This window comes from Semicossyphus pulcher, unplaced genomic scaffold, assembly GCF_022749685.1.
Source record: "Semicossyphus pulcher isolate SPU_LCO1_2020_fin unplaced genomic scaffold, fSemPul1.0.p SCAF_2, whole genome shotgun sequence".
Taxonomy (NCBI): domain Eukaryota; kingdom Metazoa; phylum Chordata; class Actinopteri; order Labriformes; family Labridae; genus Semicossyphus; species Semicossyphus pulcher.
This window is the reverse complement of record NW_027211693.1, coordinates 16,701,785-16,845,963: the sequence shown is the minus strand read 5'-3', so window position 1 is coordinate 16,845,963 and position 144,179 is coordinate 16,701,785. Positions and strand designations below refer to the sequence as shown.

General features: G+C 43.5%; 4 protein-coding genes across 4 annotated transcripts; 3 read left to right on the top strand and 1 right to left on the bottom strand.

Moving 5' to 3' along the window:
* The first annotated feature begins 12,314 nt into the window (after positions 1 to 12,314).
* On the top strand, positions 12,315 to 14,161 carry sox3 (SRY-box transcription factor 3). Its single transcript, XM_069669651.1, has one exon. It carries the CDS (start codon positions 12,547 to 12,549, stop codon positions 13,447 to 13,449), a length of 903 nt encoding a protein of 300 aa, XP_069525752.1. The 5' UTR covers positions 12,315 to 12,546; the 3' UTR covers positions 13,450 to 14,161.
* A 52,064-nt stretch (positions 14,162 to 66,225) lies between these two features.
* On the top strand, positions 66,226 to 107,800 carry atp11c (ATPase phospholipid transporting 11C). The gene is made up of 31 exons (XM_069669449.1): positions 66,226 to 66,710; positions 82,246 to 82,365; positions 83,784 to 83,873; positions 89,555 to 89,635; positions 90,698 to 90,805; positions 91,566 to 91,694; positions 92,043 to 92,131; positions 92,746 to 92,796; positions 93,214 to 93,278; positions 93,377 to 93,458; positions 93,537 to 93,687; positions 94,936 to 95,133; positions 96,711 to 96,881; positions 97,333 to 97,547; positions 97,700 to 97,771; positions 97,870 to 97,943; positions 98,071 to 98,174; positions 98,272 to 98,453; positions 99,312 to 99,578; positions 99,811 to 99,988; positions 100,103 to 100,205; positions 100,298 to 100,443; positions 100,683 to 100,742; positions 101,304 to 101,431; positions 102,066 to 102,201; positions 102,298 to 102,363; positions 102,485 to 102,588; positions 102,701 to 102,857; positions 105,290 to 105,398; positions 107,434 to 107,465; positions 107,748 to 107,800. The coding sequence occupies exons 1-29, from the start codon at positions 66,684 to 66,686 to the stop codon at positions 105,392 to 105,394; spliced, it is 3,459 nt and encodes a 1,152-aa protein (XP_069525550.1). The 5' UTR covers positions 66,226 to 66,683; the 3' UTR covers positions 105,395 to 105,398; positions 107,434 to 107,465; positions 107,748 to 107,800.
* A 3,911-nt stretch (positions 107,801 to 111,711) lies between these two features.
* On the top strand, positions 111,712 to 132,769 carry mcf2a (MCF.2 cell line derived transforming sequence a). Its single transcript, XM_069669555.1, has 30 exons — positions 111,712 to 111,826; positions 116,895 to 116,963; positions 117,064 to 117,178; positions 117,551 to 117,641; positions 119,068 to 119,187; positions 119,524 to 119,640; positions 119,877 to 120,026; positions 120,111 to 120,226; positions 120,355 to 120,469; positions 121,186 to 121,305; positions 121,403 to 121,594; positions 121,678 to 121,869; positions 122,111 to 122,282; positions 123,555 to 123,631; positions 123,768 to 123,853; positions 124,038 to 124,104; positions 124,254 to 124,369; positions 124,972 to 125,041; positions 125,149 to 125,241; positions 125,448 to 125,540; positions 126,290 to 126,415; positions 126,507 to 126,728; positions 127,114 to 127,206; positions 127,575 to 127,653; positions 127,909 to 127,972; positions 129,221 to 129,321; positions 129,779 to 129,891; positions 130,450 to 130,562; positions 130,727 to 130,830; positions 130,932 to 132,769. The coding sequence occupies exons 1-30, from the start codon at positions 111,712 to 111,714 to the stop codon at positions 130,970 to 130,972; spliced, it is 3,342 nt and encodes a 1,113-aa protein (XP_069525656.1). The 3' UTR covers positions 130,973 to 132,769.
* Positions 132,770 to 134,382: 1,613 nt separating this feature from the next.
* f9a (coagulation factor IXa) lies at positions 134,383 to 140,882 on the bottom strand. The gene is made up of 9 exons (XM_069670331.1): positions 140,868 to 140,882; positions 139,665 to 139,716; positions 136,629 to 136,816; positions 136,525 to 136,549; positions 136,243 to 136,356; positions 135,727 to 135,861; positions 135,322 to 135,635; positions 135,074 to 135,197; positions 134,383 to 134,972 (listed from the first exon to the last, which is right to left on the bottom strand). The coding sequence occupies exons 1-9, from the start codon at positions 140,880 to 140,882 to the stop codon at positions 134,383 to 134,385; spliced, it is 1,557 nt and encodes a 518-aa protein (XP_069526432.1).
* Positions 140,883 to 144,179: the final 3,297 nt, after the last annotated feature.

The following is a 144,179-nucleotide window of genomic DNA, read 5'->3' as shown; positions in this document are numbered from 1 at the left end:
TCTGTGGGAAGACACACAAGAAAACACCCAGTACAATGTGCAAATCTCTTTTTAAAGAAGAGTTTTTTAAAGTACTTTTATACTTTAGCATTGCTGCGTACAAATAGTATATACATATAATATTTACATACTGAGGTATCTACACCTCTCCCACAATTTCTCACAAATGTTTGCTTAAAAAAAGAGAAAATATCACTTTCTGTAAGTGTCTTAATCTAATATTCTTGTAAATGTAAATATTGTCCTTCATGTTAAAGTTTCATTAGAACTTTTTCTCTGGTTTTGTTCACTTCGTTCATTAAAAATGGCCACCTTTTCCTCTTATTCCTCGCAAATATCTTTGCCTAAAAATAAAGAATATAATTATCTTTAGTGTAAAGATTTTATGATCTTATATATTTCCAAAATTAAAAGAGTCTCCTCCATCTTACCATTTCATTAGCACAGACACTGAACTTTTCCGATGTGCGTTTCCACACAGACACATACCCCGGCCTACTTTCCCAGTTTACGGGGCGGATCCTTTCATTACCTCTGCGGCTCATTGTGCGCGTCCTGAGGGGGGGGGGGGGTCTGTTAAGATTAGGGAACAGGAAGCAGCCCCCCCGGTAAGGCCCTCTCTACTCAGACCCCACTGTGTTTCTCTTATTAACCCAGCCTGGGAGAAGACGTACCTGCCTCCCCTCATTAGAGGCGCGCTGGAGTACGCGCTCAGCCCGCAGAAGAATGGAGCATTAATTAGTATTCTCTGCAGGGGGAACTGCCATTAGCACTTAATTAGCAGTAAGAGTACCATTCAGTGAGGCGGCCAGTTAGTGTCGAACACAATATGTTCTGTGTCTTTTCCCTGTGTGTCATGGTAAAACGCTGATGAAAGACTGTGCTGTTTGTGCGGCTTTTGAATGCAGGTTCTGTATATTTTTGGTGAATTAGGATATTTTTCTATTTTTACGCCCCTTTTCAGACTAAATCTTGCAATCTTTCTGGCTTATTTCTGCAGCTTTTTAGCTGCATGCATTGCACAAATCTAAAACCTCATTTTAAAACAAGTTGATACTTCTTAGAGGGTTCATCTTCTCTGATAAATTAGATTTTATTTTGATAGAAACTGCTCTTACAGTGCAGTGAAACCCTGTGTTCTCAGTCAGCACGCCTCTGTCCCAAGATTTCCCTGTGCTGCCCTCTCGCTACTGTTGACCTCCATGAGGGCAAACTCTGTATCCTCACCCGCCTGCACGCCTCGACCCGGGGTGGTAAAGTGGGCGATTTGGTGGGTGATGAGGTCAACTCTCCCTCGTTGGTCCAGGGGAAGTCCCTTTGATCCGCTGAGTAGGCATTCTTCTCTCTTTTCTCTGTGTTCTCTGTCCAGCACCGTCACCACCGAGCAGGACAAGGGAGGCTGTTAACCCACCTCGGCCCGCTCCTCGGCCCTGCACTCGCACTACTCACCCCTCCTCCTGCCCCATCCAGCAGCTTTTTGGAGGCTCCGGCAGGATGGATGGCGGCGGTGGTACCTTTCACTTCCCGAAATCTGAGAGGCGGAGAGCTGTCATTTGCCAATTTGGCCTGAATGGGGCGGACGGCGGATTGAATGTCGTTTTCCCACCAGGCTGCGCCATCCAGACCAGCAGGGGAGGGAGGGGGACACAGGGAGCGGGGTGTAATGCTAGAGTAAAATTAGAGCTTTGATGGCAGCTAATAGTGTGTGATGGGTGGTGCTGACGTGGGTTTCCAGTAAAGACGCCACAGGTTCCCTCTCTCTCTCTCTCTCTCTCTCTCTCTCTCTCTGTCTTGCAGCCAAACGCTGACACACCTACAAGATTATACGGGCTCGGCCTTCTCTCTCGGAGCTGTTATTTCTCCCTGAATGTAATTATACGGCTCCAACTCCAAACCTGCCTGACTCAAAGGTCTCTCTCTCTCACAGACGTGCACACACAAAAAGACCGGCCTTTGGGCGAGGAAAGACACTGCAGAATATTAGATCATGCCTCTAAAGACACAGGAGGAACTGTGCTGAAACCATTAAACAATTAACTCTTACAGTTTGTTCAGGCCCTGGAAACCCCGAGGCTTCTTTCACACCTCAAAAAAAACAAACTGAACCTCGTTTTATCAACATTTTCTTCACATCTTTTTCTTTTTTTTTTTGAGTACGGCTTATAACCTTGATTTTGAGCTCTTGGCATGTTTCAGAAAATGTGAGCGCAAGTTCTGTCTGTAAGTCTGATGGCAAACAAAATTATTATATACAATAGTGGTGGGGATCAAAGGGGACTCACAATATGATACGATATGTGGCCCATGATAATATCATGACACAGCGATTCTGCGATAATTGATATATCGCAAAACAATCGTATAATGATGCCTCACGATATCTGATTAACTGCATGCAGGATCAATGTATTTATTCCCTGCAGTTTGGTGTCAGTTTCACAGAATCTGACACAAACTGAGATGAAACGATGTACGTGTTTACCGGACTGTAGAACAACTGTAAAAACGATTTAGCACTTTGGTTTTTAAAGTGGCTGGCGCATCTCTTACCTTCTTATCCCCGCTGCCCGACATTATCCCGCCGTCATCTTCTTCTTCTTTTATCCTGCGTTCAACCTCTTCTTCGGCCCATTCATTCCCGTTCACGTTACCCTCATTCATGTCGTTAGCGCCTCCGTGAGGAGTCATGAAGTAGTGACATGGTGAAAAATCGCAGGAAGCATATCGATTAGGGATGCACGATATTGGATTTTTTGACGATATCCGATATGCCGATATTTTACAACTCATTTAGCCGATTACCGATACCGATATTTTTTTCACACCTAATTGCAGAGATCATCAACTCTCTTCTGTATTGGAATTAGCGTACAGTATAATGGTGATACTCTTATCACATTTGTTACAACGGTCGGGGTGACGGGTCTCGAGATGGTTAATCAAGTTCGTAGTGTTGAAAGACTTTGCCTTGGCTCCTCCTCGCATCACCGAAGCTGAGCAGTCATTGCAAATAGCAGTTTTGCTTTCTATTTCGGACACTTAGAAAAACTTCCACACCACGGACATTTTGGCTTCCAACTCTCTCATGCTGCAGGTAGACACACGTGACGTCATCACGCTGCGCCGTGCAGGTCTTCTTCGTGCCGGGGACATTGCGCTGAGTTCGGGCATTTAATCAAGTATGCAACAGCCCATTATTTTATTGGTTAATTATATCGGCGGGTATCGGCGTGTTGGCCGATATCCGATAACGTGCCGATAATATCATTCATCCCTAATATCAATAATCGTTTTGCACGAGTCAGGACGACGATATATTGCCGTATCGATATTTTGTCCCACCCCTACCATACAATATTTATCCCCACATGGCCCGTATGACATGAAACATAAAAAACTCATCTTATCCGGTGTAGGAAAGATGCTTCATGATCACATCAACGTGTATGCTCAGTTTGCAACCGTAAGAGTAAGTAGTAAGAAGCTTTATTCTATTATCATAACTAACTTCAGGCCTAATATGCAGTGTCAGTCAACACACAGGACTTGTGGAGTGTGCAGTGGCAAATTAGTCGCAGTTTATCCACAGGAGGCACGAGGAAGCTAAGTGTTCTTACAGTATTTTGATAAGTCGGTAAACGAGTGGAGGGATTAGTGTTGTGTTGGGTGTGAAGCGTCTCAGGTACTGCAGCTGTTTCCTCCAGGGGGACTTAATCACCCAGGCCCTGCCCGCACCCTGCTTCCCGCTATGAGACACGAGGATGCACGAAACACAACACTGGGACCTGCCTCAGGGCTACTGACACACACACGCACACACACACACATTAGCTGTTTTGATAGCTTGTGAGGCACGAGCGGCACTGTGATGCTCTGGCATATGGAAGCTTAAAGGCTTCTTAAATGTCCATATCAATCTGCACACTTGTCAGCTTGACAATGACGGAAACGGAACACCGTCACCCTCGTCAGGCGGCGTGATCCTCATCTGAGCAACATTAGAGAAATAGATGGCCGTGTGGAGGACATTCCTCTGGACGTAAGCCAAGCCAATGCACGGAGAGGGATTACAGTTTGGATGATTTGATCAGACGTTAAACTGTAAGACCCGAGTGTTTGGTTTGACATACATGTTTTAACACCTTTAACACAGCGTTGTAGCCGAGCAGAAATATAATATCCTGTTTTAAAACGGATCTGATTGCATTGATTTCATTGTCCTGCTCCTTCTTGGTAATGCTTATATGCTTGTGACCATGCAGGGTGATTGTCCTCTTCCTGCTGCACAGAAAGCATTGTACTCGTCTCTCCCGGGATGGGAGATGTTTTGTTTTTGGAGCTCTTTCACACACTCGCTCTTTTTCCTTTTTTTTTTTTTTTTTTTTTAACACAATAGCCCTCTCTCCTCTCACCCAGCGTGGCAACCCTTTCAAACGGGGGGAAGCTCCAGGTCAGTTTCCCTTGCCAAGTTTTGCAGGCTGCCATGTTGTCTATTCTGCTCAGCTATTTAAAAAATGTTGAATATCAACAATGGCTTTCACTGCTGCATTGTCAACTTTTGTATGAAGCAATCTTGGCTGAATGAGATGGGTCCCAGAGCAGGGAGAGCTCAGCTGCAGTGTGCACCGCCACACCACTGACTGCCCAGCTCTTTTTCGCTCTTTTATATTTCTCTGCAGCGCTGGGAGCTGCCATGGTGCCGGTGCTGCTCCCGTCTGAATGGCCGAGCCTTGGGCCGAGGCTCTGGGCTGCGGATGTCACCGCTATCTCCCTGTGCACGGCGCTGCTCCTGGGCCTGCTGACAGCCAGCTGTTGAAGGTGTGTCTCACAGAGGGGGGATTGAGAAGCAGCAGCAGCAGCAGCAGAAGCCGCCTTGGGACCAGTCGGTTGGTGAGTGTCCTCAATTTTGTGGCCAGAGTGGGAGGAGGTTAGGAGTAAAGAGAGGAGAGGAGAGGGAGGGGGCGTTCAGGGAGATGCTGCAGGGAGCTTTGTGTCCTGTGGGTTGTGTTTACTGTCTCTGTTCATGCATATATGTGGGATTACATTGACAGATTTAACCTCAAGAAGAAGTTACTCATCTTTTAATACACACAGCATGTCACCTGTTGGGCACGATGTCATTCTGATCAGACACAGCAGAGTCTGAACTGCGCAGCCATTCCTGACACTTTAACAATGTCCAAACTCCAACACTAAATGCTTATCCCGTCCGATGTGTACGCTGAACGCTTCAGTGACTTTACGCTGAGCTCAGTGTGTTTGCACAAGCAGGTACGTCTATGTTTGTGTAAGCGCAGAGAAAGATGAGAGCCTGCTTCCAGATAATAGTAGCTCAGAGTCTTTGTGCGTCTGTCAGCCAGGAGAGGAGCGGGTCTGGAAATCGCTCCAATGCAGCGGCAACATCTTGTATGTTTCATTGACGTATCAGTCTGTGGGGCAATGAGCCGTCGCCTCTGCACTCCTCTGGGGTCTGTGTGTGTGTGTGTGCGCGTGTGTGTGTACCCTAAGGTATAGTTCTTATTAGCTGTGAAAGTTGATAAAAGCAGAGTGAAAAAAAGCTGTTATTATTTATGCTTTTACACTTTTTTCGTTCCTTTTATTATTTTTTATTTTGTGCTTATTCTTAAAAAAAACAAGATTTAGATTTTATATCACAAACAACAACCTAAGGGGTGTCGATAAAGTTTTATTTCATTCAAAAGGAAACTGATTTGAAACCTAAAGATGTGTTTGCTGTATTTCGCTGCCTAAAAGGCTCCGGCTCATGTTTTCAAATTCAGTTGAACATCATTTTTATTTGGAAATTGGACTTCTCAATAAATACCACATTTTGATATTTGATTCTTTTAGCCATAATGGCTCCAAAATGTTTAAAATGCTCTCATTAGTCACATATGTCTTTTATAATAATTGGTTAATGCATTAAAGTAAATGTACCCAAGTGTCTTATATATTTACTTGCCGAACACCTACCTGAAGTATTCTAATGTCTCCGGTAAACAGCGCTGAGACCCGTGTTGTCCTCCGTCTCACCTCTCCGAGCTCCAACCAGGGCAAGGTGACCAAGCTCATCTCGGAGCAGCTCATCCATTATCTTGTCAACACAGTCAGTCCCCCCACCTTAGTTTGCTCCTCTCCCACAAGACTTCCTCTAATGAAACCCGCCACAATCGCCGCGCTCATCTCGTCATGCGCGAGGTAATTAATATATTTAGAGGGCGATGGCTAACTCTTAATTAAATTATGCCTTTTTTTTTTAATGAGACCTTGACTGGGACTAAATTTATGAGCTCTATCTGCTCTATCGAGAGCTCCGCACGCAACAAAGATTTGTCATTTTCTCCCAAATCGCAGCTCGATTACACTGAATGGCACTCATGATTTATATATCAATTTATGCTTGTTTGTTTCTTTACTTAAGGCTTAATAAATGACCTCTTATAATTACCTCACCTACTTTTGGGTTCTTAAAAGCCCCAATTACCGCTCAGCGCTGTATCGCAGTTACATTTTCATTTTGGTGCAGAATACAGATAACAAACTTGGCGGCATTAATCATATTACAAAATTGGGTGTATTTAATTAATTAAAGTTACACTGCAAATTAATTGTGCATCCTCACAATATTATCTTAAGCTAATGAAGGCCTGACAAAGAGACTGTTTCATTTTTTAAAAAGCGGCTAGATTAGTGGGATCTCAATTATGGCTAAAACAAAAGAGGGCTGCTTGCTCGGGCACGGCGCAAAGCAAAAAGTGACCATTCAGCACTTTCCTGCAAACAAAAAGCGGAGAAAGTTTCCTTTGTTTTGGCAAAAACTGAACATGGCAATGATTCAAAAGATACATGGGAAATAATGAGGGCTGTAATTAGCCAGCCAGGCAATAACACTATTTAAAGTGATCATCATATAGAGGTGCTTGATAATGCCATTCACAGGCAGCAGTTACTATCATAAGTTTAACACTGGTGGTCTCATTTAAAATGTGCTCTCTTTGTTGCATGTGTACAGCGTTTGGGATGATTCGGAGTGCGCCTCTTCCTGCTCTGAAGAGCCGAACAAACCCCCTCGTCACCAGCAAATGAGATGTGACGTCTCTGTAGGATGGATGCAGATCGCTAAAGATTACAGGTTGAAGTGTGAGGAAGTTTTTTTTCGGCTGCAGACTTCGTCCCTGAGCAAAACACACGAGTGATCAGGATGCTTAAATCCGGCCTGCACGTGCACTGGCTCAGAAGCAAAGCCATATTTATTGAAATTTTCTGCCTAATTTCAGCTGAATTGGAATTAGCTTTCAGCGGAAAGCAGCTTATAATTCACCGTAATTTAGTATTTTATTTTTCATTTAACGCGTCATATAGCAAATGTTTTAATACGAGCGTTTGTCCTGATCTGCTAAGTAAACGTAAAGAGTCTTTGTCTCAGAAATGACCTGAAGGAGCTCATAATCATTGTGTTTTCATTTCATAAATGCCTCCAGCGATGTCCTCGCCTGTGATAGAATTTAATTTGCTTTTAGCTTCATTAGCCAATAACCACTGCAAAAAAAACGCTTGTGTCAATTACAGGAGCTCCAAGGGTCAGTGAGTATATGATTTCTAAACCACACATGATTATACCGAGTGGGCCTGCGACATGATTAACCCCCGGGCGCCTGCGTGCTCGTGTGAACAATCTAGCGTGCACTTATGTGTTGAGCATACTTTATGAAACGTTGCATCCTTAAATGATAAGCAGCTCCGTCCCAAAGAGACCTGATGGAGTGAAAACAGTTCCCCCCCTCCCCGGGGCTGAGTGAGATGGAGTGTTGGGTGGTCACGCCTGGTCTGCTCATGACAGTGGCGGGTTAAAGAGATTACACCAGGTCCGTGTCAGCAGCCTTGGCCTTGCTAACATAAGAACATAATGAGGAAGGACATGCTTGGGCTGCCCAGGAGAAAAAAAAGAGGGTGAAGTTTGAAGCATGAGGAGGAAAGCAGATTTTTAAGGATGTTGTTTTACAAGTTGAGGTCATGAGTGTGCGAGAGGAGGTGGCGGACACAAGAACTCTGCTACAGTAGAAGCACGAATGCAGCCTCCTCCATTAGCCTCCTGTCAGACTTGAAACACTTCACTAAAGCTCTCCTGAAATCTTTCCTCTTTGAGTGAGCGTGTTTCTGCTTCTTTTGCAGGTTTGAGTGACAGTCCCTTCACCTAACGACTGAACTCGGGCACGTTCACTTCCTCGGGATGAGTGAGAAATGATCGCCTGCATTGCATCCCAACATGCGGTGAGTTTACTGATCGGCCTGCTTCATCCTTTTCTCTCTCGTGGCGACTGAACGTGCTCCATATACACCCGTCCTGTGATGAGACAGAGAGCACTTAAGACAATCACTAACCCTAACTCTAATCGAGATCAGTACCTGTCCTCTATTTATTCCACATCCTGATGCACCAACAGTTGAGTTTATAAATCTTGCAACAAGTTTGATCAGCATCTTCAACATGTTAAGGCCATCCTTTCCCTGGACCAAACCCCTCACCCTGAACATGTAACTTAGAAAATGACAAAATACAAGCAGACTGTCTTAGATTAAAACATTTGCCTCTTAAAGAAGTTTGTCACGGTCCCTGAGGAGACGTTTAGGGGACTTAAACCTTTATGCAGCAATGCAGTACAGAATAATCCTAATCCTATTTATGCAGTTACTTTGAAAACACTTCAAACTGAAGCACAAGATCTGCAATATAGTCACTCTGAATGATGAAAACCTGTTGCTACTGCAGCTCTCAGTGTCTTTACTGCCTGCGTTTCCCAAAGCAGCATCCACTAATACAAAATAATTCTGCAGAAGCCTTTAGAAGCCGTATTAGTAATTTTCCTGACATAAATAAAGGAGCCATGATTGATATAAAAACATGAGTCTAAGAGGTGATATTAAACATGTCATTAGTTAAAAGAAAATAAGAAAAAAAACATCAGCATCAAACACAGTGAAAATGTCCCCTCAGCCATGACTCTGCATTACACACAGACATTAAACCTCTCAGGCTATTTCTGTGAAGTATTTCTGACAACTCTTCTGGGTCAGACAAGTCAAATTCCCGTGAGGAATCCTCTCCCTGCTTTGTGGAATAAAGAGGTGATAATAGCAGCACTTTCCTTCCTCTAAATGACCCGTGAATATTATTTTACCTGTGTTGAACTGGGAGGACGCGACCATTCACGCTGGCACAATGGGAACAGCAGACCGTGCGTAAATTGCATCTTCATTTGCATTCCTCGTCCAAAAATCATGCAAATCTTAATGAGACGCTCTCCATTGTGGCTGTAATTGAAAAGCCATTCTTTGTTAATTACTGTTTCTCAAAGGCCTTGTCCGCAGTCACTGAGCTGAGACAAAAAAAGTTATTGATTCTGCAGGTCGCGGGGTTTAGAACGGACACGGAGGAATAATGTTGTTTATTGTGGCTTTGAGATGCTTATTTTCGATTGTTGGAAATATCTATGTACGTTTCTTGAACGTCAAAAAAAATAAAATAATAAAACACTCGTGCACGCAGCCTGTAGCCATAAAAAGGCAATAAATACGCAATAAATTACAGGCTATTATCACTTCCTGATTTGCAGCTTTATGCCTGTCTGCTCGTAAAATCTGAACGTTAATGTTGGATTAATGGCGCTTTGTGTCATCTTAAAAGACTCTTATTCCCATGAGCCCTTTGCAAATACAATTAACATGTTTGTTTTTACTTTGTGGGCCCAAAGGCCTTTTTTTTTTACAAAAAAACCCCTCATTTTTTGTAATTCTTGTCTGATTTAGGCACGTGATCTAAAGCTTTATCGGCAGTAAATTCAAATTTAAACAAAAAAAATGCTTTTGAAAACCTGACTCATCTTTACTGCAACGAAAAATACTAAATATATTTCAGGTTCTCCTCCGATGCTGAAGGTTTTAAGGAGAGAGAAGAAATGGTGCTTCCAGGCTTCACGCTCGTGCGTAATTCCTCCGTTTTTTAAACATTAAATGATCAACGATCGAGCTGATTTCTCGCATGTTATATCCTCCCATCAGGACGTCCACATATTTCCCAACATTCATCAGTGGCAGCGTGCAGCCGCGCGCCCTGAGAGCCTCCTATATGTGCTGTGAGGCTTGCAGAGCCTGAATCAGAAGCAGACTGTGCTGGTGGTCCTGCGCTCCTTAATTAGGAAATTAGCTGCACAGAGGCCCTCATTACCCAACTCCGGGTTACTCCTGGTGAGGTTTTTTTCTCTCTCTCTGCTACCGGTCCATTTCCATAAGAAGATTACAAGCGGATCAGTATTGAGATGTGGCCAGATAAACAAATAACTGTTCCCTGAGAATAGATGGCTGCTAATTGGACGGTAGTTTTATTGCTCCTGCTCTGTGTGCAACGCCCCATTGAACGCGGAAATTAAATTCATGAAGTGATGTCTCTTTTCACATGATTTACTGCAACATACGGCTGATGGGCTGTCTATGCCTTTAAGATAACACAGCAGACTTAATAAACATATTATTTATTATAGTCTGTTTTCACTTTCTTAGTTTACTTTATGAGAAATGTCTGCAAAATAAATAAAAGACTCTTATTTTAATGCGCATTTTTATTAAAAAAGCGTTAAATTTTGACATTTTATTTTGAAAACAAACTTTTATTCATGCTTGGCAATAAAAAAATGATGTTTATTTAATAATTAATAGAAGCAGATCAGATTTTTTTTTAAATCAAATTAGCATAAATAGTCTTTTGCATTAAAATATTTCTCTTAAAAAAGTGATAATAAAAATTACAAAATAAAAGTCCCTCAGGTGGACGCGCGGCCCGCAGTGGCTGCACGTCACATTTTGACGCTCCAGGAGGTGAGACACTTTAAAACGCGCGAGCAGAATGACCCCCGCGGAGCTCACGTAAATACTGAGGTGTTAATGGTGCCTTTCGATGGGCGATCCGCTCGCGAATCATTAGCAGGTGTGAGTTTTTGCCCCGCCGAGCTCTGACCGAGTTTCAGCTCGTTTGTAAGGACACACATGCAAACGAAGGCGATCATTTTAATAACCATTAACACCTCCGAGAGAAACGAGTCTGCAGCCCGGGAGAGAAGCGTCTCTGACGTGACCCGAAAGGAGCGGCGAGAGTCCCAAACTCGTCTGTTCCTCCGGGAGTAAAGAGATGTCCTGTCCCTCCACAAGAGGTCGTTGATGCATTAAAGTTTTGCATTGTGGGAACCTGAACCTCTCTGCAGAAAGCAGCAGAAAACTGCCAGTAATTACATTTCACCAGAGTATTGGTGTCTGTTTTTAGGCTGAGCCGTTATTTTATAAGATAATGAAATGAGAAAAGTTTCTTCTAATGCATATTAATTGATTTAAAAAATCAGGATAACAAATGTTCTGTTAGTTTAACATCAGCCTCATTCTGTCTTATTTCATCTCATGTTAATATTCATCCAGAGGAGATAAATTACACGTGAAGTTAACTGAATAATATCAGGCTTTAGATTGGTTGCAGAAGATTAAATACGCCGAGAGAAACTGCCAAACTTGCTGCTCGTTCAGAAATCTTCTAAATGTTGAAGGCCACCTCTCTCTCTCTCTCTCTCTCTCTCTCTCTCTCTCTTTTTTTTTTAATTTATTTGTTTCAGTGTTTGATTTAAAGAAAGTTTTGACAGCTCTAAAATCAATAAAACTAACACGTATTTTATGCAGGCTAGTAGTGATTCAATAAAAGGCCGTTTGACAGCACGTACAGATGAAAGGATCTTCTCTCTGCCAAGGGCACATTTTATTCCAATATTCCACTTTTTTCTTGAACCATTTGCTCTCATTTCACGTCGGGACTCGCCTCTGTAATTAATTTATTGACTTTAATCCTTTAAGACGTTTGTTTCCCTGCAGCAGAAACACGAAACATGCAGTCTAACATGCTTATTTAAAACTTTGTTTGCACGTTTGGCTCCTTCAAGTTTGTGGAGTCTAAAATGTAGGAAAAAGTTGATAAAAGAATTTCTAACATCTTTGTGCGCGTCATTTCTTCCAAGAATAATTTAAATGCGACCTGGCAACATCCACTGAATATCGGTAATAAATCAGCTGTTTGTCCGCCTCATTCTCACATTATAAACACTTTATAAATCTCGAACATTTTGCGCTCAGGTTGCTGTTTTAAAACTTGAGCTCTCCCTCCTCCTCTCACCAAAACACCGCGCTGTGCGCTCCGGTTGGCTCCACGGAGCTGCGCACTGATTGGTCGTCTGCTCCTCATTGTCATGCTGTCAATCCACATCACATGGTCCGGCCACCAGGCCTATTAACAGATGAGCTTGCCGAAAGTTTCAGACTTCTGTTTGGGAGCCTAGAGGACAGAGCTGCTTCAGCGGAGACAAACCAGAAGCACCTGCCCACACTGTTGCCTCTTTGGGCACAACTTTTTTCCCACCTTCGTATGAGACTGGTCAGTATCTCTACCTCTTTGACTTCTGGCGCTGCTTTGTGAACTTTTTTTTTTATATGTGCCTGTGAGTGAACACTGAAAGAATGTATAACATGATGGAAACCGAGATCAAGACCCCGCTCCCGCAGTCCAACTCGGGCTCAGCGCCGGGCTCAAAGAACAACAGTGCCAGCGACCAGGAGCGCGTGAAGCGGCCGATGAACGCCTTCATGGTGTGGTCCAGGGGGCAGCGGAGGAAGATGGCGCAAGAAAACCCCAAAATGCACAACTCTGAGATCAGCAAGCGGCTCGGTGCGGACTGGAAACTTCTGACCGACGCTGAGAAGAGACCGTTCATCGACGAGGCCAAGCGTCTGCGCGCCATGCACATGAAGGAGCATCCGGATTATAAATACCGTCCCCGCAGGAAGACCAAGACCCTGCTCAAGAAAGACAAGTATTCTTTGCCAGGGGGGCTGCTGGCACCTGGAGCCAACGCCGTCAACAACTCGGTGTCTGTGGGGCAGCGGATGGACGGTTACGCGCACATGAACGGCTGGACGAACAGCGCGTACTCCCTCATGCAGGACCAGTTGGCGTACCCGCAGCATCACAGCATGAACAGCCCGCAGATCCAGCAGATGCACCGGTACGAGATGGCGGGGCTGCAGTACCCCATGATGTCCTCGGCGCAGACCTACATGAACGCGGCCTCCACGTACAGCATGTCTCCGGCGTACACGCAGCAGACCCCCAGCGCCATGGGACTCAGCTCCATGGCGTCCGTGTGCAAGACCGAGCCCAGCTCCCCGCCGCCGGCCATCACGTCCCACTCTCAGCGGGCGTGTTTGGGGGACCTGAGGGATATGATAAGCATGTACCTGCCGCCCGGCGGGGACAGCGCGGAGCACTCCTCCCTGCAGAGCAGCCGGTTACACAGCGTCCACCCGCACTACCAGAGCGCAGGGACGGGCGTCAACGGCACGCTACCTCTCACCCACATCTGAGAGGCGCAACAGACTTTTAAAACTTTAAAAAAAAAAGTACTTCGGATACTTGAACTTTTTGGTTGCTATAGAAACAACGTTCAACAGTTTTGTTTTGTTCAGAAACAGTTTAATCCTGAGTTGTCCGTTTTGAAATGAATTAGAAATGGACGAGAGTGAGCGTTGAGCCCATCAGAGTAAAGAGGCGTTTTATCACGAGTATAAAGCAATCAACGTGTGTAGAAGAATTGGACTTCTATATTTTAATGAATGCCATATTTTCTCTCTATGAAAAGGCATGTGGCCTCGTTCAGAGAGGCTGTGTATTTCAGAAAAGCTGGATGGAAAAGTTGCTTCATAAATGTTTACACTTAATTTGTAGAATGTCAGTTGTCTCGACTGTGTCCAAATTTTTGTAGTCTCCTTGTTTTCTCCTCCTCTTCCTCTTCCTCATGACATATAGGTTACAATGAAATGTTAAGACTGTGCGGGTCGCAAACGCAAGTTTTATTTATAGTAAGATTTTTTTTTCTTTTTAGCTTGTGAACCCGATGTTTTTGTCCCGTGAACAATGTTTTTTTGTTTTTTGTAAAATGTTATTTTCTGTGATGGTTCTGACAGTGTCATGTTTACTCATTCTCCTGAACGAAAAGGTTTATTTAAACTGACGTTTCTACATATTTTAAGACCATCCTCTATTCTTAAATGCTGAATAAATTTGTACGAAACATGATTTTTTGACTCTTCTGTCTTTTCTGTGTGATATAACAGGAGGCCTGGAAATATCTGTGTGTTTGTTTAAAAACAAATCTGTGGAGTGCAGTTTGAATCCCAGGGGAGCATGGGCACTGAGAAGTGATGAGTTTAGGTGATGATGTGTCTTCAATCTGGCGTTGTCACAGCGATAATCTGACATGCTTCAAATCATCAGATTAAATTGAACAGAGAAGGTGCTATAATGATGTAGTCTTCCTATGTCTTTACAAGCCTTCAACAGAAATGAAAGAATAATATTTAGCTTTCCTAGTATTAAAAAATACTTTAAATTTAAGAGCGTCATTTAACATCCTTTATCTTCTGGTCTTTAATCTCACAAAAAACATTTCAGGCTTATTATCTTTGGGATTAGAAAATTATTTTTCCACTTTTTGAATATTTTTTTTAAGCGGTGAAAAGAAACTTGTATTTGTCTTTTCCTCAACAAGATTGGAAATCTTTCCTTCCTTAAGTTCACTCTCTTATTTCAGTATTTACAAGATTTAATTCTACAGGTTGTCATCGCTGTTTTCCCTCCTGCAGTTTGACTGTGCTTTCCATATTTAATAAGTTCAGTTAGAAACATTTCTACTTTTTAAAAACACATTTTAGAATTAAATAAGACTAAATCAAAGAAAGAAATGTCACTTCTCATTTTAAAGCGGTGTAAACTCTAAAGTATTTATTATATCTTACAGTAGAAGCTGTCTGAAACTTGCATTAAACATTTGTTGATTGACTTTCTCAGTGCCAAAGTGTATATCATTTGTGACTTAATGTTTGCCAAAGAAAATAATGTAACGACTGACTATAAATAATAAATTTAAATTACATATTTGAGCATGAAGTAAAAGGGAATTTCCTCATTCAGTCTTTCTGCACAGAGAAACTTCTGCTCTCATTTACATCTCGATAATGTTTAAGGTCGCTCAGCGCTGAGGCGAGTGTGTTCGCTTAAAATTCACTGATAACTCGAGCATCTTTTATCTAACTGTGGATTTAATTTTAACAATTGCATCACATCTTAAACTCCCTCAGCACACACACACACACACTGTGGCTGACCCTCTAATGTTGCAGAGGTGTGTGTGTGAATGGAGCGGCAGTGCACATAAGCTGTGGCCACCAAGAGGGCCGAGGCAGTGGCGGTCCCGCTGGCCTTCCCACACTCCCTGCAGGACCTGATCCACGGCTCAGCACAGCGGCCTGGATTAGCCCCACGCACCTTTGTGGAGGGAAAGATTATCCAGACCTCCCTGCATTCACTGACAGGGTCTTAAGTCATTCTAGCGTGCCAGCAGCCACCCGTCACCTAATCACACTTTCCAACTCATTTTTTTCTAATTAAGCAGCTTTTCTCTTCCTGCTCCTCTGTGTCAGAGGGTTTGCTTTGGGCCGGGCCGACTGATGCTTTTCACTCCTTTATCACACTGACGATGATGCAACCTCACCTGTGCAAATACTCTTACTTTCAGGTTGTAGGGGGACTTTAAACCAATCAATTTATCAATCAATTTAAACCGCTTTGTTAAGCCCAAATAGTTTGTACATAAAGCAACATAAAAACAGCCACATGCAGACAAATAAGAGCTGAAGTATAAGTGATACGTTTATACAGATAGTTAAGTTGAGTATAAAGTTTAGCATCTAATGTTAAAGTCAGTCTAATGAGATCAGTCTAACAGTTTAACTGAAGCTCACTCCTCTGTGTGATCGCTGGGCACAGAACTGTCATGCCTCGTTTGTGGAAAGGTGTGTGTCCGAGCCGTGCACGGCCGCTGATTGTGTTTGAATGTTCTGGCAGTGAGGCCATCCGACTCGGCCTCTCCCCCCCCACTCCCATCCCCCCTCGCTCTCCCCCTGCTGAGCACCCCGAGGGCCTCTCTCTCTCTATCTCTCTCTCCCTCTCTCTCTGCTGTCATGTGGAGCTCTGTGCCCACTCAGCAAGTGCAGGCATATCCCACTTCCATCTGCCTATGACCTCACAGCCCCTGTTTGTTTAACCCCCTCTCCAAAAACTAACCTAATTATAGCCCTGTGGAACATGGATTCAGCGGATTCCCAGTGGATTCTGCCTCCGTGTGCACACCTATACATGCATGCATGCTGCGAGGCGCCGGCTTAACGCCCCCTCCTGTTTTTCTACATGTTCCTCTTGTCATATTATGTCAGAACATGCCCTGCCAGTCGCATGTCTTGCGGGAGCTCATGAGAACGAGGTGGTAAAAACCAGGAGTGTTTCTTTTTTTGGAGTCTCCTTTTACGTCAGCGTGATGAATGGAAAACTCATTACACAAATCTGGTTGACAGCTTGACGTTGGTGACATCACTAACTCTCCTGCTCGACTGGCTGGGCGACTTCCTGCCAGAGGACACACCTGATTCTACTCTCAACACTTCATGTAATCTCAGACTCAAATCTGGAGCCTCCTCTGATGTGCAGATCAGACATCAACCCAACTGCATAGTTTGAGTGCAAACGGATGAATGAGTGCATGAGTGCAGGGACTGCACCTATGACGGAGGCAGACTGTATTGATCTGCTGTGGCTGGGATCTCCAGGAGGCCCTCTGAGGCGGGCCTGAAGGGGGGGGGACCTGGAGTGGCCTGTCCGGCTTGGGCAGGCCTGTCCAGAGCAGAGGGACTCGTGTGAGGTAGCGAGATTGACAGCAGAGCGGTGTGCATGTGTGTGTGTAGAGGTGCGGGGGTTGGGGGTGGGGGTTAATCTCCCTGAACTGGGGCAGATGTTGTTAACGAGCTCCTCTCAGGTCGGCTCCCTGCGTGGGAAAATGGCATCAAATCCTCCTGGGGTCAGGGCTTCTGGGCTGACCCACTGAGAGCCATCCCTCTCCACTGCATCGTCCTCTCAATCCCCTCTCCTTTCACTCACCCACTCACCACAGACACTACAACATCACATTTGACCATTTTTTTAATGCCTCTCCGCTTTTAAGTACATCCCCGATTCTCCTCTGCTCTCCTGAACGTATGCGAGCGGCGACAGGCTTGTTGCGTGATGCAAATGTCTCATTAATGATAGCTGTGGTTGGATGGTGATGCCTTACACAACCGCAAAGAATGCTGAGTGGGAAGTGCTTCAAAGGCAGCGCTCCGCCACTCAACAGACTGCATCCGCCCAGTAGCAAGTTCCTCGTGTTTGTGTCGGTGGAAGGTAAATTGGTTGAATTAAGGCCTTAGAGACTCTCAGGCGCCCGAGCTGCTATAGGGTGACAGAGGGTGCCCTTTAAGAAGAACTTTAAGAAGTATGTTGTGTGAACAAATGATGTCTCATAGGAAGAGGTGGCAAAAGTTCACACATTTTTACTGGAGCAGAACAGATACTCTTGTAAAAGTTGACATACTGATTAAACCTCTTTACAGAAGTGAACAAGCACAGACGTAAAACTCTCTACTGGCTGTTTCAGTACAAAGCTGACTGAAACTCATGTCATGTGTAGACTTTATTTTTTTGGCCTTTTATGCCTTTTTTGATAGAGAGAGGACAGTGTTGAAAACGGGGGAAGAGATAGTGGGGATGGGACGCTGCAAAGGCCATGGAAGTGAGTCGAACCGGGGCCCGGTGCATCGAGGAGGTAGCGTCTGTGTATGGGACACGCGATTCACCGTGGTCAGGTTTCCCTCTCTTGTCTCTTTCATTGTTTTTGTCTCTTTACGTCTTTCGCTCATATTAGTCATAAATTAGTCTTGGAAATCTTGATGTTTGGAAAACTTAAGCGACAAGCCTATTTTCCCAATGTGATGAGTAGGAAGTAGGGATGCACGATATTACCGGCACGTTATCGGTATCTGCAGAGTATGGCTTGAAAATGACACATCTGCCGATGTGTCATTCTTTTGCCGATATTTTCTGTCTATAAACAACGTTTTAATTCTGCCTAAATGCTCGATGATTCCCTAAAAAAGTTTGACGTAACGCTACGACATTAACTCGGCGCGAGTGTGCGCATGCACTACCTGCACCGCGCCTCTTCCGTCAAGCGTGAAGAAGGGTGCAAGATATGCAAGCGGTATGACGGTTTTTGGCCACTACCATAAGAGTAGGCATGATATCAATTCCACAACAGGGGAGACTTGATGTTGTCTGCAATTAGGTGGAAAAAAACGTGACTAATATATGGTATCGAAATCGGCAAAAAGAGTTGGAAAATATCGGCAAAAAATCCAATATCGTGCATCCCTAGTAGAAAGTGTAGATATTTATGTTAAGATATGAGGGATGAAGGTTAAAAGTTGATACCTAAAAACTGAACCTGAACTGAATACAGCCATGAAGTATTTGTACTTTGGTCCACTACTTCCCTGCGTTAGCTAAAGATTTAGCTTTGGTCTGCTGCAGGAGATCTCTGTTACAGAAAGAAGTCAGGATCAGAATCGGGGTTTATCGCCAAGCAGATTTACACATGCAAGGAATTTGTTTTGGTGATTTTGGTGCAGAACAGTTATAACAGAACTAGTATAAAAGTAAGTAGGAAGAAAGCAGGGCTGAAGTATGTCCAAGAAACCTTTTTATTAAATCCTAAATCAGGCAAAAATCTGTGAAAACATGAAACCGGTGCAGAGGAGACATTAGCAAGCGCTGAGGCCATGATGTTGTGCGACCTGTGTACAGACTGTATACTCTGTACACACACAGGAGTTAGCTGTGCTGTCTCCTCATCACTCATATCCGGAATGGGCATGTCTCTTTTACATATCATGTCAACATGCCTGCTTCAGGCTTTACCCTGACTTAGCTCTCTAATGCCAGGGTCATCCATTAAGGTGTCTGCCTCTGACACTCTGTTTACTTTGCCCCAGCAGGTGTGTGTGAATATGAGACGTGTCAAATATGAGACAGGATTACCGCCTCTTTTGTCCCAAACAAAACAAACACAAATCACACGAACAGCTGAAATGGGAGGATTCTCCTCTGGGTTTGTGTGTTAACAGAGTTTCTCTGCCCGGGATCCTTTTGGGTGTTTTTGTTCGGCTAAGCGCTACTGAGGTTTACTTGAACTTGTTTTCGCTTGTAATTGTGGTTAGAGGAGGATGAGTAAAACCACACACACACATACACACACACTCACACACAAGATTGAAACTGGATTAAGAGGCCTCTTCCTGAATAACCTGTAAGGGCAATTACATACAAACGGTTGCTTCTAATGTGTGTTAAGGAAAGCTCCGGCGCCGAGCAGTGTGTAAAAGTGAGTGTGCTGCAGATGGTCCCTTTCTGTAGCGCTCATCACTTTGTCTATGGACACTGGAGCATGCAGCGTTGCTTTTAATTCCACAAACCGGAGTTCTGACCCCACTTCTTGACCCGTCTTGGAAGACCCTAAAAAGAAAAAAAAAATGGGGCCAAGTGTATGAGTGCGGATGTATGTACTACGCCTTGGGACAGAGAGTGGAGTGAGTATGGGACTGCTGCAAGACAATGCGGAGTTAGGGGAGGAGGAGGGGGGCGAGGACTTAAGGGGGAAGATTAGGCTTCTCATGTAGGGCACAGATATTGATTAGTGTATGCGGAGGACAGTGAGAGGGAACACAGATTGACAGACACACAATGGTGGAAACCCTCTGATCATATCGCTATTGTCAGGAGCTGTGTTCATCCGGTAACCTGCGCACACGTGAGCCCCCCTCCCTCCCTCCTGCATTAACACAAATAAGCACAAATACGCTATTTAAAAAAAAAGGTGTGTTGCTTCTCAGCAAAGATATCTTTTCCCAGGGGGGCCGCTCATTTTAGAGGCACTTTGATTTTTAGTGTATCCCGTCTGTGTGTGTGTGTGGTTTATGGGAGTGTAACCCTGGGAACATGGGGGGAGGTCGGACACCCTCAGCTCCGGGTCAGTCCTGACTGACTCTGTCACTTATTGATTAGTTGCCATGGAGAGTTAGTCAGGCCATCTCTCTTGGAGGTGTGTCCCCGAGGGCCAGCAGCTCTGCCCAGATGAGCCTGTGGAGGCTTTGTCTGCAGGGGGTGTTAAAGTGTGTGTGTGTGTGTGTGAGAGATTGCGTGTGACCTCGCTAACTCTCACTCGCGCTTCCTTCATCCTCATCCCTCCTCTCAGCGACCCCCTGTGGTACTTTTTCTTGCACTTTCAGGAGCGTCAGCTACTCCTCGCTAATCTGCGATATCTAAACTGCATCAGTGTTTATGCATACGCCTCCTCCCAAGGGGCCGGTAATAATGGGGATTGTAAACAAATTGTGCAAAGTTATTGAGCTGTGAAATCCCCTTCATAGCCCCATGGATTTTCCTCCTCATATGATCCTCTCTGCTCTCGTATCGTCATTGTTCCCGTCAGATGTTTAAGGAGGAGGGGGTGCAGGAGGGAGATGGACGATGCCCGAGGTTCACCTGCAGAAGCTGACGACTGGACTGACAGCCCAGCAGGGGGACAGTGAGGGTGATGGTCTTCACACCTCAGTTGAATAATTACAAGGCTTAGCAGATCAGGTAGGGAGCAGGGCAGCATACCAGTATTTACTCTGAGACGAGATGGAGACTGAAGCTCGAGCATGATGCAGACTTTTGGCCCTTGAGTTTGGCTCTAAGGCTCAAGTAAATCTAGAGCAACCAGTTTTAAAAGAGGATGCTATTGTTTTGCAGCTTATTCCCATAGATGTGGCCATTTTTATCTGTTAGGGAAAAGGTGATTAGTGCTGAAATCAGGAAACATGGAGATTAGATAATCCTTTATTCGTCCCACAACGGGGAAATTTACAGTGTTACCGCAGCAAAGTGGTTAGTGCAACATTACAATAAAGGGCATATAAAAATAGGTAACTAAAGAATAAATCCAAAGAATAAAAAAGAAGATTTAAGTTACAAAAATAAAAGGAAAAGCTCGTCAGTGAGCAGGGAGCTACTGCAACAGGCTGCCACTCGTGCGGCGCTGGAACCGACAAGATATAGAAATAAAACAACAACAAAAAAAAGATAAATCCCGAGAATACTGAAACTTTTTCGGAAAGAACAGATAAATGAAACTGTCCATCAAAGTTTACCGACTGAACTACTGCTTCAACTTTAATGTGCACAGTGCGAGTAGTTGTTTTGATCAATGACAAGTTGTGCTTTCACTTTTGATTCGAAGTTATCCACATAAATCTAGGTAAACTGACAGCTTGTTTACAGCCTGTCTGAATGCCTGAATCCTTCTCTGTCTTCCCCTGCTGCACATAACAATATACCCAATAATGTCACTATGTTTTATGATCTTAGCAACCTCTCTGCAGAGAGGTGAAGGCCTGAAACTGTGGCATAAGACCTCAATTGAAATAAACTGGATTAATCCACTAAAGCTTCTTAAAATCAAGCATCAAAAGCTGATTGTAAAAGTTCCTGAAGTTACAAACAGTCTTTAAAGTGAGTGAAAGTAACATGCTGAACTTTATAAGTTTAAAGTCGGAATAATGCAAACTTCTTCTCCTTTCAGGAATATGCGCACAAACTTCTTAACCCGAAACTTGACGACGGGCCCCCTCTCTCCCCCCCTAATGTCACACCTTGGATGCATAAACATGCCTGTGCTCCTCACATCACCCCACCCCGGGGGGGCTGCATGGCTTTAGTGCCGCACTGTGACACCAATCAGGGGAGATGGCGGGCTCCTTTGTCATGCAAACACCAATCGCTTCTTGTCTTATTCAAATGTCTGCCCTCTCTCTTTCTCCTCTCCCTCACTCTCTCTCAACCCCTACCCCGCTTCCCTCCCCACCCTCACCCCTACACCCCCGACTTCAGCCCTCTCTCTCTCTCTCTGCCTCTCACTGCTTCTCAAGTCCAAGTAAATCCTCGCTGAGAGAAGAAGAGGGAGCCTCGGGGCCCCGGGGGCCGCTGAAGCAGGCCTCTCTCCTGGGGGTCAGCCTGTGTCTCAGCGCATGGGGCTGTTTCCAGGCCCGACCAAGTCCATTTCATATTCAAATGTTACAATCAGGCCTCTGACCCACAGGGGGCTCTTTATGGCTGCGGCCCCAGGTCGCAGGGTCAAGATGGTGATTTAATAGCTCCGGCAGAGGAAAGGAGCGGGGGAGCCAAGTGATTTAGGGGATGAATGAGTAATAAAAAAGCATTTTTCCTAAGTTGTCATGTAAATTTCAATCCGTATTCAATATGAGGCTCCCTCCACACTAGAGGCCTTCCTCAATGGCTTTCTAGTGGACTTTAGTCACTCAGAATTAAGAAAAGTCCATTTTCTGCTTCTGCTCTTGACTTGTGCTTGGTGTAAACAGTAGCTGACGGAGAAGCGGCCGAGGATTAGGGATGGAGATAAGGACGCGTTAAAGAGTCATCATGCTTGTGTGGTGCCACTGTGTCTCAGATGTCCTCATGCGCTGGAGTGGCCTGTTATTCCTGTCCCCGAGGGTGTGTTCCCAGCACGCCAGCTCCAGTAACATAGGCGGGTTTGTGTGTTTATAGACGTATGTGTGACAGAGGGTGAGCCGGAGTATTATGCTACCATATTAGCGTGCGTATAGGCAAGGGAACTCATATGGCGGATTTGTCCACAGGTGGAAGGATGGCGGTGAAAACATGGACTCTGCCTTTTTTAGAGTTTGAAATTATTTCCGTTTCCAGGTATTTGTTCACAACCTGTGACTCACACGGTGTGTCCCGTTCAGGACTTTCCTTCACCTGAGTCATTTAAACCACAAACAAACCCAACCATTCATCAAACTCTGTCCTGATGAGGTTGGTTCATTCATTATAATTCTGATGTTGAGCCCAGTCCTTCTGAATGACATTTTCAGCCCAATAAGCACAAAAAAATGAACCTTACTGAATGATTCTTTTACAAATAGACTCAAATGTAAATGATGTAACTGTAGAATAAGGTATATATTAAATAGAAGGCCAACACATTGTTACACCTGCTAAGTGACAGCAGTAATTACAGAAAGAACAAATAGTGACTTAATGAATGACATCTGTTTTTGTGTCTCGTCAAAAGGATGACACACCCCATGAGGATTTAAACACCCTCTTAATAACAGGTACAAGATTTACACTACAGATACGCACATGGTATGGTTAATACATTTATAAATAAACCAGTAAATGTTCAGTGTGTCACCCCACTGAACTGATTTCAGATTTGAAAGGCTGCTAAACACATACTTTATTTTAATTCTCCTCTTATCGCTCTCATTGCCCCGGGTCAGTTCCAGTTGTTTATTGTCCCTCTCTAGATGTGGTTAAAGAAACAATGTACAAGTAAAACAATATACGTTTCCCTTTTGCCTTCACCGAGGGCACAGTGTATTGACTATAACAACAGTCAACTTCCTCAACCACGGAGCGTTTCAAACAGAGCTGAAATAAATAGTGACTCAATTAATTTGTCTGATTACAGAAAACTAATTGGCAATTGTATTTTGATCAACAATGACTGTTTTCTTCCTTTACAATGGGAAGATTTGCAGAGGTTTTGTGAATTGTGAAAGTTCTCTCTGTATTTTAGGCAAGGCAGCTTTACTTATATCGCACATCTACAGCACAATGCCATTCAAAGTGCTCTATAGACAAAGAAATGTCAATGAGAAGCATTTAAAAACAAAGAGCATTAAAGAAAAGCACAATAAAAGCACTTTTTTGAGCATAAAGGGACTTTTTATCACCATGTGCAACTTTTCAATTCAATTTATTTCGGTTCATTTTCAACAGACAAAATAAAATGTAAAGACAGAAAATAAAAGCACCATCAAAATTCTTAGTAATAAACTGAAAGGGTGTAGGCAGAAGCTACAGCTTTTGAAAAACTTCTGATATTATGTGCCATAACACTTTCAATATCAGGCTATATTATGTTCATTATGTGCACTAATACTTTCAATATCAGGTTATATTATGTTCACCATGTGCAATAACACTTTCAATATCAGGTCATATTATGTTCACCATGTGCAATAATACTTTCAATATCAGGTTATATTATGTTCACCATGTGCAATAATACTTTCAATATCAGGTTATATTATGTTCACCATGTGCAATAATACTTTCAATATCAGGTTATATTATGTTCGCCATGTGCAATAACACTTTCAATATCAGGTCATATTATGTTCACCATGTGCAATAATACTTTCAATATCAGGTTATATTATGTTCGCCATGTGCAATAACACTTTCAATATCAGGTCATATTATGTTCACCATGTGCAATAATACTTTCAATATCAGGTTATATTATGTTCGCCATGTGCAATAATACTTTCAATATCAGGTTATATTATGTTCACCATGTGCAATAATACTTTCAATATCAGGCTACATTATGTTCACCATGTGCAATAACACTTTCAATATCAGGTTATATTATGTTCACCATGTGCAATAATACTTTCAATATCAGGCTACATTATGTTCACCATGTGCAATAACACTTTCAATATCAGTATATATTATGTTCACCATGTGCAATAATACTTTCAATATCAGGTTATATTATGTTCGCCATGTGCAATAATACTTTCAATATCAGGCTACATTATGTTCACCATGTGCAATAATACTTTCAATATCAGGCTACATTATGTTCACCATGTGCAATAACACTTTCAATATCAGTATATATTATGTTCACCATGTGCAATAGTACTTTCAATATCAGGCTACATTATGTTCGCCATGTGCAATAATACTTTCAATATCAGGCTATATTATGTTCACCATGTGCAATAATACTCTTCAGGCCACATTTCTGCTTGTATTCATGTGTATGTATAGAATGCATAATCATGTGCAATACTTGTGCCTATTTATCAGTACCATGTGCAGTATCAGGAGCAATATAATCTTTTTCTTAATAATTAATAATCTTGTGCATTAGAAGCTCTTACTATGTAATAACTGTCAATACTACTGTCAATTGCCACCATTACTTCCTCCCGACTTATTTTAGATGACTGTCTCTTTTGCATTAACCCATACACTTTATATTTTCACTTATATTTGAGTTGTTTCTATTTCTCTAAACTTTGTTCTGTAGTTTGGAGCTGTCAGGCACTATAATTTCCTTCGGGATTAATAAAGTTCTATCTTATCTTAATAAATAATACAATTCATTGTAAACAAGTGAGATAAAATGCAGTTACAGTGCAGATTGAAGTGCAGTAAAACTTTCTAGAAGCTGCAATTCCAACAAGGTATAATATAATACATCCTCTAATATCATGTGCAATATCTCCCTCAATATCAGGGGCTTATAGAGTGCATTATTATGTGCAACACCACCACTTATTTATTAGAACTATGATCATATTACTTAACTTACTATCATGTGCAATATAACTTTTCAGAATTATCATGTACAATTATGTGTTTATCTCATAGTGATGTAACTGCCACCATTACTTTTTCCCAAGCTTTATTTTGTAAACATCTTCTTGAACTATTGTAATTCTATTAGTCACGTCTCTTAGTACACTTTATATTGTATATGTCACTTATATTTGTGTTACTTTGTATTTTTCGTTTATTGTAACTTTGCAGCAACCTGGCACTAGATTTTTTGGGGGGTTTAATAAAGTTCTGTTCTAAAGGTAATAAAAGTGCAGCAGGGGGAAAAAATCAATCAAAGGCAGGAGAATAACAGAGTTTGTAACTTAGATTTGAATGTAAAAAAATCAAAGTAATCCATTAGTTATGGCCCTAATGTCAAAACAAAAAATAGCTTCTCTCATCTTGCACATCAGAGCACATCAGTGTTTTGGAGTGAGACATAGCAGCATTAACTTGTCAGGTTTCTAAACAGATAAAGCTTTCCATAATGTTGACTTCCAAAGTGTTACTATCCCACGAAGCCTTCAAAGAAACCTTGTTGTATCTCTCTTTAGGAATCCCACATTGGTTTCAGTGGAGAAAAACACCCTACAACCCTAAGAGTCCACAGACTGCAGCAGAGTTCTGAATCAGAGGGCAGCACGGAGCGATGAGGCTGAGGGGCCACTGCAGGGCAAGGTAAGGCAAGCCTCAGTGGGCACAGCTGTAGCTCACAATCATTACTGCTCCTCTGCTGGTTCAGAAGAAAAGGGCCTCTCCCGCCACATGGCCGCTCTGCCACGCCTGCCCCCTGTCCCCCTGCCACACACACAGGAAGGCCTGGTAGCGCCAGGCGGCACCACTCGCAGTTTGCACTCCCGTCACGTGTGGCAGGGGCAGCCGAGCAAAACGGAGAGGTGTAGCAGGGAAGGGACACGGCCAGGGTGGAGGCAGTCAGGGGTGAGGGGTAGGATGGGTGGGTGTAGAGGTTAAACCAGGGTGGGTGGGGGGGGCTCTTTTTCCTTCCTCTCTTATCTCCCAACTGACCATTCTCTTTCCCATCCCCTCCTCTGCCCCTCCACCTCCCCCTCCTCTCTCCCTTTTGTGGCCTGTGCACCTGCAGCCCTTGAGTCTGGGCAATAAAGCTGAAGGATTTGTCTACTGGAGGTTGGAGGCAAAGTGGGGGAATCATTAGGCACGGGGAGCACAAAAGCAACAGGTTCAAACTGTGTCTGTTTGATATGGTGCTATGCCATACAGCGGAGTGATGGGCTCGATGTAATGCCGTTTGACACAGAAGGAGTGAGTTTAAGCAGATTTGCTGCCAGAATTACACCCCTGCATGGGTTAGTGTCATGATGAATCAGTTTGATCTGACGCATGATCAGCTGTAACCTTTGGCATGCTTCACTTCCACATAGGGATTACATGTATGGAAAATGGTTCTGTAAGAAAACCATCTCCAAAAGAGCGAGTTTTTATGAGCTGAGAGAAACAGTTGTTTATTACTTTTAAGAAGTCATAAGTTCAGCCACCAAATCTGAGACAATAAGTAACAATAATCCTATTACTTATTAAATCAACACACAAATTCTTTAACATTTTAAGTCACTATCTATCGACAAATGAGGTAACACAATGGCGATTGAGCGTATGGCCCACTGATGAAAGACCAGCCCAGTTAGTGACACGTTTTCCATCAGCCAGCAGTGGTTGGTCTGCCAGAGAGGGTAGGCGGAGCTAAGCGGCGGCTTTTCCGGTCTCTGCAAATGTTGCGAGTAAACAGTAATCTACTACGGCTGAACAAACAAAGGAAAGATCGATGACTACAGATACAACTTCAAAAATAAGTGAAAATCCACAGAAAAAGAAAAAAAGATGAAGACAAACAGTTTAAAAAGGAAAGCGACCGTAATTACCGTTTATCGCCATAGGTGCCGCCAAAGAGAGAGAGCTGAGATTATAACTTTAAATAAAAGATCTAAGTTCTTCTTCAATCCCAGAATGCAAACTGTAGGTGGATACTGTTTTAAATGTGTTCACCCTCAACCCTCAGTTAGAACCTTTGCTTCATGTCCTCAGTCATGTTTGGAGGATGTTTTTCATGTTTTAGTCAGAACTAAGCAAACACTTCATTCAACCTTAAACTCCTCAAATAAAGTTTACAGTCAGACAAACATTACCGACATTGACAAAAGACTTGGGCTTTTTTATGACATTTAATATGTAGCTCATTGGTACATTTCAAACTAAATGGACATGGCGTGTTATTGTGTATTTAACTAATGTTTCTCATGCACATACATGTGGAAGGTTGTGAAACCATGACCCTTTACAGTAACTTGAAAAAACATGTAACTGGCATTGTGACATCATGCAGGGACCATCAACAGTTGTGTTGTGCACGGCCCCTGTCAAATCAACTAAACTAAACTTTGTATGTGTATCTCTGCCTGCTTTAGGTGTCCAGAAAGAAACACGCTGAGATAGAGATATCCAGACACCAGGCAGAGCACTGGCTGTTATTATTACATGAAGGTATGTGAGCTACAAGATTAAAGCTTTACTACCAAACTGAAATGCTGTTATTCAATGTAACTAGAACATATATATGTGTATATATACATAGGTGAGGGAAAATAGTTCTCAGCCATGTTCTGCAGACTCTCTGCTCAATTCCCCACCTGTTGTAATGTTATGTTCAGTCATGTAGAACTTTTCTCTCACCCGCTGCATGCCAGACCCCCCACATTGTAAATCGGCGCAAAGGGAAAAAGATTCAGCTCTTTCAGAGTGCGGGCATGAAGGCAGAGGAAATCACTCTAAACGGTCTTAATTCTGCCATTAGATGAGAAGGAGCGCTGAGGGGATTGGCTGGCCCTGTGCTCCATATTCACAGAAGCAGGATGAGGCTGGGAGGCCTGCTGAGAAAATGGTGTCGTAATCAGGAGCCGGCAGTTCTGCCTGATCAGGTACACCAGCCCCTCTCCTCCTTCCCTCAGACCCCTCCTCCTCCTCCTCTTCCTCCTCCCCCGCCTCATTTATCTTCCCTTCCCCTTGCCCCGTAAGGAGATCCTAATAAGAGTTTGGACGTACTGAGCTCCTCTTATGTGCGGACCTGGCAGGAGGGAGCAGAGATGAGGCCTGAGGTGGGGGGTTGAAGCAGAGGTACGGTAGTTGTGGTGGTGGAGTTCTAGTGGGGGGGCTCGTTTTTTTTTTTTTTGTTCCCACATTTGATTATTCAGGTTGGCTGAACTAAATTCTAAACCCATAAAATTCGTATCCCCTCTGGGGGACCATTTGCATATATTTCAGTGCCCCCTCCCTCACATCCCAATTCCCCTTTTTTCTCAGAAAGTGAAAGAGAGGGCGAAGCAACCAGGCCTGTCTAGGCTTTAAGATGTCACCGTGGTGTGAAATATGGGCGAACAAGCAGGGTCTTTGAAACTCAAACTAACCCCCCACCACCAGCCTCTGAGCCGCTGCCACACACACATATACACACCCAGTCATCCTCTTGCCCTCCGCTGGTTGCTAGCCTTAAATAGGAATTCAATTTCAGGGTGTAGTTACATGTTCTGCAACTTTAGCCTCAACTTTCTGCACCTGTGACACCTGATCGTGGTGTACTGCAGTATCTGTTGAGGTGTGCATTAAGAGTCATATCTGAGCGGATCTGAACTGTTCATGTACGTTTTGTGTATGTGTGTACGGGAGGCTTACTTTTAAAGATGTGGCATCATCTGTTTATTACATGTGTCGCTATTTACAAAATAATAAAAGGCCATGATATGTCAAACTCTGCCATTATAGCAGCGGGGCAAAACTGCTGGAGGCCAGGACGAGTTCCAAATATTTGATAAACATGTCAAAGCAGTAAGACCCGGACTTGTAATTATGCCAATTTCTCTCTTACCGTCGTTGTTGTAGGGGATTAATTTTCAGACAGAAATGCTCTGAGGCCAGGTCTTAAAATTCCGTGTAGGATGTGTGCCCGGCCGCAGAGAGATGAAGGGAACACACATGTAGCCGGGCGCACAGACGCTGGAGGAAGGCAGGGCTCCACATCGCCAGTCAGCCATAAGAGACACCTGTTCGTTTGTTTGGCGAGCAAACTCGACGTTTTGTTTTGCCAAGCCGGCCCGCTGGCACGAGTTTTACTGCCCATCTGTATGGACGGCTGAAGTTAGACGATGGTCTTTGAGAAAATAAAAAGGGGGGAGGGAATTGGGGTGTTGATACTTGATGGCATTTTGGTCACATGGGGCGAGTTGCTGTCATCCTTTAACCCTCCCCCCCTGGACCCCCATTCCCTCCCCCCTCCCCGTGCCCACTCCCTGGTGCACAGGCAGAATGCAGTGTCAGGAGGGTGAGCACTGAGCGCCCATTGTGTGTGCTAACCAAAGCGGAATGCCCGGGTGACAAAAGGGGGAGGAGTGGGCTCAGGGGCACACAAAGCCAGGGGGAGGAGAGGGTTGGAGGAGGATGAGGAGGAGGAGGGAAGGAGAGGAGAGGGGGGGGCAATCTGCTGGGGGCTAAATAGACCCACTCAGCCCCCAAAACTCTGGGCACCCTAAAAATCTTCTCTTACCTCCCCCTCTGCCTTCTCACCCTCACCCCACCCAGCTCTGAGTTGTACAGTACGTTCGATTCCCAGCGGTGTGAAAGAAGAGAACCTAGGACAACTCAACCCTCAAACTATTAGGTTGGTTTTGGTGTGATGAGTCACCGCCCTGAGGTCTGAAACAGGATGTATTTGCCAACAGTCGCCATGGTTTCCAATCCCTGTCATCAGTCAGGGATGTCCTATTAGCCTCATGTATCACTGTCAGATGTTTACAAAGCACTCCGGGCATTTCTCACAACATCAACAGAAAACATTTCTTGGGAAATTTTCCCGGGAAAATCGAATACATATTCAAATACATATAATAGAATATAATCAAATACAGAAACCTTCTGTTAAACCGACTTTTATCACTAAACCACCTGTGACTCTGTTTCCCTGTTTGTGTGTAAGTGTACGCGTCGTGGGGGTGCATGTACTCACCTGCCTATTCTAGAAGCTGAGAGCGGTCTCGCCTGTGTAGTATCGCACGCACAGAGCCAGCCTCTCAACTCCCACACAGGACCTGGGGCAACAGTGCGGCCACTTTGAAACACACGAGACAAACCCTGAATTAACTCCTTCTTAATACCGACATATATCTCCTGCACATGCAAGTAGGAGCAGATCGACACAGGAAACTTAAACAGGAAAGTTATTGCTGTGGGATCTGGGTACTTTTAACGACAATCACATTGTTTGATTGGCATTTAAAAAATCATCTTTAAATCTCCATTTAAAGCAATAAGTGTAGCGCCCATATCTTTGTGTGAGGCTTATGAAATGAAAGACATTTTGTGCTGAGAAACCAACCAACACATTTTATTCCAAAAGAGAGCTGGATCCAAAACTTTAAAAAAGTAAGTCGTTTTGAAAAGTCTTTTAAATTTGTTTATTTTATTATTTCCTCATTTTACCCGACTCAATATATTTTTCAATGGGGTTAATTATCATCTTTTATTCCATGTCAGTAGCATCTGATGGCAGAGTGTGAGGTAATGGATTAGAGAGGTTAATCTAACGGGTGGAATTTGTCAGCTTTGTTGTTACTTTTTGATTATATTGTTAATTAAAATTAGTTTACAAAAATTTTAAATGAAGTGGATATTCTTCACATGTGACCCTCCAGATTCCCTCATTGATAGCATTAAACATATTAGTTTTCACCCATAATGAGCTGACGCACCACCCAGGTGCTGATGCCTCCACAGAGGCCACAGGGTCACTTTGAAGAGACCTTTTCGTCCCTTCCTCTGGTCCTTCCTCTTTCCCAAAATGATGACCGGTCAGATCAAAGGGGATGCTCTAAAGAAACTCTTAATGGTGACCCCCCTTCCACCCCAGCCGTCCTCCTTCTCTCCTCCTCCTCCTCCCTGCTTCTTTCTCCCACTCCCCTCATAAGCACACTTAACATCTGAACTCCCTCCTTCTCTCATTCATGCAAACCTCAGCTTTTCCCGTCGTATTTACATACGCTGCTGCAGGGCAAAGGCAGCTTCCCGTTTTATCTGTGCTGACTTCATAGGAAGTGGCTTGCTGAGTTGTTTTGGTTTGTGTGTTGTTAGTGAAACACCGAGGGTCAAATGCAAGCCTGGGGGGCGAGTTCAGGTCACAGAGTAAACCTGACGAGGTCGATGCCTGAAACTTTGTGACTAACACATCATGTGAGTGTTTAGGTGACTGTGTGTGTGTGTGTGTCTGCGCGTGTGCTCATGCATGTATGCACATCAGTGCAGTAATGTCAGGTGAGCTGTGCTGGTGCAGTCAGAGCCCCTCCATCAGCGCTGACCCGGGCAGCCATCATTGTTCTCAGGCTGTAAATCACCCTGCTGCAATCAGGGCCCTGATCTGGGCTTCTCCACTCCAGATGATTCCCCTCCTGATTGGCCTAACTGGACTCCTGTCTGTGGCGGCAGATTAGCATGGATTGTTTTTTCTCTGGGGCATATAGATTGAGCCATGTTAGCATTCACAACTCCACACAGCTCCACACGGCTCTGTGCAGTTCAACCATAGTTCTGATAACTTTTACAAGACAAAATAACAGGGACAGGTTTTTTGATTTACTTGTTCAGGCCTTAGTCTGTGTTGTTTCTTATTGTTGCATCGGGAGCATCAAGGTATTTTCTTCAGTTTGTCCATTGTACGGATACAGAGAAACACAGAGTAAAATACAAACAGGTTAAAGAAACATGTGGCCGTAGTTGTCAGGATAAAAAGACTGTAAAAATATGTGTTAAGACAGGATCTCAATGCAGAAATTGTCAGCAGATCGAATATGACGGTGAGACTGTTCCATAGCTTAAAGTGATAACCTCAAAGATTTTCATTTGTGTGTTAAGTCACTATCTATCGCTGAATGAGGTAACACAATGGTGATTGAGCCTGTGGCCCACTGATGAAAGCCTTTGCATTTGCAGTATTACAGACTGGATGTCTGTGGGGACTTTCGCAGAAAAAATCACAAGCGGCGCCCAGTTAGTGACACGTTTTCCACCAGCCAGCAGTGGTTGGTCTGCCAGAGAGGGTAGGCAGAGCTAAGCGGCTGCTTTTCCAGTCTCTGCAAGTGTTGCGAGTAAACAGTAATCTAATATGGCTGAACAAACAAAGAAAAGATGGATGGCTACAGATACAACTTTAAAAATAAGTGAAAATCCAAAGAAAAAGAAGCAAATTTGACGCTCAGATGAAGGCAAACAGTCTAAAAAGGAAAGCGACCGTCACCGAGGAAAATGAAGAGTTACAACAGGAGCCAACCGTGGACGTCACACATGCGACACTGTCTGGATATCTGGGAAGTGTGCTCCTGCAGCTACCGTAGGTGATGCCAAAGAGAACGAAAGCGAGATCTTCAAGATTACCACTGTCCCGAATTTCCCCCCTGGGGATCAATAAAAGATTATCTTATCTTGTATTAATGAAAATATTACAGTAATTTCTAAGCATTATTTAAGCAAGGAGTGCAACTTGCTTTACATAGACAGCAAAAAACCCAACAAATATAGATTTAAAAGAATGAAATCTTAAAATAAATTATAAGTTAAAAAAGAAAACCTATTAAATTAACTTAAAATCGTGTGGTTGCCTGATAGAGGTGGATTACAGGAACAAGTGACAGTAGTTGTCAGGATAAAAAGACAGGTCTGTTAAAACTGTATTTTTAGACGAGATTCAAGAGCAGAAACCGTGTCTGCAGATCAAATACTAACTGAGATGTTCCAGTGCTGTAGTCACGTTTTGTCTTCAATCTGGACTCTGGAACAGCCAGCAGGCCTAAACGAGCAGATCTCAGTAAGGAGTTAAAATGTACTTGTGTGCTCGGTAAAGTAAAGCCTTGTAAGTCATGAGTAAGTATTTTGAAAGTAACAGGAAACCAGTGCAGGGAGGCTAAAACTGGTATCAATATAAGTGATAAACAATTCTCCTCTTTAGATATCATGCTACCAGTGACACGATACTGATCCCGACCTGATCAGGTGAGACTAGCTGTACCTGCAGGGGTTCCCACCTACAGTAGCTTATGTGGCTCTGACTCCTGGAGTCATTTGTTCTCCCAGCGGGGGACGAGTGGTCTGAGCACCTTGTCGACAGTAATCAGGGAGTGACCAGTGGCTGGAGAGCCAAGGCCCATCGCCTCCCACTGAGAGAGCTTCTTATCTATCACTATCTATGCAATCATTATGGGAATGACAGCAATCTGTGACACTATGGGCAGGTTGGAAGTCAGAGATGTAGGTTGTGATTATGGAGAATATGTCACAGTTATGTTTAAGTATGAACATTTCTGCTGCTTTATGATTTAAGGTCAGGGTTTTAGTGTCTCTCTCTCTCACACAGGGAAGAGTTTTTTTCCCGTGTCATTCTTTTCTTCCTAAAAAGTGAACTGAAACTGCAGGTTATAAAATGTTTTCAGTATAATTTTTAGTCCCCAACCTGTGTTGGACTTATGATCTAATACGTGGAGTTCATTGTATGCTTTTTTATAGGAGTAACGTCACATGGTCTACGGGGGATATGAATGGGATTTCTACTTCCGGAACCAGTTGGGTTACGTTGTCGTGGAGACGGTTATTGTTTCAGCCTCATGGTATCCTGATGACATCACAGTGATTCCAGGCCTGTGTGTGTTCAGCGATCATAGGGATCACAGGCCTCGAGCCCTATACAGTGGAGGAGGGACTTTAAGAGCGACAGGGACAGAAAAATGTTTAAGCTGTGGTGCATGGAGAGGAGTGAGTGGACTTTAAAGGTTCAAAACTTTAGCAACAACGTTATGGTCAAACTGACTTTATGGTAAATTGTGATGTGCTGTATGATGAGGCGGTACTACTACTCAACGCATTTATTCTATAGAGCACAGATGACAAACTAATACCTTAATCATCTAGTTATTTGTGTTTTTAAATAATATATTTTAACACTTTTTTTTATATATTTAATATACTTTTTAATATATATTGTTTTCATAGGCCTGTACACAGTAGTTTTAGTTTTTAGTGTTTAAGTATTGCTGTTACCTTGTCTAACTTGTCCTTGTTTTAAGTGTAGTATAACAATTAGTGTATCTGTACACTGAGAGTAATGTAAATGGGAAATTTGGCACATAACTGATTCTGATTCTTTAACAAAAGCCTTACGTAAATCTAGTTGTTGAGGACTTTTTACTTTAAAAATTAGTTGAAATCTGTATTTTTACATGTATTTTTTTTGCAGAAAGGAAGGGTTACAAAGGTTACTGCGCTAGAGGCAAGTAAGACTTGATTTTAGAAAATAAATACAATTTTATTGGAAGCTAGTTAAAAGAAACTGTCTCTGGAAAAAAAATATTTTAGGGGCTCAATTACAGACAAAACTAGGGGATGTTTCTGTATTGAGTTGAAACATATAATGCAGTTAAAATATTCCCAAAGGAAAGGTATCTAGTCTGAACTGAACTGAGCTGAACTATGTTTAAAATTTGCTACTGCAATTATTTGCATGTTGGCAGCAGGACAGTAGAAAGGAATTCTAAACTCCCTTTTTGCCACTTCGCTTCCAATCCAAACAATAACAGGATGCTTAAGACAACATCTAACACTGACTAAGTTATGAATCAGACAAGATCCTCTGGGAGAGAGACAGAGAGAGAGAGAAAGGAGGGAGAGGAGGGGGGAGGGAGCAGAGGAAATAGCCTCTGGTGTACATATCCTCATGTCTGATAATCCTGCCGCCTGCGACTGACTGAGGCTCCCTTGACATGGGCGTAATGGTAATTATGGTGATTTACGACTGGTTCCTCCAGTTGCTAACATTAAATGACATAGGCTGTGTGTTTTTTAAGGAAAGGCACTGAGTGGCTCATCGTAATTCTCTAATAAGTAATGCCTCACTTTGATTTGCATTAGTACAGAGGTGCCGGTCTGTGTGTGCTGCTCTCGCGTGTGTTTGAGCTTGCACGATAAACACGTCTCTCTCAGGCTCCATCGAGGACTCCGGTGTTTGCCTAATGCTCACATGTGTCGACGTATTATGCAGTTTGCTTATTGTGTGTGTGTGTGTTTACCTTTGTTGGGTGGGGCGAGGTGGTCCAAGTAGGTGGGTGGGTGGGTATTGGTGGTGCTTGGACCTCATCTCCCAGGAAGCTCTGTGTGCTCCAGAAACCCGAGCTTCAGCCTGTTAAGACAATGAGGGGAACACGTGAGACTCTGGCACATGGTGGCTAGGGTTACCTGCTCGCTCTGCCTCGCTCTGAACTTTTGGCCCTTGGAGCAAAGCCTCCCCACCCTTATGACTCCTGCACCGCTCAACCTGCCTCCCTGCTCTCTGTCCAGCCTTCGCTCGGTGCCTCCCTTTGCCTTGCATGTTCTTATTCGTCTTTATTGAATCGTTTGTGCCTAACTACACAGTTTGGCCCTCTGCTCCTACTCATGTGTTACAGGTCATTATGACTAATGATCTTCTGAGTGAAGCGCTCATCGACAGAATTCCTCTATTTTTTCTCTGTTTGTGTGTTTGCTGTCTGCCTCTCCAGACAAAAGGGCTGGCTGGGCCCCCGCCATCAGATCTCCATCCATCCACAGTCCACAGGTGAACTCCTTCTTCCACCAGCCAGGCAAACCTGACTTTCAAGTCTCCCACCCACATCTATTGGACTGTTGTCCTCTCACCTGTGCAAATATGAAAGAGCGATGTAGAGAGAGAGAGGGAGTGGGTAAAAGAGTGAAATGGAAAGATATCCAGCCTTTGGTTACTGGGTGGGGCGCAGAAAAGAATACCGCACAGCTGAGCAAACCTCCATAGCCATAGGACTTCACCTGTACACTTTTCTCCTCTCTGTTTTCTCTCTTAATCCAGTCTCTCTTTCTGTAAGCGGCCCCACAGCGATCGCAGCCTTTCTTTTATTGCCCCTGAATAGAGATTTTCCTTTGAGGTTATGGAGTTGATACACTCTTCAGCGTCACTTTTGTTGCTGGGTCACAATGCAGAGTGATTTAGTGCCTTAGGGAACACATAGTCTCTTTAGAAGTGTTCTCGTGTAGGTGTAGGTATTATGTGGATATTATTCAGGAAATCCTTTTATCTCACAATATCCGCAGCAGAGGTTTGACTTAATTTGGAAATGTAACATGTAATCTTTATCAAACTGCGCTAAACCCGACTTGGTGAGTGAGGAGGCCAGCCGCTGATATGCAGCTCAACATGTTTGATGTTGTGACACGAAACGGACTCATCGGAAGCTTGAATGAAACTAAAAAGCTGACGTGTGCGCACAATTAGAGGCTGGACTCATTTTTAGAAAAAGAGCACCACAAATACATTTTGTACACATTCCTGAAAGGCCTGACCGCTGAAACACAATGTGTTCATCAACGCCGATGCGCCTGGCTGCAGTGTCGGAGCAAAACAAAGTTACCCCACACGCTTGACGCAGATATGAATCTGGGACTTTATCATGTGAGAACTGTTACCACCCAGCTGGATGGAAAGAAGAAGCAGATGTGTGTAAAGATAAATATGAAGTCACTTCTTAGTGTGGGAACATAAATTGAGTGATGTCCTTGCCTTTTAGTGAAATGATGACTACACCTGCTTTAAACCTTTTGGTTTGATGGGTCCAGGAGTTTTCTAGTGATGGTGAGGGAAAAGTGAAGCATATCTCATGAAGGCAGACTCTCACACCTTTTTATGTTCTGCCCTTCTCTCTCTCTCTCTCTCTCTCTCTCTCTCTTTCTCTCTCTCTCCTCTGCAGGTTTGGGCCTGAAAGACGTGCCAGACCTGCTGCCAAAGCATCGGCCTCCACCTCACCCTGCAGACATGGCTGAACACACACACGCATGCATACACACACAAACACGCACACACTCGCATGGTAGAAAAACACAGCTCTCTCATACATGTTTTCAAGCATGTGAGCATACTTTAACTTCCTCGTATTTCAATACATCCACCGTGCCGTGCATGTGTGACCCTTCCTGTGCACACGCACATTCCTGCCATCTCTACACTATCTCTGCCTGCGATGATGGAGTCCCCACACACTCGTCATTCCTCGCGTCAGACCTAGACACAATCGAGCCACATTCACACGCTCTCTCTCTCGACAAAAACATAAACACACACATGCGTCGGGTTTGACAGTTGTCTTTCAGGCATGCCCTATTTTTAAAACTGTGCGCACACCTACACACATTCTCCCATGCTTGGGCACACCCACTGCGGCCCGTGTCATGCTGTCCCTGTCTCACAGAACACCCTGCACTGCGGCGGCGAGGCGGGGAAAATTAGTCAGGTGAAGTAAATCTCGACACCTGACACTAGTGGTCTCTCTTTAAAGTTGTTTGCACCGCCGCCCCCACACTTAATGGCACAGCACCTACGATTATTGCATGTTCTGAGCTAGTCGGGTAATTGCACAGTACATACCTGTCCAGGGTGTAAGCCCATCCGCTGAACACGGGGCCCCTCTGCTAGAGCTGCTCACGGTATTGTCGTAATGGAGAGAGAGGGAGCCTCCTATCTGTCATTCAGTATCAATCATTGTCAGCAGGTTTCCCCACTCTGTCATGCACATTTCACACAGTTATAAAGGTCAATTTGTACATGTTGTTGTTGTCACTGTGTGCTTCAAATAGCTGCAGCTTGTGAACGCTTCCCTCTCAGATAACTTACCATCATAATCACAGCTTTAAAAGTTAAGTCATGATGGTTTTCAACAGTCATCCGGCATATGAATCAGTTTTCAGTGCTTAATCCTGCGCTTACTTTCATAGCATCTGAGTGAGTCAGACTCTGTGAGCACGGTTGGTTGGTGGTGATGTTTGTGGACTTACAGGATGTAGCGTGTAACCACAAAAACACAGCAAATATCACAAAGGAGGATCATTTAGTCGATATTACGGTCGGCTGGTTTTTACTATTATCTCTGTCTTTTTCTGAACTTGAAATCAGAGACATCGCGTATCACTTTAAGATTACATCAGTGAGCGCTTTTGGCTCCTTTAATCATCATACACTTGCAGATCTTCTCTAAAACACCCACTCAATCTGCTTTCAGTGTATCACAGCACCACGTTTTTCTCTTATGTAACCATTATAAGCTGATTCCCATTGACAAACTCAGATTGTATCGTCATGAGAAAAAGAAGGGGAAGGAGAGTATTTAACTGTATCAAAAAAAAAAGAAAAATCGGTGTGAAAGGACGAGAAGGTCACGAGTAACCTGACACAGAGATCAAACTGTAATATCAGAGTATTTACCAGCTCGTACCTGGCTGGTAGAAGCAAACTGGAATGAGGAGTGGCCACACAAGCTCAGTCAGAGAACACACTTCAACTTCAACCACAGTACATACAGTACATTTAGGGTGAAACAAAGGTTACATACACGTACCTTAATGCTTTAAATGCAGGTTCATTTAAATAGCTTGTTTATCACCATGTTTTCTATTGGACTAAATTGTTGGTTGCTTTGTTATTTACAGTTTTATGAGCAATATTTGTTTTAATTACAGAGCCTGTTGAGCACCCAGCGCACATGGGCCTGAAGGAACATAACGCAGAAACGTATGTATAATCCTCACATTTAACCCCCTTTTAATTCTATTTACCTCAAAGAAACCAACTTAACTCATATTTAGGTAATCAGAATTCACTTTTTATTCTCTTATTAGACATTAAATAATAATAAATAAGACTACAAAGAGGCCTAAATTAACACCCATAATTACGGTTTTAGGAAATTGTGCAATTAGGATTAGCAATAAAGGATTCATGATTTAATTAAATCAGACAAAAACTGGTTTTCCTAATTGGGGATACACCTGTGCTAGGTCACAGGTCACAGGATGATAATAAGGAGTAAAGAATAGCGCAGAAATAACTCACATGAGCTATTAATAGTATGTGTGACAGACTTACAAATTAAGATCCATTCAAAACCACCATCCCTCCCCCCTTTTTTCCTAATCTCCCTGTAGCTGTGAGTTGGATTGCTGCTGGTTAGGAGCGGGATGTTGTTGTTATTGATAGCCACAGGCCAGCAGCTCTTCCTGGGTGACACTAACAGGAGTTAAAACCTGTAAATCTTCAGGAGACCTCCTTCCTCCCCTCTAATACCTCATTACCTCACGGCAGGTTGTCTCAGGAGAGATTTAGAAAGCCTGCAGGGGCTGCTTCGGCGTAGAGGACTGTTTTACTCTGTGTGTGTGTTAACCCATGTGGTGAGTGTGTGCAGGACGGCAGGGAAGGACTGTGGTGCCATGGCTTCAGGACAGGTGTGTGACCACGGACCACAGGCAGGTAGCCTCATGTGGAGTTTCCATGCTTGTTTGTATGTGTAAGAGTGTGTGTGGTTTCCCGCTCCAGGTGGAAAAATGCTGCACTCTGACTAACCTTTACAACAACCACAAGCTAAAATAAGACGACAGAGACGCAGAAATTTCACATTTTCTCTACTTTTGAGTATTTCAGAGCAAGTGTCACATCTTATCCTCTCTGTAAACACTTCCGAAATGTTTACAGACCAATGAAAGGACTCTTGGTTTGCTCATCCTTTCAGCCCACATCAGTGTAACCTAACACCCCTAAAAAAAACCTCATCTATCTGTTTATCTACCTGGCTGTCTCTGTCTTAACCTGTGTCTTTAAACAAACCTCTGAAATCAATGTTGGTTCCTAACACTGTTCAAACAAGAACTTTTTTCTGAGTTGGAGCCTGCAGGGGATCCTGCGAGCCTCGTGTCATCTGTTTACTAGCACCCACTAGTGGTGCAAAGCGGTACTTTCAAAGCAGGCCTGGGGATGTGATCCAGCTCGGTCTGTGTGACGCATTTAATGTCTATTTAAAGATATGTTTAATTGCTCTTATTCAAGTAAGATACCTGCAGAGTAGTTTAGCATGTATATAAACCTGCTGCACTACTTTTAATGCTACAGAGGAATTAATAGGTCACTCCAAAAACTAATTGACTTTATTTTACTTCTCATCTTGCATCACGGAACAAGACAGACTAACATGCAGGTGTAATGACTTTTCCCTCTCTTCACATGGCTGTCCTCGTTGTGACTGCATGCTGTTGTGGTGTTGAAGTGAATCATTCAGCAGCCTGTGTGATCCCCTCTCTGCCATTGTGTCTCCAGCGACAGTGTTTACTGATAATTGAGTAATTACCTGTAAAAGATAGCACTCCCGTGGTTCTGTTCAGCTGTAATCTTCCCAGCCTGCGTTCACTGCGGATCAGGTTTTACCTTGGGAAGAAGCTAAACACAACAGTTTAGCGTTGCTTTCTATGTAAATGTGTGTGAGGGCTTCATAGTGTACATGCATAACCACTCTTAGCTGTAACTAAACTGTCCCCAGAGACTGTGAAATCACAGGAAACAATGCGAGTGTTTAAAACTCATTTACAAACTCCGACACGATGATGGTTGGATATTCCAAATTACACAAAATCATACAAGGGTAATTTGACATTCCTTTGTGAGTTTCACAATCCCGCAGTGAATAGAAAGTTGTAACAGGCACTTTGTGCGTACACTAGTGGCCTCACCCACAATGGCATTTGAAAGACAAACAGCAGTGCGTGCTGCTGGCTGGCCGGAGCGCAGCAGCGGTGAAAGTGGTCGTTTCTTTTAGAGTTACGGCAGACAAAGTTCAGCATAATGTGCGTGTCATTACAGTGTAAAGAAAGCTTTGTGAGGCAGCCCTGTCCCTTTCTTGTTCTTTTCTCTTTCTGCTAGAGATTTGTACTTCCTTCTCTCTGTCTTTCTTTCTTTTTCTGTCAGATAACTTGTCTTTCTCTCTGCATTACAGGATACTGTTGTTCAAGTTAGTCCGAAAACAAAAGTCAGGTGCCAATGTGCATTGAACCAGATTTTTACATGCTGTAATCTGAGAGCACTTCCTATTGTGATTACAATGTAAGCTATGTGGGCAAAATCTCAAGGCCTATATTTATTGATTTATTTATTAAGCATCCCCATTAGTTATCACTTCAGTTACAACTATTTTTCCTTAGGTCCATACAAAACAAAACATTCAAAATTACACAAAAGACGACATTCAACATCAAAATATATTCTTTTATTTATCCAAGAAAAAAACTCACTTTATTTAATTCTTTAATGGCCATTCAACAAGTCCAACAATATAAACTGGGATTTGAAACTTACAAATAACATATTTCAATCCAAATGCAGTTGTGTTCACACTTACTGACATAAAATGGTGATAAAATGTTTTTATAACTTTACATGTAATCGAGTAAAACTTGGTGAGGGTGTGGTCAAGTGAACACTGGGTGTGTTGGAATCTCCATAACGACCAAAATCTACACCAACACTTTCAGCACTTGACTCTCAGGATGTTAATATATTGAGTGTTAAAATAACACTGACAGCTGTCGATTTCAACTTACACTGAAAAATTAACACTGGCAGTTTTGCTGTACAATATTTAATGTGCTTTAATAATGGAGCCATTGAGTACCCAGGCCGACAGGCTATAGATAGAACTGTAAATATATGTAGTCTGCGTTCATCAAATCAAGAGAATATCTTCCAAAGTAACAGTAACAGTATTTTTTTAAAGAAACTTTTCTCCTTGTGTCTCCAGAGACTTTTATTCAGATGCAGTGGAGAAATAGTGAAAGAAAAGGGGCATTTTGTACTCAACAGTGTAACTTTGCAATAAATCTGTTCTATTTAACTCACTTTCATTTCAGCATTTCTTTGGCTGTAACAGGTTTAGTCCCAAACTTCAGACATAGAAGTGCATTTTCAGGTGATACTTCGAACAAATTCCAGCAAGCAAAACTTGTTTCAACGCACATATAGGGACCTGATGTTTGTTTAAAGACATCCTTGAATAAAATGTAAACCTACAGTATATCCTTTAACAAAACAGCTGCTCATCAAACTCCCTCCTCACCTCTGGCACGCTAAACCTTGCACGTTCAGCGGTTTTCATACACTCACTCTCATTCCTCCATTTCTGTTTTTTTCCACAAACTTCCAGCTCCAAACTGGGCCTCCGAACAGAAAACGAGCGGTGCAGGCCGGAATATTTGGTTACGGATGCATTTCCATTCGATTGTCCTAAAAGGGGACGAGAAGAAGTAAACGATATGACTTAAGGGGATCATATTAATGTAACGTGCACACGCACACACACACCATAATCCCACAGGACTTCCTTCCCATTCCCATTAGAAACCACACCCAGGAGGACAGGTAACAGAACACCTTTCACAGGGTCAGATTGGACGAGGTGGGAAAAAGAGGCGAGGTTTCTGTCTCTGATTAGTTTCACCTCTCTCACTTCTTCCCTTGTCATATTCACCCCCCACTTTAAAACGATCTCTTTCTCTTACCAGCTATTTATCTGATCCATTTTAATAGTTATCGGCTGATGATTTGAAGTGCCTCGTGCATCGGCCAATCACTTTTTTCCCCCTGCAGCCTGAGAGTTGGCGCTCTGAGAGCGACAGTAATATGCACTGATGTAATGTGTGAGATAGGGATCTTTTGTGGGGTGTGTTATAAATTGTCACCGTAATGCGAGTGCGCAGGGAGTTTGGGTTGATGGTGGGGGGAGAGGAGGGAGCGAGAGGAGGGGTGGGGAGGATCAAGCAGTGTCACTGGAATCCACAGTGTTGTGAGAGCCCCATACCTTTCAGCTTCATTAAACCAATTTCACGCCGAGGTGAGCTAAGAGAGGAAGCTCTGAATCTCAGCGCCGGCAACAATGGTGCATTGAAGGGATGAGGCGAAAGTAAATTAGGTAGCACTTCACAGACGGCAAATTAAAATCTGAAAGTTGGATAGGAAAAGTTGAGGGTAGATGATTATGTCTTTATTGTGCCCTCCCTCCTCAATCTAGAAAACCCTCCCTTCCTTTTAGCAACCACCTTTGCCCCCCCACATCCCCGCAACCCAATCCTCTAAGAAAAAATAATGATCTATTTCTTGTCTGGTAATTGGTTTCTAAGATGCTCCCACTCAAAGATCTCAAATACCAAGCTGCTTATGGGCCTCCTTTCAGCCACTTAATTTGCTTGAGCTTATCAGTAAGATTTCATATCCAGGAAAATCATATAAATTAAACATTAATGTGGCACTTATTTCTGAGCAAGCATTGACCTCCCGCGGCCATTGAGCTGCTTTATCGGGCTCGGGACTCCGTGTTTGTCACTCAAACGGATGTGACGGTTTCAACAATCCCTCTTAGGTGCAGACTTACACTGGAGGACTACTTAGTAAAAAAATCTTGTAGTATACAGGCCTTTAAAAGCAAAGTATGTTTCATGTTGACCCTTAGATTTGATCATTTTAAACATATATTATGTAGGATAAATAATGTAGTATTCCTATAATGAGAAGTCCCACAGATTTGAGTCGTGATGATCTGACAAAAAAAAAAGGGATAGGGAAGAAGTTTTAAAAATGTGTTATTGTACAGGGTTGCAAAAGAACTCATCCTCCTTTATCATTTGCTTTCTCGAGTAAAAGTGGAAATCATTTAACAGTGTTACATAATAAAATTCCTGTTTTTTTTTTTTTTTTATTGTAGTCTTGTAAAATTAAACAATATTTTTTATCCTCAAAATGCCTCAAAATCAAAGGTATAAGTACTAAATATGGAAAATGGCTTTATTTTGCAGCTGAAGCTATTTCTACCTTTACTGTATATGCTTTGAGGTACTTTATAACATTTTATACAATAGTAAGTTATTGGATAAGAGGCATTCCATGAGTGCTGATATAAAGAACAAAAAGATTTCACTCTGTGTATCACTCCGCCTCAGCCAGGTGTTCTGAATACTGTTAATTAACTTTACAGCAGGCCGTGTATGTCGACATTGATCGAGCTGGTAACTCTGAATCACACAGCCGACTCTTATTTCACCGGTTGATGATAAATGAAAACATACAGATAAAAGTACGTGATGAAAAGCAGCTGATCTGCGGTAACCTGTAGACACAGAGTGCGGGAGAATGTTTGGGTTGCCTGGCAACAACGGTCCAGTTTCAGTTAAGTTGTGGAACTAATAATAATCTGTTGATAGTTAATTTTTTCTACTATTTTCTGCTTGTATAACTGCATAAAAGCAATGTCACACTCAAGGTTGTGATGTACTGAATATCAGCATGGCTGTGATTCGGTCGTAGGAATGAGGCAGTGCCGAAGATAATCACAGCTGTGATGATATACAGTACAACAGTTGCACATTTTATTATTCTTTATGATTGTAATTATAATTTTATTATAATCTTTGTATATAATATTGTTATCTGCCAAGTAAAAAGTGCCTCTGAACTGTAGATTTACTTTATACCAAATGTTATAATCACTATTACATTGTTTATTTTTCATTTCTGGTCTCCAGAAAGTAACTTTCTGACTGCTTCAGTATTTTTGTGTCACTTCCAAAGAGGGGGAGCGATTAAGACAGCAGTAAATAGACAGTTACTGTTTTGAAATACTGGGTGGAGTGATTATTATACTCCTGGGACTCCTCTGTATGTCCCCGTGTATACATATTTACATATGTACATGCATGTTTTTTGTGTATTTTTTCATGTTCATGTTAATGCCCTCATGTATGTACACTATAAGCTTGTTTGTCAGCTAGGGTGGGCGCTAAACCGGTCTCTCTCCCTGGCTGGTGGGGTCACTCTGGGAGCCACGGGGGCCCCACACAATGCCCTGGCAGCAGCGTGGCTTTTTACTAGGCCTCGCGCCGCTGGCTTTACGAGAGCCAGACAGACGGATCCCCTTCACGCCATAAAGCCATCAACAAGGGAACAAAGAGGGCAGGTGCTGAGGGCTGCATTGAGAGCTCACCTGCACCCAGCAGGGGAACAGACTGTGTCCAGCCAAGCCAAGAGGCCCTCCACATTCACATCCCCACTCACAGGCACTAACGGGCGAGCGTGGGTCCCCGTCCTCCCCCCCCACGCACGCACGCATGCACACACACACAGAAAATAATTTCTCCTCACACACAGAAGCAGATCTGAATTTGATAGTGTAGATGATGACATACATGTTGTGTGATAAATGAGTTTGTTGAATGAAAGTTGGCTGCTGTAAGGCCCAAAACAGGCTACAACAGGCTGCCGCTATCCTCTGTAATCATCAGCGTTTGACAGGTAGAGAGAGTTAGGGAGGTTGGGAGCCGGCCAATTAGGACTTCCTTCCAGAATTTAAAAAGGTGATTTTAGGGGAGGATGCGAGGTATCAGGCGTTTGTGTGTCTTGGACCAATCGGAAATTTCTCCAATACGGACTTTAATTCCTTAAATTTAGGTTCACCAGTCTATGCCAATCCAATACCACAATTTATTACCCTTGATAAAAGAATCAACTTGTTCCACCTAAAGTCATATAATCTTCTTTCCACCAAAACAGCCTACACAGCAAAGGTGCCCTGTTCTGCCACCATAGAATAATTATGGCTGCCCAGAGGACCTACTTTTTTAAAGCAGCAAAGATGAACTTATTTCAGGTGGTTTATTATGTGGGCGCAAACAACAACAGCATGTTATGTTCACTAGAGTGAGCAACATTTGGCAATACTTTACACTGGAAAATTTCACCGGTATAAATGCAATGTGTGCAGTATGCAAGGCTTCAGTTTCGAGGGGTGTTTCCATACAGTTTGTAATAAAGGCGAAATATCTGTATGACTTTAATGTGATGTTTTTATTGCACTAGAATCATATTGGTACTTGGAATCAGCCAATACACAACGTCAGGTAATTAAAGTGGTATCGCTTCAGGAAAAATTGCATCACAACATCTGTAGTGTGTCGTATGAGTGTAAGTGGGGGTTTAAATACTAAGAAAATTGAAAAAGGGTGGGTTAAGGAATTGACATGAAGGGACTCAGACCCCAAAGAAGAGGCAGATGGTAAAGCTTAGCAGCGAGCCTCACCAGAGCCACAGGTAGGCATGGCGTCAGGCAGGCAGGCAGGCTGTCAGCGGGGGCAGCCTGAGAGCTGCCGCCCCGGCTGAAGTGACAGATGTGTGGTGAATCTTTAACTCTGCTAGTTCCCCACTGTCACCGCATCTGTCCCTGCGCTCCACAAGGTTGGCTGGGCCCCCTCCTGTGTGAAAGAGGCGACTAAATAAAAAGAGAGCTATCACTGGACTTATTGATTAGTCCAGGCTGTCCTGGCTGGCTCGCTTTAATGACCTCTGGGAGTCATTATTGAAAAGTCATTGTCTTTGTGATTAGTTCACACTTTGCCCTGCCATATGGGAATCCTCCTGTTGCAACCTCAAGGGTGAAATTCGTAACGTGGAACAAAAGCGCACTTGTTGACTGGGAATAAATCTGAAGATGATTTTTGTTTACATATCTAATCCTCTTTCTAAAAATGAGGTCATGCTGGGGAACATGTTCAACAACAATGACATAAATAAGAGGGCAGCGTATGCTCTCAACTGAAACAGCAACCCCGCTCATTGTGTCCCATTTAAATCCCACTGTAGAAAAACATATCACTGACAGTATAAATGATACATCCCACTTTATTCCCTTTTATACATGCGGTCTAATCTCCTCAGACGGCCCAAATGGCAGGGACAGTGTCCCTCTCTCTTTCCCCACTCAGCCATGGCACTGGCAAGAGATGGTTTATTTTAATTGAAAATTAGCAAAACAAAACAAGGGCAAGAGGATCCCTGAATGGGGCCCCTTTCTCCGGGAGCTCCTGTGCCGTTGAATAATGCATATGGGAGAAAGTAAACAGCAGCCGCGGGCCTTGCTGGGGGAACAATGGGCTGCACACAGCCCAACCAGGGCGCCTGATTTTATTACTGGCCTGTCAATCCCCCCAGCCTGGGAACTGTGGGACCTAGGCCAGGCAGCAGCTGCTGACCGCTCCAACACTGACCCAACACACCCAACAACCTGCAGGATGAGACTCTCACACCGCTGCATACCTCCACTGACCGCACCGTGCAGCCCTAATCGGTCCGTTCAGACAGTGGGTGCAGGTGGAAATGAAAGGGGGCTGAAGTTAATCTATTTCCTGTTGGATTGGATCTCTTCAGTCTGGTTCTTCTGAACTAATTTATTTTGAAGGACACAATGTTTGAAAATTGTTGTAAGAGTTAGATTAAAATGTTGCTTTGAATTTAAATTGCATTTTATTTCCCACCTGTCATATTAAAGTTGACTTTCCTGTAGAGATATTTCCCTTAAATTTTCTTGGATTTAGATCAACTCCATCCCATCTCGGAGGCAGCGGTCTCGGGTCACCCTGGCCACTTGTAAACTTTTTCCTTCCTCTGGATCACTCTTTGTGTGTGCGTCTCGCTCCGGGTCATTGAGATTCTGGTCTTGCTTCTGGCTTCAGCCAAGTCCCGGTTGCCATGCCGACTGGCAACTGGTCTCCCAGGATGAGTAATGATGTGATGTGGCTGTGCTCTAAAGTCCCAACAAAGACCTTATTACCGCTGCAGCACCTCATAACACACCATTGTTGTCAAGTGCTCCTGATATTAACCTGCCTGCACCGGGGCTACCTCCCTTCACACAGGAGATGTGTGTGCGTGTGGGTTGCTATCATGTAAGCATTTTGAGGGTTACTGTGGATGAAAGTTTGGCAAAAAGAGACACCCTCAGAAGTTTATTTAATTTCTAAAGCAACTGGAATCCTAAATACACAACAGTCTTCTAACTATGTAATATTAGTTCTTGTTAGTTCAGTTAGCATCTGAAAAGAATAAGAAATTAGTTCTAATCCAATTTTTAATGAAATATTGTCATTTAAGTTTCTTTTAACTTCAGTGACATTAGGTTTGAATTTAGCATAGAAATCGTAGGAAAGGTAACGCGGAAGCTATATTGCTATTTGCACCTTGCGTTAGCATTGTAGGCTACGTCCGAGAGACAAGTAGCCTACTGACTTCTGTGATTAAGAACAGGTGCAGTTGTTGAGTATTGACTGTGGTTGTCTATTTTGGGATGCTAATACTTAATGTATATGTTCATAATGTACATATAATTGCAATTTTTACTGTTATAGTACTTACGCACTATATACTTACTATATATACTATATACTTATACGGCATCTTATATTGTACCATATGGTAAACCTTAGACCTCATGCCATACGGTATTATGTCATCCTGCATACCATGGCACTTTATTTACTCCTACTTGTATAACAGTTGTATATACCTAGTATTTTTTATACTGTATTTACTGACTTGCTATTTTGTCTTTGTGCTGCTGCAACACCCACATTTCCCCCCTGTGGATCAATAAAGGATTATCTTATCTTATCTTAGAGTTTAGTTCAAGCTGTTCCTGATGTATTTTAATTAATTTTAATAATTGTTTTGAAAAGGAACCCTGTGGTGTGATGGTACCATCCGATGGATTGCACCTGAGTTAGCTTAAAGCTACACATCTATTAGCATACTAATGACCTCTGGAGGCTTATATTTCTAGCTCCATCCACCAGTCAGTTTAGAGCTGAAGAAGCCTTTCGGATGAGAGGTGAAACATCTTCAAGAACTTCAACCAAGTCCAGTTGCCTTTTTGGATTAAGCTTAGAATTACCATGACCCGATTGAAGAACCTTCACAGACATAGCTTAAAGCTAATTTTCATCCGCAGTCCCTTGGCAGGTCACAATTAAAACACTACATAGTTACAAGACTACAACACATGATACAGAACGACAGAGCAGTCAATTTTGGGCATAGGGCGTTGAGCAAGGCGTGGGAAAATTAGCTCTGCTATCGTTTAGCCGTGTATCACAGTGTCTTAGCTAGTGCTGCATTTGTAGGCTAATTGCTAACTTTGATACGGATAGCAAAGCAGTTTTTAAGTCACCATTCAGTGACCATTTTCAGATGTCAAGGGCTTCTTCTTGGTCCTCTGATTCAGACTCAGACTAGCATAATGTTTAAGACTGCAAATGAGACGGGCAGGTGTAAATCAAAACTTGATCCACTACGCCACACAGTCTTGTGAAATTACATGAAAAAAAAAACATATGTAAAAAGAAATCAGCTGTTTTTTGATCTCGTATTTCTACTAATCATAAACATTAATTTTCACTTAGATTTTTGTGGATGCTTGATGAGACTCTCTTTTGACTATTTCAAGTCAAATATCTGTGCCTTTAATCTATTATGAGAGATATTTTGAGTTATTTGAATTTGCTTCATTCTAAGGTTTAAAAAAATCTAAATCTAATCAGTTTATTTTATAACTGTATTTCAAGTCAATCCAGGATCTCTCCACCTCAGCAAACAGCATCCTGAGGCCCATGAACCATCCACAGTGACCAGGCCCCAACCAAGTGTGAACTACCATAAAGGAGAAGTGTGTGTGTTTGTGGCGGCGGGGGGGTGTGGAGCTGTGGGGCCATATAGGCAGGGGTGATGCCACAGGATGTTTGAGTGTTTGACTTGGTTTAACAACATCCTCTGACAGAGACACCACAGGCTGCAGATGAGGTGAGAGATAAGAAACAACTGTGATCCAGGCCTTCACCCCGGCCATTGTCCTGCTTATCTGTAATGTAGCGCTAGCTGCTAATAATGGGGAGGAGATAGAGGGAGGGCTTTTCATTGAGAAAGAACAAAAACATCATTTTTTGTTAATTAAGGTGATTTTGGAGACACTTTACTTTATTAGAACTTACCTGAGCATCCCTGTAATGTGTGCTAACAGTGAACTAGCTTTTTATGCTAAACAGTTCATAAATAGATTCTCTGACTTCAGATGTGATTAAAGCAAATTTCCTAGAAAAGTGTGCAGCAGATATCTGCACACAAACACTTGTACAAATATAAACCTCTTCATTACACCGTCATCACATTCAAGCGCTAAGTATGCTATTTTGGTGTGTGCAGATGTCTTTATGGGAGCGTTCAGAACGGAGTCCTCTTTGTTTTAGCCTGATGAGGCGTACACTCAGGTGCGTCACACAGGATATCTTGTCCTCTCCAGTTTCCCTCGCCCCAGCCGAGAAGGGGTGCGCCGAGGAGGTTATCTGCACAAAAATCACCACTCCAGCCCCAGACTCCACCAGTTTGAGGAGGAGGAGGGGGAGCTTCTGGCCCTGCGTACATCACTGTCGCCGTGGGAAACCGCATCCATCAAATAAAGTCAAGCATTTACCTGTGTGGCTCAGGTGACAGGGGAGGAGGGGCAGTGGGATTGTGAGAGGAGGGGGGGGAGATGTAGGTGGCCCAGGGGTGAGAGAGTAACCCTGACCCTGTGGAGGTAGGGGTGAGGAGGTGGGAAGGGGGGGCGACAGAGTGGGAGGGGCTGCTAGGATGGGTCAGGCCGGCAGCGCCCTCTGTCCTGGAGCCAGACAGGGGATTGTGGGAACTTTGCCTCTCTCTAACCGGGCCACCTGTCCCTTGGGAGACGGTCCCCTTTCCGGGAGTATCAGCGGTGCCTCCCCAGCCCCCCCTCCTCCTCCTTCTCATCTTCCAAGCAAAACCACAGCAGGACTGGAGGAACAAGTTCACACACGGACCAATACGACTTCCTCTCTCTGGCTGGATTTTTTCTGAACATTTAATTTCCTGCATTTTTGTTGTTGTTAAAAAGAAAGAGAAATTTACTCCAGAATTCTTACTTTGGTTTGCAGCGTTTTCTGCAGCTGTGTAAGACTTCAGCGACCACATCTGTGTTATGTATGAATATGTGTGTGCTTCACATGGGTGCTTGAGCCCATGTGAAAGCACATATGTCATCTGTAAAATGAGCAGGGTGTGGCGTTCGCTCATGATCACTAGCTATGTCATATTTCATAGAAAAAGTCTTATTTCAAAATTTCACAAGGAAGTAATTAAAAATAAATCACCACCCCCACATTTATTAGAAACTCTGTTATAGATACTGAAGAAGAATTAATTACTCTCCAAAGTCATTAAAAGTAGACTCTGTTTTAATTACAATCATTCTTTAATGCGATCATTTTCAAAATTCATCATATTTCTCAAACTCTAATGAAGCTAACTTCAAATTGCAAATTCGACGTGATTCCCTGTGACATGTGACATATAGTCGGTCTCCCCCTCCTGGATAAATCACTCCTGTGACAAAGCAAAACAGAACCGAAGACACCTCGGTTGATAAGAGGGATATTTGGTTACACCTGGTGATATGCAGATAAGATTAAATTTGAGACAGAGGGATGAGGGTATGGAGGAGGAGGAGGAGGAGGTCACTGGAGCATGAAGAACAACATCTAAGATGGTCGGGGCAGGAGCCATGATGCTGCCTGAAGACCTGGTCTGACGCAGACTCGGGCCTGATGTTTCGGAGCGCGGTGTTAACTCCTGTGGCGGAGCTAATCCGTGGATTTAGACGAGAGACGTCTCCAGGACAGGGACCGGGGCAGCTGAGAGCGGATGGCCGAGGGGTCGAGGGGTCGTGTTTACCTGCAGCAGGTATTTCCTCTGGGAACTGATAAGACCCAGGGAGGGGAAGTGCTCTGTTCCAGGTGAGTGCAGAGGGGCCCGCAAAATGACACCATACACAATCTTCACCTAACCCCCATCCCTCCTTCCTCATTGGCTCCTCCCCAAACACACACACAAACAGGCCACCTTTATGCATCTAGCTTTGACCTGTTTTCTTAACATGTGATGGCTAACATGCTTTTATTTTGAAGGGTTGTGAATATATGAATTGCTTTGTTAGACTTTCTGCCTTCACCTGCTTCCGGTGGATGCGTTGTCTCACTTAATCAGGCCTTGTTGCAACTAAACCTACCCTTGTTATAACTCCAACTATTAACAACTACGAAGTTTTGTCAAAGCACCACTTTATGACTTAACACAGTCTTACTTCTTTTGTGGGCGGGACTTCTTTCAGGTGTGTCACTGGAGCAGGCAGCTGTGATACGGCTGAGGTGTCACCTTGTTTGTTTACCTTCTCCCTTCCTCTTCCTCCTCCTCACCTGGCTCGGCTCTGAGGCCCTGCCCTCCCTGCCCCCCGGGGCGCTGAGAGGAGTCAGTGAGCTAGAACATGTTAACAAGCACAGCTCCAACCACTGTATTGAAAGACACACACGCTGGCTGCACAGGGGGTAACTGGGCCGGTGTGGAGAGCTCCGTCTGGATTTTATTTGTCTTAAAAAATTAAATTTGCAAAGTTTAAGTCATCCTGATTTAGTGTTTTAACTTGCTGAAAGTGTGGCAGCGACCCAGAAAAAGAGCTTAACAACTTTAACATACAGCAGGAGCATTGTGCTGTAAATAACGGCTGGTTAAACGTTCTGTGGAAACATAAAGTAACCCAAAGATGGTTAAATCTGGACACCTGTGCTTGTGCCTTCAAAAGAGAGACATGAATAAGTCCTCAGCGTGCCATACAAGATCTTTGGTGTGTATCTTCAAGAGTTAGCGTCGCTGTTATCAGCCCAGGAGGTGAGAGCGGTGTGTGAGGTGGGTGTGTAGTGCTATACCCTCCTCCTCTGTTCTCCTCTTCTCCACCTCCTCATGCCCTCTCCTCTCCTCCTCCATCCCTGCAGAAAGCCTCATTAGCGCCGAGGAGCCGCTGAGGTAGCACACGGCTGCCATTGTGGCCAATCCAAACATCAGGTCCTCTCCATCCGAGCCCCTCCACTTCAGAACCCCCCGACCAAATCCCATTTTCAGGCTCCGCAGCTGCCCCGCTCTGCCAGAGCACTTAGCCGTGTCATTCTATCCGGCTCTCCAGGCCTCGGAGGAAACAGGCCTGTTTTGTGCTTGGCAGTCTCTGATATGACTCCAGAAATGGAAATGAAGCCATGGATCTTCATTAGGGAGAGGCAGGTGTCCACAGAGACCCAGCCCAGGTGAAGGAGCGGGGAGGGGGTGACTCGGGAGAGGCTGGGTGAGGGGGAATTGGATTGGTGGGGGTTTGGATCCTTAAAAACCCAATGATGGGCCTCCGTTACCCCTCCATACACGCACACACACATACACACTTCTTCTCCATCCTCCACCCCAGCACTTAATTGCCCATGTAATGAGCTGCAGTGAATGGGATTACTTGTGTGGAGGCACTTGAGGACCCTGTGCATTGGGGGGCACCTCCTGCAGGCCCTCATCTCTTTAGGGAATACATTTAGGATGATGTTTTCTATGAAGCGCAGGGGCAAAAACCTCAGCTCTCCTCGCTGCATCTGGCCTCGTTGCATTAGGCCCTCCATCCACAGCTTCAATCCCTCCTACACCCTCCTCTCACCCCCTCGGGGCCTTTTGTTTCCTTAATTATTCATTACAGAGAGGTGGCCTTTGCTTTGAAACCTGTGGAGGTGGATGAGGCTTGGCGCTGACCCACGAAGCAGCGTAGCATCCTGGAGCCTGAGACGTGTCTTTGTGACGGGACACCTGTTATTTCTCCATCATCTAACTACACATTAACAAATCAGAGGGGGAAATAATACCCAAACATCTTTGTGTGTACATTAATGTATTACATTAAGATGATGTCCTTGTGTGTGTTCTTTTTATTTATTTTTTGCAGGAATGTGAAAAAGATATGGTTTTATTTCTGAAGCACAAAATTCAAACAAAATCACGTAAGACAAGTGCAGCTGTTTGATTCACATCACGTCGATCGGCTACAAATTCAGAAGGTGTCTTCAGCGGCGGCTAAACAAATGTTATGTTTTTAAGTTCCTTAAAGTATAACAGACTTTACTGTCCCGCTAATGTGTGAGTAAACTGTGAAGGAGCACTCTCCATGGTGCCCAGGGCCGCTTCTCTTCTCACGCTGTTTTTGGTAAAATATTAGCCCCCGCAGCCCTGTGCAGGGCGGCTGACAAATAGAGGGCTGTTGTCCCCCTTCTCTCTCAGGGCTGAGGGTTAATGATCCCAGTTTCGGGGGGTTAAAGCCTGCCAGTAGACCCTTTCTCTCGCACCCCAACAGATGTTGCTAGGACTTTAATGTGGTTATCAAATCGGAGTGCCCTCTGAGCCCCGGGAGCTCTTTGTGTGCCGGTGCATTCCAGGGCCTCGCCGTGGTGACAAGGCAACCCGGGGGCCAAGCCGGGCTCCCGCTGAGTCTTCCAGCAGCCCCTCAGAGCTGACAGCTAGAGCTGCCCCCCCCTCTCCCCACACCAGCTTCATCTCCGCCAACCACCCCCTCTGCTCCTGCCCCTGATCCTGTCCCCTCAGTGTCATAAAGTCATCCTCCGTCTCCCCTCCGTCCCACAGTGGCCCTCTCCGTCACGCTGCTCTCACAAACAGGCCCACTCACTCTCACTAGCCCACTCACATTTTTGGTCACACACATTAGGCCCACTTCCACACACGTATGCCAGCACTGGTTCCAATCTTGCATTTGTTTTCTATTGGCAATGATGTACTGTATGTTTTGTAAACTTTTATCCTGTTGCATTAACAGTGCATGTAAATGGATGGATGCACTGTTATTGTAGTTGTAAAACGTTGCAGAAATGCAGCTGGTTCAGTCGTTCTGTGCAGCCAAAGAATATTCAAACCCATATAATTATTTAAAGACTCAAACTGGAATTCTCAGGTTTTTAAATATACCAAAATGTCAGATTACATTTCTAAAAAACGATGATAAAAACCTGTGTAGAATATTTCTATTGAAAGGAAAGTTGCAGCCTTAAAAACACAAGGTTTGTGTATTTCACAATGTTTGGTTTAAATGAAGAGCAAGCTGATATAGGATACCGTCAAATGATGTGATACAAGATTGAGTTTCCAACCTTTAAGCTACTTAAGAGGGAAAAAAAGCAGAAAACTGCATGTTAAAGAAGAAGAATGAGCGCGAGGGCTTTAAAGCTTTTGTGTCCGTATGTAGGCTACACATACGTCCTCCTCTTGTGCCTTACTTTGTACAGCGGTGCCAAATTACACTCGTGTGAAAGGAATATTGAGGGCAAGTGTGAATTTACACTTGAGACATGCGCTGCAGTGGGCACCTAATGATTTCTGTTCCAACATTTATTCAACGTTCTATATCAACAAAGAGCCCACGCTGCGGTAAACAGTGTGTGACAGCTCATTTGTAATTGTAAACAGGTCGAGTGTTCATAGGTGTCACAAACACCTCCCGGATGAATAGGTCGTGGTCTTGGAGGCGATACTGGAGCCCCGGGGTCAACCTGGGCTTTCTGTGCTCCTCTCTGCACATACAGTATCAATGCCAGCAGCTGTGGGATTGTTTGTACACAGATGCAGGGGTGCTTGATGATAATTGCCTCGCAGCTGCACTCCGAGGCTGGAACTGGGTGTTTTTTTCCCCTTTAGTGCAGGCTCATATTGTGTGTGTGTGGATCGTTAAGAGCAGGAATGTGGGAAACAGTCGTAATTAAAGTATTCTGTAACTCAATTAAGGACTCTTCCCCCACACACAGTCCCCCCCCCCCCCGCCTCCCTCAAGCACAAACTGCTATCCTACACCTTCACCCTGCTACAGGAGTCTGCGGCCTCCGCCTGGCCCGGGGGCCTTCACTGTTTAACGGATGTCAGGACTGGTTGCATTTAGAGGGGGGATATTCTCTGCAGGTAAGAGGGTATATGAGGTGGAGGAAAGACAGTGAAGTGGAATAAATGGGGAATTGCTGTTCCACAGAGGGCTGTTAGCGTGGTTAGCACTCAGAGGTGAGACACTCATTACAGCCACGAGTCATTTTTCATCGCCTGTTATCAACTCACTGTGCACAGAAGATGGATGGATGACAATTACGCTGATAAAAAAACCCTCACACACACTTATTGGCAGAAATTGAGCACTCTATAAAATCATTATATCATTTTTAAGTTAGTTTTTCTAAATAGCTGCAAGAAAAACTGATTTCTGAATATTAGGAAGGCAATAAAATTCATGTCCTCCCAAACTGCAGAAGTAAATGGCTTCTGGGTAATGTATCTGAGTACTTTAAACAATGACAGGCAACAATCAAGGTGCTCAATTAACTGTATAACGATTAAGACATCAATTACCAAATTGATTGATGAGGCCAAATGATCCGATTCATTTTCTCCATCGGGCGTAAAAATTGGGAGCGGCAATCTGAGAAAATTTGTTGATTAATGGTTTTCGAATGTGCAGGAGGCACTTAGCCATAATATGTGCGATTTAATAGCAGAGAAAATGCTTGTGAACGCTCTTTAAAATATTTTTGACGGAAAGATTAAATATAAGAATTACACAGCAATGCAAACTCTGTCGTAGTGAGCAACAACAACAGCACAAATGTGCTTTAAATGTGTCTTTAAGTCTAGTTTTATTTACTTTCTTCTCATGAATGCTCTGATTGTATAAAGGAGGTTAATGTATCAGATGAATGTATTTCTTTTCTCCCCTGCCATTGATGCTGATGATGTTCCTCTGCCCCTCTAACAATGGCCGAAACAATGTTTGAAGAGCGCCTTGAGACCAGCTTGGACTAAGGCTTTAGTTTTTATTCTCTTCATGTTGTCAGTGTGTGGAGGGATAATTGAAGCGATCCTTGACTATGGGATCTATTTATACAGAGCATAATTCCCTCTGTATTCAGGCATTATCATGGTGTCAGAACGGGCACAATGGCACAATAAGGTCAATATAATGAAACTCCAAAACAATATGGTGACATTCGTGGAATAAAAAGTGAGCCACTCCCGGTTTGTTTGGTCTTATTATGGAGCTGTGGTTATATTGAACTCATTACAGAATCATCACAATCTTAATGTGAGGAATATATTGTGAAATGAGTGTTGTTGTCTAAACAATAAGTACACTCATATAAACAAGATGACTTTTGGGTTTAAAGTCTAAAAAAGTGAACATAAAGTCATCTGACTTTCACTTTAAAGGGAGGAAAGTAATGTTGTTTTTTTTAACTTTATTTATATATTGTTTCTCTTTAGGAAACATAAACCTACAAAGACAAACAAACATACATTCGCGTCAGTCCCCCGCCCTCCCCTGACACCAGAAAAGCTCGACAACTAAGAGAAATAATTAATAAATAAAAAACGAAAAGAAGAAAAAAATTAAAATATATAAATTTTTTTATGTTTGAAGTTTTTGTAAAATGAAATTAAATGTTATTTTTGTATTATTTCTGTTGAAGCTACACTTTTTTTGTTCCCACTAACATTAGTCTTCTTAAAATTACATCACTTATTATGGAGCTTATGGCAGTAGCAGTGTAGCAGCAGCAGTATTAGTAGTTGCGGTAATACCTTTATAATTAGCATTTTATCAAAGTTCCCAACAGTCCTTAGAAGCTCATTTTATTTGTGCCGCTATGACTTCATTTCTTTATTTTGTGTTTGTGTTATACTCGACAGCATCTGGAGCCAGAATGACATCAGTTATCCGCTTTTTCCCATTAGCACTTTGACAAATCCCCCCTTTCTAACAGCCCCATATCATTCTGCTTGACTTTCCCCTGGGCCTGAATTCAGTTATTGATTGCCCGTTCAGTTTCACTTGGAAAAGGTTGATAAAAGGAGGTTTTCACTTTCTCAATTTGATGTGACAGCTCCCTAACAAGAATAATGGAATGCGCCCATTCACAGGCAAATCAAGCTAATCCAGCGTGCCCCTGCGCTCTCAATGGAGAAGTCACAGTCCTTCCCGGCCCATTCCATCACAAGCCTCTCTCTTCAGAAACCTTCAAAGTTAGCCCAACTCCTCCAAAAGACAACATCGCTCTTTGTGTGCCCCGCTCGCTCGCCATCAAATGGATAAATAGGTCGATAAATGTATACAGAGTCAGACGGGAAACAAAACTCAAGCATATAATCGGTTTGTTTTATGTGTAATCTGATTTCACTGATTCCCACTCCTCAGTCTGTGTGCTGGCAGCAGCTGATGGATAGATATGATATCACACCTGTTGTAGTGAAAACTAAAGCAACCAAACAATAAATAAGAAAAGCACTAATATGATTTCATCTGCATACAACTGTAAGTGTCATAAATCCTCAGAATGAGAAAACATCACATCAGCTGAAGTGTCTTTAGTCACCAGCATGTGTGACGCTATAAGGTTCCCCTCTCCCATCACTGGAATGAGCTGCGGCTTTCCTTCTAATCCTCTTTCTGGGCAGAAACCAGGTGGCACAGCAAAGGTGCACGTGTCTCCATGAGTCACAATAAGTGAGTAAGCATGCGAGCCTGACTGGATGCATGTCTTGTGTAAATACATGCATGCCTGCATTACCGTTTGTGCAAATACAGACTTATTGTTGCAAGCTAAACTATGCTGTAAGTTTATTGACGTTTTGCGGTCATTCACAGAAGCACTGTTAGTCTTACTAACCGCTGAAAGAGGCTGAAAGCTGCAGAGCAGTGTAAACTTATATTAGGCAACAACAGGCTCATTATTGGCGTCCTTTGTTAACAGGCAAAGCACCAAAGAAAAGGTGAAAATAACTCAATTCAACTGTTTGTTGCAGCTTCTATATTTACATTTTTAAAGAATGCTTCAAGTCGTCTCCTCTTTTGGATCAAGAGAGTGCCGAGGTCTCATTCACATTTGACTTAACAAGCCAGAACAATGACTTTGTAAGACTTTGGTCCGACCATTAAAGTGCCTCAGGTTCGCTCCCTTTCTGCTTTTAGACGAGAGAAAAGGGAGATTAACATGATTTTGCTTTATCCCGCACATGCAAGCCTCAAAACCATAAAACACAACCCAAAGGCATCCCCGTCCCGCTCTGAATGTGCACTTGTTACTGCTCTCAATTCGGCTTTCAGCCCCCTCTAAAGAGACAAGGCCCAATCACAATATTGTCAAGGCTCTGTTGGTTTTCTGGTTCAAATCCTTGTTCACGCTGTTTGCTGAGTACTCATCTGCTGTGACAGCCTTCAGACAAACAGTGAGTCCTGAAAGAGGTCTCCCACAACCAGATCTTTCCTGCTGGGCAGCGGCTGAAACGCTCCTTTCTCTCTCCATCAAGTGGAACCCGGGCTATTGAGTTGGCCCCTGGGATCCCTCCATTGAGGTGGGCTATGGGCCAGTGCTTCACCCCTCCTCGCCCTGGGCCACCCTCATTCTCCCGGCACACCTGTACCCCTAAAACCCCATCGTGGGAACCTCCTCGCAGCCTCTGCCACCTGAGCGGATCACTGTGCCAGCTGGGCACATCGGACAACACACCCGGGAGTCAGGGAGAATAAAGATAGTCACAGCGTGCCAGATTGATGGAGAACTTTTTACCGGCAAAGTCAAAGATATAAAGGAATCTCTGCAGAAGTTATTAATCAAACTCGTGTCACGGTTAAGATTTGCATATGTGAAAAATTCACCCACAAAAACACATTTCCAGCCTCACATCACAGCTCTCCCTGCTTCCCCTACCCTCTGAATCTCCATGGCACACTGCAAAAAATGGCATCAATTAATCAACATTCATGAACCGTTTACTTGAGCTCTCCTTTGTGCGCTGCAGGGCCTAATCCAGACAGAGACCAGGCTGTTCTGCAGCAGTGCAGACTGCGTCACTCCACCCTTTGTGGGAGAAACCCATCAACTGGTGTTTCAGGGAAATGTCTCCCCCCACTGAGAGCCTAACCTTCCCCCCTCTCTCACCCTCTTCCTCTTGTGCCCCCTCAGTACTCAGGGCAGGAAGCTCCATCTCTTAGAGGAGGCCATCCATCCATCTTGCCTCTTTCCATCCAATTCACAGCCGCTCCACATGTATGAAGACATCTGTCCATATTTGATCAGATATTCCATTTTGCTGCAAATGATCCCACCCTCCATCCCCACCCATGACGGAGGCAGCTATTTCAATGTGCCGATACTTTCCTGCATAATAACCTGCCAATTCTTTGCCCTTGCAGAAGAAGCAAGTTTAATTGGGCCGTGCATTTAGAGCTCTTCTACAATTACACAATTACAGCGGAGATGCATTTCTGCACGTTGCGATGTTTGCCCCAATTTGCTGCACTTTTCATACAGTTTAACTCTGCTTTCCTTTTCAGGGGATGCAAATTTGGCTCATTTGGCTTCAAATGAAGCATAATTGCTCATATTGAAATCTACACCTTTCTACAAGAGGTTCCTGCCAGTTAGTTCTCATTAAACCTACGGAGAACAAAAATTCCCAATTCCATTTCAGCACACATGCCATCTGTATCATCTTGTGTTAAAAGCAAGGAAATTGGACACCAAATGGAGGCTGAGTGCATGGGTGGAAAACTTAAAGTCAGTTTGTTCACGTTAGTCAGAGCAGAATAACCTTTTTTTTTTTTTAACCCCTCAATTCTGTTTTCTAAATTTCTAACGAGCAGCATGAATTGGAAATTCAATCGGAATATTTAAGGGAAAATAAGGGACACGTCTGCCTGAAATAAAAGCTGTTTTATTGTTTTCAAATACAGAATGCGGTTGCAGAAAAAGCATTCAATTAAGTGCATCCTAATTAGTTCGGAGGGCATGTACGGCTGGCCTCCCGACATTCAAAAAACAGAATGGTGTGTCAGCCCCGACATGTGATCACCATCAAAGTGTTTTCCACTCCTTCCTCTTCTTTTATATCACTGTCTGGAAAGTTATAGAAAAAAGTGTGTTTCTAAAAGGCCCTCTGAGTGTGAAGTGGTGGCCTGAGCCGCACTCCAAACAATGCCTTACAAGATACTGTTTAAATTCATATCCGCTCGTCCTTTCTTCCTGGGGGACAACACAACAAACCGCTGACCCACTGATACACAATTAGAAGTGATGCGGCAGTTAAGGCTACAAGCAACTCTGTTTAACCGTCTGTCTTTGACCCTCCACCATTGAATAAATATAATGCCCCCAATGAGAGTAAGACACTGAGGTGGAGTGAAAAGGGAGCCGGGGAAGATTTTAAGCCACACATAAGTAGTTAAAGACCTTTATAGAGTATAACACCATTATCCCTGCTGAATAAAAATAGGATTTAGTGTTTTTTCCACTTAATTTAAATCAAAAGAGTCCCCACCTTACATATTGCACTGGTAATGTAATGGAGAGAGCGCCACAAAAAAGGCTTTGTGGCTCTGACACCTCCTATAGTGGGACTGTGTTGTCCTGCAAGCAAAAGGGAGAAAAAAGGTTTTTCTTCCCTGCGTTGCTATCTGCTAACGCATTCTAATTGATGCTGCTGCATTCCTCCACTGGATGCATTCAGTGAATAACGAGCCTCGGACTGAATACCCATGAATTGGTCCCCACCAAGCAAAGCAGTAAAGCCTTTGGCCCCCCATCCCTCGGCCTCCCCGCACCGCCACCATCGCAACCACCACCAAGCACCACCTCCCCTCCAAAAACCTTCCCCAAAGCTCTACTCTAGCTTCACCGCCCATTAAAGCACCACCATTGTGCAGAGATGCAGTCCACAAAAGCTGTCAATCTCTCCGGGTCCTCCAAAGCTTGGACTCACACAGACTGGAGTGACAGACCTCCCCCCTTCTACCCCCCCCCCCCCCCCCCCCCCCCCCCAACCCACCCATGTTCCCCCAAAAAATCCTCTCCCTGAAAACTTCTCAGCTAACTATCCCCCACCACCCTCTCTCTCTCTCTTTCGCTCTCTCTCTCCCTCTCTCGCTCTCTCCAGCCCCGGCGCACAAAGCATCAATCTGTCTTCAGCCCCAGCACCCTTGGCCCTTTGTCCCATCTGCAGGTGCCTCTGAAAGCACCCACGGTCGCCCCAGCCTCTGCGCACGCCACGCCTAGTCCAGGGACAGGAACTGCTGACAAAGGCCCAGTGTGGGAATGAGGGATGCGTGGAGGGAGGAGAGGGGGTGTGGAGGGGGGTGGTGGGGCTGCTCTAAGACAGATGGCTGGGGAAGTCTACCAACTCCTCCACAGGGGCTGTCAGTTTAGATTCAGAAGTACGAATGAGACACACGGGGGAAGAACCAGTGAAGGAATGCCCACTAAATTCTGCAGCTACTGTACATTTAAATAAGGAGCAGGAGGCAGAAGCAGCAGCACCCTCTGGATACCAGAACCAGCTGTCTGTTACAATTTATACACTCGGAAATAATTATTTCAGCTGACAGTAAACAAACACTTAAAAAAAAACGTATGCGTTATCCTTGAATGAGTTGTAAATTGTAAAAAACTATGTCTGAAATACTTTTTTGTTGTGTTAAATGTTTTGTGCAGAAAATATGATATTATAATTATTGATATTTTTAACATCCCTTGAGCCTTACTTTCACTTTGACATAACATTTTAATTTTCATGCATTCATCTTTGGTTTTTAAATTATTGTTTTTTTGCACACAGCTGCATACTGAAATACTCCAAGATTCAGTGCATCTAAAGAACCAGTTTGATTTAAATTTGTCATTATTATTTTTTTTAAATGCATGAAAGTATTTGCTGTATATTTCATGTGATATCTTGTACCTTGTGTCTTTTTCTATTCTGCATTCACTTCATGATTTGAATACTAAAATCTTACAAAACACAAGCCGTAAAACACCACACTAACAATATCATTCACTAATTTCAGTCTGGAACAGCATTTACAATTAAAATAATTTATTTATATATACATATAAAATGTCACTGCAGTGAACTTGTACTAAAATGTAACTTGATACAAACTGCAGCTTTGCTCCACTTTTCCTTTCCCAGTGCAACAAGTTAGTTACGTCTCATTGGTGTTACTGTGCTGCCACCATGTGGACATGTGTTGAATTACAGCAACCAGTTGATCGTCGACTTCTGCAGCATTGATATGCACGCAGTAGCTAATGAAAGCAAGAGCTATCTGCCCGTATATCAATCATGAATCTCCTGTATGTTTTTTTCTACTATTAAGATGAATTAATATAGTGTCTATCTGCACTGAATCAATACACAAATAGTATTTTAGGAAAAGGTTAAGGATGATCATGCTACTAAATGCAACTTAAACAATAACAGTTTTACAGGTATTTTACAGATGAGGTGTGGGCTTTTCTGAGCACCTGGAAGCTGCTGCCTCAGCCCTTCTGTTTGCAATCTAAGCTCAAAATCAACATGCTCGTATTTTGTACATTTTACATCAGGATTCAAGTTTACAAAGCCGGAGACTGCAATCATATCACATAATCATTCACTTCCTGGTAGTAGATGATGATGATGAGGAAAACATGTGAAATTATCAAAATATATGAAGTATAAAATGATGTCCTGTCACTTTGAAAGAAATCTGTAATGTGATAATGAGCCCACAGTTTAAATATATCATAGTGCTGTATATTTCTACAACTGGCCTCACCCTGTGTGAAATCCAGCTCCTTATCTCGGTGCTTTGACCTTTCTGTGATGCATCAAGAAAAAACAGGAGATAGTTTTTGTCCAATTTCAACAAATTGAAAAATAAAACAAAACAATTCTTCATTTGGCCACATGGGGGAGATAGAGACCAACTTACAGCCCTGTAGCTTTTCATTAGTAACAGCGTGATGTGACACTTCATCATTTCCAACCGCAAATTTCTCTGCTGCATTTTCTTACTATCTCATGATCTAATATGACCTTGAAAATATAAAAATATGTTTGTCCCTTACTCCCAAATAAGTGTCAGAGCAAATATATTTTCTGAGAGTTCAAACTCTGGAAAAACGGCCCGGCATTTTGACTGCAAAGCCACAGGATGATTAACAACATGCATAATTAACCCACAGGTTGTGACCTCAGAGTTTTCACACCTTATAGTCTTTAATTTCCATGATGACTAAAGTTGCACTGTACAAGGTGACATTATGTACAGCATGTTTTGACAGGGCCGTGACTCATCTTGCATATAATTATCTTATTAGAGATGGCAGTAAAAATGTAAACATTTACACTTAGCCAATGTTGTTGTCAAAGAGGAATGTAACTGCAGCTGTAGAATGATTCAAAGTGGACTCTGGATTAATGAGGTTAGCGTGTTGAATGCTTTAACCGCAGCTATGAAACGCTGTGTTAATAAAGCTAGTTGCTTCCTCATTTTCAATGACACATAGTTTTGCGAACACGACGGTCCTTCAAATATTCTAACCTTGATAGCTCAGTGATTTAAGAAGATAATCAGGATAATATTGCATCTGCCTTAGGAACAAGTTAGCCACTCCTCTCATGTTCTGAACCATGCATGTTTAAGTTGTTAAGTTGCTTTAGTTACAACTAAGAGAAATCCTAGTAAATGAGCTCTAAGAAGAAAGTAGGCGCCATTAAGGGGGATTCTTGTTTGTTGCTTTCTTGCTCATAAAACCTTTGAGGTCGGTCTCTTCCAGCTACTAATTAAAAAAAGACGTACATGTTTTTCATCAAGCTTGACTCGTCATAGTTTCCACTGGTCATAAAAAACTCACACCACATGGTCTGTGTGATTGTTTTTGGTTCAGAGCAATTCACACTCTCTTCACATAGTCACAGTGGCTTCAGCTCACGTTATGTACAAACGTGCATCTTTATATATGCTGCACCTTAACTACACTTCCTCTCTGACTCCACTGGTTTATTTTTGTCAAATTGACCACATTTCATGCCCTCCACGGAAGTCACTGAGTTAAAATGCAAACCTGGTGCCACATGCAAATAGCTGCTAAGGTCACTAGGGGTGCGACGAACACCAATACAAATGAGCCTCTTATAAGCGAGAGTGTCAAATTTCTATTTGTCACCTACATGCTCCAAATGCAGTTTGAGCTGCAGTTTCACATTGCTAGTATTAAATGTAAGCTTAAAGTTAGGACTGAATCCTTTTATGTAACGTTCAAGTGACATTTGCATCCAAATCTTTAAGAATGTATGCGATCTCAGTATGTTTTTCACTTGCGCTAACAAAGAACTAACATTGTTCATTCAGGCTTTGGGACATAGGTCTTTCCTGTTCCTTATTCTAAAGGATTTAAGCTTATTCTGCATATCTTTGCTTTAGCTTGGGCCACATTAGCAAAAAATGTCATTACATCTGCACATCATAACTGATGACACTAGTATACCAGGCACTAATATAGATTTATTAATCAATGAACCAAATAAAATGAAAATGCAGACATTTCAGACTCCAGAACTTACCTCATTTGATTTGTCATTTTTTTTAGTCTTGAGTGAGTCAGTTAAGGTAATTCCACTTGCTTAACAGCCTCTACTCCAACTTGACCTGAAAAAAACAAAACATGTAGTCTTAACCACTTCATGTTAGCATATGTGCAGGAGGCTTTTCAGACGTATCATTTCTTGAATTTGCTGCAGTTAATGTTAATGTTGAGGAATATTTCCCGTCATATTTGTAACATATAATTATATAAATTGCATACCAACTTCTTTTTTGTTCTTTACATAGGCCTAAGTTATTTATAAAACGATACTTGTTATATATGTTTTCTTTTAGTAACAGCTGCATCTAAGGGTTGTACTTAGATATTTGTATATCGACCAACAGCTTATTAGCCATAGTTGTATTATAAAGGAGCTGTAACTGTAGAAAATCCTCTCCGCATCATTGTCAATCGACAGAATATATTTATATGAGGCTTCTACTCACTGCTTAATTATGCTTCAAGTGCAATCAAAAACTGCCACCTCTGGCATGATAATCCCCTTTACGGAACATGCAAGAAAATAGGAAAGACTGTAGTTTGAATGAGGACCACATTTCCCAGAATTCCGTGTGGGAGCGAAAGTCGCCGCACCTTCGCCGGGTGGAGCTTGTGAACGTGGGAACGTTTGTGGGTTGCTGCGGGTTGCTGCTGCTGCTGCTGGAGTAAAAATTGTTTGACAGGGAGGTGAGGCGACCTGGGCGAAGGGATTACAAGAGATAAGAGAAGTTTTTAGCGTGTCTGTGACAGTTTCCGAGTCACCGCGGAGGTAGACTTGAGCGCGACAAATGATTTGTACGAGTGTAAGCAACAGGGCACAGAGCGAAATGTCAGGGACTGTTTCAGCCTTGAGCAAAGGGAAGCGCGACTAGTACACCGCAACGCGGAAAATATTCAGGGGGGTGAGAATGCGAATGGTGCGAAGATACCGAAATCAAACAAAATGGAAACGATGTAGCGTCGCTGCGGCTTTTCATATAGCTAGAACTAACGTTAGAGTAGAGAGTAGATAGCTAAGGAGCTAGCAGGTTAACTAACATACATGTAAAGTTATTCCCCGGAGAAGCAGAGCCCGGAGGCGTCTGTTGAATCAGAAGAGTTCATTAGTATCACCAAATCAAAGAAGAGAAACAAGAAGATGCTACGGAGAACTCTCAACCGACTGGTACGTGTGTCATGGCATCAGCACAACACATACACAAACATTGTTAGCTTATTACATCCTGCTGCTTCTGCTAGCGTTTTATTAACAGCTGTGTTTCTGCCCAGAAAGAATGTAAGCTGGAGTTTACTGTCCTTTATTTTCCTGAGAAATTCATAAGAAACTACCGAGCTTCCAGCAAACTGTTACACCCCCCCTGCCCTACAACACGAAGCAGCTGTTGTCTCACCTCGTTAGTCAGCCTGTTAGCTCAATGCTGGTTAAGTTCCTGAAACAGGCAGGAAGTCACGACAGATGCAAGCTGATGTTAGCTAAACTCAAGAGTCGTTAAACTACACGTTCAGGTCACATACTGGGATTGTTTGCTTGCTTTCCGCCATGTAATCCCACCTTCTTAGCAACCCTTTTATCTAATGTACACTGGGAACACCATATCATCTGTATGTTATGTAAAAAAGCCTTGAACTGAAGCTAAATTAAGAGAGCATCATCCTGTCTCCAGGGACCTGGGCTGCTTTACTCGTAGGTCCCAAATGCTAAAAATATGCACTCTATTTAAATGCACAAAGACATGCATTAAACGATATGTCACCCCCGTGTAACCTTCATGGTTAGTCGATTAGTGGATCGACAGGAAATCAATCAGCACAAATTTGTCTATTGATTGATTGTTTCAGCTTTTCAATCAGCCAAAAAGCTAAAGATATATCACAGGTTCTAAAATGTAAAGATTTTCTGCTTGTCTCAGATATTATTGTCTTTCCCAGGCCTTTTTTAAAGGCCACAACTATAATCAATAATTTAAAATATAAATTTTGCATCTGTTCTCGGGATGTATGATAGTTGTTTCTAATTGTGTGACACTCTCTCATGTGTTAGCTTTTCTTCATATGCAACTGGATGTGTTTAATATAACAATTTGGTATCCTGCCAGCATGAACTGCTTTGACATCATATTTCACGATTGGTCAATTTAATGCTTACCCTTTTAAAGTCCCTCCATTGGTTTCATTGCCTTCCTCATACGTTAATCACTCATGAGCTGGCTAGTTGAGAGAGTAACTCTCCGCAAGGCCAGGTTTATAAATACTAAACTGTCTTTACTGCTCCTTTATCATCCTATTATGCACCAGTAACCTGTTGTCACCGGTGGGCTGAATCCCCCACAGGCTATGTGAGCAGTATAGATACTGACAGTGAATAAGGGGAAGCAATATAATAATTATAGTGCCTGACCCTCCTCCTGGCCTCTCTCTAAGTGTTGCCAGGTCAGCTGATTTTCCTGCTTCTGGAGAGGATTGCTGCTGTAATTTCTCTTCAGTGTGAGCTGTAAATAATATTTTGTGCCGAGCAGCCAGCCACACTGTCATTGATGCACACAGTGCTGTTATCTCAGGCTCTGGCTCCCTGCCTCCTGATTCACACCACCCTCCCCTTGCCCACGGGGGGTACATGTGCATCATAAGGGGGAGAAAGATAGAGAGGAGGGGGAAGAGGATGCCTACTCATGCCAAAAGGCACAGAGGAGGCTCCATGTGTCTCACTTGACTCTCCCACTATGGTGCACTGTGCCACTAAACCCTGTGAGTGTCTTTGCAAAATCATTAAAGATGGCTGTGGGAACGAGTGGGGCTGGCTTTTCATCGGAGGGGGAAGCTCCAGAGGTTGTAATGCTCTGACAGGAATGCAAAATCACACACTTCCCTTTGATGTTCGTTCAAGCCCTTGAAGGCAGCAGTATGATCTCTGAGAGGTGGAGCCTGGCGGAAATGTGATAGTATTCATGGTGGGAGCCCCTGCCTCGACTGCATGGAGAACAGCACCGACCCATGAAAACACCATCACCCAGGCGGCACCACTCAGTATCTTTTTTAGGCGTCCTCCTCCTACTCATAGCTCGATGAAATCGCACATGTGAAGCTTTTGCATTCTTTTTTTCACTCTGTTGTAGTTCTCGAGCGAATACTCCCCCTGCTCCCATTGAAGTACACCCAAAGCTGCAGTGAAGTGGTCCAGTCCTGCACACAGTGCAGGGAGCTCCACAGGTGCTCTCATCCTGCGCACAATGGCAGGAAATGGTCACACTGACACCAACGGAAGTGCTTTGTGTTTAAAAAAAAATTGTTTTCATTTTTTTGATGAATTAAACAACAAGTACTTTGATAATCAGTTCATCTTTAAATTGCTTTTTAAGGCGAAACCAAACATTTCCCATGTCCAATTAGTTTCCAGACTGTGCAGGTGTCTTTGGATTTTATTATTTGACATCATACCATCAGGAAATAATTGGCATATTATTTCAAAATGTTATTCAGTTGTTTGCAGTCCCAAAAATGTACTTTTAAGGTCCTTTTCATGATTTAAATATACTTTTCCTGTGTCAAGCATAAGGTTGGATTAATTTAGCATTGTATGCCAAGAAGTAGGCTTGCATTTTAATAGCAGCCTCTTGGGGTTACTTAGGCACAAGCAGTAGACCGCTTAAAGATTGTAATGTCTTTTGTCTCGGTAGCATTTTCAAACATTAACTATATCAAAGCATGGTGAGGGGATTCCAGCATACAGGCCTTTGCTGTTGTTTGGATTTCAATTCATAAGGAATCTAGTGGTGTCACAGCTTTTACACAATTCATTTCCATAACATAAAACAGCCACCTTTTATGCTTTGAATGCTTTTCTTGTGGCATGATATAGCTTTGAAGTACACCTTTTGAGGTGGGATTTTATTCTGAAGAGGTGGGGGTTCTCCCTGTTACTCTCTGTCATGCTAATCCAGTTAAGGCCTGCGTAGTGAAATATTTCTGCCTCTGCTCAGAGTGCAGTGCTACTCTGGTGCGCCTCTATCTCAGTCGGGGCTACCCCCTTACTCTTCTGCCCTCCTCTTCATCTCTCTTCGCTCTATCCACCCTGCTGCCGGCTGAATGATGCACTGAAGCCTGCCAGTGTCAGATGTGCCTCTACTTGACTGTGACCCAGGCGCTAGCAAAGCAGGCCCTTCCCTGGCAGGAGATGTTGTTATGTGTGAAGGATTGCATGTCAGATGCGTTTGGAAGCACCGGGGCTCTGTAAACTTGTGTCTTAGGTCAGCGAAGAGCACCCACAGCTCTGGGATATACACACAAACTTTCTTACGGAGACAATGCTGACATCCACACGCACGCCTGCACATTAAGGTTGTTTTGTGCAGACATCTTTTGCTAAACACACAAGGTTAAATGTATTTTGGAGACTTTATTGAGTATCACTTTTCCCAGGGGGAAGCTTGTGTTTTGTTCTGCAATAAAACAGGATGTTTTTACCTGCTGTACAAAACTTCCATCTGACCTGCAGTATTTGTGTAATGAGTGTAATTTGCAGCATTATACACTCAGAGTTATGAAATGTACCTTGTGTTTCTTTATTGTTGTATTTTGGTTTTGCTGCATTGTCTACTTAGCTTGAGATGCTCCAAATGTATTTTCTGTTTTGCATTCAGGTCAGTCTTGCTTCTCTATGCAAGATATTAATGGCATGTTAGCTGTATCTGCAGATAATGGCTTGAAAATATCTGCATTGGCAGATATGTCATTTTTCTGCTGATATTTTCCGTCGATAAAACAACGCTAAAACCCTACAACCCTAAAAACGTTTGAGGTAATGCTACAATGCGGTGCAAGTGTGCGCGCGCACTGCCTGTGCAAAGTTATCAACAATATATGATAGAGATTAAAAAGTCACAGAAACTCGAGCCAATGAATAGAAGTTAAACAACTTTCACAACTCTTAACTAGCTAACAGTTAGCTCACATTCTCGTCCTTTTACCGGACATCAAACACGCCGAAAATACACTCGCGGCCAAAGCCGACGCTAACAGAGTATAACATAAACATCAGTGCAAAACTAACTTACATGTTCATGGAAGCACACACGATAAAAACAGTCCATCGGCGATCACTGATGTCTCTGTAGTAGGTGCAGTAAACAAGTCCGGGCATGTCTCCCTCACTGCCGTGTTTCGGGGGGGATGCTGCATTCAGGTGCGCTCAGAAACATGAGTGATCAGACATGTTATCTTTTATACGCCTCTTCCGTCAAGCGTGAAGAAGGGTGCAAGATGTCTGCTTTAAGGCAGTTTTTGGCCCATTCCACTACAGGGGAGACTTGATGTTCTCTGCAATTAGGTGGAAAAAAACATGTGCCTATCGGTATCCAAATCGGCAAAAAGAAAATATCAGCATATCAGTTATCAGAAAAAAACCCAACATCATGCATCCCTAATATACTCCTCACGTCTGTGATCAGCTTGTAGCACCTGGTGGGAACATATTAGGGGCGTTTATTACCTGATGGGATACACGCGTCTTTGAACAGAGTTGTCACTTTTGGGTGAGTAATTAGGCTAAGAGTACATCTGAAGGCCACTGACCACACAAAGCATGCAGCGCCCTTTGATTTATCAGGCCTGTTTGATTAGGAGAGATGCGTATTGATTAGGGCTGTGCTCAGTTTTGCCGCCATTAGTCTTGTATCGTGAACAGGCTGGCGAACAGAATTGCTTACTCTGATTTCTTCCTCTTCCTTCCCCTCTCTCCGTCTGGTCTCCTGCATTCTGCCCAGTAATGGAAACCCAGCCAAAGGAGCTCATCTGCAACACACAGCAGGATAATAAATATATTTAGTGTGAGGAGGGAGGGAGGGAGGGAGGGGAGGCAGTGTGAGGGAATAAACGGCTGGCTTTGGGATAGCGGGCTGATGAAATATAGCGGGGAAGTACGGAAAGCCCTGCGTGACTCAAACCCGAGAAGCTGGAGGGAAACCAGGGGGGTGGACCTGTAGCCTCTTTGCACCTCTCCATCTCCCTCTCCACCTAATGGACAGGCTCTTTCAGGCTTCCTGCAGTGGTTAACATTGGAGTGGGCGGGTCTGCTTGGATACAAGGGGACCGCGGATGGCTTTTTGTGGCAATTTTCCACTTCCCTTTAAAAGCTAGGTTGAATTCTCAGTTTGTACCTCTAAATAATTCAGGTTGCTTCATTTATTTTGAATTCTCCGCACATCGCTCCTCCCTTTCCTGACCCCACGTATCCTCGCCAGGCTAGCGGCACTCAAAATGCATCCTCATCATCCATATATGTATAAAGGCTCATCCAGAGATTTTCTGTGCCATGCTCCAGCTCTAGCATTACCCAGAGAGCATCGCAGTGAGATGTGAAGGGAATGCTGAGATGTGTGGGGGGATGTTTTCTTTTTTTTTTTTGGGTCTGTGTCTATGTCTCTCTCTCTCTCTCTCTGTGTGTCTGAGCACGCAGGGAGAAGGAGGAACGGCAGCATCTGTGATGTCTCGTCATCTCAGTTTTTCATTGTCACCTGAAATGACAGGGTACTCGCTGAAACCGAGAAGAGGAACCACAAAGTCCCCGCGAGGATTTTAACGAGTGCTGGAAGGCAAACGAACATACCCCCTCCCACACACGCTCGCATGAACACCTTGGTTAAGCAACAGCCCTACAATTATTATCTACCGCGCTGAACTCCCGGCTCGGGCGGGCGGCGATGCTCCGTCACGGGGAGAAAAATGAGTCTCTTAAAAGTGGTCACAGTTCAGTTGAAGGAAACGCTTGGTGAGGAAACCCAAATCAACCATGCCCCTCTGAGCGAACGCAGGAAAGAGCCACATTGATTTTCGTCATTAGTCTCGTTAGCCTCCTATGCAGTGTCTTTGGATAATTAATTGAAAAGCAATTACAGCCAGTGTAGCTTGGTACATTATTAAAGATAATGTCATCAGTAGAGCTGAAGCTGAGATGGAGATTTCTTTTAAAGCTTGTCAGCATTAGGATGTACTGTAAATGCCTTTCTCTTGTTATTGCATGGCTCTCTGCCAGCAGATAAAAGCCATTGTAGTGTTGTGCAGTTTAGTTAAGTTACAACCCATACATTACACAGAAAAAGCAGCTGGATCGAGCACCTTCGTCTAAGTAGCTGAATCTGGTGATTTGTCGCACACACGCACGCTAAAGCAGAGAACAGAGAGTATGTGCAATAGGCTGGAAAAACCATACTCCATTTATGGCCACACTACTTTAAATTCTCTTTAATTATAGATTAAAGTGTGACTAGGCTGCTGCTCGAAATGTCTTCACTTTTCCTCGTCTTAAAACACAAAGTGTCTCCGCTAGAAGAACCCCCTTTCCGCTTTTGTCATTTGCTCGAGGACTTACTGAGCTGGAGGATGGAAACTCAGGGGACAAAGTTTGAGCTAGTGGAGGTGGAATAACATGTAATCAAAACCCACACCAGAGCCTCTGTGAATGACTGCTTTAAAACTGTAAACCGGTTAAAAAATAACCCGGCAGAGTGAATGTAAAACCCAGGTTTGTTTTGTGAAGTTTGGACTGCAGCCTCGTCTTCTATTTAGACTGTGAGGTCCTGTTTCAGGAACACCGTGCCTCAGATAGACGCACGACCACAGACGGCGTGTCAGCATCGTGTGACTTGCTTACACATTTCCTGTTATAACGTCTACAGCCATGTGTTTGTGTTCCAAAGCAGTTTTGAACCCTCTTCTCTGGTGCCAAACAATAGCCAGTGCTCACAGGTTTCCTGCCAGTGATTTGCATAGTTTGTTGTGTTCAGGCAGAAACCTACGAGCAGTTCGTTCCCCAGTTTCTGCTGAGGGGGTTTCATCTCACCCGCGATTTGTTGTCGCAAAGTGTTTTCAGATGTTGCACCTTTCAAAAGCTGTCAGTAGGCCATGGGCCTCGTATGAAAACCATCTATCTGCGGCTGTTTGAGGCGACCAAATGATTGAGGAAGCAGCTCCCAGTGCGAGGTCTAGATGAGTTTCCCCTCCTCCCCATTGTCGAGGGACACGGCGCAATGTAGGCCAGTACCAGCCCATGGTACAGTACACTCTGTGTCTCCTACAGCTGCAGGGATGCTCGTAGAACAATGGGCCTTTGCCTATCCACAACAGCTCCTTAGGATCAGCCCTCAGTTCAAGTTGGACTATTATTACTCTGTGGGGCCATTCATCAGCGTGAGCAAACAGCGTGGACAGGGGAGAGAGAGGATATGGGGTCCGTAGACTGTGGTGTAGGCCAAATGCTGGTGAGCCAATGATGGAGGTAACTTCTGTTATAGTTCGCTGTGGTTTTATGGCTCTGCTTGTACTTGGTTTGGTATCCTTAAAGTAGGTACAAACTCTGTAGACCCCCAACTCAAAAATGATTTAACAGGTGCTGATGATGTAAACTTACCTGCAAATGATATTCCTTGATTCTGAGGCGTTTCGATGGATACAGAGGAGCCTAACGCTGGAAAATACACATTAAAAAGTCTTGTTCTAACACAAAGATGCGTTTTTTTATGGTATAAATTATTTCACAATGAGTCAGCTAGGTAAATAATACAAAATGAGCTCTTCTGTGATTAAAATATGTTTGAAAAGATTGATTGAATGACTATTACTTGCATAAAACAAAGCATCTTTGTGCTGAAATTAGACAAATTAGCGTGTGTGAAATAGATTTATGAAGAACTCGTTTGTTGCGGGGGAAACGCAACAAAAGGTGAGCGCTTCTAAAAGTCGCTTTAGTGACAAACTTTTCATTCTTTTGCCTTGATGTTAATGCGCCTCCGTGCTATATTTTCCTCAAAAGATAACCCAGCCTTTGTACATTTCTCTGCTGCCTAAGCAATGAGCACTTGGATGTGTAATCAAAACTGAGAGAGTTACAATTAGTGAGACGGAGTGATCATGCTGGAAGAAGAGGACAGGCAAGTGGGCTGACAGGAAAAGACAGAGAGATTGAAAAAAGAGGCGAGTGCCAGATAGAGTACTGCAGTGACTAACAGCATTGACTCACCGCGTGCATCTTTCCCCTCGCATTCAAACATTCATCACTCAGCGCTATTCGACCTGTCATAGAAGCAACTTTATGTCGCAGTTAGGCTGTTTTTACTGTTGTCATCAACATTTCTCCGAGCACTTTACCGGCGGTTAAGCATTTGCTCTCGCATTCCTTTGTTCCATTACTCTTCTTCCACTACAATTTTAAGTGTTTAAGCCTCCAGTTATTCCAATGTCATATATCTACTCTTAGTGCTTCCCCTGTTATGCTTTCTCCTGTATTGTGTGGTGGGAGGAATAAGTGCTAATAGGTGCTGCATTAAGCAGCAGATAAGCTTGACCTGTAGTGAATCCACTTACGCTGAAAGCAACATCATAAAACCTGATAGCACAGATAAGATGCACTCGGAGCAGATGTTGTTAAGTCGTAGAAAATGATAAGGGACTGAGGCGCTCTCACACGCAGCCTCACTCTTCTCAGTGTAAAACTGAATGTGTAATTAGACAAGTGTGCGGCTTGGATCATTTTTTGCTCTGAGATTTACACGAAATGGATACTGAGGTCAAACAGGAACACAGACCGAACAGCGGATGCGTCGTTCTCACTGTGCTGCAGAGTGTTATTAGTACACGTGCAGGACATAAAGAGGTACAAGCGTAGGTCCCCAGCGCTCTCTCTCTTCTCCTCACACCTCATTAAATGTGTTTAAGTAGATTTTCTTAGTGGATTTTTCTGAAGCTTAATGGCACAGCTCCTGCATTCCTTACTGAATGAGCTTAGTGGGTTTTTTTTGTCCCTGAATCTAAGCTACAAAACCACAAGACCCGACCGATCAGAACAAAGCTGAACCGCTGTATCTGTGTGGCTTCCTTTTTCAATTTGCCTTTTTTTAAGAACGAGTAAAGGCATTGATTTTGTTTGACCACAACCTATCAGGATAATATGAGTCGCTGTCTAATTTTCACATGTGCTGTCACCACCATTTTTCCTCTACGCACCATGGCTTCATCTCTATCTGCTGTTTGCTTAGAGAAGCTTGCCAGAACACCAAACACTCCTCGTTTGAAGATGCACACTTAAACTGCAAGAGCCATGCTTCAGTTAAAACCTTGACACAAAGCTAAACAACTAAATAAATGAAGCATTAAAACACACTTAGCAGACCTGAGAGCCAGAACCACTGATTATATGCTCTCTGTTTGACTTGTAGACCATATAAGGCGACATGTGAATGAAGAAGGAAACTGGATGTGCTTTTTAATGCGTGTTTGATTCACATGTGTGACCAAACCAAAAAGGTAAGGTCGAGTAATGTTACACTACTCGCGCACCTACTACTCGACTAAAGTAGTTTAACTCAGTGAGCTTACATGCACCATGTCAGCCGTGACCAGGAGAAGTGATGTCTGGAACTACTTTATTAAAAAAGACGACGATAACGTGCTGTGCAAGATTAAACTTGTATAATAGAAATACTAGTTTGATGCTTAACCACACGCGCTTAAAGCACGAGGAGAAGCCAGCGGAGACAGACAACAGGCAGTCTCGCATCACATCTTTTGCTAGCCCTGTTAGCACACGTTGTTGCGATGATACCAGAGCGGAGAAGATTAGCCTGCTAATAACGAACATGGTGACTGAAGATATTTGCTCCCATTAGGGGTTGTGGAAGGAGAAGGCTTCGGTGAGCTGATGGCGTTTGTTGATGCCACCATCACGCCGGACAACAGCTACAAGAGCGGAAAAAACAGTTACGTGTGAAGCAACACAGAAGAGAAGTCCATACAGTGCGCTGCCGCTGTGATGAATTTACAACAACGTTAACTGAAGGGCCTGTTAAGGTTGTTCAGTAAATGCATTTGACATTGCACTTGCTTTCCATTGTTGGTTATTGATTTACATTAATGTGAAAGTGTTGGATACTAATGTTCTCTTACAGGCATATAGCCTACTATTTCTGGGCCGGGAGGTCTGTGTCCGACGTAGCATAAAAAAAATGTATAATCTGCGAGTACTCGATTATTCGTTCATGAGGTAATTAGATTACTGAAATATTGAGATTACTGAAAACGCCCATCCCTACTTAAGTGACACCCGAGCAATCCGGAGAACTAAGAGATGGCTCTTTTATGAGTGGCCTGTCTTCCAGGAAAACACGGGAAACACCAGCTGCATCAGAGAATGAGGAAGGAGGTCAGAATACGTTGATGGTAGCTGATGTATTAAACTAATTAACATTTAATACTTGAGCTCGCCCGTGAACAGGATTTCTGCCTCAGTCAAGTCAGATAGAGTTTCATCAACAGCACCAGTAGTTATTTAATAATGATGACAACAGCTCCCATGATCCCTTGCTACGTTAAATCATCATCAAACATTTGTTGTTGTTTTTATATGGAGACCCCTTGCAGGAGAAGTTTCATACTGTGCTTTAAAGATCATCCGTCCATCTGTCCATCCATTTCCTGTAGCACTTATCCTGTTCAGGGTTGTTTGGGGCTGGAGCCTATCCCAGCTGCCATCGGGCGAAAGGCAGGGCTTTAAAGATGATGTAAAATGATAATTTAAAACGTGTAGTTCCTGTCAGGAAGTTGCTGTTGTGATGGATCGTACTACCGCCTAAAAGGCCGTGTAATGTTCTGGTCACCGCGTGTCTGTTCAGCTAACAGCATGCAGACTGTGACAAAGCGCGATAGTCACTGAATAGTGAGATGGTGTGACAGGACGCGGAGTCATAAGACCAGAGTCATCACTGGGAGTTTGGCAGAAGCTGAATGCGCTCTTATATCTCCGTGCTCCCAGTGAAGCACCTTCCCCGACCCCGTCCCACCCTGTGCTCACTTCTCAATGTATGCATGATTGAATTTAGAGCATGATTGAATGTAAAGTTTCAATTCTCTAATGCACTGTTTATTTCTGACTGAGCAATTACATCTTAGCTCAATTGAGCATTGGATGTTTGCTTTATTGATCTACATTCACGTTTGGGAGCTGATGCTCTTTCATCAAGGATGACTGTTTGGTATTGACATACTCGCGCTCGACCCGCGGCCACTCTCGCTTTACTTGCTAACATCATTGGCATCGAATGGTATTGTTTGACCTTTGACACTGAAGCAAAGATAATGCATTCGGTTCTATTTTTTCCTTACATGAGCATTTCTCGTGTGGTCTTTAGCTCACTGTTTTAAAGATGAGCATTGTGATCACGTAACCGCTTCAAAATGAAGTGGGCCCTATGTTCTGACCCTCATTATATTTAATAGTGAATCGTCCTATAAATCAATGGCCATTCAATAGTTCTTTTCTTATCTGTAGCCCCCCAGGGCATGGCACTTCCTCATTTTATATAGAATCAAATTTACTGCTTGAATTGTGTGTGTGTGTGTGTATGTGTGTGTGTGTGTGTGTGTGTATGTGTGTCTGTGTGCGTGTGCCAACATTTCTTTTTCCGAATCCTCCCTGCAGCCCAGAGCTTTGTAGGTTTTCACTACGATCTAAGCTTAGTCGAAAGGAAAAAACGACTGTTTATTTTCCTGATAGGCCTGCGACCTTGAAAATGTGTATTAGCATGGCCCTTTTGCATAATCAATCTTAAAGCCATTGGCACAGGTAAAAGATTGGCGCTGAAGCAGGAAGTCAGCCAACTGCTCCTGTTGACTCTCTGACCTGTAATACTGACGTTAGAGCCCCTTTGCCTCCAGGCTAATTTGCATTGTAAATTCCTTACTTGCATGTCATGTTTTGTCCGCGCAGCCCTTTGTACATGATTGCCTTTTCTGCTTCTACATTGTTTCTTAATGTTACATTAGGGGTTTGCGGTATTGCAGATATGCTGATCTAAAATTCATAGATTGCACAGTGGAAGTGTAACTGCCAGCAACACTGCATCAGATTCAAATATATGAACGGCCGGTAGTCCATGGGCTTGTTCTTGGCTCACTGCTCCTCCTGGGGGCTTGTTGTTGTTGTTTGATATAGAAAACCTGGATATGCTCGTGTCCTTGGATCCTGTTATACTTCCTCGCTCTCACACTCTCTCTTCCTCCCACTCGCTCTCTCTCTTCATCCTCTGGCAGCCAGGTCCGTCCGGTCCGGCTGAAGGAGTGTCAGTGTGTACCAACCGGGTAGGGGATGGTAGATTTGACAGCCATACTGAGGTGTGAACATTGCAGCTCATGCATAAGGGAGCACTATGTTAGCCTGCTGAGACAATGGGGAGGAATTTGGCTTTTTATTTTTTTATTTCACCTTTAATTAGAAGCAAATGATTTAGTAAACAAGAGTTGTGTAAGGCTGTTTTGTCCCCGCATGCATAAATTACACTTCCAAGAGTTTGAGGCTATTCTTTGATCTAACCTCTCATCGGCAACAGACTTTGTGCTGCTTGCCGTCCAGGTGGCCGTAATTCACACGATCCCTGGCGCTTGTCCAGTATCAGATGTTCATGGTAATTTGTCTCCTCGGCCCACATGTTGCCCGGGCCTTTATGTTAGAGAAAGCAGATCCCCTGCCTCCAAAACCTTAATAATTTACAGACACAGTTATAGCTGCACAACTTGTGCTAGAGCTGAGAGCACAACTGCATTTTATAACTGTTGGGTAAGGTCCTCTCTTGGATGTTGTTTTCCACTGAAGGAGGGGAAAAGAAAACATGCAGATGCATCTGTTTGTCATTTTATTAGGAAATAGTCTTCATCCACGGTGAGAGAAGGAACATGCTTAAGGACAAGAAGCAAGAGGGGGTGGGAGCAAACGTGTGTAGAAGCTCTTATGGATCCAGTATTCTGGCTCTGTTGCCGTCATGATCCTGTAGCCCTGGAGGCTGTCCACTAGTAAATGTCTATAGCTCGGTTCATTTTCAGTCGCTAAGGTGAGATATCAGTGGACGCTACAATCGATCAGAGCAACAAAATATGTGACCTAAAAGTAGACTGCTTGGCTTGGTAGCTTGTTCATGTAATTCATATGGCCTCTATGTAGTTCAAAATGATAGACAGACTTTTGGCATGACCGACTTAGCAGCCAACACTTTGCATTTGTACGTTACATAAACTAATCTGATTAAAAGTGAGTTTAAGTTAGAGATAAAGAGAGAGGCAGTAGGTGAGCAAAAACAAAACAACTTTATTTGGACTTATTTAGTCTTATTGGACTTATTTAGTTTACAGTAACTTATTAAATTTTTAACAACACCAGATGGGAATCTCATCAACTCCGGTGTATTGTTGAAAAATTTATGGACCAGAGTGATAAAGAAAGTAAAGTGTCCTAATTATCAGGTGTTTTCAGTATGCATGGCACATGCTCAAGAGGCAGCTGCAGAGCTCGGGAACAGCAGCGAGCCAAACGTCTCACCTATCAGAGTGATGATGATCAGGCCCGTCATGCTTCAACATCATGCCGTACAAGATTTTGATAGATCAGAAACTGAACTGAACAACTGACTTCCATCCACATGATGCCAAAAAAAAGAACAAATTCCCCTGACAGTTTAAAGGGGGACATATTGTAGCTATGCAATCAATTTTCTATTATACCCCTTTCCTAGCGAAGTTAGTGCTCTGACACTGGTTTTTCAAACTCGGCGCTGACAAATTTGGAACGATGTTCGAGTGCTGCTTGGACGGAGACGGGTGGAAGTTGTAGCTGAGATGACAAGGAGTCGCAGAAGTTACCGACGGAGCATAGCATCGCGCTCGAAAGGGGGCGGAGATTAGCGTGTCGACACAGGTTTTGTCTTCCCATCAATTCCGATCGGAGCCAAGGCGATAATTACCCGGGTCTACTGCAGAGCCATTTGACCCGTGTCTGAATGCCAATTGTAACCTTTCCCATGAAGCAAAAAAGCCGGGTTAGTGGGTGTCAGCAGGTGTCCTGACAGCGACTTGTCTTACTCGCAGGACGCAGACCGATGCTAACGCTGTTGGCGGTTCGGCTAACTTGGCTACAAGCTAGTGCAAGAAGGCAGCCTGAGGTGAATGATGGTGAATGACGATTGTTTGATTTCAGCGAAATCAAGGCTCTACGTAGAAACCTGCAGCTGTTCTGAACGGCCCATTTCAGAGGCGACCTTTTTAAAAATGCAATTCTGGAAAAACACAGAATTATGCAGTTTTTACTGTGAACAATAAACACCCTAACATGTGAAACCCATGCAAAATATAACATATAATCCATTCAAAAGATATGGCCCCTTTAAGGCAAATATCCTCATCAATATAATCTGATACGCACATCAAGATTCCTTGAACAATAGACACACAGACAACCCAAATACTGCTTGATCTGAGGCTTAAAGTGGCCAGCTGCACAGCTTATCACTGCAATATCTTAAGTATGTTTGTATGACTTCTCCCTTTGTTTACCCTTGAAAGAGTTGGGAATAATCTTCATCCATGTTGAGATAAAAATAAAACCATCCTTGAGGATAAGACAGAAGAGGAGGTGGAAGAAAAAAAAAGGGGGGTGCAGTGTCTCTGTCTGATCCGGCGTGCTGGCTGTGTCGCTATCGTGATCCTCCAGCCCTCGCTTGTGGCTGGAGTCGGGAAGAAATTGAGGCCATATTGAGAGCGTTGTAGGCCAAGTTTTCTGAGCTGTCGGTGCAGCGTTGTTTACACTTGGGTTTTATTCAAGATCCAATTTAGCTACAGTGAATCTTAATTATAACAATGCATTAATATGATATACTGGGTGTGTATTAGTTTTCCTGCTGCCCTTTTTCACAGAGTCAGCATTGTTCGAACACGACTGATCCACTTGAAATCCTCTTTCAGAACCATTGTTATTGTGAAACTGTAACAATGCGGCTTAATAATCTTTCCAAGAACTATATAATTAAAACTCTCACAAGCCTTAAAAGAATGTTAATGAATTAATGTCTCCATTTATAGTGAATAAATGACACTCAGAGGAATAAGCCCTGTTACACACAGCGCAGGAAAAACTCAGAATCATTCATACGATTGTTTATGTGATTTACACTAAGAGCTATAAAATACGGGGAAAAAACGCCCCGGCTTCCCTCCCTCGCTCTGTGACTCACCTGCCTTTTATGGAAGAGGAATGTCCCGGCCACCTAATGTCGAGTTGTGTGCGTGCACATATGTGTGTGTGTGTGTACAGTCCATATCACCCTGCCATCTGCATCACAACGTGACAGCTCAACCTATAAATCTGAGCACAGCATTTTTCTGCTGGCTGCCTGCATTTATTACTCGTTTATCATCGACGAGCGACCGCCTCGGAGAGAAAGAAATTAACTTATAGTCCTCGTGCAATCACCATTTTGGCCCGCTGACCCTTGTCATACTTTTCTTTGTCCCCTCTCTGAGGCGTTGGCTGGCGCTCAACAGTTTTCCAGTAGAGTGCTTTCCAAGTCTTTTTAATTTTCTGCACCCCAGTAGAAATTCTAATCTCTTAATTCCTGACCTGTGGGTGGACTTTAGGCTTCATCACGCTTTAAAATGTTTCATGGCCGTAAGAAATCCTTTGTGGGTACTGTGGATTAGCTGAAAAAAGAATGTACCATAAAACAATTCAACCTCTCATGTTATTCTTGTAACTTTATTTTTATGATATTTACCTTGGCTGGTTCAACGTCTGTTTAATTGAAGAGAGGCTCCTAGAATGACTAACGTGTCCTCCCTTTCCTTTCCTCTTTATCTTCATCTCCTCCCACCTCCGCTGCCTCCTCCTCCTCCAGCTTGGCGGCGATGAAAGAAGAGTGGACAGTCGGACTATCTATGTTGGCCATCGGTCAAGTTCAACCAATGAGGCTTTCATCCCACCCAAGTTCTGTGATAACAGGATTGTGTCCTCCAAGGTAAGGAAGGGACTCACATGTGTTGCCTTACACACATGAAATTCATTCCCCTCTCAGTTTGTTTCTCAGCTCCTCTGCATATCCTGTCCCAGCTGCCTTCAGGCATTTTCCTTCTCTTATCTAACACTTGGAATGCAAAATGAACTCTTGAACAGTCCCGAGCATTCCTGTGTCTTCCCCTCTTTATTCCTCCTCCCACTGCCGCTCCACATGCTCATCCCTGCTCCCAGTGGAAGGCGATTATTTGTCTGTCAGGGGAGCAGTGGCTGTGGCAGGGAAATACATGGCTGCTATTAATGCGCTAGCAGGGTGGGCATTTTGGCCGTTTCCCCCCTGAGCTCTGACGGACCGCACTTCCCTCCTGCCACCTAAATCTCGACCGTCAGCCGCGTGTCAGCGGCAGGCTCAGGCAGGATAGCTTATGGTATGGATATGAAGGGTGATGAGGAGGAGGAAGCTCGGCGTGAGAGTGAGACAGGAGTGGGATTTATAGTGGTGCAGAGGGTCCCAGTGAAGATGGGCCAATCAATCGGCTTCTGCCAGTGTGTCAGGGTAAACAGCCTTTAATTACCCCGGCTGTAGTGTTTATGCTCCTCCATGCCTCTGCTCTCCATCATCCTGTTGCTTTTGCACTCTGCAATGACCAATCTCCGCCTCTCCTTCCTCGCTCTGGCTGCTGCTGCACCACCGCACTCAGCCACCCTCGCTCCTGCCGCCCCCCCTTTTCTCATTACTTTCACTCTCTTTTCTCTCTGGCAAAATGAGATGAGCCATTCTGCTGCCGCTGCATTTCAACACTATCCCCATGCAGACATTCCCCTTCATAAACAGTGCCTTATTGCTGTTCCTCTGCCAGCCTGCGTGTGTATTTGTGTTTTTCACCCTGCTACTTTGTAGCGTGACACAAAGTTACCAGCGGGGCATTGTTGAGCCGTCTCTCAGGGATTTGAGCAGATAAAATTGTCGCTTCAGCCCAGATGATATCAGCAGCCATGGCCACTTAAAAAAAGAACAAAACACACAGAAACAACCTGATAAGTTCATTGGCTCAGCGTTCAAGGGGAGCCAAATTAAGGAGATAAATCGCTAATCTGAATCAATGGAATACCTGTGGTCCCCCAAGGGCCCTCTCCCCAGGCAGTACGAAGAACAGAGACTCCGAGCTATTGAAGTTGCCTTTCCTCGCCCCCCCTCCTCTGCTCAGACAGAATGCACACATGCAAGAGTCTGAGTATTGAATGTCTCTAATCTGTCTCCCTTTGCCAAGCCTTTCTTTAACCTTCCTAAGTTCAGAAGGAAACCTCAAACCTGAATGGGAAAATGACACAGAAAAGAGTCATAAAAAAAACAGCCCACAGAAAGTGTAACAACTACTTCATTTCTCTGTGACTTACATGTTTTTTCTTGTCTCCCTGCAGTATACAGTTTGGAACTTTCTACCAAAGAACCTGTTTGAACAGTTTAGAAGAATTGCCAATTTCTACTTTCTTATCATCTTCCTGGTGCAGGTAAGGACACACTCTGTTAGCGCCCTAAACCAAACACAGATAACAGATGGTCTTTATTGTTGAATAATGACTTTTTGAATACCTGTTGAGACTGGGATGTTATTAAAAATGCCCTGTGTAAACACACTATGAAGCAGGTTAACCCTGTTGGTGATTAATGTGAATGTCTTATCTAACTGAGTGGGATGTGTATCGAGAGGAGTGTGAGAAAGTGTGTTAATTTGCATGTTTTTGAAGGCAGGTGAGAAACCGTTACTGCAGGTGTTAACTGTGCAACGTGTTTGCAATTCTGGCAGGTGTCAAAATTGCTTCGGCTTCCTGGGTGTGTGCATTTGTTTTTTCAGCTTTCTTGAGAAAGTGGATAGTCCCTGAATCTCACCACTTAGATCATTCAACATGAACTATATTTGTTGATAATTGCCTCAGAGAAGGAAGAGCCAAATCAAAGTGCAGAATGAGCCAATCATCTTCAGCTAGTTTGTGGACTTGCATACAAGAGAGTCAAGCTGCACTCACACAATGGTTGGACTCAGTTTTCCTTGAATTATCATGTCCACAGTATTAATACATTTCCATCCATTCATCCATTATCTATACCGCTTATCCTGTTCAGGGTCGTGGGGGAGCTGGAGTCTATCCCAGCTGTCATTGGGCGAGAGGCGGGGTACATCCTGGACTGATCGCAATCACAGGGCTGACACATAGAGACAGACAACCTTTCACGCTCACACTTACACCCACTGGAAATTTAGAGTCATCAATGAACCTAACGAGCATGTCTTTGGAATGTGTTGATGACTGTGGGTTGTATATAATTCACCTCCACAACATTCAACTCCATTTTTCCAGAGTTGCCAATTATTGCATGTGTTTAAAGATGATTTGTACCAGGGACATGTAGGCGTCTCTTCCAGCTCTACCAGATTTCTGCTGGTATATTATGTTAATCTCAAAACTCTTGTTTATCTGTGATTGTTAGCTTGTGTTCTTTGTGCTGGCCTATCCTCATAAGTGGAGCCTGTCAGTTGGCCAAGAGCGCTGACTGTGATGCATTGACTGGCACCCGTATTCCCCTGCTCCGTGCTCTTAAGTGACCTCTCCTCTTTTCTCCTCTCCTCTCCTCTCCTCCTCTCTCCTCCCTCTTCTATTCTCCGGGATCTGACAGCTGATGATTGAAGTCGGGAACATAACAGAGAAGCAGATATGTTTCTTGTATCTGTCCTTGCTCCTCTATTATTCTTTTCCTGTCCCTTTTTTCTCTGATCCATTGGGATGGAAACTAACGTCCCTGTTTTTAGCATAACCTAAACTATAGCGGCCAACAACCCTCTAGTGTAAACAGGTGCTGGTGTTGGGCCTGCTCAGGAGGGATGTGCTCTCTGTAGTCGCATACTGACTAAATGAGCTCAAAGAGTGACTGCTCCCAGAAGCCCAGCACTGTACTGAACAGAGTGATATCAGTGTGCTGCTGTCACAAAGTCATTCCATAGTTCTCGAGTCAAAAGCAGATCAGCTGCAGTGTTTATATTCCCCCCTGGCCCTTGTGTCATCCAGTATTTACAGTTGACACTGCAGCCTTTATCAGTGGTTTAACTCCTTATTATCCTCAGCTGCTGGAGAAAGGTTTGAACGGTTGTGATCTAACGTGTGAAATTATCGTGAGCTAACGCAGTACACCTATGTGGGAGTAAACCGCAAACATGCAGCACTCGCTCAGAAATGTAAGGATTATCAGCGTGTGCAGTGCTGAATGTTTGTTTGCATGTGTGTGTGCGTGTGTTGTATGACTCAGTGGGTGTCCTGGGTTTGCTGACGGTGTTTACCCGTGCTGCAGCGTGGTTGGCGATTCTCCACTAATCCAGCCTCTCTTGAGGGGCTCCTTATCCTAACCACTCAGTTTTTCCCATGCAGCCTGCTATTATATCACAGCGAGGGGATGAGAGGGAAGCAGGTACACAGGCTCGGTGCGTGCTCATTTTCGCACTCGCACATCGCCGACAGAAATAAACCTTCTCGCTTCCCCCGGGAGGCTTCATGCAAATGTTTAACCAACCACCAAATGTCATGCATCCTGCGACTCCGTCCCACCCTCCTTTTGTCTCCCCCTTTTGTCATTTGGTCTTTTTTTTTGCTCCGTCTTTCTTTCCCCCCTTTTCTCTGCCACATTCCACCCATCTCTCTGCAGCGCTGCACTGCTGACGTCAGCAGCCAGGAAGCCCTCTGTACTTCTGCGAGCCACAAATAGACACAGGCTGATAAAAAAGCACCACTGGCCTATAAATAGCTCTGCATGTCTTTGCTCGAATTTGATCGAACGGGAATAGAGCGCGGCGAGAGAAACGGCGATGAGAGAGGAAGGGAGGGAGTAGGAGAGGGTGAAAGGGTCGGAGGACACGAGGGGCCCCCCCTAGCGCAGCCCTGGGACCCCGGGAACCTGCTGTCTGTCGCTCACTCTGACACACTTCCCCGGCACGGATGAAGGGCTTTGTGCTGCTGCGTTCTGCAGCTCTGATATCACACCCGCACATCAGCAGCAGCACACAGCTCGCTCATATTGCTGAGGTTTTTTTGGCTTTGCGTTTGCTGCAGAGGAGGAAAGGTATTGGGCCATCTGGAAGTTTGGAAGGGATTGTCGTGAATCAGAGCAGATAAACAGCGAAAGACGAGCTCTGGGAGAATTATGTGTTGTTTGGCTGCAGTACAGTAGCTGAAGGTTTTGTGAAGGTTTTAGTGTTCTTTGGAGTCTGCTGTTGCGGTATTTTCTATCGGGCAGTTTTAACCCTCAACCTGTTCCAAAAACGAGGCCCGTCCTTGATGCAGTTACGTCTGTGAAGCTTCCGAGTCTGATGTCACACGGTGCTGTAGTGTGAGATGACAGAGATTCTTTTTAGAATCACTGATGATGAACACTAAAAAAAGCATTATTTGTCTCTTTTTATAGTCTTCCACTGAACAATCGCCATCAAAATTGTCATAGAGGTGCCAAAGAAATCACAATCAAACAACATTTAGGCTGAGAGTGGGCTTTGTGAAGCATCCGCTGTGCTGTGTGCCGTGGTCACACTTTTTCAAGTCTGGCCATCTGGCTGCTGCATCAGAGGGACACGGTGTCCTCAATCGCTCCTGTAGATGCTTTTTTTACGCTCTGTGATCAGCCAACGTTCAATCGAGACATCAGAATAAAAATATATTGACTTTTATGTAAGCAAAAATAAAGTGGTCCATCCCCCTTTTCTAATTTTGATCACATCTCTGTCGAGGAACGTGTGTCTTAGGCTCACATAACCCATATTTTCTGAAGAGACACTTAATCCTCAAGCTTCATAACCTATATGTCAGTATGTCCTTAACACAGAGCCCAATCTACCCTCCTTATGTACACACACTGCTCTTTTGAATCATTGAGGAATCTCACCTCTGGCTCTCAACACCTGAGGCTACTGCGGCACAGTTATTACTCTCGCTTCTGTCTGTCCAGAATCGCCAACCACAACAAATATAATGCAGACTCTCCTCTGAATGTGCACTCCTCTATTTAGTCGATGTGCTCTAGTCCATCTCTGCCTTGTAATCTATTTATCCTGCAGTTAATTGTAATCACAGTAAAGCTTGGGTAGGCTAGTCGCTCACTGCCCGCGTGCTCTGCGAGTGTGTGTGTGTTTGCATGGGAACAGAATGCGGCGGTGTGTTGAGGTCCGTACATGATTACGTGGTGCAGCAGGTTTGTTTTTATTCTCAGCGCACAAGCAGAAGTGAGTAAAAACACTGGAGACTGCTTCAAAACGCATCTCCTGCTCTTCCTTTGAGCTGATGTCTGTCTGACAGCGTGTAATGCTCATGGTCAGAATACCAACGAGCTGGATATGTCGGGAGTGTGCGAGCTGGAACACGCACTCCGGCTCAGGGGGGAGACCAGCATGCTTTCTGCAGGATCAGAAATGCCAGAGTAAATCCATCTTATGATGGTTTTAAGGAACACACAAACACACAGGGGTATTTGTGCAGCGGGGCTTAGCTGGGAGCCCTGGTCAGGTGCTGCCCCTAAACTGGTTATTTGGGATTACCTGATCACTGGTCCTACTCTTAACTCTTACTACACACATACTCGAGAAGGCATGTACCTCATAATGCTGTCAGGTGGTTGTTTAATACAGAGCTTCAACTCTTCTTTCCCATTTTTCTTTTTAGCTCATCACCATGCCTAATCAGCCTACATGAGTCTTATTTTTTACCTGTTGGATCAAGAAATTCATGGGACATTAAAACATTTCCAGCCACCTGCATTTATTTGGTTTCAAGTCACGTCGCCAACTGTTTCAGTGACATCATTTTACAGTATGAAAGATAGGGAACGTAAGTTAGCTCGCAGCCAAAGAGGCCTCGCCACAAGAAGCCTCACCCAGAGATGTGGACTTGAGACTTGGTGATTTGGACTTGAGTCACTGTTTTGATGACTTTTGACTTGACAAAAAATAAATGCCGTGAGACTCGACTTGGACTTGCAAGTTCATGACTTGAGACTTGACTTGACTTGAGGCATGTTGACTCGGATGACTTTTGTGTGTTCATAAGTTTAAATGTTAAATTAAGTTTAAAATGATCAAATTCAATGTTGTCAAGTTTCTAACTATCAAGTATGTACGCAGCGCAAACTGGGAATCATGATTGGACGACTCAAAAAGCTCCCCGGTATGTGATTGTCATGATTAGAGGGCTGGCTGTCAGTCAGACTCCTCACTATGGCAACACGCAACATCAAAGGCCCCCGCTGCTTGATGTTTTCCCCCCAAAGAGAAGCCTCATCAGTCGTGCTCGTTACTTCTCCATACGGTCTCACACCAGACTATCACCATGGCTGCATCTGTGACAAGATAAAACAGATACAATACAAGGTTTATATAAGGTTATATAAGGTATTTAATACAACAAATTGGCCAATAATATAATTATCATTGACTCAGGACTTGACTTGACATGACTTGACATGACTTCTGATACCTCTTCTGATACCTCGTCTCATGGTTAAAAACCTTCTAAACAATGAACACTGAAGGGTCATTTCGTAAAGTTTTAACGCTGTTGATTTTGCACCGCTCTCTGCACAATGAGGTGGCTAACAAACAAGGGCAAAAAATGCAACTGACAAAATGCCAGATGACTCTGCATCCTCATGACTAATGATTAGCATCATCAACTTTCCAGGGGCAGCCTTATACTGTACATAAAAATGCAGCACATACAATACAGAATCGCACTCGGGCAGGTAAGGTGAGTCCAGCAAAGCTTCGTGTTGGCCCTCTCCCATTCCTTGGCAGAGACACAGAAGTGTTGGCATGCCTGCAGATTAAGCACTCTGTCACTGGCCCACTTGATTAAAAGTTCTGTGGTCCAGAACCTCACTGGCTCGCTCTGCTAAATGTAAATGTCTCCCCTGTGTTTCCTACTGATGAACAAATTTTGGGGGAATAGTTGAAACGCCTCGCAGAAACGGACTACACCCTGCATTTAGAGGGCATGCCACATCTTCTAACTATCGCCACGAACTCCTCCCTCTGCAGCCACAAACATGCGCTGCAGTACGCCTTTGTAGTGATGTAACGTATTGTATTGCTTTTCAGTTTAAAGCTTGTGTGTTTATTGGAGAGTGTTGTCATCATTGTTTCCTTTTTTGTCCCTGACAGGTGATAGTGGACACCCCCACCAGCCCAGTCACCAGTGGCCTACCCTTATTTTTTGTGATCACAGTAACCGCCATCAAGCAGGTAAGACACAGCTGCTGATGAGTGCTGATAATAGAAATCCTTCTATCCCTCATAGTTTCTCATATTGTCTCTCGCTGCATTATACTCTTTCTCCATCTCCTTGTAACATAATAAGTCCTCTGCCTTCTTCACTGCTGTGATTTTTGTATAAACTACGTGACTAATGCCGTCTTGGGTTTTGTATTAATGTTCTCCGCTGGTGAATTCTGATTGGGGAGACGACTAAATGGGCTCTGGGGAAATGGGAGAGAAATGGGGATGGAGAGAGAAAGAGAGTCTATTACAGAGATACAAATTATCAAGGGAAGTGTCTTTTTCTTTGACGCTGTTGCTGCTGTGCCTCAGCTTTAGATGTATTGTTTTAGGATTGGCTTTTTAGTTAGTCTACTGCTGTGGCTTTGAAATGCACAATAGTGGGTGGACTTCCTTCTGAAAATATGTGGGGCGCACAGATAGTGCTGGACCGCCTTCAGACAGGCTTTGAAGTGGGACACCAAGGCGGTCTGCCTGACTCTATTAGTCAGGCTGAGGTGAACTGTATAGTTCGACTGACCATCCGTGGAATGCATCCCCTCCGTCTCTCCCCCTTCATCCACCTGCCATCAATGCTCTGCATCACTCAACCAGACTTTCCCTCTTCTCCTATCACCTTTCCCGGTGATCCCGCTTTCTGGCTCCAGCTCCGCCTTGGCACACGCTGTGGTTTCCCTCTCTGGTACACTCTGCATCTCCTCTATCTTCATCACTATCTTAAAGTACTTATGAAGTCTACACTGGGCTTTGTGCATTATGCTGCTACTGCTGCTACTGCTGCTGCTGCTGCTGCAGCCCCGACTTTATGATATACTGTTTCAATTCAGTGTTGAACAACCGCCTTTCCATCCTGCTGCTGCAGGCCCTTTTTTACATAGTAATAAATGTAAAGATTTCTATATGTATGCACAGACACCATGTAGTGATCTCACAATGTCCTGTGGGTACTAATCCCACAAAGACCAGATTGTGCACTTTTTTGTTGTACAATGCAAATAATGCTAATCTGATTGTGATGTGTTGCCGTAGGGCTACGAGGACTGGCTACGGCACAAAGCTGACAATGAGGTGAATAAGTACCCTGTGACAGTGCTTGAGGACGGCCGGAGGATACGGAAGGAGAGTGAGAAGATCAAGGTACCTCTTATATTTCCTTGGAGACACGTCCACAGAGCAGCTGCAAGCAGCTTGACATGACAGTGTTTGGAATAAGTGCCCAGGGGAGAACATGCTCTGCTGAACTGATAACATGTTCAAACATGGTGTGTTGTTAATTAAAGTATCCAGGGTGTTAGGCACAGGGTGTCTCCAGTACAAGATTTATTGGTGTCAATAACATGCATCGGATATTATAATAAATTAATAATGATATTATAAATAATGAATAGATCATAAAATATATGTTTTAATATTTAAAGTGAACTGAAAATCTCCTGGTCGTATTAAAGAGCCGCTCGTAGTGCTGACACCATACAGAGTCAGCAGTCAGCTGTCAAAACCAAAACATTGTTTCTTTGTTTAAGACTGTGGACAGCTGATCCCAGCACAGGACCTCACACAACTGTGAGCTGCCTCCCAGTGCTAAAGTAAACACTTAGTAATCCACAGAGAGACATTGTTTTTAGTAAGTAGCTAGCTAACCCAACCAGAGCTAAAAAAAGAGTGAATATTGAACGGGCAATCTGATTCCTTATTTTTTTCAGTTTGTGCGTAATATTAAAGTAGGTAGTTGTTTGCTAACATGTTGTCGTCCTGCTCTCTGCTCTCTGCTTAAAGCTGGGCTCTTTTAAAACCTTTGCCCCTTATCCTTTACCAAATGCTGCTAATCTGATGACTAAAGAGTTGGAAAAAGCAAACCGTCTTAACAAGTTGTGTTTGGTTGTGTTTGTTTAATCAGGTTGGAGATGTTGTGGAGGTGGAGGAAGATGAGACCTTTCCCTGTGATTTAATACTGCTGCAGTCCAGTCGAGACGACGACACATGTTTTGTTACCACAGCAAGTCTGGATGGAGAGTCCAACCATAAAGTAAGTGGACCTCTCTCTTAGTTGTTATTTTCCATAACAGAATGTTCAGGTTATGTTTCCATTAATGGATGTCAATAATAATCTTAACTTATTTTTTAATCATGTTATAATAAGGTAAGGAAAGTGGTCACTCTAGCGAGTTATTTATCAGTCTTGCTTTGAAGAACATTCCTCTCCTTTCAGTCCCTCACCAGTATGTATTTTGTGCTTAAGCCTGAGTCATTGTATCTGGGTATCTTACGTTTTCCTATTTTCCCATATTGTCTGTTGGTATGAGCTAAAGCAAAGCTAAAATGATCACTTGACCCGAGCCAGTCGCCGCTAACACTCTCTCTGCCTCCTCCACAGACACACTACACGGTGCCAGACACAGAGAAGGACCTGGAATCTCTCAGCGCCACCATCGAGTGTGAACAGCCACAGCCTGACCTTTACAAGTAGGAACTCATCATGTGGCCTCAACAAGTTTACACCACAAACATGCATTGCCTGTTGTTTGTTGAGCAATGTGTTAACTCAGTGCTGGTTGAAAGGCTCCTGAATGACACTAATATTAACATGTGGATATTGAAGTGTAGAGGTTCTCGCAATTATGTTTGGTTCGTATCATAGCAGCGTGGTTAAAGTGCGCCTGATAATTCAGTTACCTTAGGTAAGCGTGGTGCAAAGCTGATCATAATTAGTTATAGGAATCTTAGCTTTGTCAACAGACAGTTCTCGCTCCCCCTTGGTCCAAGGAGTAGGCATATTGTCATTTAGCCAGGCATCAGAATGGTGTTTGAGACGTGCAAAGTAAGAATGGCGCCAAATGCCTGCTATTCAGAGTCAATAAAAGTGACAGCGTGCTGCTGGCTAACCACCAGTAATTAGCTGGCTCCCAAATCTCTACAACTGATTTTAGGTCAATGAGTACTTACAGTTTTGTAAAGTAGATGAACTCTGCATTGATCAGATACCTCGGGTTCAAATCCACTCTTTCATCAACAGATTGAATTGTATGCAAAACAAATATCACATGACTATAGCTTCTCTTCATCTCATTTTGTTCCAGGTTTGTCGGCCGCATGCACATCTACAGAACCAATCAGGACTCTCCAGTAAGGTGAGAGCACTCTCTTAGCCCACAGTTCACTGAAAGGTAAATTAAAACACAGTTGCTTAAACACTCATTTGTTTCCCTTGCATCACCAACAAATCACTATTCCATTGATCCTTCATTGCAGACAAGTATTAAAATTAAAACAGGCTGGCATGGCTTCTGCCACAGCTTCCAAAGCGCTCCCACAGGCATTTATCACTGACTGTTTTGTAATGGCCGTATAAACAAATGCCAATGTCCTTCTCAAGAACACTGGGACTGGAGTAAGCCCAGACCGCAGTCATACTGTGTATTGTCACTGCGTACTTTAGAGTGGATGCCAGCTCGCCTGCCAGGTTTCCATTTAGAGAGTGGGGGAGTGTGTCGATTACACAGCTTCTGTGTGAATGAACTGTTTGATGTGCTGATGTGATTGTGCAGGTCTTTGGGTCCAGAAAACCTTCTGCTAAAAGGGGCAACTTTAAAGAACACTCAGAAAATCAGTGGTGAGTCAAATGCTTTTGACTTCATTACCATAACCTTATATTAGTGAGGCTGAGAATCTAAAAAGCTCATGTCTTTTCTTCTCTTTTTCCTTCTCAAGGTGTTGCAGTTTACACTGGCATGGAGACAAAGATGGCTCTTAACTACCAGGGCAAGTCTCAGAAACGCTCTGCTGTGGAGAAGTAAGTTTAGATTATAAGGTATTTACATGTTTAAATCATAACTTTTGGCACTAATTAGGTGGATTTCTTTTTTTCCAGGTCTATCAATGCTTTCCTTCTGGTTTACCTTTGCATATTGGTGAGCAAGGCCTTAGTGTGCACTACGCTAAAGTATGTGTGGCAGGGCAAGCCTGGACAAGATGAACCGTGGTACAACGAGAAAACACAGAGAGAGAAGGACACCAATCTGGTGAGAACACACTTGAGCGACTTGTTTGTCCTTGTAGTCAAAGCAATGAACTACAAGTGTCTGCACAACGGCCCTTAAAAGCGTGTATGCTATAGAATAACGAAGGCCAGAAATGTAAACCTTCCATGCTTAAAGGTATAATAAGGAGGATTTTTCCTTGCATTTTGTCAACAACACATTTAAACTGGGGCCCTCCTCCTGGGCTCTTCGTCATCAGAAGCTCACTCTCACTCTCTCATGCGAGAACACGCCCACGCTAGCATGCTAACCGTCGGTTACCGTTGCGCTAGCATGCTAATCGCCAGTTACCTTTGCACTAGCATGCTAACCGCCGGTTAGCTTGTCCTACCCGGTTTGAGGCACCTACCTGTCCAACAGCAAGAAGGCCAACTCTGCATCGCTCTTTCACCATGTTCACCACTCTGAATGGGGCCCAGGTGCTAATTTGAACCCATCCAACACTCACCTATACGCTGTGATTGGCTCAGGGAACCACAACAGCGCCCCTCCTGAAAACGTGCAAAGCAAAACAGAATAGATGCAGAGGGAAGGGTCTCACAAGGGTCTACACACACTCACCAACACACATGTATAGAGGCCCATAAGTAATGACTTATATTATATTTTTAAAAGTCTATATTTTATATATCCTACTTATTATACCTTTAAAACCTCGAGTGTTAATGGCTAAACCAGAAACAAAAAATTACCACTGCTGTGAGAAGAGCATCAAATAGGCCTTGATAGCGTTGCATCAGCACACTCTGTTATGTGAATTGCAAATGTTACTGTACCTACAAGGCTCCTGTTCCTACAGTAAATACTTACCCTGTGGAGGCTTGTAGTCATGACTTCTGAGCTCGGAGTTTCATTGTATAAAAGCATTTTACCAGCCCTAGCCCCTCCACATCCACAGTTATAAAACTCTCCTCAGCAAAATGGCCACTGCAGACCTATACTGTGAAATGATCCATTTCATTAGATGTTAACCTTTTGCCCTAATCCTCAATAAACTGTGAACATTGTGCTACACCCTGGCTATTCCTGACTTCTCATGAGCTGTTTGGATAATCTAGTCCCATTTGTCTCAACTATGTGATGCATACTGTGTACAGTGCACCCCCCTGCATGCAAATGTTCTGGGCCTGCTTACATAAGTCTAAGTGTGCAGAGACCAGTTTTGCAATATATGATGACAAGATAAGATAAATATTTAAATTGGTGTCTGTGTTTCATATTTTCCAACAGTACGTAAAGATGTTCACTGACTTCCTGTCCTTCATGGTGCTCTTCAACTTCATCATCCCGGTGTCCATGTATGTGACGGTGGAGATGCAAAAGTTTCTGGGATCCTTTTTCATCACGTGGGACAAGGACTTCTTCGACCCCGAAATCAAGGAGGGAGCGCTGGTCAACACGTCAGACCTCAACGAGGAGCTGGGACAGGTCAGGCAGAGGGACAAAACTTAATGAGGCAGCGCTGAAATGGCAGGAATGAATTTCGTGGTTGAATTGATTTCTGACCACTCAGCATTTCCATATATTATATAAAACCCTCAATTATTTTATTAATCTTCTCAGGCATTGAAAAGTCCTGAAATATTACAAAGAAGAACAGAATGTGCTTAAACATTGATCGAATCTGAAGAAATGTTGAAGGGGCTCTTGATGTTAGCCTGGCTCTGTAAAGTTATACTTATGATTTGTGAAGATGTAAACCTTTTCCTGAGCAGTAAACATGCCTTGTCCACAATAATATTCAAGTGTAATATAAAGAACGATTACTAGCACTCCACATATAAAGGACCAGTTCGCCGATTTTCAAGCTCAGTCCTATCATGCTATTACGGGGAGCTAATGCCATTATGGAAGGAAAAAAATGCAGTTTCGCTCTGTGCCTTTGGAAGATGCTATCCGCTTCTCCAATGGGCCCTGGAAGACCTCCGCCAGGTCTTCCAGGACCCATTGGAGAGGTCAGGGAGCCCAGGGAGCCCAGGGAGGTCACTAAACTATACTCAATCTAGGACATTTAAAAAAACACATACTGTAAAATGTAATAATTTGTTCTGTGAGGTTCCTTGAAAACTACCTGCTCTCCTGTTTTCCCTCTCACACATTTACATTCATCAAAATTGTCAGGTTTTGAAATGTAGACTGCACACCCGAAGTTATTTTAGACGATCCACAGGTTTATTCTCATCGTATTTCGGATTCTGTACCGCTCTGAGCTGTTGCCTGCAGCGAAAACGGGAATAATTCACTCCAGCGTCTCTCGCTGGGCCGTTCCTTTCAGAGGGAGGGGCGCAATGCATGCTGGGTGTTGTAGGAACATAGAATGGGCGAAACCACGAGCTGTTTGTACAACTTTCTCCACAGCTATGGCGCCAATTTCAAATATCCTATCTTTTATCGATCACAGAGAACACCAGCTTTGACTGATAGTGGCTTTTTCCGCGGGCGAATTGTTCCTTTAAGACTTTTGAAAAAGAAGCTCCAAACAGGGAGTGAGTGACACTAGTGTCAAACCGCTTCTAAATGAGTTGAAATAACTTTGCTGTATGTCACTTTTTCCTTTGATTAAATTACTCTAGTGGCAGGGTTTATGACATATGATTGATAAAGCACTTCCCCCTTATTTATGAACTAAAGCTTTTATGTTATCCTGCTTATCGTTCATAGCCACAAAAAAAGCTAAATATCTGTTAAGAAACAATCAAGTCTGTCGGTCCATGTGGGCTCCAGACTCATCCCTTCAGTACTGCTGTAAATATAAGCTGCTTATAACAACACCAGATTGGCTGAACAGTCCCGACTTCACCTGTTTTTTATGGCACTTCTGATCAGTCACGCTTGGTTTGCCAGATGATTGCTTCATTTAAAGGTGATGCTCCGTTAAACAGATTAATGCAGTGTAAATTATTCTGGGAGTAACTGCCTCCTCTTATTGTTGGAGCCTGTTAAACGGGCAGGCTGAATTTTTATGATCTCAGTAGAGTCATGTACTTTTATCACATTGCCTGCAGGTGGAGTACGTCTTCACAGACAAGACGGGCACCCTCACTCAGAACAACATGGAGTTCATCGAGTGCTGCATCGACGGCTTCCAGTACAAGTACCGGGACGCGAGCACGGAGCTGGACGGGTTCTGTGTCACAGATGGACCTGTGAGCAAACTACAGCAGAAAGCTGGCAGGGTGGGTGTTGCGGCGTCCCTCCATCTGTTGTTAAAAATCACACAGGCAGCAACATATGGCCATTACATAGCTCGCTGCCCAGAAAGACCCTTCATAGGTCACCCACATACATCCTCCTTGACATGTCAACATAAGCCCTCAACATGGAGGGGGAGCAAATTGACTGTGTGCTCTTAACGTGAGCGCCTGATAACACTTTACACACTGGTGCACTTCACCACGCATGATGATAAGAAATCCGTGTTGAAGAATGGTTGTAAATTCTGAGCTTTATCTGAACTCCAGCTACTGTATACGGCTCTGTGTGAGGCTGTAAATTAATTAATTATTATGTTAAAAGGTAATCAACGAACGTGCAATCATTTTATTGCATGAAGCCGTGATCATGTTCATGTTCAATCACAGTGTGTCCTTTTATTGCATTAAGACCATGTTCATGTTGTGCTACTAGGAGAGGGAGGAGCTGTTTCTGCGCGCCCTGTGCCTCTGCCACACAGTCCAAGTGAAGGAGTCCACAGATCAGGGTCAAGGCCAAGAGGACGGACTGATAGACCAGGTGGATGGCTTAGGGGTGGACGGAGATGTGCACCATCCACCACTGCCGGAGCAGAAAGGCTTTATTGCTTCCTCACCTGATGAGGTTGCTCTGGTCAAGGGTGCCATGAGGTAAGAGATCGGCTGTTATTACTTAAGTAACATTGTGAGAATTGTTTAAAGCACATTATTTTAATGTATAGTAGTGGGTACACATTTCACTACAAGATTCATTCATTTAGTGCATAAAAGGCTCATTAGTGATAATTTGTCTCCATCTGCAGGTACGGCTTCACATTTATTGGTCTTGAAAGTAAAACCATGAAAATTCTCAACAGGAACAACGACGTTGAAAAGTAAGTCTGTGATTACATCGACAGGACTCATTTTTCTTCTTACTGTTGTACTACAGCTTTTTTATTGTCTACTTCTTATTTTTGTGTACGTCCCAAAGGTATGAACTGCTTCACGTGTTGAACTTTGACCCCGTGAGAAGGCGAATGAGTGTAATAGTCAGATCCAAATCAGGTGAGCTTGAGTTTACTGTCGGGTTTATTGCATCGACTGTAATTTAGTGTTGGCCCTCAGCCATCCCTCTCACCGCCGTGTATTTGTTTGTGTGTGTGTGTGTGTGTGTGTGTGTGTTTGTATCCAGGTGATACACTGCTCTTCTGTAAGGGCGCAGACTCCTCCATCTTTCCCCGCGTCAAACAAGAGGAAGTCGAAAGGATACGCATGCATGTGGAGCGTAATGCAACGGTGGGTGACATAACAAAATTGCCTTTCTAAATCCAATACTTTTTGTGATTTATACATGTATAAACTTAATATTGGGTGTTTGTGTTTCACTGTCCAGGAGGGCTACCGGACGCTATGCGTGGCCTACAAATATCTCAATGCAGAGGAGTACGCCCAGGCAGACGCAGGTCTGAGGGAAGCAAGGCTGGCTCTGCAGGACAGAGAGGAGAAGCTCATGGCTGTTTACAACCAAGTGGAGACTGGCATGAGTCTAATAGGAGCGACTGCTGTCGAAGATCGGTGCGTGCTCAAACATTATAACTACACAGCTCTCACTAGAACCTGTAAAAGCTGTCCAGTGTATTTAATTTTCTTATATTACTTTGCACTGTTTGTCACTTTTATCCACTTCCTCTAAGTAAAGATCAGTACCAAGAATTATGGGGGAAAAACATAATTAGAAATCTCAATATAGACCATAAAAAAGTTCCCTGCAATGGCCTGCCGCAAACATCTCCGTCTGACTCACGCTTCCTAAGAACATTACTGTTTTATAGTCGCCTCTTTGTTCTGGTGCTTAAATGAATTCTTTCCTCCTTTGTAATGGATATCTTCTGCTTATGCAACTTTAACATTTCCTGCAGCGAGAACAGTAGAGAACAATTGTCCTGCTTCATGCCTTTAGTCACATGTCACTAGATTCTTAGTAGTTTTTTGTTCGCATTGATGTTGCCTATCTAATTCCTTTTTATGGATGGTGACCGGCTTAAGTCCCATTCTTTGTGAACTTTGTAATGTAAGCTCACACCGCCACCTTGTGGTTAACATTGGGTACTCTTCCACAAACCAAGATTTAATAACTGGATTACAGGCAGCATGTATTGATTAATAATTATTATTTACATTTAAAAAAGGCATTAACTCCCCAGTTTTTTACATGCATTAATTTACATTAATATGTATTTAGTGACTTCCTGAATGATGGGAGTAAAAGATTTATGACAGTCTTATCTCAGTTTTAAGTTCCATTGGCACAAGTAATGACAGCAGCCTTTTTCCAGGCTGGCTTCTTTATCGTCATAGTATTATTATGTGACAGTGTATGTAGTGTTATCTTTCCCTTGTCTCATGTCTTGTATTTGTGTTCTTCTTCGTCAGGCTTCAAGAAGAGGCAGCTGAGACCATGGAGGCTCTGCAGGGGGCGGGCATGAATGTTTGGGTCCTAACCGGGGACAAGATGGAGACGGCAAAGTCCACCTGTTATGCTTGCAGATTGTTCCAGAGAAGCACAGAGCTGCTGGAGCTGACAGTGCGGACTCTGGAGGAAGGAGGCAGGAGGCGGGAGGAGCGGCTGCATGAGCTCTTGCTTGAATACCACAAAAAGGCTGTGCAGGACGCACCACCGGTCAAGGCAGGAGTCACCAGGTTGGTACCTTGACTTTCATAGTTGATCACCTAATGATTTGCTCTTGCGTTAGTGTGATCATTTTATCTAATCTTATTGATGATTAAACCAGATCTGTGATTGATGTGTCCCTCGCCCAATTATAGCTGGGATGAGCTCTAGCCCCCAGCGACCCTGAACAGGATAAGCGGTATAGATAATGGATGGATGGGATGGATGATGGTTAAACCAAATTTTCTGTCTGTTCTGTAGGAGCTGGTCCTCTGCAAACCAGGACTATGGTTTCATCATAGATGGGGCCACACTTTCGATGGTGCTCAGCTCCTCCGCTGAATCCAACTCAAGTCGCTACAAAAACCTGTTCCTGCAGATCTGTCAGAACTGCACAGCTGTGCTCTGCTGCCGCATGGCTCCTCTACAGAAGGCACAGGTCAGAGCAATCGGTTACAATGAGGAAAATATATATTCAGTAATTAATTTAAATACATATTTTTTAGCTGAGTAGTTACTTGATAATTGTCTCTTTGTGTTTCTCCGTCTTCAGATAGTTAAAATGGTGAAGAACTCCAAAGGCAGCCCCATCACCCTCTCCATTGGAGATGGTGCCAATGATGTCAGCATGATTTTGGAAGCCCATGTTGGCATTGGTGAGGAATCTTGTGTTGAAGCTGATGAACACGTGTGATTGTTGTTTCAGCTGGAGGAAACGATGTGATATTATATCTTCTTTGTGTTTCAGGTATTAAGGGTAAAGAGGGTCGGCAGGCAGTGAGGAACAGTGACTATGCCATCCCCAAGCTCAAGCACCTCAAGAAACTTTTGTTGGCTCATGGGCATCTCTACTATGTTCGCATTGCACACCTGGTGCAGTATTTCTTTTACAAGGTAGGAGGAACACACCGACTGATATTATTCTTCAGGCTAAGCATTTGTTGTGGGTTTTAGTAAAGCCTGTATTTCTCAAACAAACCCACACCCTGACTTGATTTGGCAGAATAAATCCTCCTCACAAATGAAGATTTTAGAGCTCAGGTTTATGTACCGCATTATTCAGCACAACTTACTGTATGAATGCATGTGATGTTCTGTGTGTGAGACTGTTTTCTTCCTCTGTTTGCCTGCAGAACCTTTGCTTCATCTTACCTCAGTTTTTGTACCAGTTCTTCTGTGGCTACTCCCAGCAAGTGAGTATGAGCTGAGGCCCTTTGAGGTTCAAAGATGTTCTGAACATGAAAGGAGGCAGTGTCCCTTGAATCCACACCTCCTCGTCCTCCTGAATGCCGGACTCGTTCCCTCAGATTGCCCCTACCTCACTGCCCCCCCGGGATGTTTGAGCTCTGATTGATATGTTTGTAAACGGACTATAACTGCATAGCACTTCTGCAGCCATGTGTCATGGTCTGCCACCGTTGTACATTGTGGATTTTATGTAATCCTCTCTCAATGATGCATCATATTAATTTAAGCATGCAGTAGATGATTTTAAACACGTTTATATTTTGGTATTTCTATTTGTGAAAGGTGAATATTTCGATCTCTGTCATGCCTCATGGCCCCTGACACAGTTCGAGTACATGTAAGATGTACAGTATATAAGCCTGCTTATATGGCATACTGTCAGTGCAAGAATGATGGTGTGTGTGAGCATTGTCCTCTCCGTGATATTAACCCCTGGTTGCCCCGTTCCTTCCTCCTCCCTCCTCCTTACCAACCCTTCCCCCCCCTCCTGCTCCCATCCTCCCCAGCCCCTGTATGACGCGGCCTATCTGACGATGTACAACATCTGCTTCACCTCTATGCCCATCCTGGCTTACAGCCTCTTGGAGCAGCACATGTGCATTGAGGTGCTGCTGGACAATGCTACCCTCTACAGGTAAACAAAGTAACTTATTATATCAGCAGTTTACTGCTTATGTTGCTTCCTTTTTCTACGTTTTTCCTTTCTATTTTTTAGAATAAAGAATGCTGTTTGGAGCAATAGTAACTGGATAAACTAATTAAATAGAAAATGTCTTATATTGTTCTTTCAATTAAACGAGTTAAACAGTTATTATTAGAAATGTAAAGGAAAACATGTACTTGCGCAGTCAGAAGTCAAAAAGACATAGTAGCAATGACTCACAAGGTGTAGCCTGAGCTATTATTACTATTTATCCATATTATATTACTAACAAAGCAACATTTTAAATTCAGTCGCACCTCCAAAGCCAGATTTAACTGGTTATTTCTGCTTTCTAAAAATCTCAGAAATTATTTGCCTTTTTTGTCCACTTTTTATAAGTTTGTGTGTAATTGTTGACACTGTATTTGCTCTTTAATCTGTCTGATGGAGCAACTTAAGACTCTATTTATGATATTAAACAACATTAAAAGTGTGAGTTTCAGTTTTACGGTTTTGGGAGAGCTGTTTTTCTTTTATTCCTCACTCAAATATGTTATGGTTCCCCTTTTCAAACCTGCGATTACATGCAAAGAGACAAAAACAATCCCTTTGTGACTTTCTTTAGAGAGATCGCTAAGAATGCAATGTTACGATGGGGCCCGTTCCTCTACTGGACTTTACTCGGAGTCTTCCATGGCTTGCTCTTCTTCTTTGGTGTCCGATTTTTGTTCAGTAACCCGGCACTGCAAGATAACGGCCAGGTAGGATTTAACTCACCTTCTTAATGGGCATGATATTGAATTACTTGATCGGTCATTGTCTACTAAGTACATTTGCTCATTTGTCTTTCAATACAGGTTTTTGGCAACTGGTCGTACGGAACGATTGTCTTCACTGTCCTCGTCTTCACGGTCACACTAAAGGTAAACCACTCTCCTGTTTATCTATCTTATCTTATAAAAGAAAAATATAAAGTCTTGCAGAAAATTGAAGTGCATTGGATATTTGCAAAGTGTGTTTCGTGACCTCTCTCTACCTTTACAGCTTGCTCTCGACACGCGGCACTGGACGTGGATCAACCACTTCGTAATCTGGGGCTCGCTTGCTTTCTACGTGTTTTTCAGCTTCTTCTGGGGAGGAATAATATGGTTAGAAAACTACACCTACATAGTCATATTAGCTGATCTGTCGTTTTTCATTTCTACTCGGCCCCGGTTGCTCTTGCAGCCAGTCTAAACCCACGTGTTCCCTCTCCTGCAGGCCTTTCCTGAGGCAGCAACGTTTGTACTTTGTGTTTGCCAACATGCTGAGCTCGGTGTCAGCTTGGCTGGTCATCATCTTGCTCATCCTGCTCAGCCTACTGCCAGAGATCCTGCTTGTGGTGTTCCGCAAGCCCCGGGGGCCCAACGCTCGACAGGTAAGAGCTGAAACTCACACACACACACACACTTGACCTGACACACATATTTACACTCTACTTCTCTTGCTCTCAGTCTCTCTCCCTTTCTGTCTCTCTCCCCTCTGCCTATCTTATCTCTGTCCTAGATTCACAGCAATCAAACCTTATGTAATTGTATGATAATTTAACCCCTTGTTTTCTCAAGGGTTCAGTTGTAGGTAATGGAGCCCGTCCTTGGTGTATTTCCATATGAAGAGAAATAAGTAGCAGTATTTTAAGGACTCTTTGCCTTCACCAACAACTCCCTCACCTGTGTTGTTAGATCAGGAGGGGGAGGAAGAGTCAGAAATTAATAAATAATACCTCAACCACATGTTTTGGAATTGTATACAACAGGGGTTTTCAAAGTGTGGGAAAGTGAGCCTCCCCTGAAAGAACATAAAAGCAGCGGGTGAAAAGCAATGACTGCTTTGTGCCAGGTGAACGATAGGTGCATCTATAGCCCCTTTCCCCCTGGTCAAAAAACCCACTAACACCCGGCGTTATTGCTTAGTGGGAAAGGATACAATTAGCATTCAGACCCGGGTCCAATGACTCTGCGGTAGACCTGGACAATCATCGCCTAGGTTCTGATTGGCGATCGGAACTGAGGCGTGCAGGGCAGGGGAGGCGCGCATCACACTTTGAAAGCTGCTGGTATACAAAGTTATTTCTGGTTGACCTTCAAACACACCTCTATCTACTATGTTGCTACTATAAGCTAACAGTCAAGGGCATTATATAATAGGAGGGGTTAGCTTGTTGCTCTGATTACATTTGATAGTATCTGACATGGACAAAGTGTTAACACAATGATGCAAAGAGGGACACGGGGCTTATTTGCAAGTTGTTGGCAGGACTGCATTTCAAAGGGACTTGTACATTTTCCTCCCGTTTCCTCCAGAAGACAACTTCCCCAGACTTCTTTGTCATTAGCTCCACATGAGGCTAATGTGTTTTCCAAGCAGCTGGAAATGTTTGGTGTTAGGCGCTGCGCTGTGTGGCGTGTTTCAACGCTTGTTGTTGTTAAATTAAATGTCTAGACTCGTTTTTTATTTAGGAAAAGTAATAAATTAAACTTTTAGCACATATTTGAGAGAAGCCACATGGCAGCTGTGTGTTCTTTATGCAGCGTTTTCTGTTTTATTTTTCTGTTTGAGTGTAGCAAAATATAAAAGAAATATGGAGAAGATTCAGGATGTGCCATAGTGTGGGCGTTAAAGTCTACGGGTTAAAATGTTGTAATTTTCTGTGGTAACTAATTAGGTAACAGATGCCACATCTGGTCTACGCATTCTTTTTAGAACAACCCCTCTTTACTTATTTTTAATCCTTTTCAACGTTGTTTTCCTAACTGGTGCTCTCGCTTATGCACTTTAACGCTTTCTCCTTGCTCTGTCTCACCCTCCTATTTCCTCTCTCCTTCTCACTGGACCTGCCTCCCCTAAAGATGCAACATCGCCTTCCTTCCTCGGGGACATCTACTATCTTCATGTTATCGCAGACCGCTAGCACTCACAGCTTCTCGTGGAGCGACTGAGGTCTCTTTTTCTTTCTGTCAGCTCTTAAACTTAAGTCCCCCCCCCCCCCTGCAGAGTTTCTGTGTCTGCGAGTCTTGCTTGTTTTCCTACCTGTTGTGTCCGTCCTCTCCCACTGTTAGACTCCGTCCTTCATCTCTAAAGAAACTCAGGGTGGCGCTCTGTGGCTTTTTTAAAGTCCGCTCTTGGTTGGACAGATTAGGTCAAACAATTGAGATGCATTATAACCACAGGAATGTTTTCCTTGGGGGGCACATGAGAACTTTCTTTTAGAAGATTAAATTTTAAGGGATTGTGTCAGTGGGCTGCTGTGTGCCTAAAACTGCAGTGTGGAGTAGGAGCGGGTGTCCATGCTGAACACGTGCAGTCAGTCCTCATTCTTGTCTGTCCAGTCGTATCAGTCAGTGTCTCCTCCTGGCCGCTTGTGCTGCTCCAATGCCTGCTGCCTCCGCATGTCAAGTCAGGTGAATGCAGCACGACAAAGCACCTAAAACTGCCTGCATGAGGCTCAAGTCAACAACCTCATCCTGGATCCTCAACACAAACCCTGCGGGCCGCTACATTTTTGTCTGTGCGTGTGTGCGTGCATTAAATCGCGCATACTTGTGAGAAATGTGCAAGGATATTCGCCCTGTAAAATCAGGGTAATAAATTGGAAGGAAAAGGTGTCTCAAAGGGCACCTGGACTGATTTTCATTCTCCACCTGTCCAGTTTTTAAGTCTTTGTGTGTCTATGTGTCTATTCCCTGTGAGTCTATGTGTGTCAGTGTGCAAGGAAGAGAACGAGACGGAGAGAGAGAAAGAGAGAGGCAAAGTGTGCTTGTGTTTGTCAGCGTAGTGATGTCAATGGTGTCTCTTGCCTCACCCTTCTAGAAGAAGCCGGGTCACTCGAGCGCCGGGAGCGCCCAGTCTCCCCGGTCTTCAGCCAGGCCCCTGCTCATGAGAACCTTTTCAGATGAGTCCAATACTGTCATTTAAACAGGTACCAGCCCACCTTCAGGCCACATAAGCCAATCAAAGACTCGCTCCCCCAGAGCCAACCTCTCCAGCAGCTCTGGTCCCTAACTCTGACTTTTAACAAGAGAATCAAAGGCATTCAGGCCACACTCAACAAGACCCCGTGTGTGTATGTGTTGTATAAGCTGATATTGGCTGGCTGAAGAGATGCACTTTTCAAGTCGACATTTTTAGTTAAAAATGGTCAAAATGGTGCAACATGAATGCATCCTTATGTTGCAAAGCATACATTTGTTTTGTTTTTGTGTTCACACAAAGCTCCTTTCAGCCTCCCTTTTGAAGCCCAGCTGATATAACCTCCTGCATGTGCTTTTAAAAACCCATTGTTTCTGTTTTTAAAGCCAGTTCATCTCATCATATTCATATTTGGAGCTGGAATTTCTGAGTGCAAGGTGTCGCTGTTTCTCGTGTGAAACATCAGAGGTGTTCTGTGACGAAAAAGTCCCCAGTGTGACATTCACATGTGCTGTTTGTGACGTGGTGGTTTGGTCGTGGTTGTTTCGTACTGTGTGCACGTCTATACCTGTGTTAGTGGTCGCTGCTTGCTTACTCTCTTGGCGATAATGGATGCATTTGTAAGTGCTGAACTGAGCTCACTGCATGATGTGATGTTGCCTAAACCTGAATGCTGCTGCATTACATACGGGGGGTGACAAAAAAATGAATGGAAACACATGATAAAACATTTTAAAAAATGTAATTTAATAATTTGAATAAATACAGACAAAACAATAATTTATACCATAAAACGGTGAAATTATCCAATTTACTTTTAAAGGGCAGCTCATTATTATCAAATGTTATAAGCTATTTAAATTGTATTCCCTCAGTTTCATTTGACAAATTCATTTTTTTGGGGTTCTTTTTCTATACACATTAAATAGCTTACAGTAGAGTGATGCCTTGTGGGGGGAGAGAGGCACACAACTTAAGGGTCACAGTTGGTGTCCCACAACTAGGCCATCAGGGAGTCAGTGTCCAGTGATTTGATTGGCTGCTGCTTTGATTTGAATGAGCAAACAGCCACTATCATAACTGGCTGTACCCTGTTAGATTTTGTTATGAAATAGTTGTAAGGAAAATTTACACAATGATTTCAAACAAACAAACAAAGGCTTGAATTATATTAATGAGGTGCAAAAATGCATTATAAAATCACTTTTTTAAAATGAGTTTATGAAACGTGCTGGATAATTTCACAAGTTCATTGTTTGTTATATACACTCATCGGCCACTTCATTAGGTACACATGTACAATCTAATTCAGTTCAATGCAACAGCACTGCCATGGATTCTGCTTTCATGTTGTTGACTGTATTGACTTTTGTTCTGTTAAGAGTCTGAAGTGTATAAATTCAATGATGTTTATTACTGAGGCGTAGTTAAAGGTGGTGTTGTACTGAACTACATTATATTGAGACGTGTCTCTAATTGTTTGTCCTCCCTATTTACATACATGAGGGGGCCAGAGTATTAGGAACACCTCTGAGTATAATGCAGCTCAGTGCAGCCCCACCACCAATTATGACCTTGACGCTGAAATATCATTGAATGAACACCTCTGTGACAGCTTATAAAAAAGCCTGTACATTACAGGCAACATGAAAGAAAATCTTATGGCTGAGCTGGTGTGTTGGATTATATTAAGTTTTTCAGGTGTACCTAATGAAGTGGCCGGTGAGTGTAACTTGTCTGAATTTATTGACATTATTCAGAATGTTTTAAACCTGTTTAGTCTTCATGGATAAATAATAATAATGGACTATATACTAAATTTGGCATGTGTAATCCTATATTAAGCACAAGTTTAATTAACCAATAGCATGTGCTTGTAAAATATCTAGATGTGTTCATTTTCTGTGCACCCCCTGTAGACAGGTCTGTATGTATCAACCTCCCATCACTGTTGACCAGGGTCACCAATATCTACTGTTAACAGTAGCACCAGGCTTGTTGCAACAGCTTTCACGATTTAACCTGCGTTTCTATTCTCCCACTAGCTGTCAGCGAATGGCCTCCTTCAAACGTCCAGGTAAACTACAGTGAGACAAACCTAACTGTCTGTATTTGTCACTTGTCTCTGCTGAGCGTTAACAGTTAACCGCGGGTGAAATTGAAATCTTTTCTTTACTAATTCCTGCTCGTCTCTGGTGCTGGGGAAGTAATTTTGGTGTTTATCATGTGATGTGGTATGTGGCAAATCAAAGCTTTCTCTCAGGAGACATTCGGGTGATTTCATGGTGTCTTGTCTTGTTCCTCTTGTTGGCCAAAACTCAAATAAAGTAGTAAGGACTGTCTGCTTGTGCTTTTCCAGATTGCACCTGTCACACCATTATCCTACAAGCACCTGAAGGAGCGCGACTGAGGCAGCGAGGACTCGCAACAACAGTGGCGTCAGCCGCTTTCAGGGCCCCGTGCCAGTCAGGTCAGAGCTGCCTTCCATCATGCCCGATCGGAGAAGAAGAGGAGGAAAAAATAAGAAGAAAAAGGAGATTCGTGACTGGGGGAAGGGATAGAAAGGGGTTTAGCAGTCTTGCCTCTCTCTCTGCTCCGTCCCTCTCGGCCCCATCCCAACAGATCCCGACCCCCGCGCATGCCTGCAGAGCTGTGCCCTGCATTATTTTTTAAGATATCTACTCAGAAGACAGGCATGAGTTTTCTTTCTTTTACTTCTTTTTTTTTTTTTTTTTTTTTAAATACTAGCTTACAAATGAATGCATACACGGCTGCCTTGTCAGTAGCTCTACCAAACTGCTGTGTTTTAACAAGCAGTTGTAAAATCCCACTCCAAGAATCGTTCACCTGCATGAAAGAAGGCTCAGAAGAACGCTTCACTCCACTGATGTTCAGTCACTGTATTCTGCAAATTTTATTAAGACATTCTCTACGGTTCTACGGTTTTCTGTTTCACAGCTATTACGCCTTTCAAAGGTTATTTTTTAAACGGTTATCATATGTTTGAGATAACTCATCCACAAAGTTACTGAAGGTTATTTAAGGTGACTGTTAGAACGGTTTCCTGGTTTTATTCATGATGTGATTATTTGTTTCAGTGGTGAATCTTCATTATCTTTCGAATACTTAAGTCACGGGTTCACAGACGCCATATTACCACTCAATCCAAAAAGTGTGTGTGTGTTAGATTGAGAGATAGATACGAGATGTTGAGCATGATCTGGCAGTGAAGCATTGCCCGAAACATGACCTAACTCTCCCGACCTCAGAGATAATATAAGTCCATTTAAGATGAGAAATTTAATATATGTGCTGTTCTGTATATAGCTTAATGATGTATGAAAGCATCCGCTCAAAGCCAAAAAGATGAACGTAATACGATCAGATTCTGTCCACACAAGTGTGACCTGAAAGTGACAAGTCAGTGTGTGTGTGTGTATTTGACACGAGTGTGTGCAGCTGTATTCGTTAAGATATCCAGAAATGCCTGTGCGTCATGAAAACCAGGATTACTTAAACCTTGTTTAGTTCTTCGGTTAGACATTTCCTCCTGCACTATTAAGGAAACTGGTTTCTTCATTGCGTTGATGGTCACTAAGGCACATGAATATATGCCTGAGCACACACACATACACACACACACGCACATATCAGCTGTAGAACAATACAAACACAGTTACTACACACGTTGTACACGTTAATGCGCACATGCACTAAAGCCCAAATGAGGTATTTATGTTTATCACACATTATCTAGTTTGTTATTTGTCTCAGGCAGGCGGAAGTCGGGAGTGTAAAGAAAATCAACTCCACACCTGCAGCATAGTTAACGCCACTGTGAGGCTCGACGCTCCAGCTCACCCTCCTTTTGGTCTGGTTTTCCGACCAACACGACGACAGGGTGGACTGCTCGGCCTTTTGTTCCCTCCTTTAACTTCTTGTGTGTAGTGCTTCATACATTCCATTTAAACATGCGATGATTTCAATTTTAAAATCTGTCCTCTTTTGTTTCCCACAAACTTGTATTGTCTTTTTGGCATATTTATTAAGTGTAATTTTACTCACGAATGTTATATCTTTTATTCTATAAATCTTTTTTTTTATTATTGTGGAGAGTGATCAGCTTTGTGCCAGTTGAGTTTATCTGTGTCGCTCCAGAACTGATGTGAGCCCGTGCCAATCCCATTTGATAGTCTTTGTCATACATTCAAAGACAGGCAGCCCCCCGAATACTCTCTAAACATCCTCACATCCAGCCAGGTTATATTACCTCGTGGTTTAAACCTATGAGTACCCATTAATTATTTTGTTTTGTGTTAAAGAATCTGTAGGTATGGTAATTTTATAGTCTCACCTCTGATCAAACAGTAACTCCTGTACTGTGGTTTCTAGTACAGGCCTTGTGTTTCACCTCACTGACTGTAGCCTGACACATCTGATACAGTGCATCTGCTCATGCAGTCATAACTCCATACTGAGATTAAAGTTAATGTTAATTTGTTCATAAATAGCTTAATGTACATGCATTTCAACATCAAAGTCAGCTTTTATTTTTCTAAAAAGGTTTGGAGGCTGTTCTTTTACCCTAAGACCCGGCACCTCCACCTGCACTGTGCCGGAAACACCGGATGCGAGAGGACACACTGAGAGGGGCTGCCTGCTTTGTTAACAAATGAAAAACCTTTAAGTAACATCAGAGATGCTATTTTCAGAGCTTAAAAAAAAATATCTTGGAATCTAATCTTTTGCCTGTCTAAATGAAAAGTATAAAAGAATGGATTGTATTTTTAATGCAACCTTTTTTCCAGCCACTTTTTTCTAAGAAAATGTCAAAATGTCCAAAAATAAGCACGAGAGGCTCTGCGGTTGTGGACGCTGTCCCTGTCTGTGAGGAGGTGGAGGTGGACGTCTTCAGGCACCTCAGCAGCCCTGCGTCATGCAGCAGGGACACCTCGCCACCTCCAGCCCTTTGGGTGTCCAGCCTCAACACTCCAAACCTCTAAGCTGAATGTACCTCTTTGAAACTAGTATATTCAAAAACCTGAAGATTTTCTGTAATAAAGCAGAATGTTTTAAGATACATCACCGTCTCCTAGTGCTTTATTCCCCCGACAGTCATGTCAGCAGGTTGTCTAATGTAAAGACGTGTGCATGTGTGGGCGGCTGGGAGTGTGTGTCCGTGTTTGTGTGCGTTTGACCCCACTAAGCAGATGCTGTGCAGTAATGAGATGGCTGAGAGGCTAAGCTGGATCAGCTGAGTGGCTGCGTATCAGGACGGAGTACGGCTGCTCTCCCGCTGCTCCGTGTGTGGCCTCACATGCAGCAAACATCCAGCACTGTGAGTCAGGAGGTTTACATTCACGCATACACAAGATTCTTCCACTTTAGTTTCAGAGCACTGATCCATTCAGAGTAGCTGTGGGCTGAGCAGCAGTGAGTTGAGTTGAGAGAGGCTCTGTGTATCAGTATGTCCACAATGACACCCTTTCATATTTGTTCCTCTGCTTGAATGTGATTGTTGTGTGTTCAAGGCTGTGCTTTTGCATGGGCCAAACTTGTTGGCTGAGGGTGCGGTAGATTTTCATTTTCTTTTTACAATAGATCTATTCTCAGCCGTGTGTGCGTCTATATTATAGTAAAGCAGGAGAAAGTGGGGACATGAACATGGCAGCCAGACAATCCAGCCTACTGTAGTACAGTCAGCATATAAAACAGCTAAAGGGAGCATGAAGGAGTGTGAAGAGAGGAAAAGTTGGGAGGGTGTTGGCAGTGTGTCAGGAGAAGACTCTTGAGCCCTGCACAGCGCAGAGCTGACGCACTAAAGCTCAGAGAGAGAGGGAGGGAGGAGGGGAGGGAGGGGCGAGAGAGAGACAGACAGCAGTGGCCAGATGGAGCCCTGTTTGTTTTGAAGTAGCTGACTGCTGCTGAGAGCAGGGCAGTCTGCCGGCACTAGTGTGTGTATGTCTGAAAGGGAAGAACACATCACACTCAGTCTGCGCTACAACAGGACAGCAAGCCACTGTTTCCTGCTCATGTGGACAGTTTGTAACTGTGCAGCTCAGTGTGGACACTCTATGCTGCTCAAGGTCAGGAAGATCCAGCAGCAGCAGCAGCCTCGGGGGTCTGTCCCATCTGGATCTCGGGACCCGCAGAGGCAGGTGGGCATAAGTTTGCATGTTGTAGCTCCCAGCCTCGCTATAGGGGGGGCAGTATGCAGAGCTATAGGACTCTGAAGAGGATGTGAGGCCTGGGCTACTTTCAATACCTCCCTACCAAAGCGTCAGTTCTCCCAGCCTGATCCTGTGTCGGAGAACAGGAAGGGAATGGGCCCAGCCTCACTGCAGGAGGAGAGAGAGCTGGAGAAAGAGTCCAAGGAGGAGATGGAGAGCTACCACTACCTTCTGCAGGCTGGCTCCCAGCTGGAGAGCACTCTGCAGCGTGAGTACACATGATGCTGACTGTCCTTATTTCACTTCTCTGAGCCACTGGCAGGTTTTTTTGGATGTAATCCTTTATCTGCTCCGTAACTATTTCCCTTAATTTCACATCGTTTACAGTTCAGCAGACTGAAACGGGAAATGTACTGAAGCAGCAGTCCATTAAGTTTGATTTACAGCGCTCATTTGTAACTTCTGAGAAGCATTACAGGAGGTTACTGGAGAACTGCACTCTGTGTCTTAGGATAGTCACTATTATTGATGTGCCGTTTCCTGCAGCTTCGCTCCAACTGTGTGCCATTGCAGGGATTATGTCAGCTCTTTTAAGCCGTCACAGATGGGTAGATATTTATCCATAGTAATGATTTTAAGAATGAATACGTACCGATCAGTGTGGACATAGTGAGAGAAGGGAAATTTGTGCAACTACACTATTAGATGTTCAGAAAGTACATAATGCAGCTTTTACTCTCCCCTCATATGATTACCTTTCACCCTAATGAAGTAAAGTGTGTTAAACTGGTAACTGAAGGTAAGGTGATCAACAGAATTAACCACAGATGTGATTGACAGTTTAACTGAGGAGCGTCCTCCAGAGGCTAATGGGATTACCCTGGGATCTTGGCAGCCTTGAGTTATTGTTTAATTGATGGGCCTTTGCCTCTTTATGTTTCCTGTGGGTTCGTTGTACCTGGGCCGGGGTGTGTAGGTAACAATGAGAGCAGGAAAGAAGGCCACGAGGAGTTGCTATTAATACCTGGTGACATTTTTTCTCTCTGTGTGTGAAATGGGAGCCTTGCAGTCAGGGCTAGTGCTAATGTGCTTACAGGGGATGCGGTTGTGAGCATAGATGCTATATGAAACAATAACCATAGATTGGTAGTTTCCTTCATAGATAATAATACATTATTCTTGACATAGCTCCCCTACAGACTTCTCTCTTCTACAATTTGGCAATATCATTCTCAATATTGTTTTAAATCACTTCTGCTCCAACGTACTTCCCATAAATATGTGAGCCCATCAAATTTAAAGATGGAAAGCACTACAAAATAAATATATTATAACTAAGTTGTGAGACGACACTCAATGGAGGATGAGAACAGTCTTCTTTCATGTGTTGTCCTGCTTATCAGTTTAAGTCTGTGTAAACAAGGTTTTCCGTTGGCACAATGTGCCATAAGCAAATATAACTTCCTCCTTGTTGAGAGAATATAGTAGACACAACACATTGGCAATCACGAACCACTACACAGGCTTACCGTCATTCCATCTGCCTTCAGTGTCTGCAAACACTTCAACAGATTTTTTCTCCTCTCTGAACCTTAATTACTTAAACTGATTGCTGTCAGTGCCAACACGCCAGACTTTAACCTTTCACACAACTCCAGGTCTTCAGCTGTTACTGTGTTTCATTGCTTACTTCTGAGATAATAGTGTAACTACTTTGGTAAAAACTAAACCTGACACCCTCTCTGACTGTTTATCTGCTTTGAAATGCGTTTGCATCAATTTACATATCAGCTGCTTTCAGAAGCAACTGTTGGTTCAGTTTCTTTAAAGGTATAATAAGGAGGATTTTTCCTTGCATTTTGTCAACAACACATTCAAACTGGGCCCCTCCTCCTGGTCTCTTCGTCACTAGAAGCTAGCTCTCGCTCTCTCATGCGAGAACACGCCCTCGCCGAGCTAACACTGACAGCATCACGGTTACCGTTGCGCTAGCATGCTAACCGCCGATTAGCTTGTCCTACCCGGTTTGAGGCACCTACCTGTCCAACAGCAAAAAGGCCAACTCTGCATCGCTCTTTCGCCATCTTCGCCGGTCTGAATGGGGCTCAGGTGCTAATTTGAACCCATCCAACACTCACCTAAACGCTGTGATTGGCTCAGGGAACCACAACAGCGCCCCTCCTGAAAACGTCTCGTGCAAAGCGAAACAACAGAATAGATGCAGAGGGAAGGGTCTCACAAGGGTCTGCACACACACTCACCAACACACATGTATAGAGGCCCATAAGTGATGATTTATATTATATTTGTAAAAGTCTATATTTTATTTTTCTAGGAAAATCCTTCTTATTATACCTTTAAGGATTAAAGCTGATAATTGAATTGCCTACCTCTTCAAATGCTTAAATAAATGACACCATAACTCTCAGGAGTTAAACTTAAGCTGACACCTCAACTGCTTTAAGAGCCTCAAGTTAGACTACATATACCAAAAAGACAATTTTCTGTGGAAAATTTAACCTCTGTTTTTCACCTGAGGAATACAGACGATACTAGAGTCAATAAATCACTAAGGGTCATATGCAGGCAGCTTATAGGAGGAAAAGCAAAAAAACACCAAGCACAAAATATTTAGTTCCATCAGTGTCAAACTTGTCAAACTCAGACCAGAGAGCAAAAAGTCAAAGGTACTCAGAAGTGTGTACATTGAAGGCTTAGGGCAGCAGAGCCAAATAGATGTGTGTGTTTTAACAAGCGTTTACTATCTTTGCCTTTCTGGTCTAAATCTTCTTTTCACGGATCCCTGTGGGGAGAATCCTCGATTTTCCTTTTCCCCTTTTCTATCCAAATGCAGCTGCACACCAGTCTAATCCCTGTAGCATGGAAAGCTTTGTTTTGCCAAATATCCCATGACCTAAAAGCAGTGCGCGGCTCGGCCTCTGTGTACTATGAAAACATTTGAGTGTGTAAGAGAGGATTTCTTGCCATGCAAGGGATTACTTTGTGTCCGCTTTTTGGGTCTCTATAAATACAAGCTGAGTATTTGAACTCATTAAAAAACAAGTCTTTTGCAGTTCAGTATGATTCACTCAGTATGATTTGGTGTACTATCTGAGTGAGGTTTGGCTTTGTAACATAAATTGGTCTGAGTCATTCCTTGTGAAAAGACTACTGCAGAAGGAACACAGAAAATTCAGGCCAGATTCAACAGCCTCAACATGTGTTGGTTTAATTTTTCGCCAACATATTAAGACTGATGTCTAAAAAAATCTCCTGTGATTCAAGGTTTATAAAGAAAAAACAATGAAAAAGCTCAGGCAGCTGGTATCTTTGATAGGAGCTGTATGTCCTGGAATCAGTGTAGATGGTTATCACTGTTTGGACAACAGAGGTAAGCTTCCTGCCTTCAGCTTTGTATGGACACTGATCAGAGATCTGTTTGACTGGCAGCAAATCTCTGTTTCCATCCACACTGGTAAACATGTCTCTTTCTCTGTGTGCAAGACGAGAAGAGCAAACAGAGGTTATGTGCCTGTGCACCCTGTACTGCATGTCACCTGTAAAGGTCATGACGCAAACTGAGAGGGAATCACTTGACTAATAAGAACTGTGATTATTATTATTTTTTTTAATATTATATAAACTTTGTTTAACTTTAACTGTTTAAAATGTGCATGTATAAGTGAGCTATTAATACTAAACTGTGCTTTATACTTGTTCCTTTAGCTGTGCACTGTCAGGCTTGAGACATCACAGACAAACAAAGCATTTCATTTGGCAGTGTCCTTTAATGCATTCAGTCATGTGAGGGCTGGTAGTCGAGCAGGGGAGAACAGTGTCTCCACAAACTGCTGGCAAGTTTATTAACAACACTGCAGTTTGCAGCACAGGCTGCCCTTGCTTTGATTTAATGCAGCAGAGGTCTGCAGTGCGTGTGCTTGTGTATCCACTGTTTTTCTTTTTATCACAACAACATCATTACACTCAGAACTGCTTCAGTCGTTTGTATTGTTGTGTCATTGGAAGCTTATCAATAAGACAGAGATAGATAGAAGATATTACAAGTTACCTCAGTGGAAGATTACATAATGAACATGACTTCACGTTGATTCATTGAAGGCCTGTCGCACCGTCATGAAGGTCTCGTGGCACAGGGTAGAAACAGTTATATAACTTCTCCAGTGTGCAGTAACTTTACCCTGCGTATGTGTGTGTGTGTGTGTGTGCTCTGGCCAGTCTTTGGTCCTGCTGTGTCCCCAGCTTGGCTTAGCTGCTCTCTGTTACAGACACACATCAAATATTCAGCAGGTACGAGTAGAGCTCATTACTGGCTCCCTTACAGCCTGACGGACACTATTACTGCAGTCGACGCACGGAAAATAACACCTGCTTCTCCTCTCTTCCTCTGTGCTTCCTTTGCCCTTTGTCGTCTTGTTCGGTCTGTGTTTTCCTATTTCTACACCCTAATGTCTGTATGCATTTTGGATGTGGGGATAATGAATTGCAAGACTTGTTTATGTTACATAAACTGCTTCTATATGGAGAGAAATCTGTATATCCCACAGTATTAAATGATGTCGTATGAGCTCATATTAAAGGGACAGCCTCCACATCAACATATACGCCAATCATGCCTAAAAGTGTCTCTTGCTCTGCAAGATCAACCACGACATGCATTAAAACTCCTGTAAATGCAATGTGAGCATATGAGATTGTAATCTAAAGGTCAGCGTGTTTGCCCTCTACACATCTGGTCGGCTGCTCCTGCTGCAGAGGCAGACTGCTCTATAAGAGACTGCGTGCACTTAGCCTAGAGTACTAATGGCACCAAGAATGAGACGCTAGGCCATCTGCCAGTAAACTTAACACTTCACCAACATTAATTCCGAGTGCAGTAAGTGAGCTAATGTGTTTTAATGATGTCATTGTCTGATTTCCACCAGATGCTGGGTTTACATCTGTGAGGCAACACATACAGCTACAGTATCTGTTTAGCCTTGTTGTGGTGAACAGCTATGAATGCTGTCTTTAAATGTTGCTACGATCAAGATTTCAGTGTCAAAGGTCTTCAGTGAAGTCGTCTAAGTGGAACAACCTTTAAAAGATAGTTAGATCATCAAGTGTGTCCTTTAAAAGCCGAACAAATTAAACTCTTGAAGCTTGTTTAAGAGGTTCAAGAGATGGAAAACTCTCTGTTTTATGCACAATTCTTCTTTTAGTTTTTGTGTACATATTCAAAGACGTAGACAACATTTCATTTTTAAACCCAATTTTCCCAGTACACACAACTTCCCTCCAGCCTTAGTTGTTTACGATATGTGTGTGTCTTCTTCCAGAGGTGACAGTCCCTGTTAGCATGAAGGAAGTGGGAGGATACATACAGAAACAGGTGGCGTACCTCTCAGGTGAGTTACTGCACTCCATATCCAGATTTTCTGCTCACTTCAGACAACACTCGTAAATTGTATCTTAAAATAAACTGATTGCTTGTATTTTTCTCTCCAGGGGGCCGTGGGGAAGACTCCAGTGTCATCATCACCCTCCCAGAATGCTCTGCTTTCAGCGACATTCCAGAGGAATCTTTAGCCAAAGTCTTTACATACCTCACTCTCATCCCTCGGTGCGTCCTCTTTTCGTTTCTTCCTTCCCTCTCCCTCTCTGCAGTGCACCAAAAGCCCTGTGCTTGTATTCTGAGCACAGCTGGCCTTCACTGCTCCTCAGCTCACTCTGTCAGATGTCCTACTGATGCCCTCTATGTCCAAACCTCACTCTCCCACGGGACCGGGAATGTTTATTTAGGGCTTTTCCCCTCGTTGCAGTGAATTTGATATGACAAGGATTTTCTGTATTCTGTTGTAAAGCACATATAAATGAATATAAACCCGGGCTTGATTTCAGTAATAATCCTGCTTTTGACTGGTCATCCGTTCTCATTTTCCTGTTACATCACTGCACACAATAATAATACAACTATATTCTTTTTTTTTTGCAGAGCGAGGCAACCTGGAGTAAAATTTATCATCATTTTAGACCGAAGACTGGATACATGGGCCTCGATCAAAACTGCTCTTGCCAGGATAGCAGTGAGTTTCATATTTCATTTTATATTCATTTGTCTAATCAATATCCCTGCTAGACAGATTAGACATCATGCATATGGCAAATATTCATCATTGCTTGTGAGCTGCAGCATGGCTGTGCCTATAGGCTACTGTTTTATTTATGAGCTGCTGTCCATGGTGCTGAAAACCTGAGCAACACCCTGACAGCACCGTTAAGATGAAACTACTATTTTTGCATAAAATCAGAGGGTCTCGTGTTCCATGTGGTGTGCAGTTTGAAGAGAATCCCAAACATGCTGTCTGTACTAAAAGTCCCATTGCATTTATGCTACTGCTGCAAAAGCATGAGTAAGCAAAAAGTGTGTGATGACGCGGGGCGGTGAGGAGAGGACAGGATGAGGAGGAAGGCGGGCGGGAGGGAAACATTGCAGTCAGCGCTGCCACCCTCTGTCTGAGAGGCAGCAGCAGCAGCAGCAGCGCTGCGGCTGTGCTCAGGCGGCCGGAGGGATCTGCTACGTACCTATAGGCTTGACATCAATTTCCCTCGGACGGGCGGGAACTTACATTTAACCGAGATGGCTTCTAACACGATGACTGACTGCTTTTACCGGCGGGAATTACCGAAGATGCGCCGGAGCCCGGTAACAAACTAGTCTTCTGTAGCGTGTGAAGAGTTTAGGGTGAAGTTTTTGGGCGGTCTGGGTGAATGCGGCAGTGGCACCGGCTGTGCCTGCTGCTGGGGGGGGTGCAGCACTGCGGTGCAGCGCGCGCGCTTCTGCTCCGTCATGCGATTGGCTGTGTATGAAACCTAATGAGACGGATTCTTTTTGATGCATGTTTATGCCGAAATCAGAAGCTTGAGTTATCGACCCGCCTGCTCGTGTCAGGACAAAGAAATGTCAGAAGTTGCGTCACTGGCAATTGCATGCATTTGGGAAAGACATGACAATGTAAATAGGAGGCAATGTTGCTGCAGAGCTGGCTTTTGCATCACATGATGCAAATGTGCTTTTTATACTATAATTAGAATATTACATTCTTTTACTTGTGTTTACAATGTGGCTCACAGCTCATCAAAACTACTGTAGGCATGACTGTACAGCCGACGACCTCAAACGACCCGAGGATGAAATGCAGCATATGACGTGTGTGTAATGAGGAGCAGACTGAACCTTGAAACCATTAGGCTGACAGTAATCGCATGAGTGACAGAATGGTTGAGACCTGAGGTCTCTCAAGTCAGATGTGGAGGATGAGAGCCTGTTAATGCTTTTTCCTTCGCTGTCAGGTCTCCCTGTGCCATTCTGTACACAATAACTATGTGTATGTGTGACGTGCGCTGAAGTGCACATAATATGTATGTTGTGTGCACCACAGCAAGCTTAAATGCAAAGTTCCTCCTCCGTATGCAGCCTCATTAATGTGAACCTCTTTCCCCCCCTTCAAGGCTTCCTTTCCCGGGAACCTCCACCTGGTCTTGGTGCTCCGACCCACCAGCTTCTTTCACCGTACTGTCACCGACATCGGCTTTCGTTTCAGCCAAGAGGACTTCATGCTTAAGATGCCAGTAAGGCAGCTCCTCCTCAGTTACCAAACATGTCCCACATCACCACAAGGTACACCTAGTTCTTGTTACAAACCTGATCTCCAAATGCTCTGTGGTGGACACAGCCAACATCACATGTCTTGAGAAATATTATAAGTTGGTTATCTGAAAATGTTTCTAATAGATTTGCATCTAATTATTGTAATTAAGTATCTACAGTGCAGATCTTAAGAGCAACCTTGTGTACATGTACATGCAGAAAGCTTCTTATTCACACACCTCCTCCAGAATGGCCAAAGGATTGCTTTAAGTACAAAGTGTTCTCGGTGAGGTCTCAGATTCAGTCTGCACCTTTAGGTGGTGATGCTGAGCTCTGTCACAGACTTGCTGCGCTACATCGATGAGAACCAGCTGACTTCAGAGTTTGGGGGCACTTTGGACTATTGTCACAGCGACTGGATTGTTTTACGCACGGTAAGCTCCGAAATCAACTCTGAATCAAAGTGACGCAGAACAATAAACTGTTTCATCCTTCATCATCATGTCCCTGGTATTTTCTGTTTACCCGTGTGATGAAGCCAGTATTTCTGTCGGTGTGGTAGGATCCATTTATTGCTCTCCCTTCTCCACACTAGGTTTCTTCAGTCCCACAAAAAAGCAGCACTATATATGTGTATTTGTTTTTCTTGTGTGTTTTGCTCCCGCTGCAGGCCATTGAAAGTTTTGCTGTAACAGTCAAAGACATCGCACAGATGCTTCAGGGCTTTGGCTCCGAGCTGGCAGAGACAGAGCTGCCTGATGATGTGAAAGCCATCGAGTATCTCCTCGAGTCTCACACTGACAAGTACAGGAAACTCAAAGTAAGGTTTTAATGGGTTTTTTTGTTGCCAAAACATAACAAATGATAATGCTGGTCATTTTAAATGTTATTTTCTGTTTGACAGGATGCAATCAGGTCAGTGTCAAAGGAAGGTCGACATCTTCTCTTAAGCCTGGAGACGTCTGAGAAGGAGGATGACTCCCAGTGGGATGTGAAGCTGGACTGGGAGACTGTACAGAGGTAAGACATCTTCAGGCAGCCTTCACGTTCTTGTTATTCATAATTTCTTCGTATATTTTCTAAAAAGCATTTTCCTGAACATTCCTACATACATTTTCTTAAAAGTGTATGTCTCATTTGTTTTTCAGGCTTCTTGCCCAGCTGAGAGACATGGAGTCAGCCTTTGATGGATTCTTTGAGAAGCATCATCTGAAGCTTCATCAGTACCTGCAGTTGCTTAGATACGAGCAAAGCTTTCAGGAGGTGAGGACTCATGTGTTTAAAGTGGCAGTAAGCAACATGAACATTCCAGTGTAAAAAACATTCCACCTCTCTGTATCACTCCGCTACACCGAATGTGCACGTGCATTTTGCAGCTGGTGTGTGCCGTGGTGCAGCCGTTGTGCGGTTCGTCTCTCTGCGGCACCAAGGCAAAGAGAGAGAGAGAGGAGAGAGATGCGGTTTATTCCAAATAGTACACTTCATTGCTGGCAAAATGTTAAAATACTCCCAAAGTTATCATTATAGTTATGATTCTCAGTGTGGACCACCTTTTTACCTCTAGGTTGGAGCTTAGTGCTAACGTTAGCTGTCAAGAAGGAACAGGGCAACCTCTGCATCGCTCGCTCTTCAGCCCCTTGCACTCCCACTTGGGTGATCCCTCTTTTTATTTTGGGCTCTCTTTGGAGCTTTTTTCTCCTCTATTCTTCCTTCTTTTTGCTTCTTTAGCAGTATACGCCGTTGACGGCAAAGGAGGTACAGGAAATTTAGTTGCCATAGCTCCTGACTGACACAACCTCTGCGTGCGCGCTGCTGACACAAGTCACGTAGAAGCCGGATGACGCTAGTTTGTACAGAGTCGCTGTGATTGGCTAGTAACGTGGAAAGCCAATTCTCATTGGTTGTTTGATTCAGACCGGACACATTTTTTAACACAGTCTATATCCGTGTAAAACTGAAGTTGTGTGTTTTACCTTTAGGTGGAGTTGTGTCTGGAGCATCTGATGGCTCAGGAGAGGGAGCTGTCCATCTCTGTCGAGAGTCTGGTTCAAACAGAACAGGCTCTCAAAAGGTTGGACAGTCTGGAATCAAATGCACAGGTCAGTGTTTCTCAATCAGATCGCCAACATCTGCAAACAAATATTGATTTACCAGCTTTGGGTGTGGGACTTCTTCCTTCTTGTGTGTCTTTGTCAGGAGGTGATGGCTCGAGCCCAGATCATCATCCTTCACGGACACCAGCTGTCAGCCGGTCACCACTACGCCATGGCTCTTATTATGCAACGCTGCAACGAGCTGCGCCACTACTGTGATACACTTAATGCTGCTCTGAAGATCAAACACACGAGGTTACTGCAAACACACCAGCTGCTGCTTTGCCTCGGACAGGTATTGAGACATGTGTATCAACACACTCAGACCTACATGTCAGACCCTCTGTATGGTGATACACGCGTGTTATCCATCTTTAGGCCCAAACTTGGTGTGATGACGGAGCGTACATGTTGGCCAATCAGCTGGTAGATAAGTTCCAGTCTAAAGAAGGGGCCCAAGCTGCTTTGCATGACATTGAGAGGTTCTTAGATGGGGCGCCGTCAATGCTGAGCTCAGGAGCTGATGTCTTGGCCATCGAGTATGAGGCAGTCATTACACCTCACCTGCAGGTCAGTGAACACAACCGTGTTTTTAAACCGTGTAATAAACTCAACTTTTCCAGCATTTTCAGATAACCTAAAGAAGCAATAAAACGTGTGAAGCTCCGATGTTTATGAGCTCAAACTAAGGAAATAATACTTACTTAATATACAGCCTGATCGTGTAGTTTACATGTTCCTCAGTTTTAGAACAATTTCTGGTTATTACATCAATGTTGATTGTCATTTCCTCTGTGTCCCCCTCTCTTAGGCTCAGATTGGCGAAACCTTTGAGAAGCATTCAGCGGTGCAGCAGATGATCCAGAACCGACAGGCTTCTCTAAGGAAGCTGGCAGATAAACACGTGCGACCCGTCCAACTGGTGGCCCCAAGGCCTGAAAACCCACCACGCGCCAAGTCCCCGCTCTTCTCCCCCAAACATGGTGCAGCACAGACACACACACACACACACACACACACACACACGCATAATCACTTAACATCAGCTCATTTTAAACAACCTTTGTTAAATTTCGCTGCCCTAGTTTGCAGCATATAAAGCAAGATTTCTACAAACCAACTAACTCCCTTCAGCCCTCCTCCCTTTCCCAGGCCCAGTATGGGGCCTCGTCCTGGCCCTTATGGCCTGGCACCAATCCCTCTCCCCCTTGCATCTTTTCCTTTAGGCACCATGCTTACATTAGCACATCACAGGGTCCTACTGAGAAGGCCTAAGGTGTTCCCGAATGGGCTTCGGGGTTAGCGGGCCACCTTTACAAACAGGCTCTAACAAGGGTAGGAGGTATAATCAGTCCACTGGGAAACACCTGACAGCTCTATTAGCCCGGGTAGCTGCTATAGAACCGTATGTGGTTCATATAGTGTACATTAACGAAGCTTTCATCTTCCTCTGCGTCTCAAGGGAGGTCTCACAAAGCTAACCACATACAGTGATACCCAATTAATACAGTTTGTGTTATCTGGCGTGTTTTTATTTGAATGTATCTATTGTGCCTCTGCGTGTGTCTCAATCATTGAGCATGTAACAGTAAAGGATAAATAGGCTTTTTTTTCATTAATTCGTGTCTTTTAGGTTTTGTTCTCCGTGATATGAAGCCATACTAATGAGAGGAAGAACAAGAAAGAGAATGAAAGTGATTCTGAACCCCTCCGAGGCCCCGCTTGATACTCAGGACAGCAGCCATTTAAGAGAGGAGATGAAGGGGAAAGTGGTTAGCTTTGATTGATTTGATCCAGTACATGCGTACACACATGTATGTGCGTGCACGCACATGCAGGCGCACTACAGATGAATCCAACGTGGCACATGCAAAGGGGCACAAGACTCAGCGTAGGTTGGACTATCATGTGAGGCATCCGCTGCTAGGATCAAAAGGACACCGACAGTCATGCCAAACGCGGCTTCAGATCTGTGCGTGCTGGTCCCCGGCTGCACCTTTACAGCAGGCAGCCTATTATCATTGATTACCTCTAACGTCGATTACAGCTGATTGATGTTTTTAAGGAATAAAAAAGGTCATAGGCAGGGCGAGAAGATCCCTCTGAGGCCAACGCGTTCAGTCATAAAAAGTAATGTTTTTGATTTAACGTGGCCATCTCCTCAGTATTCCTCCTCAGAGCAGATGGAAATATACTGCATGTAAATAACCCTCTCACACTTTGATGAGCTGCGGCTGATGATCTACCTTTTATAGGTGATGGTTTGAAGTTCACGTTCGACATCTCACTACCTGGGAAGAGAGCATCCCGAAAGAGTCCCAATCCTAGAAAAGTAAGAAAAAAATCACGTTTATTTATTAATATACTTCCACCATAACAGCTGCACTGTGGAAACGTCAAATACTGGTGTAATAACCGTTTCTCTAAATCCGATTGGAGTCAGTGTTGTCCGTCTGTGTTGTTTTCAGATCGAGGTGATCCACGACTACCAGGAGAGCCGGAGCTGCGTGTCGTACAGCCTGGAGGGAGAGGACAGCCCGGATCTCTTGAAGCGGTGAGGAGGAGGAGGAGAAGGAGGAGGCGTCTGTCTGTCCTCAGTGCTGCTCTTGATGCTGTTTACTTTGTGATTCTCTTTGTTCAGTGCTAACGATGCCCTCTGGCTCTCTCTCTTCTGTCTCCTTCTCTGTGTGTGTGTGTGTGTGTGTGTGTGTGTGTGTGTGTGTGTGTTTGGGTCACAGTCATGTGATGAGGGAACTCATAGAGACAGAGAGAATCTATGTGGAAGAGCTGCTGTCAGTTCTGCTGGTGAGAAAACACGTTTTTTTTTAATTGTCACACAAAAATAAACAAATGTTAACACGTGATGTTGGAAAATCTACTCCAGGTTGTAGAGCATGTGCATAAACCATTCAGTATTTATTTCCTTTATTGTGTCCTATTATTCATCATCTCAGGGCTACAGGGCTGAGATGGACAACCAGGCTCTGGCAGGGCTGCTGCCCCCGATCCTGCGCAGCAAGAGAGACATCCTGTTTGGAAACATGCCTGAGATCTACAACTTTCACAGCAGGCAAGTGATGACTCACAGCACACATAAAACTCTTTGATTCAGACACAAGCATGCATGTCATTTGTCACGTAGTGTATGCTGACGGTGATTAGGTGATCTATCAGTGTATAGCTACATAAACATCTTATTGTGCAAAGTGAGCTGCTGGGTTTAGGAAACGTACCTCACCATAACGGCTAATTAAGCTTAGACACACGTGCTTTATGAGGAAGGAGAAGGTTGGCAACATAAACCGGATTTGGTCCAATAAAATTATTTATTGCATGGATTAGGCTACTCGGATTTACCTTTTAAAGATCTATAAAAGACAAAAAGACACATCTTAAATCCAAAAGGCAACTTTAATCCGAACTGAAGAACCCTCTCAGATGAGGTGAAAGAACTTCAACCACGTCCAGCTGCCTTTTGGATTACGCTTCAAATTACCACGACCTAGATGGCTGAGAACCTTCGCAGACACAACCAACAGGGTTTTCCATTCATATGACCTACCCTACTCTCGAGATCAAAACAGCCTGTTATTACACCAACATGATGCTTTTTGTTTCAGTCACTCTTTTCCTTTGAGATCTAACTCCTGTTTGACTTTTGTGAACACTCAGGGTTTTCCTTCAGGACCTGGAGAGCTGCCTGGAGGCTCCTGAAGGCGTGGGAGCTTGTTTTCTGCAGCGGGTGAGATGAGACAAATGTTTATGTTGTGCATCTGCTTTGTATTTTGACAAATTGGTCACAGTTCGATTCATTTTTTATAAACGGATATAATTTTCCTGTCCCCGCAGAAAGAGAGCTTCAAGATGTATGAATGCTACTGTCAGAACAAGCCGCGCTCTGAGGCGCTGTGGAGACAGTTTTCAGACTGTGCCTTCTTTCAGGTCAGATGTGAATCATTCACTTCAGATCAGCAGATTCTTTTACTGTTTCAGTGCCATGAAAGACTGTTTCTTCTGTAGCTTTAAACTATGTAATGTTAGAAGGTTAGATAAACTGCTGTCCTTTCAGATTTACAGATACAATTATGAAGCTGTGATCTGTCTTTAAAAAACATTACATTCATTGTAGTTTTATTTGTCTTGTGCAGGAGTGTCAAAAAAAGCTGGAGCACAAACTGGGCCTGGATTCTTACCTGTTGAAACCAGTCCAACGCCTCACCAAATACCAGCTGCTGCTCAAGGTTAGCCACAGTGTTGCTGTACCACAAACAAATGCAGAGAGTCAATCGCCTGCATCATGTATGTGAGACTGTTTTCTGATGTTATATTCTCCGTGAGAATCGCCTTGAATGCTCGCAGAGATAAGCCGGCACTGTGCGACGGCCGAGATATTATCATCAGCAAATCCATCAAATCATGTCTGGTTCATTCCTTTACTTCATTCTCTTCTCTGACCTCTCTGTATTATTAAAATCTGAGTTAAATATAAGTCAAAGACAAAGTGGCTCTCTGCATACATTAACTCTGCTGACTGAGATATCAAGTCAAGTCTTTACCACTAGAGTGCACTGTTGCCATGGTTGCCAAGCCATGGTATGTATGTACTTGTTTAGCGCGCAGTGGTTAGCGCTGTCGCCTCACAGATAGAAGGTTCCCGGTTCGAATCCCAGTTCAGACGTAGTGGGCCTTTCTGTGTGGAGTCTGCCTGTTCTCCCCGTGTATGTGTGGGTTCTCTCCAGGCTTCCTCCCACAGTCCAAAGACATGTTCGCTAGGTTCATTGACTACTCTTAAATTGCCCCGTAGGTGTGAGTGTGAAAGGTTGTCTATCTCTATGTGTCAGCCCTGTTCGACTGGCGACCTGTCCACCTCTCGCCCAATGACAGCTGGGATCGTCTCGAGCCCCCCACGATCCTGAACAGGATAAGCGGTATAGATAATGGATGTAATTGTTTACTTATACATGCCTGTTCCTTTGATGTGTGTGTTCAGGAGCTACTGAAATACAGCACAGATTGTGAGGGGACTTCTGAGCTGCAGGGGGCGCTAACAGCAATGCTGGACCTGCTCAAATCAGTGAATGACTCCATGCATCAGATAGCCATCACAGGATATGAGGTGAACTAAACAGTTTGACCGATAATAACTGGGGATACATTTGGGATACGTTTGCTCTGACATAAAGAAATCCTCTTTCTGTTGTACGCAGGGTGAGATTTGCGAGCTGGGCCGCGTGTTGATGCAGGGTTCCTTCAGTGTTTGGATCAGCCATAAGAAAGGTCCCACACGCATGAAGGAGCTGGCTCGCTTCAAGCCGATGCAGAGGCACCTCTTCCTGTACGAGAGAGCTCTGCTCTTCTGCAAGCGGAGGGAGGAGCACGGAGACGGTGGCGACAAGACCCCCTCATACAGCTTCAAGCACTGTCTCAAGGTCTGTTGTGAAAATGTGCTATGGTTGTTTTTACTTAAAATAGTACATTTGCAACTTAATGTTGGTGTCTGTCTTGTTACCTTTTAACACATCTAAGTTTCCCAGCTGGCCGCTGAACCTGCCCTGCTCCTGTTAGACTTCTTTTGTTGTACGTGTTGATGTGCTGAAGGTGTCACAGCTGGTGTCTCAACACCACCACCAGCAGCTGCTGCTGCTGTTGCTCTTGATTTATTATTGAGGATGTGGGGAGGAAGCAGTCGCACAGCGGAGGGGTGTGTGTGTGTGTTTTGACAGATGTGTTACATGATGTAAGTCTGATGTATGATGTGCTGCCCGTCCTGATGCCGCGTGTGTGTCGGGGTAAACAGTGTATGTCTCTTGGCAGATGACTGCTGTGGGGATCACAGAGAACGTCAAGGGAGATGTGAAGAAGTTTGAGATCTGGTACAGCGGCAGGGAGGAAGTGTATGTGGTTCAGGTAAGGAGTCTGAACAAGTTTAATGCTGGCATTTTCTGTAGTTTTGAGACACTAAACTTGCATTAATGCAGCCCTTTCTTAATGTTACTGCAATAATTACTTAATTGGCAAACAATATCTGGCAGCAAATGTTTTTTGAAGCAAATATATAACAGTTTACTTTTCTCAGGTCTGTGGTTGTTGGTTGTTCACCATGAGCTCTGGGAAACTGTAATCATTAGTTTTAACAACCTACTGACATTAAATATACCTATAATTACATGCATTAATTGAAATAGAGGCTTTACGAGGAATTGTAACATTGCAGAGGCATAGAAATACATCTATATTGAAAACTGACGACCTGTCATGTTTCTGTTGCCTCTCAGGCTCCGACAGTGGAAGTGAAGATGGCCTGGCTCAATGAGCTTCGCAGGATCCTGACCAACCAGCAGAAGCTGCTGAGAGGTCTGTGAACAACTCCAGTGAACATGGGACCGATAATCTAAGTGCAAAGTCCCCTCACTACGTTCAAAGCTTTGAACTGCTTCTCACATGAGAGAGCAGGAGATGTGCTTCAAAGCTCTGATGTGCTTTGATTCTCTTCATCATGCTGTAGACTATTCCCGAACGTATACAGACAGAAAGTCTTTACTGTCACACAACATATACCAACATAAACATTTCTATAAACGACTTACACTTCTCCTTTTCTTTTCCCAGATGAAGCATATCATCACGGCCAAATGGTTGGACACTTGCAGCTCTCTCCTCCACTCTCAGAGAGGTCAGTGCCTGTCGTTGTTCGGGGTTTACAGCTGTGTGTTAAGCGCATGACTGTAGGCTATAGATGCACACATATACAAACACACAGGCATATGCAAAACACACACATGCAGCCACAGCACTACTATCTGCATTTGCTGAGTTTTCATATCTGATCACAGCTTGAGTGGATGTGATGGTATCATCTCACGCTGCCCTGGTAGCAGCTTTGTGTGTAGCGGTGTGTGGGAACGGGTGCAGGCCCCATTTTCTCCACTGCTGTTTGGTTGCCTATCCCCACTCCTCCCGTCCCCCCCCCCTGCAGGGGCATGCGGCCGTCGAGAGGGGTTCCCAGGGGCTGTCTGCCGGGGCTGGACTTTGTCTCGCTGTCGGCCGACGTCTTTCTGTGCCTGCGTTCCCGGAGCCCCCGTCCCAGAAGCCCCCGGCAACGGCCCCGGCCGCGCCCCCGCCACCGCCCCCAGCGCCACTGACCTGCACTAACGCTCAGTGGTAAACTCAGCCTGGCTTACCTCGCCCTGGCATGACCCACATAGCCCGGCTTGGGGACCAAAACCTAGGGCTGCTGTGTTTGCATACTGATCGTCACTGCACCCTCTGTTATAAGTCTTCATTCTGGTTCATAACTGACCTCTCAACCCCCTGCAGGCCTCTGTTTGAGCTCCTCCATGGCATTTCTAACATGGTACCTTAAAACAACTGCTCTTATTTCTGCATCTCAGATTTGCTATTTTGCATGAAATGCAAAGAGCAAAAATACAAGAAGAGCTTTGGTTTTCATCCCATGAATCTTCCTGATTTCCTCATGACGGCTGGTTTTTAAGATGGGGCTCGTTTTTTGAGATCTAATTAAACTACAGCAGAATTAGCTTTCCAGAAACATGCATACTCTAATAATAATGCGAGTAACTGAAAGTCTAAATTTGTATCTTGATAAATCGAGACCAGATCTTCCCTTGTGTGAACATCCGTGCTCTGTGAGTCCTACTTCCCCTTTTGCAGAGGAGCTTGCACATGGCTGCTCTGTGCTCTGTCTGGCTGGTGCCTGAATGGTCATGGCTGTGTGAGAAACAACAGGACAGAGTTGTTCACTGACACTGATCTGGGGCCAGCTGAACTGTAAGAAGAAGGTATCAGATGAAGTGAGAGCTGACCTTAAATCATGTGGCTGAGGATAACGTCTATCCTGCGCCTGTCTGCAGCTGACAGTTCAGCTTTTTATGACTTGTGTTGTTTTGTGTTGTTCCCTCAGCAAGCAGCAGAGGGCGTCGGTGAGCTCAGAGGACACTGAGTCAGGGAGGAGCAGTCCGGACCCCCAGCCTCACTCCCCTAAACACCAGCACAACCGCAGGAGTGAGTGAATCCTGTCCACACACGTTCGAGCCATAATCAAGTAGATACTTAGTAACTAAATCACAGAAAATGTGGGAATTCACGCAGATCTTACTTGCTTTGCTCGGTATTTCACTGCTGTTGCTGCTTGTCTTCATGATCTTTAACTGATGAAGATATGTGACTTTCCCCCCTCAGCAGTTCAGGTGTACTTTGACATGAAGAACCAGGTACATCGAGGGATGTGGGGGAAAAAGGTCCAACTACTGAGAGTAGCTTTTGATTCTACGTTCTTGTTATTTTCCCAGTAAGTGTAAGGGGTCCTCATAATGTCGGTATAGTTACTAAGTATCTACAGTTCATGGTTCCTTTAAGGTGCATAGTGTGAATAAATTTAATAATCAATACCTGTAAAAGGCTAAGTATTGTGTGTGTGTGTGTGTGTGTGTGTGTGTGTGTGTGTGTGTGTGTGCTCCAGGCTGGCCCGGAGCTCCTCACTCAGTAGACATCTGCGAGGGTCTGGAGGAGTGGCCTGGAGGTCAGGACGCCTTCCACCCATCTGACACAGAGGAGGAGGTTCTGGTGACGCTGGTGAGAGACAGTACAGTCACATTAGATATTAGACATCAAATTGAATACGTCATGTGATGAACAGGCTCTTTTAGAGAGGCTGTAAAGCAAGTTTTAAGCATTTTTGTTCTGTAATATTAACTATACACACATTTAGGGTCTGGTCACAAGTGAGCAAGCAGACAGGTTCTTTCATTTAAAGGGTTAGTGTTAAATCATTACATTCATTTTTACTGTAGTTTGAGCCCTGCAGGTCTGTAAAGTTTTTTCTGTCTGCAAATTACTGTCTACGGCATGTTTTCAGATTCAAGGTTAAATAAGGAAACAGCATGCATCATATTTGCATCTAAACCTTGGAATAGTTCCTCTTTCATCTCCAGGTCATTCGATGTAATTGGAACACTTTTCTAAAGGGATATTTTTGCACTTCTGTTAGATTTTGTGGTTCTTGTGACTATTTTTATCCTGCCTGTTTGATATTTTGTGCTCACATTGTCTTCATTAAGAAGCACTTTGTACTTTATTCCATATAAAGTCTGAGCTGTATAAATGTTTTTGACAATTTGTCGTCTCTGTTAGTCTCCGGGCAGGTACAGGGCTTTGGCTGACTGTCTGCAAAACGGTCCAGACAGCATCACTATCAAATGTGGAGACGTGATCCAACTGCAATGTGAAGACAACAGGGGGCGCTGGTGAGTTTTCAGCCAGTCTGAAAACATGATGTGACGGGAAGAAGGCTGTCAAACCCATATGTAAAAGCTAAAGTTGCTATATGAGGAGGGTTTTAAGTTAGACATTAAAGATAAATATTAATTTAATTATATATCCACTCTCTTGAATTTCCTTCATACTTCAGGCTGGTGAAAAACCTGAGTCGTCGACAGGAGGGCTTCTTAGCAGCTGCCAGCCTGCAGCTGATTCTAGCAGACAGCAGACGAGGACACTCCAACAGACTAGGCGGTGAGGAACAGAGTTCAGCTTTCAGCGTGACAACAACATGTTGGGCATTAGTATTTCTTTACTTTGATTCTCTTTTTAAAACTCTGTATGTTTTCTTTCAGACCCAGGAACCCCAAAGGCGAGAAAGCTCAGCTCCCCGTAGAGAAGAAAGCACAACATGTGACTCTTATATCTACCTGTGTGTGGTCACCGAACAGAAGGAACAGATTGAGCCACGACTGTCCGTCTCCTCGCTCCCTGAAGCTGCCTGCTTTCTTCAGCTCACATCAATCACTGAGGAGAAGAAGGTGGAACGTTTTATGATGGATGATCTTCTGACAGCGAAGGTGTGCTGTGGCAGGGACGTAAAGGCTCAGGAACTGTTAAGCCCTTTTGGACAATCAACGGCCGATACCCGGATCCTGATTGGTCTTCCTCTTTTCTGAACAATGAATCTCCCGAGTGTGTGTTCCTGTTTGTCTCCGTGTGTGTTGGATGGATTGTAACGCAGGATTTGCCTGAAGCATTTTTAAAAGCAGAGACTTTTGTACATAAACGTGTCATTTTTAACATTTACTGTACCTCAGTGTTTCATCGTTGTGTAGCTAGTTGACATTTTCCATCCAACTACTTCATTGTATGTTTCTTAAATGTCATTCCTTAAGGCACCTTTTCCTCTGTACAATCTAGGAGTTAAAATGCCAAAATGTGCCATGCCATAATGCCTTTTTTAATCCTGCTCTTTTAGAGTCTCTGTTTGCAAAATCAACTCTGTTATAGCTTCAACCTGACCTCACAGTTACACAACAGGCACTTTAATAAGGTGGACGGACAAAAGAGTTAAAAATCCACCTATTGTCTTCTGAATGTGTGCTTTGCTCGCAGCTTTACCTCTCTCACCGTGTGTTTTTCCTTATTCATGCTGTTTATTCTTGAATGTATGATGTGTCAGGGAGGCAGGGGAGACATACCCCCTGCATGCAGGCAGCAGTTGACATGTCACCGATGCTAATGTAAGACACCTGCAGACATGATGAAGATTGATGACAGCGTATTCCTCTGTGTGTTCGCCGCAGACGAATGCAAGGCTCGTGCCGCGGAGCGCCAAACGCTGTCATCCTCCTCGGCATCTGTCGGGAGCCCACTGTCAGTCACGGCGAAGAAAAGGGAGAGTGAGGTAGAGTAAAAGAGAGAGAGAGGAATATGTTCTGTGCACGCCTCCTCTGCAGAGGCAGATTGTTTCCTCCTCACCATTACAGCTCCGTTAATCTCGGGTTCCCCATTAAAAGGGATCATACAGCCAACATGAAATCTACCCTCTGTGTTGAACGCTTAATTAAATATTGATTGCAGACTTATATGAATTTACCACATCAAATCGAGGCCCCAGTCGGAGGGCTGCCTTTGATAGGCTGTGTTTGATATGGAAATGAGTTTAGAAAGCAGCAGGGGCTGCTGTGCACTACACATTTCCTATGTTGTTAATTTATTTATTTTGCTGTCATGTTGTTCCTTCATATTGTGAGGTATCTGTGCAGCCCCGGAACACATTACATCTCCATATATCTACAGGAGTTACGCCAGACTGCACATCAAAACCCATTTTATTTCTCTTTAACTTTATGGCACAATCAGATGTTTTCTTGGTCATTTGAATCCAGAATGCTGCAGATTTTGCACAGTTTTTCCACGTTGGAAAACAAACAAACAAAAAAGGCTTGAATATTATTTATGAGCCAAGTAGCCTGAGCTTGCTGCTGAATGTTTCTTTAACATGAAAATGCATGGCAACTGAACACTGAGCAGGTTTGTATGGTTAGACACTGTTATAAACTTATTTTCTACAGCTTTAATTCTGTTAAAAAAGAGTCAAATAGAAATTATTTATTGCATTTGTTTGTTTAGCGAGTTAAAAATCTATTCTTGTTTTAACACAGTGAGATGTTGGCTGAGAACTAAGACACCCTGATTTAATCTATTTTTCCTTGTGTTAATAGCAGCCAACTAATGTAATAAAATTGTGAATAATTTTCTCCCTTTGTCACTTTTTGCTGAACAGGATAAGCGGTATAGATAATGGATGGATGGATGGATGGATAATACATACATACTATGTGTATGGTTAAGTACTGTACTTAAGTACAATTTAAGACACTTTTACTTTTTTCATGCCACTTTTTACCACACTGTGATGTGAAGGGAAATCTGAGTTACTCTACAAATGAAGACTTCTGCACTCAAAACATAGAAAGAGCTTAGAAATATGTACACTAACCAACAGTTAGTATAAGTAGGGAATTCTCTCTATTTTCTTCAAAAATACTCAACAGAATGATTTAAAATTCAAACTTTAGTTGCGGCCCGAAAGGAAACTAAAAAATCTCAACCAATAACAATCTAATGATAAAATAAATACTATTATATAAATAATAGATTTCCATGCATATCTTTTCCATGTAAGAGTATTTTTACAGTGTAATATCAGGGCTTTTATTTAAGTAAAGGATGTTAATACTTCCTCCACTAACGCTAAAGCCATGATTTCCAGAGACAACTTTAGTTTCTCTGCTGGTGAATGTCACCTCTTGTGAAACATCTATTTACCAGCAGGTGGGAGTGAAGTGCTTTTATGTTGCGCTGCACAGTCAGTAGGTTTAACTTTGATTGATGTTATCTTTTTCAAATCATCGGTAGGAGCCATAACTTGTGTTTAACCTATGTTGATTATTTGTTCCGTATCACTCCTTTTATGGGTTTAATATTATTTCCGGTAATCTCTCACTTGGGCGGGGTATCTCATTGTTTGTATTTGTTCAGCTGTGTGGCGGGAAGCAGATAAAGAGGGTGAGTGGGTTGGTTATCGTCTTAGTTATCATGGTTTTCAAGTTATTTTTGCCTTTTGTTTCAGTATCTTTTGATAGTCTTTTGTTTAAAGGTTAAAATGTATCTGGGTTTTGGATTTGTTTTTTGTAAGGTATAGGCCTCACAGTTATAGCCCACTTATGCTCTAAGCTGCATTTTACCATCTTAACTCTGTGTTACACTGTGGTTCCGCCTCAGCCGTAACGAAGCTCCGTCCTCATGCCACCTTTGTCATTCTACATTGGAGCACGCAACGCCGACGTAAAGCCGCCCCAGTGTGTGTTCTTAAATTGCGTTTCGGCGTTGCGGAAGCGTAACGAGCGCGAGGTTTACACAAACAGCGCGTGCTTCAAATACGCACACACGGTGCTGTTCCGCCCTGCCGGCTCTACAGTTTACCGACTACAAACTGCCGTTTCGCCTCTGTTACTACCTCCAATACCTGCTTTCTTTACCACACACATACTTTTAATACAAAACAATCCAGAAGCTGAATGGCTCAGGCAGGTCAAAGAGTTTTTTTTATAGGCTACATACTCAAGCAGAATAGACACTTTGGTTGTTTAACCTTTGACCTTCTAGTTGTGTGACTGCTTCAGCAACAGCATCATGGATGTGATGCTATTTTTAAATAACCTGTGAAGTTGAAAGAGTATCAAGCAAAAGTTTTATTTGACATGCAACACATTTTTAAATCTATCATCTTTAAATTTAAGGGTCTGGCTCTTCCACATCCAGCGCCAGCCTGTGTTTAATTAATCCTGTCACATGGTTTATCCAGCGGTAATAAAGGGACAGCCGGGTGTACACGCCGTATTTCCCTTCCTTTGCACATTCCTCCCCCCAGCTCACGATGCCTGTCAGGAACCAGGTGTCATGAATCTTGTTTGTGTGAGGACCTCCGCTGTCTCCCTGACAGGCGTCTTTCTGCTCATCGTAGTATCCTGCGCAGAACATGACGGGAGTGATCCTGGCACCGCTGGTGCGCTTACACTCTGTCCGGTCTGTGAAGGGAACCTCCACCTTCTGCAAACTGTCAGCCGTTAGTCCCAGGAAGCGCGTCCGGCCCCAGCCGCTGACTGTAGCCGGGGAGGACTCCTTCACCAGGGCCTCGGTGAAAGCTTTGGGCCCGATGCAGATGGGCCGCACTGTGGTGGAGAAGGTGATGGGGCTTTTGAGGAAGAGCAGGGCGATGTCGTGGTTGTACAGGCTGAGGGTGGCGTTGTAGCGTGGGTGCACGTGCTTCTCGAACACCTCATGATCCTGCTCTGTGCCTTCTTTAAGGTAGATGTTATGATCCCCTGCAGGTGGAGACATTGATCGCTTTTTATAATAGTCCACAAATTAATCAAGAAATAAATCAGTGGTGTATTTGTTTGAGAGTGGTGGCAGTGACTCTTACCCAATCTGATGAAGAAGGAGCCCTGACCCTCCATCAGGCAATGAGCCGCAGTGATAACCCAGCGTTCACTCAGGATGGAGCCCCCGCAGAATAAGTGACCACTGGGACGCGCTATCAACGCAGCCTGAATAAAAGAGGGGAAGAATATCCGTGAGCTGAATATCTTGCAGCTGCTGTTTCTTTTCCCTCGTGAATTTCTTGCAACAAAGCCTTACATGCATTAAATCAGTCTACATCCAACACAATACCTGCCACGGGATCTCTCCTGGCAGCACCACCTTGCCTCCCACGATGCGTTTAATAGGCATCGGCTGCCCCTCAGTGGGGACCTCAGCCTCATCAAACACCCACTGGGGCAATCTCTTAATAGGTCGGTTTCCTGCAGAGTCATTTCTGGCAGGGAGAGACGCAGTGGTGCTGGATGGAGTTAAAGGAGGGGATGTAGTAGAGGTGATGTTGGTCACTGAAGTGTTCTGCAGGTTCGCATTCACACCGCCGAGCAGAGACCTGGTGGATCCTGCGCTGAGCGATGGCAGGGCGGTTCTGCCACATGGGAATTCAGCTGGTGATGTGAGAGAAGAAGAGACACGCTGTGGATCTAAGAGTCATTGACAAGTTATGAAGTAGAGGATTCATTAAGAAGATGTGTATACCATCTGGTTCACAGCTCTCCGCGTCCTCCATCAGCCTGTATCCATTCGCACACGAGCACTTTGCTCCAAAGGTGCTCATCGATTCACAGAAGTGCATACAGCCGCCATTATTCACATCACACCGTTTTGCTATAACTACAGAGAGGATAAAAACACATGTACATATGGGGACATAACCTTTTAGGACAGACTTAAAAAAGTGTGTATCTATCCTTTAACACCTGAACTGTGAGACAATGTGATTCAGGTAGATGCAGTCAGACCTCACAGCGAGGGCACTTTAGCTGCTGTTTTTAGGAACTCAAAAAGAACAAACAATCTAATTTTGGGAGCAGAAGCAGACTCAGACAGACATTTATTTGATTTAGAAAGACGAGGTAAAAAAAGGCACCTGGCTGTTCATCCTCTGAGACTGAAGCCTGATCAGATCTGATCTCATCTTATCCGACAATTTGGATCATGTGGCATAAAAATCACATTTCTTTTGATGACATTTTTTAAAATAGAGCCACTTACCAATCCCACAGTTCCTGCCAGTGAAGCCAGACGAACACAAGCAGGAGTAGTAGCCGAGGTGGTCTTTGCATGACCCCTGGTTTAGACACGGGTTGGATTTACACTGATTGCCATCTGAGGAAATCCAGACACAGAACCTCAGCTCACATGATGACATAATTTAGTACAGTGTACTTTAACAAAGCAGTGTTTACTCAGGAGAAAAATAGGTAGAAAGGGAGAAACATTTCTACATAAAAGCCTATATAGAGAATAACTTAAGCAGCTACATTTCATTCTTACCTATATACCCCGCCCAGAACTCCATCTAAAATACAGAGTGAAGTCTTTAATCAGTACAGCTGGTAAGAACAAGGATAGATACGAACTACAAAATGAATACCCACTGTCTGTTCATCATTCTCAAAGATCTCTCTGGCCTCCTCCAGGTCACACACTTCCTCCGTACACTCTCTCTCCAAGTCACCTTCAAGTATCTCCTCAAACACGCCGGTGTTGTAGCGTTTGTGTCTCCGCAGGACGCCGCTGGCTGCCGGGCCGGACAGGAACACTGGGCCTGAGGCTGGAGCTGGAGCTACGGTGAGCAAAAGGAATATGAGGTCAGATTGTCTTTAACTCACAGGTCACAACAAGATATGCAGAGATAGAGATATCGAGATATTGTTTTGGATATACATAAAAACAAACAAAAAGAGTAAGACTGCACAAATAAAAGCAAACCAGCCACTCATAAGCCTCATAAAGATGTAACAAATATTACCTCCATGGCTCGGCTGAAAGTCCAAAAGCAGCAAACACAACAAGTACAAAGAAAGTATTTCCATTCTAAACAGCTCTGATACCCTGACACACACTAACACTGGACCATCACTCCAAAGTACAAAACTCTGTTTGCACATGTACACCCACGGACAGAAAAACACAGTGACTCTGTGTCTGAAATGGGCCAGCGTGTCAACATCAACACGCACTTACAAACTTTGGGTTTTCCTTTAGATAGCAGGAATGTCCATGTGTCTTTGTAAACGATCAAACAGCTGCGCAATAAGGAGTTTAGTTTCTAAGAACAGGACTCACACAACAGTCCCAACAGGTTGTCTGTTACAATAACAACTCAGGCCCTGATTTCATGCTCCAGCTCTAACCATTAGGTTCATCTAAGGTTACCAAGGTAACTATCTTCTGAAACAAACTAATGATTTGTCCAGCGTTCTATCCGGGCCAGAAGTTATTTATGTTAGGCATATCGGCATCGGCTGATATTTTCTAAGTTTAAGTACTTTTCTTATATTCCCCAGTGAATGTGTACATTTTAAAAAGCACTGTATTATGTTTCTGCATCTGCCAGTGGGCCACTACAATAAGAGGGAGAGACTTGATGTTCTCTGCAGTTAGGTGGAAAAAAAAGCGCCTAATATATCGGTATTGAAATCGGCAAAAAGGGTTGGAAAATATTATTACACAGTACCAACACACACATTATTATACAGTTATTACACATGTAGTAATAATATAGTAATCACAATAGGATTGTGTTCATTGAGCCAAGCTTGGACCAATGTGAAGCTGTTCAAAGCATTATGATTTTATTTGACTTATTAAAATGAGTCTTGTAATATTGTTTTTTATTTCTCTTTGGTTCATTCAACGTGCTGAATATTCTCTGTGGCTGTGTCCTTAAATCTCACTATATGTCATGGTGACATATAGCCAAATGATCTGTGTGGCTATATTGGTTGTTTGAATCAGGCCTGAATTAGTCAGTATAATAATTGTAAAACTTGCAATAAAAAATCTAAAGCAATATCCTGAAGTTAATTGCTTCTCACGATCAATCCAGCTGTTCATATTTACTCGTGTGCTCAGGCACAGAAAGGCAGTAAAAGTTGATGCCACGCACTTTGGGTGTTTCACCACTAGATGGCGCACATACACCTCATTCTCACAACACAACACACCAACATGCTAATAGAGATATTTGTAAGAGGATCATTTTTACCCCTGTTTATCACAGTAGCATGAGCATACAATACTTATGTTTCAAGATTGAAAAGTAACTTCAACTATTAGACACAGTAAAGCCACAAACTATGTGTTTGTGATAAAGGTTGGGTAAAGTTTATTCAAGATTTTTTTTGTCCATATTATATTTACAGTATTTCTTCGACCAGGCATTTTGTTTAATTGGATATATGATAACAAATGTAGCTATTTTAGGTATAGGTATAAGGTATCATTATATATTGATTAGATAGATGGCATGTTTTTGTGTCAGTGCTCAATCAATACTCCAGACATTGATGCAGTGGCCATGGGAGTGATATGAAGCTGCTGCTGATTCAGCGTGCCAGCTGATGATTTAACTCTGGTGTCACTTTGTGGTCTGGCATAGAAGATGCAACCCATCACCGGGTCTGAAATCCCCCCACAGGGAGGCCAAAGTCTTCTCCAGTGTTGGCAACTATTGACCGGAGGCATTTATATTTCATTGAATAGTTCAGAGGCTGAATTATTCATCGTTGAGTAATTAACACTGTCTGCTCAATACGGGAGCTTCTCCATCATTCCCAGATGGGATGGATATCGGAGTAAAGTAGGTATGATGCGTTCACGGACACTTTTAGGATTATGTGCTTAAATAGAAATGTACGACCGTTTTCTCAACATTTCCACAGATATTTCCACTATTGTCCAAAACATAACTCAGAGTACCCACTTCAGTGCCCTCACTGAGTCATATTTCTAAATGTAAGCCTGTTGCTGATCTTTGTTTAGAGTCTGTGGGCTCCACAGCCACAATGACATACTTTCCACACAGTCTCTCAGACTAATTTAACAGCACAGTGGGTACACACACTCACTGAGGCTTACTATAGCATGTACAGGAGAAAATAGCAACAATGTTTTTTGCTTCTAGCACTGAGGTGATGATCTGAGAGCGGCGCACGCTAACAGGACTGAGTTAGACTGGCGGCGAGGATGCATGGATGGATAGTGGGAAGTCAAATTGTCTGTGACTGACTATTGATTTGTGAAGCTCTCCCTGTCGTCTCCGTCTTCTCTCTTTCTTTGGCAGCTCACACAGCCGGGGAGTCTGCGTCGGCTCCGATTAGATTAGAGAGTACAGCAGGGGGATCGAGTCAGGGCCTCGCAGATGATAAAAACTCTGATGCCTGCTCATTGCTATTGATTGTTACCGTACAGCCCAGACTTTTCAGTTCAGCCCAGTCTTTCACTCGGGGACTCGGTGTCATTTGCAGAGGGCTTATGTTCTGCCGGGGTAAAACCTTCCTCTGTACTTGTGAATCAGAAGGTTTGTAGAGCTCAAACAAGAGCGGCAGGATTTGGGGAGACCTGGGCAGCACAAACACACAGTGATAATTGAATTCTTTCTAGTCAGTCTTGTACGTACTATACTTCACCTTTCCTCAGAGTTGCAGGAGAATCAGGCCCGGTGGTGTTTCTGAAATCCTGCTGACAAAAAACAGAAAACATAAGAGTGAGAATAATGGTATTACTAAAAATAAACCAATGCAACCTATTTTGACTTTAACGTTTCTGAACAGGACTGTATATATTAGAGAAAGCAACTTAATTCAATGCATAAAAATCACTGATGTTTTTATAAAGCTGTAAAATGTCTGTTAGATCAATCAGGCCTGCATTTGGAATAAGGATTGGATCTAAAAACTCCCATTAAGAAGCTCACTGTGTTAATCAGTGAGTGTGGACTGACTTCAACTTTGCTGAAAGTCTGTCACCCAGAGTGACCTTGCATCGATAATCATTACTGACTCTCTCTGTATGTTTGGCAGCTCAGGCACTCGCCACAAAGACACACACTTTGTTGTCTTCACACTATCGCAGTTGCCTGTAGTCTAACATTTACAATTGAAAGTGTTGTTGAGCTTGTACACAGTGACATTTAAATGATGCATTGTTAGCATATGAAAGGATCTTGGCGCAACATTGAAGTATTTCTGTTTAATTAGATCAGTCGTTCCTTCCAGGTTTTAAGTTGAGATCATAGACTGTACAAAAAGATGGACGACATGACGGCTCCCTAAAAGTGAAGCCAAACCCTCTCTATCGCCCCCTGCTGACTGGCTGCAGTATAGGTCATAAAGCCCGCCTCCTCCATGTTAACAGATGGGCATGAGTCAAACTATAAAATTAAAATAGACACCAAATAAATGTTTCTCAAACATGGTTTCTGTCATTATAGTTAGTTCTTATCATGCTGATTTACATCCAAGTGTTGATTTTTCTGGCAAGTTTATTTTTAATTAGTTTTTCATGCTGTGAAAAGGATGATTGACAGCTCTGTTCACATACGGCTCCAGCAGCCGATCTGTTCTGGATTAGCAGAGTAGAGGAGGAACGGTAAGAGGAAACTAAAACAATCACTATTGAAGTTTCCATACCTGTGAACGTTTGCTTCAGACCAACACAAGAAGCTGTTTTGCTGTTAAATATGCAGACAAGAGGGATCTCTACAAGTTAAATATGTGTTTATTTGGTTATCAGAAGGGGCAGGACATCGTTACCGCGGCTCCACCCACCGATCTCTACTTCACAGTCTCTGGCTCCAAAAAACGTCACCAGTGGAAGATGGTATCGCCCACCTTCACTTCGTCCATCTTTACATACAGTCATTGGTTGGGACAATGTGAGTCTCTTCAGACCATAAGATGCAAATGTTGATATTCTCAAGTGTGAGATTATTAATAGACAGGTGCAAGCAAAGAGTAGAAAGCTAAGCCAAGCTATCTTTATACATGCTTGGTGACACTCTGACTATCTAGGTTAGCTTCTGATCACCTTTTTCTCTCTGAGTCAGTTTTGGATCATCAGCCCACCAGCAGTAAGGGGAAGAAGAGTTGCTGAAGAAAACATTATAGAAAGTTAAAAAGTAGTCTGCATTTTTTTCTAGAGCAACAATATCATCAGGCACAGGAAAGTGAGACGCTTATTTTAGGATTACACGACAAACAGAAAGAATATTTAGAAATGTCACCTGCTGGAAACAGCACAGATCACAGGAAGAGGGTGTCATTATATCCACTCTGTAAGGAAAATAATAATAAAAGTGAAAAACAGAAACTCAGACAGAAGAAAGAATGTTAAAAGACATAGTTTGACATTTTAAAAATATGCTTGTCCACTTTAATGCAAAAAGTTAGATGAGAAGATTAATACCACTCTCATGTGCGTGTTAAATATAAAGCTACAGCTTGAAGATGTTAGCTTAGCCTAGCTAGACTGTAAACCAGAGGACACAGCTAGACTGTCTCTCTTCAAAGTTAAGAAGCACCTCTAAAGCTAGCAGATTGTTAGCTTAGCCTAGCTAGACTGTAAACCTGAGGACACAGCTAGACTGTCTCTCTTCAAAGTTAAGAAGCACCTCTAAAGCTAGCAGATTGTTAGCTTAGCCTAGCTAGACTGTAAACCAGAGGAAACAGCTAGCCCGTCTCTCTTCAAAGTTAAGAAGCACCTCTAAAGCTAGCAGATTGTTAGCTTAGCCTAGCTAGACTGTAAACCAGAGGAAACAGCTACCCTGTCTCTCTTCAAAGTTAAGAAGCACCTCTCAAGCTAGCAGATTGTTAGCTTAGCCTAGCTAGACTGTAAACCAGAGGAAACAGCTACCCTGTTTCTCTTCAAAGTTAAGAAGCACTTTTAAAGCTAGCAGGTTGTCATGTCATATCTAATTTGTTAAGCCCAAACAAAAATGGAAGCTAAAAAACAAGTTAAATTCATGGTTTTTATGGCTTAGCGTAGCAATGACAAGGTTACCTAAGCTAGCTTATTCCCTCTGTGGGAATGTCTTTGTGCTAAACTACGCTAAGACAGTTAGGCTATAAAAGTGACTTTCCCACAGTGTCAGTGAGACTTTACAGACACACTGACGCTTTGGGCTTCTGGTCTCCCAGGTCTCAAGAAGTGCAAGTGTTAACTCAGTCAGAAACAGTCAGTGTTGCATTAAATTTCAGTAACTTTGTTGTTCGTACATTTCTGAAACTATGGCTGACATTATCATCAACATGTTCTACTTCATTAGTATTAAAACCTGGGGCAGGGAGCTGTACTGTTCTGTAAATGAAGAATCATGGGATCTCTGTTTGATACTCACAGACTCTTATGATTCTGTGCATTCCTCTCTTGCCTTCAGTCTTGCGAGCTTGTACAGTAATATCCACAGGGAGCAGCCTATGATGTGAGCTGTAAAAAAGAAGCACTGCAGGCCTCAAAGCACCCACCCCCCAGCACCCCCTCCCCTCTAGATAAGTCATTGACATTAATGTGATATTTGAGAGAGTCTCGCTCCGTTAATTAGTCCAGTCATTTCTGTAATTTGAAAGCCTGATGTCTCACATCCATTCCCCCAGCTTGCCCACATACATCCTCACCGTGCCAAACACATTTTAACCATTGGCCGGGTGTGTAGCTGAAGACGGAGAAGTAGTGTTTGGGTTTACAGTCTCACAACACCAGTCACAGTCCAATAGACTGTTGGAGGCCTTTCAGATGAAACCCTGCCAGTAAAACAGAAAAAGAAAAGAAATTTAAACCCTAGGAGGCATTTGTAGTTGTAGCAGAAATAGAAAAAGCAGCAGATGTCAGAAAATATAGATATCATAATAACAACGATGCTGTATTTGTGCCCTGGTATTGATTCCTTATTTAAGCGGGTGAGTGACCCAGTAATGCTGCATTTAAATAGCTCATGTTTTTTTTGTTAACTTTATACATGCATTATTTATACGTGCATAGTTTTTGGTCTGTTTTCTATAAAGTAATAACGTGCAGGTGTGGGGGAAAATGAAGATGATTAAGAAAAGTAGCCTCAGATTGTGTGAGTATGTACTGTATGTACTTGCCATCCTTACTCCTGGCAGTAGTGACCCAGAAACGCAGTACTTTTGTATATTCCTAAGAAAAAAGGGCTCAAATCCACTCCTGCTCTTTTGAGCCGTGATGCAGCCGAGCTGACACACGCTGCCGGCTCGAGGATGTTCAGCCACCGTTAATGAAAAGTGGAGCTCACATCCCTCCTGGTCAGAGAGTGGCCGTGAAACTCACTGTTTTCCCGCTGAATGTCAGGAAATGAGTTTGCAAAATGCTGCACCGCACAGACCCAATGAGGTGTAAATAGGTGGCATACATTTTTCATCATAATAAATCCATTCCAGCTTTGCACTCTTTACAAAGTAAAACAAGCTGCAGGTGCTAATAACTCTCCTGCCAGTGCGCTGATGAAGACTTCATCACCGGAGGTAAGAGGCAGAGCGTCAGCTGCACCGAATCCATGTAGATCATCTGTCCCACAGCTGACATACAGCCCGACTCTGTGACAGGAGAGATATAAAAAATGTAATCTGCACAGCGGCCAGGTCAATTATGCGGCGCGTTATAGGGGGGACGTGACAGAAATACGACATCATGTGGCACCTTTCGACCCTGACCTCTTTAGTTTTGAAATAACTTCCTGACCCCGTCGTGACCTTTGGAGCAGAGGTCAGAGCTCTGAGATGAATGAGCAGGTGCAACAATCATAAAAGCAATGTTTGATGAGATCCTTCATTTTTATGTGCCATCCTACAGACTAAACACGCAGACACACAGGTGCATGTCCTTTATTTTCAGCAGTCAGTCCTTGGCTTTTATTATTCTTCATACATATTCGTGGTATGCATTTATGACGGCACCATGTAAATATTTAATGTGCTTTGTTTAATGCCAGACTCTTTTGACATTGCCCTCTCCTGCATAATGATGCATAATCTTCCAGTAACAACTTTAAAAGTATGAACAAGTAAATTAAATGCATTTCTATAGCGTCCGTGTTCTCTAATAACACAATAAATCTGCAATTTAATCATCTACAATTAGCAAACCTGCACTTCCCTGATAACAGTGCATGTCACCAGACGTAGTGA

Coding starts and splice junctions, on each gene's coding strand:
- atp11c (XM_069669449.1), top strand. CDS start 66,684: ATGCTACGGAGAACTCTCAACCGACTG. Junction 90,806..91,565: donor AGGAGAGTGAGAAGATCAAG/GTACCTCTTATA, acceptor TTGTTTAATCAG/GTTGGAGATGTTGTGGAGGT. Junction 102,858..105,289: donor GGGGGCCCAACGCTCGACAG/GTAAGAGCTGAA, acceptor TCACCCTTCTAG/AAGAAGCCGGGTCACTCGAG.
- mcf2a (XM_069669555.1), top strand. CDS start 111,712: ATGGGCCCAGCCTCACTGCAGGAGGAGAGAGAGCTGGAGAAAGAGTCC. Junction 119,188..119,523: donor ACTTCATGCTTAAGATGCCA/GTAAGGCAGCTC, acceptor CTGCACCTTTAG/GTGGTGATGCTGAGCTCTGT. Junction 122,283..123,554: donor GCTCTTCTCCCCCAAACATG/GTGCAGCACAGA, acceptor TACCTTTTATAG/GTGATGGTTTGAAGTTCACG.
- f9a (XM_069670331.1), bottom strand. Junction 135,636..135,726: donor GGAGAGCTGTGAACCAGATG/GTATACACATCT, acceptor TCACATCACCAG/CTGAATTCCCATGTGGCAGA. Junction 135,198..135,321: donor CAGGAGAGATCCCGTGGCAG/GTATTGTGTTGG, acceptor TCTTTTATTCAG/GCTGCGTTGATAGCGCGTCC.
- sox3 (XM_069669651.1), top strand. CDS start 12,547: ATGTATAACATGATGGAAACCGAGATCAAGACCCCGCTCCCGCAGTCC.